The sequence below is a fragment of the Acomys minous genome, assembly GCF_964271855.1.
Source record: "Acomys minous genome assembly, chromosome: 12".
NCBI lineage: Eukaryota > Metazoa > Chordata > Mammalia > Rodentia > Muridae > Acomys > Acomys minous.
The window spans coordinates 108,319,132-108,432,078 of record NC_140493.1 but is presented as its reverse complement, the minus strand read 5'-3'; the positions used below and the strand labels follow the sequence as shown (position 1 = coordinate 108,432,078).

The window sequence follows — 112,947 nt, the reverse complement described above, 5'->3', positions numbered from 1 at the left end:
TTATTAGAAATTCAGAGAAACTGGACCTACCTGGTGATTTAGGGTGATCTCAGAACATTGAGGCATAGGAATGTGTGTGTGTGTGTGTGTGTGGCACTGGAGGGTCACAAGTTTAAAGCCAGCCAAGGCAATTTAGTAAGACCTGGTCTCAAAATTAAAAATAAAGAAAGCTGAGGCATATAGAGCATTCACCAGTCTCTAGGTTTAATCGCTGGTACCACCACTGGGTGGGTGGGGTGGCAATGGGGGGCAGTGGCTTTTGGATTTTGTTCAGGAAATCTAGCAAGGACAGGGTCCATGTGAAGGGGGTATTGTCAGAGCTGGGCTTGGTAACACACATCTGTCACCTCAGCACTCAGCAGGCTGAGGTAGGAGGACAGTATGGGTTGCATGATGAGCCTCAAAAAGTGGGGGTGGGGGTCTTGTCTAGATGTCCATACAGAAAGACCCTGTTCCTGTGCACTAGTCACACAGGCAGAGTTTAAACCAGGTCTGCACACAGGACACTCCACGCTGAATGTGAATCCTGACACTCGCCTCCGCAGAAAGAGTGCCTGCTGGAACTGGCCTTCAAGCCTTAAACTCTCAGCCCAGAACCTCTTCCCAAGCCCCGAGGAGCCAGGCCTGTCCATCCCCCATGGTAATGGCCACAACAGCAGCACCAAGTCCCCCGAGGAGGGATCATGGAGGTCACCACAGGGGGCGGGGTACAGGAGGAACAGGAAACAGCTTCTGCCCCTTGGGAGGGCTTCAGGCTGTCTGGGAGGACTCAGCTGACACGGGGAAAGGGGAAAAGGCTTGTCTCCCAGGCCGTGTGCTTGAATGCAGGCAGTGCCTTCCTCCATTTTCTGGGCATGGCGCAGCAGACCGCTCACTGGAAAGCCCAAGAATAAATAAATAGCACTCTTAGAAAGCAGGACAAGTACGCGGGCCAAGAGCGAGGCACGAGCTGAAGGAGAAAGCGGGGTGCTGAGAGGGCAACTGCGGGCCAGGCCTTTCCAGAGATGGAGTGTGCCAGCCTGGTGGCCTCCCAGCTCACACTGGGTGGGTGCTGCTGTGTGACTCTGGGCAAACCACTAGATCTTTCAGAGCCTCAACTTGAAAATAGGAAACCTGCTGTGGCTGTGCTCTCAGATCCCAGGGGTGCTGAGGAAGGGGGGGTCGAGAGCTGGAGACCAGCCTGGACTCACACAGTAAGACATCGGCTCTAAAAGAAAACCGTTAATTCCACTAAGCGGAAGTCTGGCTTGCAAGTCAGGGCAGAGGAGCATCGTGGGGAGCAAGAGAGGGGTGCAGGAAGAACAGGGTGGGGTGGCAGGGTGCTCAGAACCAGGAGAAGGGAGGACAGCTGAGCTGCTGCGCAGGAGCCTGCGAGAGAAGTTGGGATGAAAGGAAGAAGGGTGGGTGTACCATGGCAACGAGGAAAGGCAGGGGGCCCCTGAGCCTCCTGATGGGGAGGGGGAGGGGAGGGGGAGGGGAGGGACCTCTTGGGGGATGGGGGGTGGGAATGGTGGGGGGAGGGGAGATGGGGGATTGGTCTTGGTCCAGCCAGAGCTGGTTGGTGGGGTACCAGGAGGGTCATGTTGAGGCCTCACCCCTGAGAAGACAGCCTCCCCACAGTGCTCTCAAGAATGGTGTAGGTGGAACTGGCCGCTGAGAAGGAGTCTCCCAGCTGCCTACCTTCTAGAGAGGATGTGAGCCATCACACACACACACACACACACACACACACACTACACCGGGGGATGCTGAAGGAACAGGGCAGGTTGCTGGTGACTCCAGGTTTTAGGCCAGGGGCAGGGGAAAAGCCTGGGTTTTTGTTCTGTGCCCCACGTGCGGTCAGCCTTCTGGGTGAGAAACAGAGCAACTGGGTCAGCTCCCCCTGGTGAGCTCAGGCTGAGAGCCTTCGGGGTGTGTGCAAGTTGGAGTGGGGGGGGGCGTTGCGTGGAGACTGCGGCCTCGTTCCTGACAGAGGCCAGCAGCACAGCCTCACAGTGACCCCTGCCGGCGCCATCCGGAACTTCATCCAAGAAAGCAATCATCTCTAACCCGGCAGCTTCCTGGCTGCACTTTACAGCCAAGGGGAGCCAGCCTTCCTGAAACCTGAGCCACAAGCAAGTTTACTAGCCTAAACCGCAGCAAGTGTCTTCTGCAGTTACAAAGTGGAAAAAGTTAATGAATGAAGGTGTTGGCACCAGATAACCAGTGTCTATAACCCAAGAACTCTTGGGAAACCTGACCCTTCTCTAAACAAACAGACAAATATGGGAGCCCTGGGAGATGACTCAGTCACTCAGTCACTGAGAGCTTGCCTCACAGACTCAGCAATGTCAGTCCATTATCTGGAATTGGTGACTTGAGCTTAGAGTCCCAGGCAGATAGATCCCTGGGGCTTGGTGGCCCCTGGTCCCAGGGGAAGACCGCATCTGAGGTGGTCCTCAGGCCTCTATTTACACACAGCAAAAGAAACGAGAGGGCAGGAGGTCGAGGCAGGGTGGGGGTGGGGGTGGGGGTGGAGAGTGGGAGGGGGTGGGGGTGGGGTGGAGAGTGGGAGGGGGTGGGGTGGGGTGGAGAGTGGGTGGGGGTGGGGTGGGGTGGAGAGTGGGAGGGGGTGGGGGTGGGGTGGAGAGTGGGAGGGGGTGGGGTGGGGTGGAGAGTGGGAGGGGGTGGGGGTGGGGTGGAGAGTGGGAGGGGGTGGGGTGGGGTGGAGAGTGGGTGGGGGTGGGGTGGGGTGGAGAGTGGGAGGGGGTGGGGTGGGGTGGAGAGTGGGTGGGGGTGGGGTGGGGGTGGAGAGTGGGAGGGGGTGGGGGTGGGGTGGAGAGTGGGAGGGGTGGGGGTGGGGTGGAGAGTGGGAGGGGGTGGGGTGGGGTGGAGAGTGGGAGGGGGTGGGGGTGGGGTGGAGAGTGGGAGGGGGTGGGGGTGGGGTGGAGAGTGGGAGGGGTGGGGGTGGGGTGGAGAGTGGGAGGGGTGGGGGTGGGGTGGAGAGTGGGAGGGGGTGGGGGTGGGGTGGAGAGTGGGAGGGGGTGGGGTGGAGAGTGGGAGGGGGTGGGGTGGGGTGGAGAGTGGGAGGGGGTGGGGTGGGGTGGAGAGTGGGAGGGGGTGGGGGTGGGGTGGAGAGGGGGTGGGGGTGGGGTGGAGAGTGGGAGGGGGTGGGGGTGGGGTGGAGAGTGGGAGGGGGTGGGGGTGGGGTGGAGAGGGGGTGGGGGTGGGGTGGAGAGTGGGAGGGGGTGGGGTGGGGTGGAGAGTGGGAGGGGGTGGGGGTGGGGTGGAGAGTGGGAGGGGGTGGGGGTGGGGTGGAGAGTGGGAGGGGGTGGGGGTGGGGTGGAGAGTGGGAGGGGGTGGGGTGGGGTGGAGAGTGGGAGGGGGTGGGGGTGGGGTGGAGAGTGGGAGGGGGTGGGGGTGGGGTGGAGAGGGGGTGGGGGTGGGGTGGAGAGTGGGAGGGGGTGGGGGTGGGGTGGAGAGTGGGAGGGGGTGGGGGTGGGGTGGAGAGGGGGTGGGGGTGGGGTGGAGAGTGGGAGGGGGTGGGGTGGGGTGGAGAGTGGGAGGGGGTGGGGGTGGGGTGGAGAGTGGGAGGGGGTGGGGGTGGGGTGGAGAGGGGGTGGGGGTGGGGTGGAGAGTGGGAGGGGGTGGGGTGGAGAGTGGGAGGGGGTGGGGGTGGGGTGGAGAGTGGGAGGGGGTGGGGGTGGGGTGGAGAGTGGGAGGGGTGGGGGTGGGGTGGAGAGGGGGTGGGGGTGGGGTGGAGAGTGGGAGGGGGTGGGGTGGGGTGGAGAGTGGGAGGGGGTGGGGGTGGGGTGGAGAGTGGGAGGGGGTGGGGGTGGGGTGGAGAGGGGGTGGGGGTGGGGTGGAGAGTGGGAGGGGGTGGGGGTGGGGTGGAGAGTGGGAGGGGGTGGGGGTGGGGTGGAGAGTGGGAGGGGGTGGGGGTGGGGTGGAGAGTGGGAGGGGGTGGGGGTGGGGTGGAGAGTGGGAGGGGGTGGGGGTGGGGTGGAGAGTGGGAGGGGGTGGGGTGGGGGTGGAAAGTCGGAGGGGTGGGGTGGGGGTGGAGAGTGGGAGAGGTGGGAGGGGGGGAAGTACCATTGTGGGTGCTCATGCTATAGTCCCAGCACTGAGGATGCTGACAAGAGGGGAGAGCTTTAAAAACAAAAGTGGTGGTCCACACCTTTAATCCCAGCACTTGAGGAGGCAGAGGCAGGTGGATGGCTGTGAGTTCCAGGCCAGCCTGGTCTACAAAGCGAGTCCAGTATAGTCAAGGCTACACAGAGAAACCCTGTCTTGAAATAAAACAAACAACAACAACAAAAACAATGCGAAGAAAGCAGGCTGAGCAAGCCAGTAAGCAGCACCCTCCAAGGCCTCTGCATCAGCTCATGCCTCCAGTTTCCTGCCCTGACTTCCTGCCCTGACTTCCCTTAATGATGAATTGAAACAAACCCTTTCCTCCCCAGGCTGCTTTTGGTCATGGTGTCTATCACAGCAATAGTTAAGCAAACTAGGACAGTGGCCTCCCCTATGGGATGGCCAACATAATATGTTCTTCTCCATTGGTGCTTTCCCTGGCAGCAAGAGTGCATCTGCGGGACCAGCCTCAGTGAAACACAGGCCCAGGGCAGGGAGAATAGGTGTCCTGTGTAGGCTTGACCACGGTCCTCAGTGTGATGCACCCAGGTCAGATGGGCAGTTAAGAAAGACAGCAGCAGCGAGCTTCGGCCCTACCTGCCTGGCTTCAGCGTCACACCCTTCAAGCAGGCCCAGAAGTAAAGCCTAGGGCAACACCTGTGGCCACCATGAACTAAGGGTGGTTCCCAGCAACCTGGGCCACATGGAGGCCTCTCTGCCGGGGCCTCCATTTAGCTGTCCAGCATGGCCCGTGTTTGTCTGTTCTCAGGGAAAGGTCAGTCTAAGAGGTCACCAACCTCAGTACGTCCACTGGGCCCCATGTCTAGATAAAGTGCATTTTCAGGAAGAGTGGAGGGGTGGGGGAAAAAAAGAAAGGCCTTGCTTGAGTGCTTGCTTTCCTAGTGGAGACAATAGCCACGCCAAGTCAGGAACACCAGTTACAAAAGCCAGCCAGTTGTCCCCATGCAGTGCCCAAGGAAGCCACAAGAGGGCGCCAGTCTGCCCCGGACACCTGAGGAACTGGAGTTACAGAGCATTGTGGCCCCATGTGAGGGTTGGGAGCCCAACTGTGGTCCTTTGCAAGAACAGCAAGTGCTCTTAACCACTGAACCACTTCTCCAGTCCCAAGCCCAGGGCGTTCTGTGGGCTGGAACACAGGCTCACAGTCTCCTCAGCCATGGAGACCCCAACCTGACCCATCCTACTGGAGTGACCATTCTTCACAGTTTGTCTGTCTCCAGCCTCAGCTCTCTCCCCACCACAGGGCAGCAGTCCCTGACCTATCTCCTCACCAATGGAAATGGCGCTCTGCTCTCCTTTCTAGAACCTTCCTTGACAGCCGTTCTGTGAAAGTATCTTCTTTGGGTGTCACAAGAAGAAGCCCAACAGAATATTGTGGTGGCCATACCTTGGGATACTTGAGAGGACAAGCCCACCACTTAAGACCCTTAGTCCTGGGGTGGAGAGATGGCCCAGAGGTTAGGAGTATTGTCTGTTCTCCCAAAGGTCCTGAGTTCGGTTCCCAGTAATCACATGGTGGTTCACAATCCTCTATGATGGGATCTGGTGCCCTCTTCAATTAAAAAAAAAAAAAAACAGCCTTGGTCCTAATGCATCATTTTTGACACTTGGGGAGCTTGCTGCTGGAAGGTCATGTGACCAGGCTTCCAAATACAGGGGAGCAAAGGTCAATGCTTAGATAAGGGGGTGGCAATGGGGATGACAAGAGATAGAGATAGCACATCCAAGAGTAATTTTCTTTCTCTTTCTTTCTTTCTAGACGGTTCTCCCTGTGTAGCCCAGGCTGGCCTTGAACTTACCATCCTTCTCCCTCAAACCCTGAGACGATAAGATCACACAGACCGCCATGACACGTGACAAAGGCAAGTAGAGGTGACTGCAGAGTCACTCTTTTCCAAGGGGAACAGCCAGCAGGAGTTCTGTTGTGTGTTAGGCACATGGTGGCCAGAGGCAGCTGAGCCCTCCACCCACAAGCACACCAGAGCAGTCAAGGCTGGGAGACAGGATCAGTGAGGACAGTGTGGGGAACAGGCCTCAGCTGGGGGGGGGGGGGGAGGAGAAGGAGGACCAGGGAGAGGGCAGAAGCTGTGAAGGTGGCCAGCTGTGTCAGCACTTCAAGTCCGCTGCTTTGAGGACAGATGGCAAGGTGGGGCCTGAGGGCCTGACAAGGCTGCTTCGGAGGAGAGGGAAGCCGGCCTGAAAGGCTGGAGAGACAGTGCGCAGCAGAGAGGAGCCCAGGAGGACACGGGGTCAGGAGACAGTCCGCAGCAGTGCTGATGCAGAGACGGGCAGAGAGTGGGCAGGCAGCAGAAACAAACAACAGGGACCCTGCGCATCTGACCACTGGTAACATTTGCCAAGGACTGGAATCTTGTAAATCACCATCTGGGAGACTGGGAAGCCCAAGTTCAAGGACTAGCACACTCGGGGCGTCCAGGGGTGTCCAGTGACACGCTCCTTCCCTGTGTGATCCTGTGACCTAAGGGAAAGGTCTGACTGGGTCTCTTTGTTTGGTTGGATTTTTTTAGGCCTTAAACCATGTACCACCATCCCTGGCTTTAGGGTCTTTTTTTTTTTTTTTAAAGATTTATTTATTTATTACATATACAGTGTTCTGCCTGCATGTACACCAGAAGAGGGCACCAGATCTCATGATAGATGGTTATGAGCCACCATGTGGTTGCTGGGAATTGAACTCGGGACCTCTGGAAGAACAGATGGTGCTCTTAACCACTAAGCCATCTCTCCAGGGCCCCCCTTTTTTAAAAAAAATATATAAGGGCCCCAATCTACCCAGCATGATGGCTCACACCCATAATCCCTGCAATTTAGGAGGCTTGGGTGAGGGGATTGTCATAGGTTCAAGGCCAGGCTTGGCTGCAAAGTAAGCTCCAGGACAGTCTGGGATATACAGAAAAACCTCATCTTTTTAAAAAATATCTTTTAAAATGTGCATGACTGTTTTGCCTGCACTTGTGCCATGTGTGTGCCTGGTACCCTGAAAGGTCAGTGGAGAGTGCTGAACATGGGTGTGGGGAGCTGAACCCAGGTCCTCTACAAGAGCAGCCAGTGTTCTAGCTGGTGAGCCATGTCTCCAGGCCCATGATGTAGAGAGCATATCTTGTGCAATGTACGATGCATTGCCTGCCAATTAAAAAACGTATAGAAGATAGGCGTGGTGGTGCACGCCTTTAGTCCCAGCACTCGGGGAGGCAGAGGCAGGCAGATCGATGTGAGTTCGAAGCCAGCCTGGTCTACAAGGCGACTCCAGGACAGCCAAAGATACACAAAGAAACCCTGTCTCAAAAAACAAACAAGCAAAAACCCTATAGAAAGCCTATAGGAAATGGTAGAACAGAAGGTGAGATTCTTAACCTCAGGGCCACTTCTCTAGCCCTCAAACACTTGGGAAGCAGAGGCAGGTAGATCTTTGTGAGTTCGAGGCCAGCCTGAACTACATGGTGAGTTCAGGACAAGTCTCACAAAAAAAATTTTTTTTCTTAGTGTCTTTTCTTCCATCACTTTCTGTTTGTTTGTTGGTTGGTTGGTTGTTGGTTGGTTGGTTGTTGGTTGGATGGTTGTTGGTTGGTTGGTTGTTGGTTGGTTGGTTGGTTGTTGGTTGGTTGGTTGTTGGTTGGTTGGTTGTTGGTTGGTTGGTTGGTTGGTTGTTGGTTGGTTGGTTGGTTGTTGGTTGGTTGTTGGTTGGTTGGTTGGTTGTTGGTTGGTTGGTTGTTGGTTGGTTTATTGAGTGAGGGTATCATATAGCCCAAGCTAGTCTCAAACTCACTCTATTGTCAAGGTTGACTTTGAATTTTGGAGCCGCCTGTCTTCGTGCCAAGTTTGGGGATGGCTGGCATGGGCCAGCACATCCAGTTATTTGGTAGAAATAGAAACATTGAATCAAGAGTTTCATGTATACTAGGCAGGCGGGCAGGAGGGTGAGTGGGCATTCTATCAACTGAGCCATAAACCCGGTCCCTAGGTGATGAGATTTATAAAGAATAAAATGTCGGTTGGCGAGATAGCTCAGTGAGTGCAGGAGCTTGCCACCAAGCCTGATGGTCTGGGTTCTGCCTATGGAGCCTCATTCCCTCATTAATGAATGTGAGAAGATAAGTAAAAATATTGAATTAGTGTCAAAAAAGTGTAGTATTATCTTCATTTTTCATAATTTTATTATAACTCTGTTTTTTGAGACAAGGTTTCTCTGTGTAGCCCTGGCTCTCCTGAACGCACTCTGTGGTCTTGAACTCACAGAGATCCTCCTGCCTCTGCTTCCAGAGTGCTGAGATTAAAGAAGTGTGCTACCACAGCCCAGCTTTATAAGTTTTTTAAATTATGTATTTATGTATACATAAGTATACAGTATTGTGCCTTCATGTACACCTGCAGGCCAGAAGAGAGCATTGGATCACATTATAGATGATTGTGAGCCACCATGTGGTTGCTGGGAATTGAACTCAGGACCTTTGGAAGACTGGGCAGTGCTCTTAACCTCTGAGCTATCTCTCCAGGCCCCCTGGCTTTGTAATTTTAAAATATTTTAACGATGAAGGTTAAAGGACAATTTTGGGGAGTTCACTCTCTTTTTCTACCCTGTAGATCCCAGGGATTGAACTCAGGTCATCAGGCTTGCCTGCAAGCCGCAGAGTACACGCAGACAGAGCTGGTGCCAAGAATCAGTGCAGTTGCACAGCTTGCATTTTACAGCTTGCACTTGGACCTTGGCCTGGATTGTTCACACTAGAGCAACCAAATGCTGCACGAAACCCGCTCAACTGGTTTACTTCATTCCAGGTTCTCTAATACTCCAGGAAGCCAGCAGCCACCCTGAACTTCAACGTCCATTTACACACACACACACACACACACACACACACACACCACCACCACCACCACCACCACCACCACCACCACCAGGGTCCCCACAATATAGTACACATGAATGATCTCCGACATTAAAGTAGGGGTTGAGGGTGTAGCCCAGTTGCCTGCTTAGCATAACCATGGCCCTGAGTCCTATCCCTAGCACCTCGTGGACAGAATGTGGCAATGAGAAAACCAGTCTTTTCCATTGCATAGCACCAGCTTGCTCTGGGGGCTTGTGATAGCTCTTCTCTGACAACAAAATGAGCCAATTCAAGTCAAATTAAAGTATAAAGGCAGGTTTATTGGGGGCAGCTCTCAGGTGGGGTCACCAGTCCCAAGGAACCGGGCCAGGGAAGAGGGAGACAGAAAAGGGGGGCAGAGAGAGAAGAGAGAGGAGAGAGGAGAGATCTAAAATGTCTGGATTATAAAAAAAAGTGAAGAGCCTCTGGGGAAGAGGAAGTCCAGCCCCTGGGCTGCAAAGTTCAGGTAGGGACTGAGGGGTGCTGGGAGGCCAGGTCTGCGTCTGGGTGTTAAATAGGAACCTCAGCCACTTGTTCCACATCCGAATCCCAACAGTTCGAATAAGAAATAGCCCATAGGAGCCGGGCGTGGTGGCGCATGCCTTTAATCCCAGCACTCGGGAGGCAGAGGCGGGCGGATCGCTGTGAGTTCGAGACCAGCCTGGTCTACAAAGTGAGTCCAGGGCAGCAAAGGCTACACAGAGAGACCCTGTCTCGAAAAACCAAAAAAAAAAAAAAAAAAAAGAAATATCCCATAGTCTCAAGCATTTGACTATGTGGTCCCTACTTGGTGGCACTGTTTTGGTAAATTTAGGAGGCGTGGCCTTGCTGGAGGAAGTCATTGGGGGTGCACTTTGAAGGATCAAAGTCTAGTGCCATCCCAGGCTAGTCGTCTTCTTCTTCTTCTTCTTCTTCTTCTTCTTCTTCTTCTTCTTCTTCTTCTTCTTCTTCTTCTTCTTCTCCTTCTTCTTCCTCTTCTTGTCCTTCTTTTTAGACATACTTATTTATGTATACAGTGCTCTGCCTGCATGACAGGGCCTTAGGTCACATTCTAGATGGTTGTGAGCCACCATGTGGTTGCTGGGAATTGAACTCAGGACCTCTGGAAGAGAAGTCAGTCAATGCTCTTAACTTCTGAGCCATCTCTTCACCCTCTTTTATTTTTATTTTTATTTTTTGGTTTTTAGAGACAGGGTTTGTTCGTGTAGCCTTGGCTGTCCTGGACTCAAGGCTGGCCTTGAACTCCCAGGCGTGCACTACCACGCATGGCCACTGTGCTTCTTAGTTGTGGTGCATGTCTTTGAGCCTAGCGCTTGGGATGCAGAGGCAGGAAGATCTCGGGTCATGAGTTCGAAGCCAGCTTGGTCTACACAGTGAGTTCCCAGGACAGCCAGAGCTACACAGAGAATCCCTGTCTCAAACAAAACAACAACAAGAAGGAGAATTGGTATTCTATGAACCTCTCTCACCTCGTGAAACTGTTGTGTACATGTCTGAGTGCCCAGCCTCCGTGCCGAGCAATCCTAGGACTCAGCGTTGTCACACCCTTCTCCTTGTGGGGACTGTTAATCAGCCAAGTGTCAGATTGTGAGGCCAAGTGCCTGCCAGTGGGGTGACACAGTCACTACCCTGAGTTAGGCAGGACCACTAGGAGTTTAGGGCTAACCTGGGCTATGCAATGAACTTGAGGTCAATGTTTGCAATATAAAATTTTGTCTATAAATTAATTAATTAGTTAGCTAATTAGTTCATTGGACTGGAGAGCTGGCTCAACAGGTAAGAACACTCGCTTCTTGTTGGGGACCAGAGTTCAGTTCCCTGCACCCAAAGCAGACGGCTTGCAGTCCACCTCTTATAGCTCCAGATCAGGGAATCTGACGCCTGTTGGCCTCTGCAGTCATAGGCACATCCCCACACACAAGTGCATGGTAAAAAATAAAAAATAAATAGGTCGCTAGAGAGGTAGCTTAGTGGTTAAAAGTGTGTACTGCCCTTGCAGAGGAACAGGGTTCAACTCTCTGCATCGTCAGGAGATGCTTTATAACCTGTCACTCCAGCTGCAGGGAGATCTGAGGCCCTCTTATGTGTGTTTTGTATGTAGGCACTGTACTCGGGTATACAAACTCACCCACCCACACATGTAATGAAAAAATTTAAAGTAAATTTTATTTATTTATTTATTTATTTTTTGATTTTTTTTTCCGAGACAGGGTTTCTCTGTGTAGCCTTGGCTGTCCTGGACCCTTTTTGTAGACCAGGCTGGCCTCGAACTCACAGCAATCCACTTGCCTCTGCCTCCCGAGTGCTGGGATTATAGGCGTGTGCCACCACCCCTGGCTTACCTTGATGCTTTTATGTAGTTGAGTCTGATGATCTTTAGCTGATGGCGTCTGGGTAAAGTGTCTTTTTAGGGAGGCTCAGCACCCCAAAACCAGGTAATTTGTCTAATATTACAAGTTAGCAGTGGAGAGAACCTTTGCACCAATAATGCTGTTCGCTCAGGCCGTGACAGAGATTGCTGCCTTCCAAGAAGTGGGAAGGAGGGACTCCAAGCAGTGTGTGAGTGTGTGCGTGTGTGTGTGTGTGTGTGTGTGTGTGTGTGTGTGTGTATGTGTGTGTGAGTATGAGTGTGTGTGAGTGTATGTGTGAGTGTGAGTGTGTGTGAGTATGTGTGAGTGTGTGTGTGTGAGTGTGTGTATGTGTGAGTGTGTGTATGTGTGAGTGTGTGTATGTGTGAGTGTGTGTGAGTGTGAGTGTGTGTATGTGTGAGTGTGTGTGTGTGAGTATGAGTGTGTGTGTATGTGTGAGTGTGAGTGTGTGAGTGTGAGTGTGTGAGTGTGAGTGTGTGTATGTGTGAGTGTGTGTATGTGTGAGTGTGAGTGTGGTGTATGTGTGAGTGTGTGTGTGTGTGTGTGTGTGTGTGACAATGTAAGCAGTTGGGAAATTAGCTGTAGGTGACAAGGGATCTGAAATGACAAGGTCCATTCATTTCCAAAGGCCAGTTAGACTGACAGCGCCTTGGCGGAGAGAGGATGGGCGGGAGGGGGATGGGGACAGCATTAACCAGGAGCTTGCTGCTGGGAGGGAGGCAAGGACAGAACTCAAAGTCACCTTCAAGGAGGGAGCCCTCCAGAAGGGAGAAATGAAAAGCTTCTCAGAATCCCCAAGAGTCTGATCACATCAGCTTCCCGCCTGATTCCTCACCCCCACCCCTGTAGCGGCTCCACACTTGGACTCTGATGCCCTGTCCCAGGCACAGCGCTCTTTCTTTCAAGGAAACTTTCAGAGATTTAACTGGGGTTTGACATCTCACAGAACAAGCCTCCCAGGAGTTAGCCTTGCCCTTCTTTACACCTTTAACCTTGAGGTGGCAGTGTGAGGTTTTCTAACTGGGATGAGGGGTGGGGGGACGGAGGTTGGGGCTGGGGCGGGGACATGTGGATTCCTCCATGCAGTACTGTATATGGCCACTAGGTGGCGGCTCTGCACTATTAATACCAGCGGCTGTTGCCCAATAATCCTGGGCCCTTCCTTCCACTACACCCTGATTTTGAGAGCGGAGGCCGACCCAGAGTGTACCCGGGTCTGTGTCAGCCACACTCTGAGGAGAAGGGGCACCTTTATCATCCTTTCTGTATCCTGCTGTCCTGGAGTCCTTCCTAACTCTCTCTCCTCTTGTAACAGCCCCTTCCAGGGTCTCCACCTTCACACAAACCAGTGTGTCCTGAGCTCTGCCAGAATGACCTTCTGAAGCACAAAAGTTGTTCACCATGATGGCTGGAAAGAACATGGCCTCCGACTCAGGGCCCCACCCTCAGACTCTGTGCTGTTCTATCCTGGACTTCTCCAAACCTAAGCAGGTACCACATTTTTAAAAAAAAATTTTTTAAGCCAGTCACTGTAGTGCACATTAGTGTTTTTATTGTTGTTGGTTGGTTGGTTGGTTGGTGGGTTTTTCGAGACAGGGTCTCTCTGTGTAGCCTTGGCTGTCCTGGACTCGCTTTGTAGACCAGGCTGGCATTGAACTCACAGTGATAGGCCTGCCTCTGCCTCCTGAGTGCTGGGATTAAAGGCTTGTGCCACCACGCCCGGCTGATAGTGTACATTTGTAATCCCAGCAGTGGGAAAGTGGGTGCAAGTGTTTCTCTGGGGTTCACTGGCCAGCCAGCCTAGCCTAATGGATGAGTCCCAGGCTAGTGAGAGTCGATGTCTCAAAATAAGGTGGACAAAGCCTGAGAAACAACACCTGATTGTCCTCTCCTTACACACAAACACACACACACACACACATACACACACACACACACACACACACACACACACACACACACAATCTCAGCTTACAGTGATAAAAGTCAAAAGTTAATGGTTTCTGTCAAATTGATTTCAGGATCCTTTTATCCCGAACTTTTCGGAGTTGTAAGGCAAGTCGAGAGGGGCCTCAGCATGCGCAGGACACAGGTCTCTCTTAGGGCGCTGTGCATACAAACACAAACATCAAACAGAGCAAATCCCAACAAGAATACACTTTAGCCAGGTGTGGTGGTCCTCTGTCACCCCTTACTTGGGAGGCTAAGGTAGAAGGAACAAGAATTCAAGGCTAAATTTAAAAAGCCTATTGATGGTGACACATGCCCTTAATCCCAACACTCAGGAGGCAGAGGCAGGCAGAGTTTGAGGGCAGCCTGCTCTACAGAGTGAGTTCTTGGACAACCAGGACTACACAGAGAAACCTTGTCTCTCAAACAAAACAAAACAAAACAAAACAAAATTGGGGCCAAGTGTGGTGGGTGAGGACACAGCCTAGCCATCCATCAGTGAGGACTCGGCCCAGCCAAGCCCTGAACAGCATCCACTAGACCGAAGGTCAGACTGTGCCTCATGGTCCCAGCAGCCGCACCATTGGCTCCCTCTGCCCGATGCTCCTCCCTCCCCCCCCCCCATGGGACAGACAGTGTGGTGCTCACATCACAGAACTGGCATGCACGCCAGGCAAGCCCAGCCACCCACCTCCACCCCTGACCCCCAAGGCTGCTTCTTTTTCTGCCACCTGCATGGACCCCCAGGATGTGCCGAGTGCCCAGTAAATGCTCTCTGCATTGGCTTTGAAGAAGCAACCCTCAGGTTCAGGGGTTATTACCTGCCCTTGCTGCAGCCATGCCTCTCCATGGCTGGGACTGGGGAGGAGGGGTTTGTCAGCCTGGCCGATACAGAGTAATGCAAGCTCCAAGGGCTCTCGTGTCCTCCTCCAAGCATGTGGTGCACGTAAACTCAGACAACACCCACATACACATGTATTTTGTTTTCTTTTTACATGTATGAGTGCTTTGCCTGCACGTATGTATGGATTGTGTGCTTGCTTGTGGGGGTGATGTAAGGGCATTAGATCTCCTGGAACCAGAGTTAGAGTGTCTGCAAGACCCCATCGGGGTGTTAGGAACTGACCCTGGGTCCCTGCAAGAGCAGCAAGGGCGGCTGACCACTGAAGCATTTCTCCTGCTCCAATTTTTTAAAAAAGTGAATAAATAAATAAATAAATAAATAAATAAATAAAACCGGTTGTCTGGCAAGAGTGGTCTGGACACAGGATGAGGGGGTCCAGCTTCCTTCACTCCTGATCTGTGTACTCTCCAGGTGTGACAGGACCCAGCCAGGAGGAAACTCAGGGAGCAGGAAGTGAGACCAGTAGTGACATCCAGAGCCCTGAGCTGCTCCCAAGGTAGCGTGGCGTGGATCTGGGCTCAGGGTACTCTGAGGCACTGGGCCAGGATGAGTGGGTCAGGACCAACATGGCAGTACAGATAGACCAAAGAGAGGCCAGCCAGAACCCAAAGTCAGGAAGCCCCTTTCTCTTTCTGTCCATCTTCCTCCTCCTCCTTTCCCTCCTCTTCCTCTTCCTCCTCCTCCTCTTCCTCCTCCTCCTTTTCCTTTTCCTCGTCTTCTTCTTCATTGTTGTTTTGGTTTTGGGGGGTGTTTTGTTTTCTTTGGTTGTTTGGTTTCTTTGTATGTATTTTTAAAGGGGTTTTTGAGACCAGGCTGGCCTTAAACTCCCAGAAATCTGCTTGCCTCTGCCTCCCTGGTGCTGCATGCCCGCTACTGTGACAGACTTCCCCTTTCTGTTTCTTCACTCTCCACCGAACCCAAGCTTGTGACAAGCACCAAGTGGTAGGCTGGGGGAGTGGGGGGTGGGGGGGCAGGGTGGTTACGAGCAATGCAAAAGGCCAGAGTTCTGGCCTCACCTCTGAAACCAGCACACAGTAACCCTCCCTGGTGTGAGTCTTCGTCAAACCCAGCTTCTTTGGCCAGGCCAGGCCTCCAGAGAGAAATCCTGAGGCCATTGGCTCTGGGGCTGAGGACAAGGACTCCAGACCTGAGGGGGGGGGGATGAGTGCATGTTCAGGTTTTCCCTATGCCGTTTCCTTCTGTCACAAATTTCCACATCACATTCCAAGCGGGAGGCTAAGCCAGGCCCTTGGTGCTCACAGAAGATGCCCTTCTCCCGCCTGGAGCCCTCCTTTAGGAGCTGGCCAGGCCCTGTGCGCATGCTCCCAGGCAGGACTTAGGAGTGCTGTTGGATGGGGTGTCATAAATTTTGACCTTAGCACAGGGCCAGGTGTGTGAAAATCAACAGCGGTACCCTACCTGGAAGTGGGTAAGAGCATCACAAGATTGGACTGCCCAGGGCAGAGTTAAGGGAGGGGCTTCTGGGTCCAGGAGGGAGCTGAGGAAGCCCCGTCCAGTTCCTACGGGGCCAATGTGGCTGGAGATGTAGGCTGTGGGGCAAGCAAGTGCCTTTGGCTCAGAATTGAGGGAGGCCGTGCCCTCATCAATACTAATAATAGCAAAGCTAAGAGCAGCTGCTAGTTAGAACCGCGCGCCTCCTGTTACTGCCCCCGCTAAGAGAGGGGGAAGCTGAGGCCCAGGAGGCTCAGTGGTTTGTCCAAGGCCACAGAGATAGTCAATGGCAGGGCAGGATTTGAACCCCCAGCTCCTGAGGATACCCTGTTAGTTTGAATTGCATTATTTCTTGTTACAGCGAGTAATGGAAGTCAGATGGCCCGGCGGGTGTTGCTACTTGGTCAGTTACAACTAGGCTAGAGAGCCTAAACCTGGCCCTGGGCCATCTGCTGCCTAGGAATGCTGCCAAGATGCCAAGATGCTGAGGGCCTTCCTCTGCGTTTGCTGCAGGCTCCTGAGTGAACCAGCGCTCAGCCCCAGCAGGATGCCCACATCCTTGGCTGCAGAGCAACACCTACTTTACCCTAAGGGAGAGTCCTAAGAACTAGCTGCCAGCCTGAGGCACCAAGCACACTATCCTTCGGAGTGCCTCAGCCCCCTTTAGTCCTGGGGTGCTTAAGGGAACAAGACCCAGCTTCCAGCAAGACCCGGTGTGGCCTACAAGGCATGCCAGGCCTGAGGAGAGGTCATTAGTGGAGAAAGGAGAAATAGCTGGTAGAGAAGACCAACACTCCCTGGAGGAGGAAGGTGCAGCGATTGGGGCAGCTGGAAAGGATATAAGCTGAAGCTCCCAAGGTCAGAGGAGCCAGAGGTTGCATGAGGAAGAGAAGGGGAGACTGGGTGGGTTTTATTTGGTTGTGTTATTTTGGGGGGGGGTGCGTGTGTTGCTGGGGATCGAACCTAAGATTTGTATGCTAGGCAAGGGCTTGCTTATATATAGCCTTTAACTGGAGGAGCAGCCAGAACGTGATAGACCCAGAAGCAGCGGGCCGACCACGCCCCTCCGAAGCCCCGCCTCGCAGAAGCCACGCCCACGCCCAGGCCCTGCCCCTGCGCCCTAGCGCAGGTAGGGAAGAGGCGGAGCTCCGGCGCCGGCCTCCGTGGAGCCACCGCCCCGCCGCTGCCCGCTCTGCTCGCCCGCTGCAGCTTCCCGGGACTTGGGGCCTCCGAGAGGTGAGCGCGGGGCGTTGGGCGCGGCGGAGCACTGGTCCGCTAGGCCGCGGGTGTCTGGGGAGTCATAGGGCGGCCGCGGGGAGTGTAGGGGGCTGCGCGTCCCGACGGGCGCCCTGGAGGCCGAGGCTGGACTCAGGCTGTGCCCACGGGACCGCTGGATCCCCACCAGCAGATCCATGGCCTCTGCCCGGGCCAGGACGCCTAAGGGATTCCCCGGGGCACGGTCACCAGATGTCGGGGCGCGTAGTTTGTGCAAAAGTTTAAAAGCTCAGGGAAGAAGTGAAGGCGCTGCCCAGTGTTGGAACGTGCGGCCCCGCCTTCCACCCAGAAATCCCTTTTAGACCTTCTTAAGACTTCCCTTTCTCCCGGGTGAACTCCCCAGAGCCCCGAGGCTGTAGTTTGTACGTGGAGCCTCCACCAGGTGGAAACAGGTGCCGGGGCGGGGTGGGGCTAGGCTCACCACGCCGGAGTGGACCGGAGCTCAGAAATTGTATTCAGGAGTCCTGGCTTACGCACTCGAGCGGTTTGGGTACTTGGGCTCCCTGCTGATGTTTCTGCGTTGGGTTAAAGGGCAGGAAGCTGTAGCGTTTGTAGGGCCCAGGCCTCTACCCCCACACCTCAGGGCAGAATGGAACCCAGATCGGTGCCTTGACCCAGCTCCAGGAAACACTGAGCGGGAAATCTGTAGGGCTGGGACTTAGAGATCGAAGGTGAGGTGTATCTGAGTTATTGCCCTACAAGTGCAGTAGCTGTTTCTCAACCGGCTAGGTTGGGGGTTCTGTGTGTGTGTGTGTGTGTGTGTGTGTGTGTGTGTGTGTGAGAGAGAGAGAGAGAGAGAGAGAGAGAGAGAGAGAGAGAGAGAGAGAGAGAGACAGAGAGACATCTGCTGGTGAAATACTGTCTCCAGCATCTGTGTTGTGCTCTGGTGACACAGGTCAGGGAGAAGATAATGAAACAGTTTTGAGCAGTGGTTCTCAATTTAGGGGCGCTTTTTGCCTTGTTAAAGATATTTGGCAACACCTGGAGACATTTGGCTGTCACTCTTGAGGAAGGGAGTCGATGTCTGTTACTAGCGTGTTATGAAGGAGCTGGCAACAGGAGCCCTCTCCCAGCGGCACAGGCCTGTGGCACTTCACCCAGGGTGGCTTCACCCAGGGCAAACTCAGGGTGAGCCAGAGTAACCCTTGAGCTCCCCTATCCCTGGAATGGAGGAAGGGCAGGCCCAAGCTCTGTTCCCACAGAGTTCCCCAAAGCTGGACAAGCTGAGGCCTCGTGGATGGGGGGGAACATGCCATGTGACCAGCTGGAATTTTCCTTCTGAACACAGAACTAACTCTTCTAGCTATTTACACCGGGAAAATAACACCCAGGGAATAACGGATCTCCTAACTCCCCGTGCCTCCCCTCTCTTTCTTTCCAACGGGATGGATTGCCCCTGCGGTGGTGGGAGTCCTGCCCAGGGTGGGCTCAGGCCCTAGTGTAGTACTTGCTGAGTGACGCTGAGAGATGAAGGCTGTTAAAGATGCTTTCACCTACAGAGCCACCGAGCGGTGACCAAGACCTTTGAGTTGGGCTCCTGGGCTGTGCTCCCAGCTTTCTGGGAATGGAGGTGGGTGTGTTGCTGGCTGGGTAGGGGAGGGCAGGGCCAGAAGGGGTAGCCAGGGCCTCTCTTCCAGCAGCTAATATTTCTGTCTCCCCTTGTCCTGCCTAGTTTGGGAACTCCTGCTTGGGAGCCCTGGTGGGGGAGAAGGGAGGGAGGGGGTGCTCATTTCAGGTTGGTTGCTTGATTTGGGTCTTTTTACTATCGAAGCCCGACGTGCAGCTTTGAAATCCCAGCATTGGTAGGAGACTTCTGAAAAGAGCAGGGATAGATCATAGCAGACGTGAGCAGGAGGACCCCTTGGGTCTCAGTCCTGCGCTGGGGTCACTGGTCTTTTTCCTCTGACCTGAACTCTGGACAGCTGCTGTGCCTGTTTCGCCTGCATGTACGTCTGGACAGCATGTATGTGCTGATGCTACCTGAAGCCAGAAGAAGGTATTGGATCCCCTGTAACAACAGGTGGTTGTAAGCGGCCGTGTAGGTGCTTGGAATCAAATCTGGGTCTTCTGGAGGAGCAGCCAGCGCTGGCTGAGCCATTGTCGCCAGAGACATTACTTGTGTAAACTGTGTCTCACACAGGCACCAGATGACAGCAGGAAGATGTCAGGGGGCCACAAGTGTGCATGCTTGCGTTCAGGTGACTTGATGCTGTCTTCTGGGGAGCTGTGTGTTCTTCAGGCAGCTCCCCCCACCCCACCCCACCCCACCCCAGCACGTCTCTTGGGACTCATGGGATCCTGCCTAGGTATTGCCCCATTGCCTGAGGGGATTTCCATAGTGACCTCACCAACTGCACTGTTGGGAGCAGCTCCTCATTTCCTCTCCAGGGCAGACGGGTGGGGGGTGGGGGAGTGGAGCGGGGTGTCGGGGAAGAGTGATAGGACTCAGCACTCTCTGAGTGCTGGCTGACCTCAGCGGCCAGCATGGCCCCGGGACAGGGACGCTGCCAGGCCAGGCAGCTCTTGGCACACAGGCAACCTCACAAGAGGAGCCAGCCACGCCTGCTCCGTTGTTAGGAAGAGCGAAGGCTTTTCCAGGATTGCCCGAAGAATCCCTGGTCTCCCCAGGCAGCAGACAAGCATGAGGAAAAGTTGCCTTCTCATCCTCAGCGAGCTATGAGGAGTTGCTGGGTACCACCAGATTTATTTGGAGACCTAGATGCAAGCTTTTGGGGTTCAAAAGCTGCTGGAAAATCCACTGTCCTGTTCTCCCCCTCCATCCCACCTCCCCCTCCCCCCACTCCACACACACATAGTGGTTTGAGCCTAGTGAGTTCTGGTAAGGTATGAAGTGGTAAAAACCATGGTTGTCTGGAATGGCAGGTGACTCCAAGTACAAGGGCCAGGAGGCAAAATCCTGGGGCCAGCAGACTAGGGTCTACGGGAGTGCTCAACAGGGTGGGAGTCACTTAGGTAGACTTGCCTCCATTTCTCCAGCTCTACAGTGGAGGCTTATGAGGTGAGGATTCTCATGGTAAGCCTATGGACATGTTAAACCTGGGTTGTGGCCGTGGTGGGGGGCACCGAAGTGAGCCATCATCACAGTCCTGAGATTTACATTTGGAGCAAGGCTGCTGTACGTGGCACAGGCTTGGGTCATGGGAGAAACCCTGCCTTGTAGGCTGCTGGGCTGTCAGGTGAGAAAGCATGTGAGCTCGGCAAAGAGCCATGTCTGGGGTAGAGAACCCCTGGGGGTCTGCAGAACCCTGCTCCTCTCCCTCAGTGGTGGCCACTGGGTATCCCAGCCGGTGCAGGGGAGCTACCTGCTCCTGTGGATCCCTGAAGGGTGGGGAGCCTGCTGTGCGATTCTGGGGAGACACAGGACTAAAAACTGAGGGCTCAGCTGAGCCCTTAAGGGTTTTATCAGCCAGGCTGCATAATGACAGCGGCCTCACCCTGCCTCAGTTAATGAGATAGTGCTTATGAAAGCACTTAGATAAGCTGAGAAGTGCTGCCCAAGCAGTAGGGGTTGCCACTCACAGTGGGTGGCAGGAGAGGGTTCCTGAGCCAGAGGCCTTTGCACCCAGAACACTTAAGAGGGAGAGTTCTTCTGCCACTTGGCTTCTCAGGCTCCAAGAGTGGTAGGGTTAAGGATTGGCGGGGGTGGGGGGTGGGGGCGTGGGGGCGGGGGGGGGGGGTCAGCTCAGCAGTTGAGAACACCAGCTGCTCTTACAGAAGACTTGGATTGAATTCCCAGCAACCACATGGTGGCTCGCAAACATCTGTAATAGAATTTCCGGGGTACCCAACACCCTCCCCTGACATCCACAGGCACTGTGTGTACATGGCGTACAGACATACATGCAGGTAAAAATACCCATATACACACAGAAGAAATGATAATAAAAGTAACTCTTTAAAATATAAAAACTCAGGACCCAAGCAGGCTGCAGCCCCACCACTTCCTGATTGTGGGAACTAGACTAGTGATTTAACATCGTTGAGCCTAGATTTTATTTTATTTTATTTTCCTCTCCACCTGTCGGGAAGAGTCCTGTCATGTGGCTCTTGGCTCCTAGGCCGAATGGGCCGTGGTGGTGAAGCTCAGCCAAGGGGAAAAAGCCGTTAGTTATCTCATCTGTGTGTCAGGCATTACGCTTGCAGGGCCTGCCATCCTTGGAGTTAGTGTCAACCCATCTCATAGCAGAGGAAACTGACCAGGTAGCCCCCCTGTGAGCCTTGACTCTGACTCCCAGCATGCCTCATTCTTCAACATAAGAGTCCTACACTGTCCCAAAGTGAGATGGGAAGTGGTGGCAGGTGGCAGTGGAGGGTCACCTGCTACGCGCACAGCTTGGATGGCCCTGTGTCCAAGTGCCCTACATCCTCAGCACCCGCTGTGACCGGGGCTAGCCTCTTCCTGGGGAAGTAGGGTGCCCCAGGGCAGAGTTCTGGGAAATCAAGTTTATTAGCTTCTTAATGATGGTTTACAAGCCAAAAAGTGTTTGGCTGGCATATTCCCTCCCTGCTCAGGGGCGCCCAGCCTGCACAAGGAGATCTGGGCAGGATGCCAAGCGCCCTGTCCCGAGTGTGTTGGGGACAACATAGGGCAACCTGCGATCCCCTGGTGATTTTGAGTGCTCAAACCTGGCCTGGTCACTGCCTGTTTCTGGCTGAATGACACTGGGCAGGTGTCAGTAGGGCAGGGTGAGACTTTGTCCCTCGGTGGGGCATGCTCTCAGGTAGGTGACAGAGACCCCCAGGTCTCAGACTTCAGGGAGCCACATACAAACAGAACTTCAGTGAGAAGTGTCAAGCAGCTTACTCAAGACCACACAGCAGCCCTGCCTCCCCTAGTCAGGCAGTTGCTGTATCTGTAGCCACACTCCAAAATGGCAGATGGAAACTGGGTGGGCAATTGGCTTGCAAGTGTCAGACAAAAACCCCAGCAGTGTGCGTGTGCCACACTTGGGTGTCAAGGAACTCCTGAGAAGTAAAAAGTGCCACTTTACTCAACCTTTCCCGCTGTGCTGCACCGCATCCTGCCCCGACCGCTGGCCATGTACCCTTCTGCTTTTGCCGGCATTCCTATGACGGGCAGGTCTTCCGCCCTGGAGGACGCCCACATCGATGAGGTGCCGTGGTGTCGGTGTTGAGTGCTTCCTCTGTGGGAGCCCCCCTTTGTCCTGACACCCGCAGAAATCTTCACAGGAGACTTGACAAGGGTCCTGGGACCCAGCCACCCGTTCGCTCTCTTTGTACTGTCCCTGAAAGCAGGGGTCAGCATCCCAGCCTGCAGCCACGTGACCTGCTGCTGCTGCTTGCCTGGGGTAAGAGAGGGCTCTGTCCTGGGTTCTGCTCCAGGTACCTGCGTCTCTACTCTGTTCCTGGAAGGGACCTGCCTCCGTCAGTAGCTTCTATAGTCAGAGAAGTTTTGAGCTGAGGACTCCTGTCTGCATACCCAGTATGTTAGCTCTGTGTGTGTGTGTGTGTGTGTGTGTGTGTTGCTGTGACAGAATCCAAGGCCTTGTGTATGACAAGCTAGCTTTCTACCACTGAGCTACATGCACAGTTGATGCATCTTGAACTCTTGGGATACAGAGCCTGCCCTCTCCAACCCCCACCCCCACCTCAGCCTGCTCCTGCCCCCAGCCGAGGAGAAAGGTATTCACAACTCTGCCAGTGTGGTTGGCTAGTGGTCCAGAGGAAGCCCAGATAGATGGTGCAGAGGGGAATACAGGGCCCAACCTCAGTAAGGGTGGGTGCCACACCCACACACAGGCACGCTCACGCTCTGCTGTTGACAGCTCCCTGGAACCAAGTATCCGCTTCCCGTGTCTGTGGTGGGCTGTGGCACCCAAGCTGCTTGAAGTGGGTCAGAGGGAGCCCAGAGCTTAGGGTCTTAATGGGGGTGGGAAGGTGGGGGAGCTGGGGGGGGGTGCTGGGGAAACCCCAAAGAAGCCAACAGGTTGCAAAATCCTTGAACATGCTGCTGCAGGTCTGGTCTTGTGAAATGAGTTTGGCACAAGTCCTGGGAAGTGAAGGAGAGAAAGGAGTTGGGGCTCTGTGAGTGAGGCCTGCTGCTTGTAAGATCTGGGCAGGGTGTGAACCCACAAGCCATTTTTCTCTTTTTGTGGGCGGCCACGAGGTGCAGGCCAGTGGAGTGTGCTGACTTGGTATTAGCACCTGCTGCTCTGTGCATCTGGGGAGGGGCACCCTGTCCGTCCTCTTTTCCCTCCTTTCTTTCTCTCTGTGGTCCTTGCGGCCTCCCACCAGACTGTACATCCTGCTGCTGGGTCCCCCCACCTCCATTCTGTACCTTGGGGTCCTGTCCCCCTACCTGGTGTCACTGCCCTTGGCTCCGTCATCGCTGCCTCTTCCCAGGGGCAGAAGATGCTCAGCAGTCGCTGGCTGTGTAGGACCAATCTGGAAACTTGTCAAATAACAGCTGTCTTTCCTGGGCCCCTCAGGGCTGGAGAAGTTTCGGGGGTGAGCAAGAGAAGCCTTTTTTTTTTCCCCTTTTTAACAGAGGTTTGCAACAGTTGAGGGTTCCACTTCCTCTTTGCAGCTTTCTAAAAACTCAGGGGTTCCCAGCAGGGCCACGGGAGGGAAGATGCAGTTTTGGTTTCTGTGTCAGGGAAGCTGGCAAGAGAAGTCTCTTCCTTGCCCTAAGCCCACGCTGTCATCATCCTGTGACTCAGCAGGGACCTGGCATGTGGTCCGCTGCCACCAACCCCCTCTCCTCTGCCCACTCGCCACCTGTTCCCGGACCTGAGCTGGATGTGGCTTCTGGGCTAGGTGTGGTTTTCTTAAGTCCTCTGTTGAGGTGGCTTGTAACTCTCCCCTTTGGTCACGTCCAGTGTTAAAAGGCCTTTCCCCTTTCCCTGGAGGGGAGAAAGCTGCTTACTTCTTGTCCGGAGGCGCCTCCTGTCCCCATTTCTCGCCATATGTGTGTCCTTGGCTTTTACACCAGGCTCTGCTTGTTTGGGAATACAGTGGCCAGGCCACCTTAGTGCCCTGCTTCCTAAAGAGCTTAAGGGCGTAGGGGATTACTAAAGGGTGCTAGGGCTCCAGAAGCCTGCTAGTGGAGTACAGATTTCTCTGGGTACAGGTGGACCCCCTCCTAGAGCACAGCGAGAGGAGAGTAGCTCCAAGTAGGAATTTAGGCATATGCCACCTGCTTAGGAAGGGAGGGGCACCTTGCCTAGTGTGGTTGGGGGAGTGCCTCCTGGGGGTGACCTTATGTACCATGCCTGGGTTGGACCTGCCCCGTCTGGGAGTGGCCAGGCCCCACCCTTTGTGGGGAAACCGGATTCTCTGGGCATTCAGGGAAGTTTCTGTGTCAGTGTTTCTGTGTGTCTAATCTGGGCCACCGCTGGGTGGGTGGTGCTATCTCTCAGCAGAGCACGCTGACCCTAGTCGGAGCTGTCTACCAAGGACGCCCGTCGGGGAATCTCAGCATTGCACTGCATCTTCCCTCTGTCCACCCTGTCCCCACCCCTTTCTGGACAACACCTCAAAGGAAGAGAACCCACCCCCAGCCCTGGCAGTTTAATCCGGGCCCATTTCTGGTCTCCCAGCTGAAGACTCTCGTGGAAAAGACTTCTCCTTAGAAGTTAGACCAGGCTCCAACTTGAGCAGGTGGCAGAGGCCATAGCCTAGCTTTGGTCCCTCCCACCCCCACCCTTGGGCCAGCTGGGCAGCAAGCCTGGGGTCTTGGAGAGCTCAGCGGATATGACTGTGGGCAAGAGGAAGCCTGCTCCCAGGATGTCACAATTTCCTTTGCAGTGAGCAAGCACTTCTGGGGGCGGGAGATAAGTGACGGGTAGGGCGGCTCCTGCAGGGTTTTTTGTTTTGTTTTGTTTTTGTTTTGTTTTGTTGGTCTAACTTGTGTGGCCTGTTATGGACATAGGTCACACAGGAGTCTAGAGCAAATCTGATTGTTCCCACTACTGTGCCAGGCAGCTGCCAACACACTGGGTCCTGAGGAGGGTTGGGCTTTGGACCCACCTCTACACACACAGGTTGGGGCAGAGGTGTCAGGAGAGGTTCTGGGAGAAGATAGCCGAGAAAACCTTCATTATCTAGGCTGCCTGTGGTCAGCAGGTCTGACCCATCACCTTGTCCAACTGCCTGTGGACAGAAAGGGAAACTGAGGCATGGGGAGGCAGCTACTTATGAACTGTCATTCAAGGCTTGATGCTGTGTCTTTGCAGGTGGTGGTAGAGACTTTCCTGGCATGTGACTCTTCACCACCCCTGCTGTCAAACATGCTTTCTAGGGGACCCCAGGATTGTCCCAGAGATTGGTAACTTTCCCTGTCCTGTGGCCACAAGGCTTATCTGTCTTTTCCGTGTAGAGGTTGGTACAAGTAGCAGCTTGAGGGGGGTGGGGTAGGAGGGCTCCTGGGTGTATATGGGGGCGGTGTCCCCAGCTGGAATGGCTTAGGCTTCTGAGAGCAGCTCCTCAGAAGAGAAGAGCGTTTATGGCGAACGAGGGAGCTAGGCCACTCACTAGCCCTCATCCTCAGCTAGCACCCAGCAGCCTCCATCCACACCCTGCAGTGGGACTGGGCAGGGGGAGTAACTTCCAGGGCCAGCTGCAGGATCTGAGAGACGGCCTCTGCCCAGCACCCATGCAGACCAACCTTATCCCATCCTCAGCAGATGGATGCATCCAGTTAGTACTGCATTGGGACTGACTGTGTGTGAGAATAGAGTTGGTGGTGTGTGTGTGTGTGTGTGTGTGTGTGTGTGTGTGTGTGAGAGAGAGAGAGAGAGAGAGAGAGAGAGAGAGAGAGAGAGAGAGGGAGAATGGAGTGGGGGGGGGGGAACTCCTGCAGTCAGACAAAGCTGTGGGGAGGAGGGTCATGACAAGGCGGGCTTCCTGGAGGTGACACTCCTTAGAGACACAGTAAACACAGTGGTTGTGCCTGGGGTACCAGCAGGGCGGCTGGTGCGGAGGATGTAGCAGAGGGGTGTTAGCAGCCTGGAGCTCTGCACCCCTTGCCCCCAAACATTCTGCCCAACCGCGTGAGCAACAGCAAGATATCTGAGATGAAGAATGGTTCGTTTTTTTCTGGGTTAAGTCTCCTCGAAAGACTTCTGTGGTCCATGGTCTGTGCTGCCGCCGGAGGCCATGTTGGTGTCTGCGGTCCCTGCATCGTGTTGATATCAGTAATCTGTGCTGCCTCCAGAAAACATGTGGGTGTCCATATCGCTGCCAGCTGCTATGAGTTGCTATGAGCTGCTTCCGCGATGGTATTGATGACTGCGGATCCATAACTGAAAATGAGAGACAAAGACTTCTGTTCCAACCTCTCCCCACTCCTGCCAAAAAGAAAGAAACAGCCCAGATTTGGAGCTATTGAAGAGAGTCCATAAAGAGAGCCAGGTACGGTGTCGCATGCCTATAATCCCAGCACTCCGGAAGGCAGAGGCAGGCGGATCTCTGTGAGTTCGAGGCCAGCCTGGCCTACAAAAGGAGTCTAGGACAGCCAAGGCTACACAGAGAAACCCTGTCTCCAAAAACAAAAAACAAGCAAACAAAAAAAATTGTGATGCCGAAGTGTACCTCTTCACAGTTGATGGCTTCTGGCGGGGGTGGGGGTGGGGGTGGGGAAGGACTGAGTTCTCTTTAAGGGGCTGGCCCCTGGCTTTGACAGTGCTACAGTGAGCATATATGGTATATGGGCAACACAAATTGGACTTGGTGCGACTTGCGGGGAGGCACAAGGAGAGGAGGGTGTGAGCAGAGCGCACTGTCTGAAAATTTCAACTAATTAACAAAAATGTTATGTTGGGGGAGAAAGAAGCAGCAGCAGTTGACCATGTAGATGAGGTGGAGGCTGGTACGCGGCTGCACCACCTCAGATGGTGGGAGGTGGGCGCTTGGACGAGGTGCAGAGGGATAGGTCCGTGTCTTAGTCTTAGCATGACGCTCCCTGATAGATCCGCTCTGTTGCTGTGAGGAGACACCGTGACCAAGGCAGCTCACAGAAGGAAGCATTAACTAGGGGCTCACGTACCGTATGGGAGGGCTAGTCCATGACCATCATGGCTCCGCCGCAGGCAAGCATGCGCTGGAACAGTAGCTGAAAGCTTTACATCCTGATCCGAAGGCAGCAGCCTGTGGGGGCAGGGGTTATGGGACACGGACAGACGACATGGCTGGGCTTGATGTGTGCTTTTGAAACCTCTGAGCTCACTCTCAGCAGCACACCTGCTTCGACAAGGCCACACCTACTCCTCCCTCCCAAACGGGAGCCTGTGGGGCTGTTTTCATTCAAACCACCACAGTCTGGCTGGCTGGAGAGGGGCAACCCGGCAATGCTGCCATCCTCGCAGGGCCTTCGTAGGCCCAGGAAGGTTTTACTGTTAGCTAAAGAGTCAAACAGTGTTCTGAGGGTGCAGCCTCACTTGAGTCAGACCGTTCTCTGCTGGTTAGCCTCCTGCTCCGTGTGTGTCTCTCTCTCTCTCTCTCTCTCTCTCTCTCTCTCTCTCTCTCTCTCTGTCTCGTCTCGCTGCCTGCCCCTCCCACTTGGTGCCAGTTTCCCAGGGTAATGCCAGCCTGGTGCCCTCTCCCTGCACCCTGGTTCCTGGCCAAGTTGAGGAGCTTCTATGCTTCTATGTAGAGGTCCCAGGTGAGGCTGTTGTCCTGGAGTTATTCCCAAGCAGTGTCCTCATGTGACTACCACTGCTCCTCAGAGTCTGACAGTCCAACAACCCTCCCCCACCACCACCACCCCGCCCTGTGTCTTCTATCTGTGATCTCAGAGGGCTGTGAGACAGAATTCTTGTGGTGATGGTACCAAAGCTGAGGTCCTTGGTCCCACTTAAAGAAGCAGTAATGAAGCCGGGCGTGGTGGCACACGCCTTTAACCTCAGCACTCGGCAGGCAGAACTTTGTGAGTTCAAAGCCAGCCTGGTCTACAAAATGAGTCCAGGACAGCCAAGACTTCACAGAGAAACCCTGTCTCGAAAAACCAAAAGGAGGAGGAAGAGGAAGAAGAAAGAAGAGGAGGAGGAGGAGGAGGAGGAGGAGGAGGAGGAGGAGGAGGAGGAGGAGGAAGAAGAAGAAGAAGAAGCAGCAGCAGCAGCAGCAGCAGCAGCAGCAGCAGCAGCAGCAGCGATGACTTGGTCCAGCTCTGCCACCCCTCGCCTAATGCTGTGATACGGGGAGTTTTACAGGCCTCGGTGCAGCACATGCAAAGCATAGAAAGGCCAGCAGGTGGCGTCAGAGGGGCCCACACCAGCCCCTGCTTCCAGTTCACCCACACTAGGCAGCCTGGGTACCCAGGGCTCTGGCAATCATGCTTTGAGCATCACTAGAATGCTAGACCATGGGTCCTCCATGGTGATTCCCTTGGCCCCACAGTAAGAATCTTCCAGCCCCAATGTATCATGGCTTTAGAAAAGGAGGGTGCCGGACTCCCAAGGAGGCCTCACACCTACTGTCATATGACTTGAATCCGAGCTGCACCCCTTCCCTACTGTGTGAGCTTGAGTAAGTTCCTCCACCCCTGTGAGCCTTGTTGCCCATCTACAAATCAGAAGTATGGTAATGTCTCTTGGAAGAATTTAAGGGGCAGTGCATGTGCAGGGCTGGGCCAGGCCTGGCACATGTGGCACTAACCTTGCCCAGATACTGTCACACTTCCCGGTTGCTCTTGGGGCTCACGCCAAGGAGAGCTGACTGTTCCTCTGCCTTGTTTATAATATATGCCTGCACAGGGCTTTCCAAAATGCAGACACCAACCTTTCAAGTGGTTAAGGTTACGTTGTGTAGATTTTACGTCAATAAATTATTAAGGAAAAAAAAGAAATACAAACAAACAAACAAAAAAAAATGGTAGAACAGGTCCCTGCCACTTGAGCGCTGCCCTAGTGTCAGGCTGACTAATGGAAAATAAATCTGTTTTTGTTTTTTTTGTTTTTGTAATGCTGGAGGTTGAAGCCAAGGCCTCCTGCATATAGGGCAAGGCACCATACATCTGAGCTATAGCCTCGCCCCTTTCTTTTCTTTCTCTGTGTATGTGCATACCTGTGTGTCAGTGGGGTGTACCTATGAGGGTGTGTCCATCATGGCACGTGTGAAGGTCAGAACAGAACCTCAGATGTCGGTCCTCACCGCCTGCCTTGTTTGGGACAGGGTCTCCTCGTTGTCTGCTGTATGTACACCAGTCTAGCTGGCCCTCGGACTTCTGAAGGTCCTCTGTGTCCGCCTTCTGCCTCACTGCAGGTGTGCTGTGATCACAGGTGCCTCTGTTGTTGGAGCAACTTGGCTTCTTGACCTTAGCATGGCAAGCACTGAATCTATTAAGTCATTCCTAGCTCCAGCTGCAGCACTTTCTCCACTCCCCCACCCACCCCCACCCCACCCCCCCCCCACCCCCCCCACCCCCCACCCCCCCCCCCCCCGGCTCTGTGTCATTTCTCAGGGATGATACACCTTTTTTGTTTTTAGCTAAGGTCTCTCAGGGCCTTGGAACTTGGCCAAGCAGGCTAGGCTGGCTGGCCAGCAAGCCCTATGAATCTCCGTCTGCCTCCATCAATCCAGGACTGGGATTACAAATCCACGCCACCGTGCCCAACTCTTTTATCATTGTTGTGTTGAGTGTGGGTATTGAGCATCAAGCTCAGGTCTCCGTGCTTGTACGGAAAGCACTTTAGGACTCAGTCCACCTCCTCATCCCCAGACAGTAAATCTTAGCCAGAAGACAAGTGCTTGCCATCGGGGCTGGAGAAATGGCTCAGTGGTTCAATTCCTAGCACCCACGTGGCCGCACATAACCATCTGTTCCAGGGGATCCAACGCCGTTGTCTGGCCTCTGGCCACCAGGCATGCGTGTGGTGCACAGGCATACATGCAGACAAAACACCCACACACGCTTTTTAAAGTGATCGCCACACAAGCCTGATGGGTTTTATCCCTGGCACCCACAACGAAAGAAGAGATTAAATTAAATGTTTTTAAAGCCAACAACTCCTGGTCTTGTGAATTGAATGTTTCTATTAAAGTAATGATGAGCTCGAACTAGCGGCACACACCTGTGATCCTAGCCCTTAGAAGGTAGAGCAGGAAGATCAGGTGTTCAAGGTCACCCTCAGCTACACAGCAAGTTCAAGGCCAGCCTGGGCTGCATGAGACCTCATCTCTAAAGATTAAGATGCCTTTTTTTTTTTTTTTTTTTTTGGTTTTTCGAGACAAGGTCTCTCTGTGTAGCCTTGGCTATCCTGGACTCACTTTGTAGACCAGGCTGGCCGCCTCGAACTCACAGCAATCTGCCTGCCTCTGCCTCCTGAGTGCTGGGATTACAGGCGTGTGCCACCACGCCCGGCTTAAGATGCTTTTTAAAAGTAATATTAAAAACAGAGTGTGGGCAGAACTCCATACCTGGCTCCAGTCAAGCCCTGGACCGAAAGAACCTTGTCCGTGAGTGGTAACAGGTTAACACCCCAAGTTCACTAGCTGCCTGACTGAGCACAGTGAGGGCCCTCACTCTGACTCTCCTGCCCCTCCTGTGGGAGACTAAGGTTGGGAAAATGGGAAGATGTGGAGGTTGGACTGGCCCCTCTAACCTGCCCTTCTGTTCTCACAGGTTGGCCTGCCTGGCTCACAGGCATCTGTCTGCCTGGACCCCAAGAGACCCATAGAGGGAGGAAAGGAGTGGAGCATGGTCTAGACAGGCTCCGGCAAGCACAGGAAGCCCGGTCCCAGCCCTTCTGAAGGTAGGAAGCTGCTGGTGGGTGAGTGGCCTCAAGCGCCGCCGCCGGAGAGGGGGCTGGGTGCTGCTCTGGCACTGGGAGAGCAGCTCTGAGGAAGTGGCATCCAGGCTGAAGCTGGAAGGTCCTCTCTGCCATGCAATGGCCAGGGGTCAGAATGACCAGTGCGGACAGAGGACCAGCATCTGTGGGGTACCTGCTAGAGTCGAACCCAGGGCCGTGCACACTCTAGAGTGATGCGCTGACCTCTGAACCCTGTCTCAGCTGTGTTTGCTGTTCTTTAGTTTGTTTGTTTGTTTTGTGAGGCAGGGTTTCTCTGTATAACAGCTCTGGCTGTCCTAGAACTCCCTCTGTAGTCCAAGCTGGCCTGGAACTCCCAGAGATCCGCCTGCCTCTGCCTCCCAAGTGCTGGGATTAAAGGCGTGTGCCGCCACCACCCAGCTGTGTTTGCTGTTCTTGAGTCAGGGCTCTGCTCTGTAGCCCTGAATAGCCTTGAACTCACAGCAATCCTCCTGTCTCAGCCTCCTAAATGCCAGGATTATAGACACCATGCCACCATGCCCAGCTTTTTTTTGTGTTTGTTTGTTTGTTTTGCTTTACTTTGCTTTGCTTTGCTTTGTTTTTCAAGACAGGGTTCCTCTGTGTAGTTGTGGCTGTCCTGGAACTCACTTTGTAGACTAGGCTGGCCTTGAACTCAGAGATTTGCCTGCCTCTGCCTCCCAAGTTCTGGGATTAAAGGCGTGCACCACCACATCTCTTAATTAATTAATCTTTTTATTTTATGTGTATGGATGTATACTTGCATCTGTATTGTCTGTGCACCACGTGCATGCCTAGTGCCTGCAGAGGCCAGAAAAGGGTGTTGGAGTCCCCTGGTGTTACAGACAGTTGTGGGTTCAGGGAATCAAACTCTAGTCCTCTGGAAGAGCAGCCAGTGCTTTTAACCACTGAGGCATCTCTCCAGTGCTACCTGAGCTTCTTTAAGACCACCTCAGTTTTCCCACAAGCCTCTCTGCCCTGTGTATTGTCTCTTTCAGTAGCTGGCACCATGTCCTCAGTTGGGATTAAAGATGTGTATCACCACTTCCTAGCTTTTTTTTTTTTTAGATTTGTTTATTTATTATGTATACAGTGCACATCAGATCACATTATAGATGGTTGTGAGCCACCACGTGGTTGCTGGGAATTGAACTCAGGACCTTTGGAAGAGCAGTCGGTGCTCTTAACCTCTGAGCCATCTCTCCAACCCCTTCCTAGCTTTTTTAATGTATGTATATGTGTATATTCCATGTGTGTGCCAGTGCCTGTTGAAATCTGCAGAAGGTGTCAGATCCCCTGCAAGTGGAGTTACAGGTATTGTGAACCACCTCATGTGGGGGCCAGGAACTGAACTCAGGTTCTCTGGAAGAACAGCAGATGTTTTTAACCACTGAGCCGTATATCTGCTCTCTCTCCCTTGCCCTCTCTCTCCCTCTCCTACACCTCTGTTTCTCTGTCTCTTTCCTTCTCCTCTTCCTCTTTTTCCTCTTCTCTTTCTCTGGGCTCAGGACTTTATTCCCTCTCCAGTCCTCAGAATTAAACTCCCTGCAGCTGGCAAAGAGCCAGCTCAGAGTCTGTCCGCACGAGGCAAATAGTTTGCCGCTGTGGACAATCTGAATCAGCCCCATAAAACCCCACACCTGGGATTAAACCAAAAACATGTTTACAGACCATAACTGAGGTTTTAAAGACACCAAAACTTCCGCTACATGATCCCTTCCGCCACGTGGGTTCTAGACATCAGGCTTAGGTTGTCAGGCTTGGAGGCAAGCTCCTCCCTCTGAGCCTTCTCACCAGCCTTGGCCTCTGACTCCCAATCCTCCTGCCTCTGGCTCCCGAGTGCTGGCATTACAGATGCTGCCCAGCACAGGTAGTCTTTCCTGAGTGACGTCGTCACTTAGTGCCCTCAAGGTCGCAGCCTGGGTCAGCACCTCAATCCTTTCCGTGTTGAGTAGGCGTCAGGATAAGGACCTGGTGTGGATCTGCACCGTTCTGTCTGTCCAGTTCGCCACGGACAGTCATTTGGTGGTTTTCACATTTTAGCTGTGGTGAACAGGCCGCTGGGACTTTGCTGCACAGTTGCCGGGGAATGCGTTGTGGGTCTTTCATAGGGAGACTGTGTTGTTCTCTTAGTTACACAGGTAAAAACCTGAGTGACAGTGGCTCAACTCTCTCCCATGGAGGCAAGCCCAGACCACTTATGGGTCAAGCCGGAGGTGCCCACCTCTAGCGGGGGGCGGGGTGGGGGTGGGGGGGCAGAATGGCACAGTCAGGACAGAGCTGGGGGAGGGGGGCGTGTGGGGCCTGGAGGCCACGTCAGGGAGCTTGGTCTTGAACAGTTAGGAGCACTTGTTTTTAAAGAGGGCCTGGGTGTGATTCCCAGCATCCATGAGGTGGCTCGAAACTATCCATGACCCATTGCCCTCTTCTGGCTTCCATAGGCACCGGGTATATATATACATTGTGCACTCGATGCGTAGTCCCCAGGCATGCACACAGCGTACATGTGTACATGCAGACAGGGTGCTCACACATATGCAACAAATACATCTTTTTTAAAAAGTTAAATGGAAACGCTACTGAGGGCTGGAAGTTGGGGCTCCGTGTGGTGACTGCTGAGCGCTGCTGCCCACCTACACTTTGCCTCCTGCCGAGCTTCCCAGAGCTGCAGGGAGAGAAACAGACAGCAGGTGCCTCGGAGACTTGGAGGGGAATGGGGTTCAGTGACCCAAGCAGGGAAAAGCTCCCTACCAGGGTGAACAGCCGCCTCCTCTCTCTGGGACCATCTGTCCAGATCCCCGGAAATCTCGACACCCTTGCCCCTTCACCCAGCCTCCTGCCTCTAGAAGTTTGTCTTTACCACAAACACACAGTATGATTGACACGCGACAAAACATCCTCTGTAACCGCCCACCAGGAACTGAGTCCTGGTGTGTTCCATTTAGTGAGCGCTTTTCTGCCATCCAAGGGGGCAAAGATGTCAGTCTGTGTGTCCTTAAGGGAAAGATGTCCACACCAGACCAGAGAACCTTGGTGGCTTTAAAACCCTCTGCTGTTTCCGAGAGCAGAGAGGCTTCCCTGAGGGACGGCCCCACGCTCAGCTTCTGCTTTGCTGTGCTCACACGCTGTGCTCAGTGACGTTAAGTCATCTTTCTTGCTTAAATGCTTTGCCACCATCACTGTCATGGCTTATTTGGGGAAGTGCTTGCCTAGCACGCTCAAAGCCTTGCATGAACCCCAGGACCACATATCCCAGACATGGCGGCACATGCTTATAGGAGGGGAAACAGGAAAATCAGGAGCTCAAGGTCACCCTTAGATACACAGCAAGTTCAAGGCCAGCCTGAGATGAAGCCCTCTCTTAAATAGGAAAGAAGAAAACGAGAAACACTAGCCTAGTGGCAGTTTCAATTATCTTTCTCTCTCTCTGTTTCTCTCCTTTCCTCTCCTCTCTTGTTTTTCTAACAGATGTAGCCCAGGCTGGCCTAGTCCCGACTACCCTCAAACTCACAACCTCCTCTCCTCTCCTCTGTCTTCCAAGCACTGGGATCACAGGCTTGTACTAACTATGCCTAGGCCTATTACGTTGCTTGGCTGGCCTTGAACTCCTGGGCCCAAATGACCCTCCTCCTCTGTCCCTCAGCCTCCCAAGCAGGTGTGCAACCTTGGGGGATGAGGACATGTGTGGTGGGTTTCTCTTCCTTCTAGGAATTAGGCTCAGCAACCACTTCCTGTGCATAACGCAAGGCCTGTTTCCCCAGGAGACGCACCTGCCCTTCAGAGATGACTCCTGCGGTGACTCCTGCTCACAGCAGCTGGCTCCTGCCCAGCATCACTGCAAGCAGCTTGTTGGCAGTACTGAGCCTGGCAGTCTGGAGCATTCTTGTCCCTTGAGTCTTCCCCTAGAGACCAAGGAAGAGCCCTCTGTCCATGCCTACGCTTTGGCCCCTTTTAGCTTCTTCAGCCCCCCCCCCCAGACAGGGTTTCTCTGTGTAGCCTTGGCTGTCCTGGACTTGCTTTGTAGACCAGGCTGGCCTCCAACTCACAGCAATCCGCCTGCCACTGCCTCCCAAGTGCTGGGATTAAAGGCGTGCGCTATCACACCCGGCTTTTTTTTTTTTTAGGATTTTATCTATTTATTTTATGTATGAGTGCTCTATCTGCATGTACACCTACATGCCAGAAGTGTGCATCAGATCACATTATAGATGGTTGTGAGCCACCATGTGGTTGCTGGGAATCGAACTCAGGACCTCTGGAAGAGCAGACAGTGCTCTTAACCACTGAGCCATCTCCCCAGCCCGCCTGACCTTATTCTTCTGCTTCTTTCATGGTTTGGCTTTCACCGAAGCAGAGAGATGGTTAAGGGACTAAGACAGGCGTCAGGATCTTCCTCACCCCAGCTAGTCTGAAGTGCAAATGCAAGTCAGAAATAGACCCCACGGTCCTCCACCCAGCCCAGGTGTGCGGGCCAGCTGCGCCTCTCCGGAGCTTGGTCTGAGGCCACCTGGGGCGGGTTGGTGCTGGCCCTGGGCTGCCTTCCCTGGTGCTAAGATCCCCAGCCCCTCAGGCCCTGCCGCCTCCCTACATGCCTGCGCTGCCCTCCCTTCTCTCCCCTTCTAGCATCGCACCCACCATGGCCTCAGCTGACAAGAATGGCAACAACCTCCCATCTGTGTCTGGCAGCCGCCTGCAGAGCCGGAAGCCACCCAACCTGTCCATCACTATCCCACCGCCAGAGGCCCAGGCTGCCGGAGAGCAGGGTAGCATGCTGCCTGAGGTGAGAGGCTGGAGGCTTGCTGCCCTGCCACAGGCAACAGATGTGACACACACACACACACACACACACACACACACACACACACACACACAGCACCTTCTGGGGGTTGGCGCTTCCTAGACACACCCTTCCGTCCTGCAGCCTGAGCACGGGCCTGAAGTACTGCAGGGGGCAAGGCTTTGAACTCTGAAACTTGGCAGCTCTGTTGCCTGGTGGCCAGGGGACAGAGAACACTGTCCCTGAGAAAAGGCCTTGTTGGCAAGCCTAGGCTCTGGCTGTTCACATTCTCCCCCCACCTCTGGCCCTGATTGGCCTCTCCTGAGGGCGTGTGGGCTGTCTGTGGTGGCCTGAGTGGGCACAGGGTCCCACAGTGCCATCAGCCCACTCCTGTAGCGCCTGACTAGTGGGGGATGGGCCAGTGTTTCTATCCATCGGGACTCCTGTCCCATAAAGAGCTCATTGAGAACAGGCCCCAAATAGCGTAGGCTTTGCACACAGCCTGAGACATAAAGGGGAGCTATGTTGGGACCGCCCACTCACCCTGACAGCACTGTAGAACATGTGAAAAGAGGCATTTTGTTTGTTGACACAGGATCTCATGTAGCCCAGCTTAGCCTCGAACTTGCTATGTAGCCAACAATTGCCTTGACCCTCTGATCTTTCTTATTCCCTGAGTGCTGGGGTTGCATGTGTTTACCAGCGCACCTGGTGTATAGTGCTGGGACTTGAACCCAGGGCTTTATGCATGCCAGGGCTAGCACTCTACCGTAAACTTGAGCTACAGCCCCAGACCTTGCTAGAAGATATGTATTTCTAAGTTCAGAATGAAGGGCTTGTGGAGGGAGGGGCTGCAGCTCGGTGGATGGTCTAATGTTAAGGTAGCCTAGCCTGCTAAAGGGTCGGGCTCTGTCCCCAACGCTGCAGGAAAAAGGAGTGAGCAAGGCAAAAAGCAGCTACACAGTCAGCTCATGTCCTCCTTGCCTCCCCACAGAGGCCCAAGAATCCAGCCTACCTGAAGAGTGTCAGCCTCCAGGAGCCCCAGGGACGATGGCAGGACGGCACGGAGAAGCGCCCTGGCTTCCGCCGCCAGGCCTCCCTGTCTCAGAGCATCCGCAAGTGAGCACCTGCGCCCTGCCCGGGCACCCCGCAGCCTGCACACTGTGGGCATCTGCTCTTTCACGGGGCCTGAGCCCTGTGCCCCTGTTCCAGAAGGTGCAGACAGTCAGTGAGTGACAGCCCCTTATGGAGGTGGGGTGCCAGAGTCTAATGTGATGGCGTAGATGCAGGAGCTGGTTGTGCAGGAAGATTGTGCAGAGGGGTTCTCCAGACCTTCCCAGCTCTACCTCTTGTGGTGTAGATTTCACTCTAAGCCTCGTCACTAAGGGGGGCTCAGGGAAGGCTGGTTCCCCAAGTCCCGGAAGGTACGTGGCACACAGTACACGGGACAGTGGTTACCTTGTACACCCACAAGAGCACACTTGCCATCACCCTCAAGTCGGCTCTCCCCACACACGTACCGCCGTCCCCTAAACCACTTCTCCTAAGCACATGCACCATTGCCTCCCATTACGTCACACACACCCTCAACCCACACATCACCTTCCCCCCACACACACTCCCATACCACACTTGTCACCTTCCCAGCACACACATGTACATCTTTAAACTCCATGCCACCTCCTTAAACACATGCACCTTCCTCCCTCACCTCCTCTGTGCACACCTGCACCTTCCCCCCTCGCCTCCTCTGTGCACATCTGCACCTTCCCCCCTCACCTCTTCTGTGCACACCTGCACCTTCCCCCCTCACCTCCTCTGTGCACACCTGCACCTTCCCCCCTCACCTCCTCTGTGCACACCTGCACCTTCCCCCCTCACCTCCTCTGCGCACACCTGCACCTTCCCCCCTCACCTCCTCTGTGCACACTTCACCTTCCCCCCTCACCTCCTCTGTGCACACCTGCACCTTCCCCCCTCACCTCCTCTGTGCACACCTGCACTTTCCCCCCTCACCTCCTCTGTGCACACCTGCACCTTCCCCCCTCGCCTCCTCTGTGCGCACCCGCACCTTCCCCCCTCACCTCCTCTGTGTGCACCTGCACCTTCCCCCCTCACCTCCTCTGTGCGCACCTGCACCTTCCCCCCTCACCTCCTCTGTGTGCACCTGCACCTTCCCCCCTCACCTCCTCTGTGCACACCCGCACCTTCCCCCCTCACCTCCTCTGTGCGCACCCGCACCTTCCCCCCTCACCTCCTCTGTGCGCACCTGCACCTTCCCCCCTCGCCTCCTCTGTGCGCACCTGCACCTTCCCCCCTCACCTCCTCTGTACACACCTGCACCTTCCCCCCTCACCTCCTCTGTGCACACCTGCACCTTCCCCCCTCACCTCCTCTGTGCCCATGTGCAGTGTCATCATCCCCGCATCTCCCGTGTGCACACATGTGTACCACAACAAGTGTGTGCTCAGGTTTCCACCCACACTGTATCTCTTCTACAGGGGCACGGCCCAGTGGTTTGGGGTCAGCGGCGACTGGGAGGGCAAGCGACAAAACTGGCAGCGGCGCAGCCTACACCACTGCAGCGTGCACTATGGCCGGCTCAAGGCCTCGTGCCAGAGAGAACTAGAGCTGCCCAGCCAGGAGGTGCCGTCCTTCCAGGGCACTGAGTCTCCGAAACCCTGCAAGATGCCCAAGGTGGGCTCCCTGGAGGTGGGATACTAAGCAGCCCTCGGGGCCTGGGCAGCTTTGCTTTACCCACCGTCTCTTGCAGATTGTGGATCCGCTGGCACGAGGTCGGGCCTTCCGCCACCCAGATGAGGTGGACCGGCCTCATGCTCCCCACCCACCTCTGACTCCAGGGGTCCTGTCCCTCACATCCTTCACCAGCGTCCGCTCTGGCTACTCCCACCTGCCCCGCCGCAAAAGGATATCTGTTGCCCATATGAGCTTTCAGGCGGCTGCTGCCCTCCTCAAGGTGAGGCCCTGCATTGAAGGAGGTATTGTCACCAGCCATCTATTTTAGGGAGCCACTTTCTACATTTATGAAGGCAGTAACAAGACTAAAGGGATCAGACCGGCAAGGGACTAGAGTGCTGGGCCAAGAGGCTGCAGGGAGGGGACATGGCCCCAGGCCTGAGTATGATGGGATGCCATGTGCATACCTTGAGTATTGGAGCGCCACCTGCTGGTAGCAGGCTAGAGATCGTGAGGGAAGAGCTGGAAAGAGGCTGTGTGGGGCCAGCTGGGAGCAGAACCTTCAGCCTGTGCACTCACCAGTGGCTCTGTGCCTTTGCCAGCCTGCACTCTGTGCCCCTTCGGTCCTGGGGTCGTGGGTCCTCCTTGATACTTTTGTCCTGTGCTCAGGGGCGCTCGGTGCTTGATGCCACTGGGCAGCGGTGCCGGAATGTCAAGCGCAGCTTCGCCTACCCCAGCTTCCTAGAGGAGGATGCTGTCGATGGAGCAGACACCTTTGACTCCTCCTTTTTTAGTAAGGCAAGCATGGGGCGTGGACTCTCTGGGCAGGGGATGGGGAGGCCTGGGTGCTGGGATCCCCAAAAGGTCCTCTGTGAGCCACTGAGCTATGCTCTCACAGGGAGATGTGGGGTTCGGGGGGTGGGTGAACCCACTGGGAAAGTCACTTCAGGGATGATAAGCACGTGGCTTTCCTTCCATCCTGAAGAGAACACACAGCGTTGTCTGGCCCTTGATTGGAGTGCTAGGGTGTCTGGGTACTTGGGACAGTGACCCCTGACCCTGCCTTTGGGGCCCTCTACTCAGGAAGAAATGAGTTCCATGCCTGATGACGTGTTCGAGTCTCCCCCGCTCTCCGCCAGCTACTTCCGAGGTGCCCCTCGCTCTGCCTCCCCAGTCTCTCCAGATGGAGTGCAGATCCCTCTGTGAGTACAGGGTGGGGACTCCCCAGTGCCCAGCGGTCCTCTGCCAGGCCGGTTCCTGGCAAGGTCTTCAGGCTGAGAGCTTTTGTCACCACCAGAAAAGAATACAGCAGCCGAGCCCCAGTTGCCGGGACCCAGCGCGGCAAGCGCATTGCCTCCAAAGTAAAGCACTTTGCGTTTGACCGGAAGAAACGGCACTACGGCCTGGGCGTGGTGGGCAACTGGCTGAACCGCAGCTACCGACGCAGCATCAGCAGCACCGTACAGCGGCAGCTGGAGAGCTTTGATAGTCACCGGTGAGCCCCCAGGAGCTAGCCTGAGCAGAGCTTCCAAACCTCTCAGGGTCTTTACCCCAAGCATGGCCCGTCTCCTTCCATAAGCGTTTCCAGAGCGCCCCCTGCAGGTCAGGCACGCAACGACAAGCTCCGGGCATGTCTGTGCTTAGGGAGTAACGTAACCTGCAGGGCCCCAGGCTGCTGCTGTCTTACTCTCAACATGGCTCCCAGACAGCAGTCGGCCAACAAATGTTGAAGAAACACAACCATACGTAGGCTCTAGGACACAGCCCTTACAGGAGGGCATTATGCATGGGGCTGGGGCTAGCAAGATGGCTTAATGACACTGGTGACCTAAGTTTAATCCTTGGAACCCATATAAAGGTGGAAGGAAAAAACCAACTCCACAAAGTTGTCCTCTGCCCCCCCCCATAGTGAATCATGCATATACACACTGATAATGGCATTTAAACATTTACTTTGAAGCCCAGCATGGTGGCACATGCTTTTAATTCCAGTATTCAGGAGGCAGAAGCAGATAAAGCTCTGTGAGTTCAAAACCAGCCTGGTCTTAATAGTGAGTTCTAGCTAATGCTCCATAGAGAGACCTTGTCTCAAGACGAATTTGAAACAGAACAAGAGGAGCTGGGGCCTGGAGCGAGGGATTCTGGGGGAAGCGGGGCACAGAGACGTTAAGGGAAACAGAGTGTGAGATCGTCATGGCGTGAGTGACAGTGTGACTCCAAGTTGTACTAACTGAGAAATGGCAGGTGTGGCGCGTGAGCGGCTCGCGTGGAAGGTTGTTGTTAGGGTGAGTTGGGGGCATGGTCGAGCAAGGTGGGCAGAGCCTCCCAGGTGATTCAAAGTGTGCACAAAGGCCCTGGGGCTTCAGGGAGCACGTGTTGTTTCAGGAAGTGCAAGCAGAGGAGAAGGGAATTTGAGGTGAGCATATCAAGGCTTGCCAGCTAGCAGCAGGGGTGTTCTTGATCTTCACAGACAGACAGACAGACTCGGGGGTGCATTTTCAAAGCTTCTGTGGGGAAGGCTGAGCTGGGGGCGATCAAAGAGCTTAGGGAAGACTGCTGTGGCCAGGTGAAGGGCTGGCCGGGTGTGAGCTCTTGCCAGGCTGACCGGAGGCCTCTGCCTACAGGCCCTACTTTACCTACTGGCTGACCTTTGTCCACATCATCATTACCTTGCTGGTGATCTGCACCTACGGCATTGCACCTGTGGGCTTTGCCCAGCACGTCACCACCCAGCTGGTGAGTGGGGCTCCCGGGGGTTGGGGGAGCAGCCCTCACCCGAGAGCCTTCAGCACAGTCGGCACCAACTACTGTCTGCACAACAGCCTGGTTCAAGCTGGAGGCGCCGAGGCTCGCATAGACTGAGTCTTTCCTAGAGGCTGCCCAATTCTGGAGCTGCCACCCAGGCCCTCTCTCCTCTCACCCCCCCAGGGCTCTGGCTCCTCCAGTGCCTCAACCTACCTCCTTCCCAGGTGCTGAAGAACAGGGGCGTGTACGAGAGCGTGAAATACACCCAGCAGGAGAACTTCTGGATTGGCCCCAGCTCCGTAAGGCTCGGGATGCCTGGGAGCCCTGTTGCCTGGGAGCCCTGCATCCTGTCGCTCCCCACGGGCGGATGGGCGGTTGGGGGGAGGCTCTACCGTAGATGCAGGGTGCCCCTGGCCCCTCTGAGTCTAGAGTGCTGGCTCACCAGCCCCTTCCCCGACTCCAGATTGACCTGATCCACCTGGGAGCAAAGTTCTCACCCTGCATCCGGAAAGACCGGCAAATCGAGCAGCTGGTGCGGAGGGAGCGCGACATCGAGCGCAGCTCCGGCTGCTGCGTGCAGAATGACCGCTCGGGCTGCATCCAGACCCAGAAGAAGGACTGCTCGGTGAGTCCAGCCCCCGGGCCCTGCCAGCACCTCCGCAGCTCTGGCACATGGCTCCTTCCCTCCCCAGCCTGACAGGCAAGCCCACAGCCCGTGTCTGGAAAGTTGGACAGGTGCTTCCCAGCAAGTGCCTGAGCCCTGGGGAAACCAGATGGTCCTTGCCCTGGAGGGCTCCCCGCCCACGCCGCCCTCTGAATGGTGTTGCCCTGGCAGGACCTGACCTCCCCTCCACCCTCTAGGAGACTCTGGCCACTTTCGTGAAATGGCAAAATGAAACTTGGCCCTCGGATAAATCCGACCTGAGCCAGAAGCAGCCATCGGCGGTTGTGTGCCACCAGGACCCCAGGTACAGCCGAGAGCCGCCCGTGGGTCCAGAGTGGCGCCCAGCTGTTGGCACTGCATTCTAGGACGCTGGCGGGTGGGTGTGGCAGGCTGGGGTGTCCCGGCTCTGCATTTTGCCCAGTCTAACCATTGCTTCCAGGACCTGTGAGGAGCCCGCCTCCAGTGGAGCCCACATCTGGCCTGATGACATTACCAAGTGGCCGGTGAGTGTGGGACTCATGCAGAAGGCTGTGGCATGAGGGTAGGGACGGTTAGCTTCCTGTCACTGAGGCCCATTGCTCTGGGTGCCCTCTCGTAGATCTGCACGGAGCAGGCCCAGAGCAACCACACCGGTTTATTGCACATAGACTGTAAGATCAAAGGCCGCCCCTGTTGCATCGGCACCAAGGGCAGGTGAGCCAACATCCCCAAGCCCCTCTGGACCTCTGTAACGGTCTTCTGTTCCCTGATCTCAGGTGAGGGGGAAGGCAGGATGAAGGGGGCAGTGACATAGAAAGGGAGCTTGTTCCATCCTGCCTGCCATGGTCTGGTGCTGGCCTCTAGCCTAAGACAGCGGGTGCCCTTTCGGGGGCTGATGGCCCTGTCTGCTTCCTGTCCACAGCTGTGAGATCACCACTCGGGAGTATTGTGAGTTCATGCATGGCTATTTCCACGAGGAGGCAACGCTCTGCTCCCAGGTAGGTGAAAGCTGTCTGGGTAGTGGAAACTGCAAGGACCCAAAGGATCACCAGCTCCTTCCCATTTGGAAGCCTCGGACTTGGCCCGCCTCCCAGGGCAGCACTAACCACCCCGTGCCCCTCACCCAGGTGCACTGTTTGGACAAGGTGTGCGGGCTACTGCCTTTCCTGAACCCCGAGATCCCCGACCAGTTCTACCGGATCTGGCTATCTCTATTCCTGCACGCTGGGTAAGAGCTGCCTTGCTGCCCCGTGCCCAGACTCCTGTGTCTTCCCACGCAGATGCTGGAGAAAGGGCTTCTGCACCGAGCACAGCTGGCTCGGCCTGCAGGTGTGCCCTGCTGACGGCCATGGGCACACGGGGAAGGGTGATGATGCTCATGTCTCTACCCCCCAGCATAGTGCACTGCCTTGTGTCTGTAGTCTTCCAAATGACCATCCTGAGGGACCTAGAGAAGCTGGCTGGCTGGCACCGCATCTCCATCATCTTCATCCTTAGTGGCATCACAGGCAACCTGGCCAGCGCCATCTTCCTCCCCTATCGGGCAGAGGTAGGGACTTGGGAGGCGACGGCATAGAGGGCGGGCTGAGCCCTTCCTTTGAGGCCTAAGGCACTGTGGCACGTGGGGAGGACCAACCCTGCTGCTTCTTGCTCTAGTCCCACCCCAGGATGCATAGCAACAGCAACGGCACAGAGCCCCTGTTGAGTCAAGTTTACCTACAGATGAGCAGCTAAGCCGGGACTTACTGATTGGTCCCTTAAATCTTTTTGTTTGTTTCTTTGTTTGTTTGGTTTTTTGTTTTTTGTTTTTTGTTTTTTCGAGACAGGGTTTCTCTGTGTAGCCTTGGCTGTCCTAGACTCACTTTGTAGACCAGGCTGGCCTCGAACTCACAATGATCCGCCTGCCTCTGCCTCCCCAAGTAAGGTCCCTTAATTCTTGGCAGGAGGGGACAGGGATACTCTAGAGTTAGCGCAGCTCCCTGTTCCTTGATCAGTGAAACCCTCCATACAGCTGCTCTCTGAGAGCAGAGGTCTTTCGATCCATTGCCCTTGAGTCTGTTGTTCCCTCTGGTCTGTGCGCTTTCCGCTGCCTGCGCTCTCCTAGGAGTGGGTTGGCTTATGCTAAGCACCAGGGGTACCAAACCCAGGTTAGCTGCAAGGATGGACAGAGCAAGCCCGGCAGCTCGTGCCCCATCCTGAGTGGGAGATGTCCCCCACTGCTGGTACCTGGTACCCAGGGTCAACGTGCCACATCTCTCCTCCCCGACCCCAGGTGGGCCCAGCCGGGTCGCAGTTCGGCCTCCTCGCCTGCCTCTTCGTGGAGCTTTTCCAGAGCTGGCAGCTGCTGGAGCGACCATGGAAGGCCTTCTTCAACCTCTCTGCCATTGTGCTTTTCCTCTTCATCTGTGGCCTCCTGCCCTGGATAGACAACATCGCGCACATCTTCGGCTTCCTCAGTGGTATGCTGCTGGCCTTCGCCTTCCTCCCTTACATCACCTTTGGCACCAGTGACAAGTACCGCAAGCGGGCGCTCATCCTGGTGTCACTTGTGGTCTTTGCTGGGCTCTTTGCCTCCCTGGTGCTGTGGCTGTACATCTACCCCATCAACTGGCCCTGGATCGAGTACCTCACCTGCTTTCCCTTCACCAGCCATTTCTGTGAGAAGTATGAGCTAGACCAGGTGCTACACTAAGCAGACATTGTGTCTGCCCCGGGCCGTGTGTCTGTAGAGACTCGCAGGCAGATGGGGCCCTGAGCCCAGCGGCTCACTCCACAGACGAGGCTCACTCCGTATGAGACAGGTGGTGAGGGCAGGTTCCCCAGGGAGGTGAGCCCTCCCCTTCTCAGGCCTGAATGCACTTACTTCTCTGAGGCCTGGGTCCCAGGTCCTGCCTGCCTCTCTTGCCCTATAGGGATGGTAACTTTTCTTCTCAGGGCTCAGGGCTTTGCCCTCTGCAGGTGCCATCTTCCCGTTGTCACTGTGATGTGACCTCGCCAGACACACAGCTGCTCCCTCAGTTGTCCCCAGGGTTGAGGTGCCCACCATGCTGCTATGACCCCTCTTCCTGTTCCTCCTCCCCCTTCCTGTCCTACGAGTCCTTCCTGCATTTGTCCGTGGACTCGTGAGCCTGCTCCTAAGGCCCCTGGACATAGCATTGTGGGAAAGGCTCCGGCCATTGTCTGGGGCAATGGCAAGCAAGGAGAGACGGCTGTACAGGAATGCTAAGGGTTTTTGTCAAGCGGAGAAGCCAGATCTCTTAAACCCTCCAGCTCAGCCCTAGCTCCAGCGTGTGTGTCTGCTGAGGCCAGGATGTCCCTTCCACCCCTGCCTCACTCCCCCATGGCCCTGGGCAGAGCCGCCTTGAGGGCTTAGATCCCAGGGGTGCTTGAGGCTCAGTCAGGCCTGGTGTTTTGTTTCCTTTTCCAATTTATGTTATGGTTCTAATTTTTTTTTTTTAAAGTAACGCTAACTTTGTATGGATGATGTCTCACGTTTATTAAATGGCATTCTCTATCAAAATACTTTTAGCCTCAGACCTCGAGGAGAATGAGAGCTAGAACTTGGGGCTAGAGAGATGGATCACTTCCTGTCCCTGTGGAGGACCTGGGTTCAGTCCCTAACACCCAAGTCAGGTGGCCAACGACCATATCGCCAGGGGATCCAAAGCTCTCCTCTGCCCTCCGTGAGCACCCTCTCACACAGACACACGCGCATACACAGAAATAAAAACGAGTATTTAAAGAACACTCAAGCCAGATGGGGCCTTTAATCCCAGCACTCGGGAGGCAGAAGCAGGTGGATCTCTGAGTTCGAGGCCAGCCTGGTCTACAGATCAAACTCCAAGACAGCCAGAACTATACAGAGAAACCCTGTCTTAAAAAAAACACAAAACACCACGCGGGGACTGGAGAGATTAAAAGCCTGCTCTTTCAGAGGACCTGGGTTCAGTTCCTAGCACTCATGTGACGGCTCACAGCCACCTGTACTTACAGTTCCAGCAGACCGAGCTCCATCTGGCCTCCACAGGCGCTGCACGTATGACTGGTACACAAATATGGCCTCAAAATGAAGAGACCTGCTGCCTGCCTCTGCCTCCCAAGTGCTGGGACTGTAGGTGTGCGCCACCCCCATGAGGCTGAGGCAGACTAGAAAACTTGGGATTTCTCCGGTGTTTAGTTGAACCAAACACCAGACAGAGATGACAACAAAGCCCCCATGGCCCCCGAGAGGACCATGTGACACGTAGAGCCCTAAGACCTCTGCCGGGATGCTCTGCCTTCATTCCAGGGAGTCAGAGGCTGACCGCTGCAGGGATGGCCTGCTTCTTCGGCAGGTAGTCCTGCATGGGGGGGGGGGGATGTCTGCTGCCATCCACTCAAGACCTGGCACACACCCATGAGCTGCAGCCACTGGCGCATAGCTGCTTTATTAGTGGGCAGAGGTGTCAGTACTGGGGCTGGTGAGGGGACCAGGATAGAAGGGAGACCTGGGGAGGCAGGTGGGCAGGCACATTGGTGCTCAAGGGCAGCGGGGTGTGGCCCTGCAGCACTCCTCTACTCCAAGGTTGCCACCATGCACAGTTCCCCGCCTCCTGCCTGCCCCTGGTTCCCAGAGCTAGGAGCCAAGAATGGGCGTCAGCCTGGCAAGAGCGAGGGTCCCCAAGGGTCAGGGCAGTGCCCTGGGACACAGAAATGTAGGAGGCACAGGAGGAAGTGTGGAGACAAACCTCCCGTCCTCCCATTTCCCCGTCCTAGTCTTGGCTTTGTGCACAGTTCAGAATCTAAGAGGTCCTCTGGGGACAGACAGCAGCCAGGGCTAGAGTGAAGCCACCTCCTGTCGTCTTTATTGCCCCTTAACCTCTCTACTCCAGTTGGGAACTGCTGTCTCACTTCATGCCAGCCAACTGTACTTGGATGCGCTCAAGGCCGAGAAGGGTGTGACATGGGAGTTGGACAGAAGCCCCCAGCCTGCCACTGCCACCTCTCCACGGCCAAGTGGGCAGCTTGGGTCAGCAGCCACTGTTCCTCCGCAGGAAGGCGTGGCTCCGTAAGGAACACTGTAGCTCGGTGAAGGTGAGGGAGCCCACGGTGACGGCGCATGGGCCCACAGCCTGGAAGCCAAGTTTCTCATAGAAGGGCACCAGTGCGTCCTCGCACATGAGCACAGCCCGACGCACGGCCGGTTGACCGCCCAGGTGGTGAAGGTATCGCCAAAGCAGGACAGGGCCTTTGCCCTGCTGCCGGAAGGTGCGGTGCACTGCCAAGACGTGCAGGTGGGCTGTGTGGCCTCCAGGCCTGTGCTGTGTCAGCGACTCCTTGGGGGACAGATACCCAGGTTACTTCTGCTGATAGCTGCTCCCCAAAACCCAACCCAGACCAGAAGGAAAGGAGGGGTCCTGAGTACCAGGAGTGGCTGCCAGCCAGGGCTCCCTTCTCACCCAGATGGGACCCCGCTGCGGGCCACATCTACAGTCCTACTGACAAAGCCTCAGAGCTCTTTAGAGACTCTGAAGCAGTGATTCTCAACCTGTGGGTTGCCGCCCTTGGCGTGTAGGACGACTGATTCACGGAAGTTGCAGTGAAAGCGATTTTTAAGGTTGAGGGGGGTCATGATAACAAGGCTGCATTGAGAGTCTCAGCGTTCGGAAGGTTGAGAACTGCTGCTCTAAAAGGTTGGGCAGAAGGCTCTTGGGAGGGGTCCCTGCTTCTGAGGGAGACTTCCACCTCTGAGGAGCTCAGCCCACCCTCACCTGGGTAAGTCTCTCCTTGTCCCAAAGTGAGCCGATGATGAAGGCCACAAGGCGGCCCTCCTCGAACCAGCCCAACGACAGCTCTGGACACAGGGTTAGGAAGTGCCGGATCTCATCCAAGTACAGGGGACAGGTACCCGAGACAGAGATAAAGGCTGCGGAGAGGGCAAGGGTGAATGACCGTTTGCTATCTCACCTGCCCATTGTATACAGAAGTGGTCACTCAGATGATGCCCACCCCCATCTAGGAAAACGTGTGACTCTGGGCTGTTGCTTCCTACTCTAGAGCACCCCCTCCTCTGTGGGGTGTGTGTGTGTGTGTGTGAGATATCTCAAATTTAACTTCTAAGGGGCTGGAGAGATGGTTCAGTGGTTAAGAGCACTGTTTGCTCTTCCAGAGGTCCTGAGTTCAATTCCCAGCAACCACATGGTGGATCACAACCATCTGGAATGGAATTTGATTACCTCTTCTGGTGTGCGTGAAAGCAGAGCATTCATATGCGTAAAATAAATAAATAAATCTTTTAAAAACCTTTAACTCCCAAAGGCAGGAGTCTCGGGAAGATGGCGGCCTCCCAAGTGCCACTCACCTTCTCGCTCGATCTCAAACACACTGATGGCATCCTCCGGGTTGAGGCAGCGGAACTCACTGGCAGGGAGTGTGTGGCGCCGCTGGCAGCCTAGGAACTCTGGGGTTCCATGTGACAGGTGCAGGGCCTCAGGTTTCAGGGAGTGGACGCTCAACATGGGCATCTGGCCGCTGAACCCTCCCTGGGGTTCCCCAACTTCAGAAGTGGTCCCTTCGCACCTGTCACAGAAGAGGGGGGAGTCTGGCCTTCATGTCCAAGAAGTGCAAGTCAGGTGCCTCTTTTTGAGGGGGTGGGGGCCAGGGTGGGGAGCCAGTCCCCAGGTGCCTGGACCTCAAGGCAAATTCCAGGAACTTGCAGTGTTAGCGTCACCGCCCTGCTTTCCCTCAAGAGCTAGAGGTCCCTTAGAGCTCCAGACTTAGTGCTGCCCTCCAGGTGTCTGAGCCTTGGTAGACTGGATAGTGCAGCACTGTTGCCATGGGGACGTGAACCTCCAGCCTCATCTACTGAGTCTGTGGAGTGGGCAGGCACCCAGGCCCCCCTCCCCCACATCAGTCACATAGCTACCACCAGTCAGGTACCTATCGCTAGTCACCCATAGGGAGACGTTTTGTCTTCTGAGTGATAGTCTGGCCAGGAGGTCGTTTTAGTTTTGTTGTTGGTGTTGTTGAAGGAAACGTGTCTGTGTGTCTGTGTGTGGGCAGAGGCCAGAAGTGTTGGATCTCCTGGAACTGGAGCCTGTGAGCTGCCTAGTGTGGGTACTGGGAACTGAACTCAGGTCCTAAGGGAGAGTAAGACACGATGTTAATCTCTGAACCGTCAGTCCTCCCCCGGGCCCTAGCCCAGGAGGAAAAGCTCTTTAATTAATGTGAGCCTGAGCCCCACATTTTCCCAGATGAGGTCAGACTAGGTCGTGCTCAGGAGATGGGGGATAAGACAGTTAAAGAGGCTAAGACAGGAGAGTCTGGGGTGGGGGGAGCTCAGGAGGACACTCAGGAGAGCATGCCTGTCCGACAGCTTGGGTTCATAGTACGTGCCCACGTGATGCCCTTTCTTATGACACCCCACAAACCAGTGGTTCTTAGAGGGCTCCTTCCATCCGCCTGCCTTCAAAAGAGCTGGAGAGTTCAGGTGAGAGGGCTCAGCAGGTAAAGGAACTTGCCACCAAGCCTGAGACCCTGCGTGTGACCTCAGGGACCCACATGACAGAAGGAGAACTGACCCCAAAGTTGTCCTCTGACTTCCACATGCACTCACCCACACACGCACATAAATTCTTAAAGTAGAATGAAAATGTTTTTAAAGCCAGACGGTGGTGGCGCACGCCTTTAATCCCAGCACTTGGGAGGCAGAAGGAGGCGGATCGCGGATCACTGTGAGTTCAAGGCCAGCCTAGTCTACAAAGCAAGTCCAGGACAGTCAAAACTACACAGAGAAACACTGTCTGGAAAAACAAAAACAAACAAGCAAAAGAAAAAAAGAAAATGTTTTTAAATGGGCGGTGGAGCTAACTCAAGCGTGTGGACCTAAACACAGTCCTGAAAACATGAAAAACCCAGGTGCAGGGCCCATAGTCCAGCATCTGTGAGCCTACTGCAGGAGAGACAAGGATGGGCAAATCCCTGGGGCTCGCCGGCTCCCTCAGCCAGCCCAGCCTACTTGGTGAGCATCAGACCAGTGACAGACCTTCTTCCAAAAGATGAAGTAGACAGTTCCTGCAGTTCCTGAGGAATGACACCGAAAGCTAACCTCTGGCCTACACACACACGACAGCACCCACTTACCAGAACTGTAAGAAGGAGTCCAGGTGTCCCCACCACAGATGATCCTGGGGGCTGTCACCGGGTGCAGGGTCCAGGAGAACCTGAGACTCCGTCTGCCAGGCCGCTGTAGTATAGATCCTCCTGGCAGCATGTGACAGGAGCAGAGATTTCTAATCCCCCCTGGCCCTGCCTCCCGTGTTACCCCAGGCAGTATAATGCCAGCAGGGCTTGGCAGTCAGGTCCTGGCCCCGTCCTGCTGAGGGCAGGCGTCAGCAGTGACACTGAAAATACCACAGAGGACTCAGAGAGAATTACAAGTAGCCGTCTCAGGCCCTAAGCTACAGGAGTCTAACTGTAATCCCTGCTGTGTCCCCAGCTGGCAGGGGGACCAGCCACCCATGCTCTGATGCCCAGGGAAAAGACTTTAGAAATCCTAGCAAGCTACAGCTGAACAGTGCTAATTCTTTACAAACGTCTATGTGTATGTTATGTTTAACATTTTCTTAATCTCCAAAGATCTCTACCACCATCTCAGCTCCTACCATCCCACCTCTGGGACCTTCAGCACCAGCAATCTCTGTCCCTCGCACAACTTTGTTTCTCCGTTTCCTTCCTTAGCTCTTCTCTGGCCAGCACCTGCCCTGTCCTCTTACCATACGCTGCCCTGCTCCACCAGGGCAGTGTAGCTCTTTGTACCTAGCCCACTTAAGGAACTGAGCCAGGAGGTGCATTCCTGGAAGCCACCAGCAGAGGGCATACCTGCAAGTACCAGTGATCCTCCCAGAGGGACCACAGTTCCAACCTCTGCCCTTGGGGGGAAACCAGGGCCAGTACAGGCACACCACCACCCACACATTTTGCTATCTTTCTGTTGTCTGATGCTCTGGGGGCTCCCATTTGTTGCCTCAACTGCCTGCACCCTGTAGGAGACTGTCAACAGACTCCTCCTATGTGATCAGAAAGCCCTCCTTAGGCTTAGCCCGGTGGGGAAACACAGGACCTCAGCTAAAACACCCACACTGCCATCACGCAGGGTTCCCCAAGACCACTGTGTCTTTCCTTAGTTGCTTGCTCCATTGCGCCCCCTGGTGTCCAGTCGCAACCATCTGTTGCTGCCCACGGTTCCACAGTGAGTCCTCATCCCTTTTCACTGACCACCCTCGTGGACAGGTGCTTTCTGGAAAGCACCTCTAAACACGGTGACTCTCTGAGAATAGGAAAGGGCAAAATATTAGACATTGTTAAACCGGGGAATTCCACCATGCACCAGGCAAGAGAGAGAAGGGGAGGGGAAGGGAGGGGATGGCTAGGGTCTCTGCTGGCCCATGGGAAGAAAACACACCACTGAGCTGGGGACATGGCTGAGCTGGTAGGATGCTTACCTAGCCCAGCACTGTATATATACTAGGTGCTGTAGCACAGGCTCGTGATCCCAGCACAGGAGTTCAAGGCCACCCTCAGCTACATAGTGAATTTAAGGGTGTAAGGGCAGTCTTAGTTATACCAGATGCTGTCAGATGTCAGAGATGGGGGTAGGGGAGAGAAAGACAGACAGACAGAGATTCTGAGATTCCTCAGGTTGATGGGTACAATAATCAAAGATCAGAACGCCCTGAAATGACACATCGAGCCCTCACTATCAACAGGGCCCAGCCATATGGAATGAGATGACCTTGAGAGCCTTCAGAATACCCAGTTGACTCCCAACTCCGGAGGCTCCTCCTCCCTAGAGACCACGATTACATTGGCCTGACCTTAGCTTTTGTATAGGACTGCCTTCTTTTTTTTTTTTTTAGTTTGGGTTTCAAAAATATATGTGTATGAGTGTACTGCCTGCATGTATGTAAGTGCCACACATGTATGATGCCCGGTACCCTCAGAGGCCAGGAGAAAGGGTCATATCCCTTGGGATTAGAGTTGCAGTCAGTTGTGAACCTCACTGAGAGTGCTGGGAACTGAACCCAGGCCCTCTGTGCTTTTTTTTTTTTTTTTTTTTTTTTTTTTTTGGTTTTTCGAGACAGGGTTTCTCTGTGTATTCTTGGCTGTCCTGGACTTGCTTTGTAGACCAGGCTGGCCTTGAACTCACAGAGATCTGCCTGCCTCTGCCTCTCAGCTGCTGGGATTAAAGGCATGCACCACCACCACTCAAGGCTCTAGCTTGCTTTCTTACACAACCCAGGACCACTGGTCCAGGGGTGGCCCCACCCACAGAGAACCAGACCATCCCACAGCAATCAGCACTCAGAAAATGCCTGAAGACATGCTCACTTGCAGCCTGGTGGAGGCAGTTCCTCAACTGAGCTTTCCTCTTTCCAGATGTGCCTAGGTTTGTATCGCATTGACAAAAACCAGCCAGTGCAGGAGGCCCTTGCTCCTTGGGGGCATGTTTGCTGTATACCATTACTGTTCATCCAAAAGCTCACCTGGGTTCCCTGTCTTGACAGGGGAGTGAGGGAGCCGGGGAGGACTCCATGCCACATCATGATCAGAGGAGATGGCACACTAAGCTGCAGAAGGCTCTGAAGGCCTTGGTCTCCGAACACCTGTAAAGTGCCCTAGGCCCTGTGCTTCCTGTAACCCATGTATTCTCCACATTCCAGCCCGTGCTCCTCACTCCTGGCTTCAGGTTGGAATCACCTGAGATTTGGGTGGTGGGAGTGCTGAGGAGATGGCTCAGCTTGTCAGAGAACTGGCTGCTCTTCCAGAGGAACTGGGTTCTAGTCCCACATCCACCTATAACTCCAGTTCAGGGGGATCCCTCACCCACTTTTTTCCCTCCGTGGCCAAACAGACCACACATGCAGACAAAACACCCAAATGCACAAAATAAAAACAAATAATTCTTTACAATTCTAGCCAGTTGTTAGTGGCGCATGCCTTTTATCCCAGCACGTGGGAGGCAGAGGCTGATGGATCTCTGTGAGTTTGAGGCCAGCCTGGTCTACAGAGTGAGTGTCAGGACAGCCAGGGCAACACAGAGAAACCCTGTCTGGAAATTTAAAAAATCCAACACCTGGGTTACCACCCTCTAGAGACTCTGATCTTCGCATTCTAGAACAGGATGTTAGATGCCGAGGAAGTCCCCTGCCACCAACAGCTCACTCTGAGCTGACATCCACTGTTGTCCTGCTTTCTTCACAGCCTCTGGGCCTGTTTATCTTCCTTGTGGGGAGTCATTGTCTCAGCCCCCACTGGCCAGAGCGGAGCAGGAGGAAATAAGGAGCCCACCTCCCAGAATCCCTAGAGAAAAGCAGAATGTCAGGGATGGGACGGTTTCACAAGGCTCTGTACCCTGCTTTCCTAGTCACGGCCTGTTTCTGTCTGCTCTGTCTGCATGTGGCTGATTAAGGCAGAGGCTTCGCCACCGCCCAGACTCAGGGGATGGAGGGAAGGCTCAGGTGAGGTCTTTGTTCTCGATGCCTCCTCGCTCCTCCTGCTTTAACCAGTGATCAGGCGACATGGATGTCATTAGTGTGGCCCCTCAGGAGCCCACAAACGGAGAGCTCGGTCTTTCGCTGTGGCAGTGTTGGGAGGAGGGGGTGTGGACCCTTGAAGGGGTGTGTCCTTGTAAAAAGCAATTGAGCCCACTGCTTTCAAAAAGCGTTAGTGTGATTCCCATGGGACCCTGGTTGTTTCTATCAAGAGGGTTGTTATAAAGAATGCGTCTGCTAATCTCCTTCTGGCCTGCTAGCTTGACATACGATATCTTTTCACACACATGCTCCCGCCATAATGGGATGTCATATGTCACAAGGCCTTTCCTGAAACTGAGTACACAGGGCTCTGAGATCCTAGGCTTTCATTCCCCCAAAGCTGTATTGCCTTGTAAAGTACCCAGATTGAGGCATTTCATTAATAGTAGCGGAAAATGGACTTACACACCTCCCAGCATGGCCAGCCCACTCCTCCAGTGGCTAAATCCAGTGGACCCTACCCAGTTCTTATGGTGAGAAGCACTATAGGGTAGGACTATAAAGTGACTCCTCTAACAAGGATGCCTTTGAGAGTGTCTGGGGACTGGCAGCTTAGCTGAGGCTCTCTGTTTCCAGGGCACTCCAGGCAGCAGGACCTTGGGCAATGCTGACCACGTCTCTCTCTTGCAACTCCATTGTCTCTGGGTACCTCCTCACTGCCTGTCTGTAATTCCAGCCTTCCTTCCATCCCTCCTTCCTTCCTTCCTTCCTCTGCCCTTCCCCTCCCCCACACCCCCCCACTCCCCCTCACCCATACCCACCCCCGCGCCCATGCTGGGAATTGAAACCAAGGCCTCAAGCGTGCTAGGCAAGCAAGTATTCTACCACCGAGTTATATTCCCCAGCCCAGATTCCTCTCCCGTCTGTCTGTTAAAAGTTGAGGGCCCGGGCGCTTTATAGGCCTCTATTGTGTTTCCTGCTTCCTCTTTTACGGAGACCCGCCAACATGGGCCGTGTTCGCACCAAGACCGTGAAGAAGGCGGCCCGGGTCATCATCTGGGTTACCCAGACCTACACGCGTCTGGGTAATGACTTCCACACCAACAAGCGCGTGTGCGAGGAGATCGCTATCATCCCCAGCAAGAAGCTCCGCAACAAGATAGCCGGCTATGTCACGCATCTGATGAAGCGGATTCAGAGAGGTCCTGTGAGAGGCATCTCTATCAAGTTGCAGGAAGAAGAGAGAGAGAGAGAAAAGATAATTACGTCCCTGAGGTCTCAGCCCTAGACCAGGAGATCATTAAGGTAGATCCTGACACCAAGGAGATGCTAAAGCTTCTGGACTTTGGCAGTCTCTCCAACCTGCAGGTCACTCAGCCTACAGTTGGGATGAATTTCAAAACACCACGTGGCGCCGTTTAAATCTGTTCTGTCATATTTTCAATAAACCTGAAAACAACAACAACAAAAAAAGTTGAGGGCCCAGAGCACAGAGGATACACAGGGCCAGAAGACTACCCACACAGCCCTGTAATTCCATTCCATATGTGTCCAGATGTGTAGAAGTAACCACGAGAGTGAGTGCTAACATGGCTGTGGATGACGGTGTGTTCCTGTGTGAGGATCGTAAGTGGGCCACTCTGGTTGGGGGGTGCTGTCCTGAAGGAGATGGTGGGGAGGGAGGGAGGGTGAACTTGAGTGTTTTCTGCTCAATTTTGCTCTCCCCTGAAAACTGCCACAAATAATAAAGCCTTTAGGAACGTTAGTGTCCCCTTGCAGGGATGTGTGGATAAACAGACTGAGCATATGTCGGGCTGCTTCCCAGCCATCAAGAGAACTGCAGATGTAAGTTCCAACTCAGATGAACCTTGAAGTATGCTAAGTGGGGGGGGGGGGCATGCTAGCTATGCTGACAGCTGTGCCTTGGGAGTGTGCACTGATCAGGAAGGAGCCATTAATAGGAAGAATGGTAAGGTCGTGAGGTGGAGACATCGAGGCCATGTTCCAGAACCCAAGGGACACAACAGACGACAGCATCAAATGCCACCAAGAATGGGACACAGAGATCTCGGATCCCACTAACTAACAAGGTCGCTCCTGATGGCCCCTGCCCTGCCGTGTGTATGTGTGTGTTTGTGTGTGTGTGTTTGTGTGCGCGCGCTGTAGACTCACACTGTAGCCCAGGCTGGCCTAGATCCTAGTCTCACACTGTAGCCCAGACTTCCTTTGAGCATCCTGCTTCATCCTCCTGCGTGCTGGGATTGCAGGCACGAGCCACCACAATGGCCTAGGCTCTGATGGTCCTAAGCAGAGTACAGGAAGGCGACTCGGCGGTTAAAAGTGCTTGCCACCCAAGCGTGAGGACTGAGGTAAATGCTATGTGTGCAGAGCAGTCCACCTGTGATTCTCACCGTAGAAGGCAGAGACCCCAGTTAGCAAGCTGGCTAGCAAACTAATCACACTAGCCAGCTCCGGGTTTGATTGAGAGACCCTGGCTCGATGAATAATGTAGAAAACTAGCATCAAGCTTGCTTGGCCACACACATGCAAACACATTTGCGCCCTCTTTCTTGCTAGGTTAGATTGTACGGAGGGGTAGAAGTTTCAAGAACTAGGCAGGCTTAGGTTAGCAGAAAGAGGTAGTAAGCCTCCCAGACAACAATTGAGCCAAGAGAATAAAGTTACTTTTACAGGAGTCTTTTATTTTATTTTTCAGCAAGAGTTTAGGACAGCCAAGGGTACACAGAGAAACCCTGTCTCAACAAACCAATCAAACAAACAAACAAAAAACCCAGAGATCTTCTAGGGCTTCCTGCTCCTGAGGCAAACACTCTGCCATCTAAGCTTTGTTTCCAGCTCTTCCTAGCATTAACTTTTTGTCTGCTTATGTTTTGTTTGTTTGTTTGAGACAGCATCTCTCTTTGTAGTCCAAGTTGTCTTAGAAACCACTATGTAGACCAGGTTGGCCTCAAACTCAAAGAGATCCTCCTGTCTCTGCCTCCTCCTGGGTGCTTGGGATTAGAGGTGTGAGTCACCGGGAGACTCGCTTTGTAAACCAGGCTGGCCTGGAACTGAATTCGCAGTGATCCACCTGCCTCAGCCTCCCGAGTGCTGAGATTAAAGGCGTGTACCACCACGCCCAGCCCACACCATTAACTTCTTATGGTGGTACTACACTGATGGAAAAGCCCTGACTTGAGAATCAGCCTTGCCTCTAAATCATATCCCAGCTTTCCTTCAGCTTTTTGCCCCAGGGGTGTGTGTATGTTTTTCGTCCAAATTTTGGGTCCATGGCCAAACTGCCTAAGTCCAAAATCACACCAATGCTACTTAAGTATTTGGTCCAGTGTTACAGTATTTTGTATCTGTTTGGCCTACAAAGCAAATAACTGACACAGAGAGACTAAAACATACTTTAAAGCTGCCAGCACTTTGCCAGGCAGAGTCTGAACTGATTCTAATCTACTTGTAAACTAAACAAACTACTCTAAACCTTATAACATACATATATTCCAAACACTTGCCACTATGACCCCTGGGCCGGTCGGCGTCCAGTTCCCACCGTCCTCCTCCAACCATCAAACTTTTCTCCTCCCTTCCAGGAAGTCCCGCCTTCCACTGCCTGTCCTTCTGCCCAGCTGATTGGCTAAACAGCACTTTATTGATGGTTGATACATTCACTTAGCATTCCTCCACAGTCCAGGACTTTTTGTTTTGTTTTGTTTTGTTTGTTTGTTTGTTGAGACAGGGCTTCTCTGTGTAGCCTTGGCTGTCTTGGGCTCACTTTGTAGACCAGGCTGGCCTTGAACTCACAGTGCTCTGTCTGCCTCTGCCTCCCGAGTGCTGGGATTAAAGGTGTGTGCCACCACACGCAGCTGGTCCAGGGCATCTTATGTACCTGGCTCCGTGCAGGTTCTTTTTTAGTTTTTGTAAATTAATTTATTTTGATTTGATTTTTAGACCAGGCTGGAGTCAAACTCATAGAAATCTGCCTTGGCTTCAGCTCCCGAATGCTGTGGTTGAAGGTGTATTTCACCATACTAGGTGTAAATTTAATTGTGCTGTGTGTGCTGTTTTGCCTGCATGTATCTCTGTGCGCTCTGCATGTCTGCAGTGCTGGATGAGGCCAGAAGATAACACCAGATCCCCTGGAAGTGAAGTTGTGAACCCCCAACTGGGAATTGAACCCAGGTCCTCAGGGAGAGCAGCCAGTGCTCCTAACTGCTGAGCTGTCTCTTCAGCTCCTGTGCATGTTAATTTTTCCCTAAGTGTAGTTCTATATCCCCAGTATTCTGAAAATTACCCAAAGTGCAGGGTTCTGCCTTTTTTCCCTGTTGAGGAACCTAAGTACAATAATAGCAAACCACCTGACTAATTGCCACTGATGGTCTCCAGGAGAAATGTGTGGAAAATGCTTTTGACTGGGAATGGTTGGGGGCAGATCTTGAGTACTCTTAATTTCTTTTAAACAACCCATTAGAAGTACTTTGTCTGAGAACGTGTCTAAAACGTTAGGACCTTCCCAGGGTGACACACCAAATTAATAGAATTACTATTTATATTTTACAATGGTAAAAAGGAGCTGACCATAGGGTAGATGAACAACACTTCAGCCAGTCTGTAGTTTAGTCTAGGCAGGGGGTTTACAGTAATGACTAAATGTTATTGAGAGAGCTACATGCCAGGCTCTGTTCTACATCATTTAATCTCAGCCCTGCAATGATGCAGGTATTGCTAATTTACATACAAGAAAATTGAGGTGAAAAGAAGTTAACCCAAACTGGCTTACTCTCTGTTGTCCTCTTTTACAGGAGTGCTGTGGCATGCATAGGCCTTTACTACACCAAGATATCTCTCTCTCTCTCTCTCTCTCTCTCTCTCTCTCTCTCTCTCTCTCACACACACACACACACACACACACACATCCCAAATAAAGAACAAATGTGATAATTTTAATTAAAAAAGGGAGGGGGGCTGGCAAGAAGGCTCCCAGGGTAAGAACACTTGCAGTCTGATGATCTGAGTGTGACACCCCCCCATACACATTCCCCCCTCCCCCACCCTCCCCCACCAGAACGGAAGGAGGAGAAACCAGCCCCTGCAGGTTGTGCTTTGACTTCCAGATGTGCCTCATGGCTGCCTCACTGCCCTTCTCCAAAGTAACTGTTTCTGAAAGAGAAGTTCAGTTGCTTGTCTTTATAGATCAGCAATAGACAGCCAAGATCTGGAATCACAGCTCCTACTTTTTGTTTGATTGTTTGTTTGTTTTGTATATTTAAATATTTATTTATTGCCCACTGCCCCCCCCCCCCAAGGACAGGGTTTCTCTGTGGAGCCCTAGCTGTCCTGGACTCACTTTGTAGACCAGGATGGCCTAGAACTCACTGAGATCCGAGTCTCTGCTTCCCGAGTGCTGAGATTAAAGGTATGTGCCACCATACCTGGCTCCCAGTCCCTTTTAATTTTTAAATTCAGAATTAATTCTGAGTGCTAGGATTAAAGGCCTGTGCCACCACGCCCGGCTTTGTTTTGTTTTTGTTTTCTTCAAAACAGGATATGTAGCCTTGACTGTCCAGGAACTTACTATGTAGACCAGGCTGGCTTTGAATTCACAGAGATCCACCTGGTTCCTACTTTTATTTTTATTTTTTATTATTTATTTATTTTGATTTTTTGAGACAGGGTTTCTCTGTGTAGCCTTGGCTGTCCTGGACTCATTTTGTAGACCAGGCTGGCCTCGAACTCACAGTCTCTGCCTCCCGAGTGCTGAGATTAAAGGCGTGCGCCGCCACTGCCCTGGCTTGGTTCCTACTTTTATTCACTCTCTAGGCCCCCTTCTGTTGTGCATAGGAAATCTCACTGAGCTCTGGCTTCACCAAAAGGGCTTTAAAGTCAAACCACCGGTGCTTCTGACTTGCTGCCCTATTTCATCTTTCTCTGGGCTCCCATCACAACAACCTCTAGACCAGTTCCTAAGGGGTCATGACCTGTCAAATTCTGCTTGGGACTCTACATACTCTAGACCTATTTATTACAACCTTGCTTACAAGCTGCCTTAGAGTTGCTTTTTCAGCTCTTTAATGAGTATTTGTTTTATGTGTCCAATTAGATTGTCCTCTAGGCACATGTTAGAGGCTGGCAACGCTTTTTAAAGAAACTTATTGTGATGTGATGAGTTGTGGGCCTAAGTGTGCTTCAGTGACACGTGGGCACCCAGAGCACACAGACGGTGTTACTCCGCAGGGCCACAACTTGCCTGGGATGCCAAGGGAGGTTGTTAAACTTGACTAGTGGGTGACCTTTAATCACAATACTCACTCAGGAGGCAGAATCCAAAACAAAGACCTCTGGGTTTGAGCCTAGTCTGATTTACATGGTGAGTTTACAACAGATAAGTGGATCCCTAGGAGTCCAGGCCAGCCAGGACTAGATAGGTAAGACCTCTGTCCTAAAACACAAAATATATTATAGGAAAATGAGGGGGATAAAATCAGTTTTCCTCGTGCTGTAGGAAAAGCATTTGCCACACAAGCCTGATGGCCTGAGTTCAATCTTCAGAACCCATATGAAGGTGGAAAGAGAGAACCAACTCCATTAAATTGTACTCTGACTTCCAGTTGTCAATGTCGCACATTTGTGCCACCGCCATCATATACACACCTATCATAATTAATACTTTTAATTAAATCTATTATTATTATTATTATTATTATTATTATTATTATTAATTCTTTTGTTTTTGGGTTGGTTTTTTTTTTTTTTTTTTTTTTGGTTTTTTTCGAGACAGGGTTTCTCTGTGTAGCCTTGGCTGTCCTGGACTCACTTTGTAGACCAGGCTGGCCTCGAACTCACAGCGATCCACCTGCCTCTGCCTCCTGAGTGCTGGGATTAAAGCGCGCGCCACCACGCCCAGCTTATTTTTGGGTTTTTCCTAGTCAGGCTTTCTCTGCGTTAGCCTTGGCTGTCCTGGAGTTGCTTTGTAGACCAGGCTGGCCTTCCCAGGTGCTGGGATTAAAGGCGTGCACTACCACGCCCCGTGGTAATTTAATTTTAAACTTTATTTATCTTGGTTTTTCAGATAGGTTTTTCTCTGTGTAGCCCTGGCTGTCCTGGGACTGACTCTACAGAGTCAGACCAGGATGCCTCAAGCTCAGAGATCCTCCTGCCTCTGCCTCCTGAGTGCTGGGATTAAAGACGTGCGCCACCACAAAACCCCATGATTTTTTTTAAAAGTTGTAGTCAGCGTTGCGTGCAGTCCCCGCCCCTCTACCCTGCGGCCTCTTTCCCGAGGCCCTGCCACGCCCCGAGGCAGTCCTTCCGCCCCCGCCCCAAGCATCTTCAGCGTCCCCTAGCGACCGGGCGGCGGCTCCTAGCAACAGCATCCCGGCGCCCTAACGACGGCAGCACGCAGGCCACGTCAGCGCGTTTGGCCCCGCCCCCGCGCCGCCGGCCCCGCCTCCCCGTGCCTAGGCTGCCTCCGCTGCTACCGCCGCCGCTGTCGCCGCCGCCGCCCGAGACTCGCGCAGAGCAGTTATGGCGGATCCCGCAGCGCCCGCGCCCGCGCCCGCTCCCGCCCAGGCCCCGGCCGCCGCCGCCCCGACCCCGGCCGCAGCCCCCGCCGCCGCCCCGCCGCCCGCTCCCGCCACGGACTCGGCCTCAGGGCCGTCCTCCGACTCCGGCCCCGAAGCGGGCTCGCAGCGCCTGCTGTTCTCTCACGACCTGGTGTCCGGCCGTTACCGCGGCTCCGTGCACTTCGGGCTGGTGCGCCTCATCCACGGCGAGGACTCGGACTCGGAGGGCGAGGAGGACGGCCGCGGCAGCTCGGGCTGCTCCGAGGCCGGGGGCGCGGGCCACGAGGAGGGCCGGGCCAGCCCGCTGCGGCGCGGCTACGTGCGCGTCCAGTGGTACCCGGAGGGCGTCAAGCAGCATGTGAAGGAGACGAAGGTGAGGCGGGCCGGGGCGGCCGGGAGGGCTGGCAGGGGGCACGCTGCCTCAGCGCCCGGTGCACCGTCATCGCACCGGCCTGGGCGCGCACGCCGGCAGGGCTCCCTCCCGGCTCGTGGCGAGGGGAGGGGCCTTGCGAGCGATGCTCGGCCTCGGGGTGACGGACGGGCACGGACGCCCGTGGGGACCTCCTCAGCGTCTGAGGCGGCTTCGGCGTTACCCCAGTGCGGCGTCTCGTCGACACCCCGACCCCGAAAGGAGGTCGGTGCTGCATTGTGCATCCAGAAGGGAAAGGCCGTGCCGGGGAGGGCTTGGCTGTGGGCATCGCAAAACAAAGATAGAGGTGAAAACCCAAGAAGTTGAGCAGATGCCGACGGCCCCGACGGCCTTTTTTTTTTTTAACCTCACTGCATCCTTTGAATTGCTGCGGAGAACTTTGTGAGGAAAAGGATGAACAGTTCAGAGCCATGATATTAATAGTACTGAAGGAGATGATGGCAGCTGTGACTGGGTGTCTTGAACTCCTAGGGTGGGGTGTCCAATGCGACGGTGGGTTGAGGAGAAGGACCAATGGGAAAAGCTGTCAGGTTTTTCTTAACCTGGGGCTGTTGAGCAAATACCACACTCTCCCGCTGTGTTGGAATGAGGCTTGTGAATGGAGCATTCTACAAAAGAGGACTGTCCTAAACCTAAACCAAGGTTGCTTTGCAGGCTTGTTTTCACGAGTGTGCATTTTCTATCAGTGAATCTTTCTCACACACATACCTTTATCTCCCAGCTCTTCTCCTCCTGCCCCTCCCCATCGGGAGACGTTTCTAAGTATGAATCAGGCCCTGCCTTGTTTTAGGCTCCTGGAAAGTGAAAGGCCTGCTGGGGGGGGGGGAGGGGAGGGGGGGCGACAGTATTCATCAATTCATTAATCGTTAATTTTTGCATTGTTGAGGCAACCCAGGGACTTGATGCTAGACTAGCTCTTTTCCATAGAGCTACAACTCTCAATTTTGAGAGTAAATCTTGCCAGGCTGTCTAGACTGCCTGGAAATTGTGATCTTCCCACCTCAGCCTCAGCATATGGAGGATTAAAGAGCCACACCCATCACAGGAGGCTCTTTCGAAGTCAATTTAGGGTCCCCATTTGGTGACTCACCCCTTTAATCCCAGCTCTAGGGAGGCTGAGGCAGAAAAGTCTCAGAATGAAGCCAACCCGATCTACATAGTGGACAGGCAGAGAGCTACCCTGTCTCAAAAACAAAACAAAACAAAGTTAATCTCAATTTCTCACACTGGGAGAAAAAGCCAGCAGAGTATGGCTTCGGGCCATACTGAGAAGGGATGCTGCAGATAGAGGATGGCAGGAGCCCAGTGCTGAGGAGAGGCTGCGATCTAGTTCTTTGGGCAGGAGTGATTGCTGATACCAGCATCTATTTTTCATTACTCAGTGTGTACCCACAGTCTCAGCTTCTCAAAAAATGGAAATCAGGCAACAGCCTTCAACCTTAAGGAAACTGAGTTCATTTGCAAAAGTATCTGGAAATCCACTCCATTTTGCAGCAGAATCTACAGCTTCATCTAATGCTTATTTGAAATAATCAGTGTTTGGAAAAAGGGTTATTGTTTTCATTCTGTGTCTGTGTTGTGTTGCCAGCAGTTTTCTGTAAGGTGCAGGAAATGTGTTCCCTCACCAGCTTCTCCAGAGGTTTGAGTCCCAGTCTGGCTGAGGGAACTGGGCCTCTTTGCCATTTTTGTCAATTGTTCCTGTTCATCTTGACATTGGTGGCTAACTTTGTTTACGGCTATGTTCCCTCTGTCTCCCCCACAACATGTAGCAACATTTGACCAAAACTTGACCCAAAAAACTTATTTTGGCGTCACCTAGAAGAATAACTTGAGAAAGGCCTCTGTTTGGGTAGGTTTTGACGGTTCCCTCCTGTAACTTGGTTTGAGTGCCTTGGAGCCATCTTGTCCCTGGTAGCACTTTCTTCTGTTGCAATTTTTGTAGCTTCCCCCACCCCCCTCTCTCCCGCTCTCTCCCTTTTGCAGACCAGGCTGGTCTCAAATCCTGATCTCCCTGACCTTGCCTCCCGAGTGCTAGAATTAAGGACATACATACACCATCACACCCAGCTATAGCGACTGTTTTAGGAACCTTTTTGTTGTTGTTGTTGAGACTAGGTAGGTTCTGGGACCAAAGGCATGTGCTACCACATGCAGCATCACCCAGAGTCTTAGTTTGTTTCTATAGCTGTGATAAGACACCATGACCAAAAGCAACTTGGGAAGGAATTTTTTTAATTTAATTTTATTTGCTTGGGTTTTTGTTTGTTTGTTTTGTTTTGTTTGTTTTTGTTTTTTCGAGACAGGGTCTCTCTGTGTAGCCTTGGCTGTACTAGACTTGCTCTGTAGACCAAACTCACAGAGATCTGCCTGCCTTTGCTTCCCAAGTGCTGGGATTAGAGGCATGCGCCACCACCACTTGGCTGGGAAGGAATTAATTTAGAAAGATGTATTTCAATTTACATCTTGTAATTCATCATCCAGCAACTCTCAGAGTTCTGCCTCTTGTGTTCTGGGATTAAAGGTGTGTACCACCACTGCCTGGCTTTTTTTTTTTTTTAAGGTGGTACATACATGCCGTTAATCTCAGCAGGCTGATCTCTGTATTTGAGTTTAACCTGGCCTACAGAGTGAGTTCCAGAGTGGTTCTGGAAAAAGTTGACAGTAGAATAGCTTTAACTGTGTCTATTTGATGGAGCGTTCCTCACATTCTGGAATGTCTCTGTAGTTTACATGTTCAGCTGGAGAATATGAATGGGGGCTTAATACTAGTGTCCCTCCCTGGATTTCACTGTCACCCAGGCTGCCTGAGACTCTTTAGTGTAGCTATGCTGACCTGAAACACCTGCCTCCGCAGCCCAAATAGCTGGGATTTCAATGTGTACTGCCATGTTTAGCTTAATACCTCCCTCTCTTTAAAAAGACTGGTTTTTATTTTTAATTGTGCCTCTGTGTGGGGGCAGAGTGTGTGTGTGTGGGGGTGTAGGTGTAGGAGTGTGTGAGTGTGAGTACATTTGAGTGCAAAAGCCGGCAGAGGATGTGGGAGCTGGCGTTGCAGGCTCCCTGACATAGGTGCTGGGAACTGAAGGTGGGTCCTCTTAACTGCTGAGCCATTTCTCCAGCCCTAATACTTGTCTCTAAATGTAAGTTTTTAGTGAACATATTTATAAAGAAAGATGAAGAGATGGGCAGCAAGCCTTACTCCCTTCTTGTCTCTTCCATGTAAATGAGCAGCAGAAATCAAGTTGCTTCTTCCACAAAGAATGGTATTTGTGGTTGTGTTCCCGAAGCTCCCTGCAGCTAAGATTAAGCTTCCTTAGAACTTGAAGATTGGCTAGGCACGGTGGCACACATTTTCAGTCCTAGCACTCTTCACCATCTCTGAGTTCAAGGCCAGCTTGGTCTATATAGTGAGTTCTAGGACAGCCAGAGAGAGGCTTTTCCAGGTTTTCTTCTCCCCAGTTTCCCTACCTCAACCTATGGCCCATTCCTTGGCTCGGAACTTCTCACCTGGCTGAGTGTTCTGTTCTGTATTGAGGCTTCCTTTTCCCAGCACTGTTCTGAAATTTAAAGCCAATGGCCAACAGCCTCTTTAGCTGTCCTGAGCCCTGGCTAGATAGGGTGGTCTTCCTCACTGCCACCTGTCATGCTGGGTCAGAGAGCAGTACTGCTGTCAGTCAGTTCAGGATTCCTTCTGGTGCTTGCTGCTTGCTTGGGCTTTTTTGTTCCTCTCCTTCCTTCCTTCCTTCCTTCCTTCCTTCCTTCCTTCCTTCTCTCCCTCCCTCCCTCCCTCCCTCCCTTCCTTCCTTAATAGGGTCTCATGTCACCCATGTTGCCCTCAAGCTCACCTTGTAGAGGAGGAAACTCTGTACTTTTGGGAGGTGGTGCATTGGTGTTTTGCCTGCATGTATGTCTGTGTGAAGGTGTCAGATCCCTTGGAACAGGAGTTACAGACAGTTGTGTGAACTGCTATGTGGATGCTGGGAATTGAACCTGGGTCCTCTGAAAGAGCAGCCAGTTCTCTTAACCACTGAGCCACCTCTTCAGCCCCAACACTAACTACTTCTGATCCTTCTGCCTCCACCTGCCAGGTGCTGGGAGTGCAGGCAGGTGTATGCCACCACACCCCACTGCTGCTTCCCCACTTCTTGAGTGTTGTGTTTTAAGTTGCCAGAACACTTAGTGTCCCCTAGATTTGAGACAACGTGTCTCTGAATTCAAGCTGCCTGCGATTACACTGCTTTTGTGAGGCTGTGTGTGGGGTGTGAGAAGCACCCTGATGACAGGTCCCTCTGGAATTGGCTTTGCAGTTTATTTTTGGTTACTCAGGCCAGCATTTCCACAGGGAAAGCTATTTAGGTGTAGCATCATAGCCCAAGAAGTTTGTCTCACTTGTCCGGGTGCGGGGGGGCCCATTAAAAGGGATTGTTTTTAGTGATGTAACAGGAAGAAGTTATATAAGGTTAAAGCAAGATGCAACACTAAGTGCTTCTAAATTGCATTTTATTCAGATAGAATCACAGCTTTGAGACTCTTAACAGCTGTCCTGTGATTTTGTCCCTTGATTTTTCTCTTTTAACGAACTCCTTGGCCTTGAGGCCACAATTGTGGCTCTGTGTGGTAATTGCCTGGCTCAAGGGCACTTTGACCAGATGAGGGATGTGTGTTTGTATTGTAATTGGAAGTCAAACCCTTTGGGTGCACCTCTGGCTAGCACCTGCTCTGATTGACCTTGGCTAAGACATTGCCTCATCACGCCTCACTGCAAGGTGAGAGGTGTCTCTGTAGCTCTGGAAACGAGCCTGTACTGTGGAGTGGTCAGAATTACAGGCCTGCTTGTGCTTGGGGTGGCCACTTGATTTTAATACTTGCAATATCTCTTCTCTCGGTCACAGGATGGTGCCACAACAAAGAGGCGCCCTGGAAAGCTAGCTTTGGTGGCATGGGAACTGCTGTGTCGTGGGGTGGGCATGATGGCGGCATGTGTGACTTTAGGAGCTTTTTCTAGCGGTGTGGAGGAATCTCTGATGATAGCGTTGGCTTTGGGAGCGTTTTCTAGCGGTACTCATGAAATCTCATAACTTGGTGGGTTTATAAGAAATTTAGTAATGTGCAATTAAAGCAGCACCTGCCAGCCTCCAAGAGCAGGCAGAACACAGCTGACTCTGGTTCTCCAGATCGGGAGGGCAGCAGCAGCAGCAGTAGCAGTCTCACCGCAGCTCTGGTTAGCCTTAACCTCAGTGTGTGAGCATGCAGACCAGACAGTGCTGGTGATTAAGGGTGTGCTGCATCACACTTGGCTGGACGAGCTCTTTTGAAATTTCCAAAAGACAGGTGATAGAATGAACCCCAAGGATTAGAATGATGTTTTCCTCTTAGGATCATAGCCCAAAATTCCCATTTGTTGTACGCCAGGCACTTGATGCTGTACTAATGGCAACTGTCTGATGGAGGCGCTGTTACTGACGCTGTGATTCAGAGGAGAAAAGTGAGAGGAGCCAGGCTAAGGGGCTGCTGAAGTGGAGCCACCTGCAAACAGGCTGAAGGAAACGCCATTTGTTCTTACCTGAGACTATAAAGACTCGGGATTCATCTCCTTTCTGTACATTCAGGAACCACAAACTGGAGTTGGCACAGCCATCCAGTGACTGAGTATGGAAAGCCTGAGTGGGATAGGGAGTGGCCCCAGTGACGGAGCCAGTCCACATGCTGTTCTGCGCACCGCCCCTCCCTAGCACCTCAGTCATCCTCAGAACCGTCAGCAGTACATTGTATTTCTGGGTACCCTCGATTCCCTAGAATGTTGAATGATATAGTACCAGCCTAACTCAGCGCCGACCAAGTGCCACCTCCTGGAGCGAGCAGGGGGGCTGCTGTATCTCCTGAAAGCTATCAACAATGGAGCTTCACTGCCATCTCTCTGCTGTCTCTACTTTAACCTGCTGCTGAGACTGCTGACTCATCAATCGGGGCCAGGAAGGATTCCTTGGAGAGACTGAGCTCTGCCTGAGCTGCTTTTTTCCCTTGGCCTTGTGTTCTGCTTTCTGCTTCAGGACATGGAAGGTGTTTTTGTACCTTCCCTGCTTCACTGATGTCCTTGCTTTTTTCTTTTGTGTTTTTCTGTTTGATCATAAAGAACTTTGTCTTTTATCTTACACATACATCATTGGGCCTCATGGAACCCCTGGAACCTGTTGGAGCCCACATTTTTAAGAAGTGCAGTTATCATGTGTAATGTGAATGACCATGGACACATGATCCTGTCAGCTGCCCCTGGTGGTCCCCCCAGAGTGGGAGTCAGGGCAGTTGCTGTGGGTTTCTCCCAGGACAGCATCATCTGAGCTCCTGTTTGGTCCATAGTCACCCTTGCCCTGTGACTAGCCTGTTTCTTGGGACCACTAATTGAACCTGGCAGTCTACAGTGAGGAAATAGCCCTTCGAAGGTTCAGAAAGAATTTTCCAGCTTAGGGCACTGGTATTGTCCTTACTCAATAGGAATTTGGTACTTGTGACTGTAGCTCCTTCCTCAGGCCCTACCTTCTAGTGTGTGTGGGGAGGGGTGCAGGGAGAGAATCAGTGAAGAATTGAGTGCTGCAGCCCTGGCACCTCCTCTGGCAGTGCCCATTCAGAACTCATCTCTGTACTTGACATCTCTGCCAGGTCAGGGGTCTGTTAGGAACCACCTGATTTGTGGTTATAGACAGGGAGAGCCAAGTGCTTACTGGAATTTTTTGTAGCTCAGAATAAAATTGAATCACATTAATGGCTGTCCGAATTTATCTGTTCCAAGGTTATTTGCCCTTCAACTCAGGGTGATTGTTGGATGAAGGCTTCCTTGGTCACATGTGTCCAGGTTGCCCAGAGTCCTAAACAAAAGTGTGTGGTGTACCTTCCAGGGGAGGATAATTTAGAGCAGGTTTCCATGCTTTAATGAGCCTCCTGCCTTTGACCTTCCGTCTGGTCACATACAGAGCACGAACATACCACCCCTTACAAGCACCCCGTCAGCAGTAAATATGAAGTGGCTACCCTTTAGGGGTTAAATCTGGTTGATTGTGTATATAATTGGGGCATTTCCAGTTTGTTTGCCTGTTTCAAAAGACTGCAGCAGCAGTAGTGTTTACTACTCTCCAGCTGGTCAAGGCACTGAGACTTGCTGTGTCATCGTTGGTTCAACCTGATAACAGCCACATCTGGGGAAGAGTCTGACGATGGCAATTTAAAGTTGTTGGTTTTTTAAAATTCAGATACTGAGTCATGCTGGGGGGTTGGGAAGAGCCAGTCAGCCCTACCCAACCAGCCCAGGGAAATGAAAACACAGCTACCACTGACAGAGATTTCCTGCAGGCTCCCTCAAAGAAAGCGTCCTTCATTTGCATACTGCAGTAAGACCGCCAGTCTTTCTGCCTGTCTCATTTCTCAGCCTTTTGTGAGCGCTGTGGCTGGAATGTGCAGGGTTGTTGAGGCAGCTTTGCTGGCCTTCTCACCCAGTGCCTTTGCTGGCCACTGAAGGCCAGGTGGGAGGTTCACAGGCACCCGACTGTGTGTCTCCTAGAGCATCGGGCTTGGTATATGGTGCTGGAAGCACCCTGTATCTGCTTAATGTCAGAAGGGACTCTGAGGGCCCTGGAGGTTGATGACATCAGCTTCTACCAGGGAAGAAAACCTCTCTCCCTGCTTCTGGGGCATCCCAGGCCTATCCTGGTGGAATTGGTTGTCTGCCTTCCATTTCCTCATGACTGACCTCTCACCTTTGGCCTTCCATCTGGCCTGTCACACTGGATGTGATGGCTCCCTCTAGATCATAGGTGACTAGGGAATTCTTGGTCATCACATTGGCTGCCTGTCATAGTCATTGTCCTCCTTTGGGCCTGTTGATATTATTTAATGTAGCCAACTCAGCTCCCTTATTTTTAACATTTATTTTCTGTTTATATGTGTGTGGGCACTTGTGTGCCATGAAACACACTTGGAGGTCAGAGGACAATTTGGGAGAGTTGGTTCTCGTCTACCTTGTAAGTCCCAGGGATCAAATTCTAGGTTGTGAGGCTTGGCAGCAAGCATCTTAACCCCTTAAGCCATCTCAGCAGCTCCCTGACCATACCTGAAACTTTCTATGCGCTCCCATTATATCTGACTTACCAAAGTTTTCTTTCCTTTTTCCTTTTTTTTTTCCTCTTTTCATTTTCTTTCCCAGAAGCTCTCCTCCTCTTTCTCCCCTCCCCCACTTTCTCCCTTCCTGGGTTCTGAGTGCACCTGATACATGCGCCTTAATGAGTGCCACACCTCCATCGCTCTCCTAGCTGCCTGTTGCACATCCTGTCAAGCCACCTAGCACCTCAGACTTTGGTGTGAAGTCTTGTGATATGACAGCCCTCCCCAACCCCAAGTCTTTAGGGCTAACCCCCCCCCCCATCTTTTTAATATGAAAACATTTCAGACATTCCCGAAGAACTGAAAGACTAGACCACTGATTACTAATTGCCAGCCACCGTGAGTCAGCAGCTGTTGTCACTCTGCCATCTGGCTTCATCTGTGTGTATGAAAATGCATTCTTGGGAGCCACTTCTGAGTGAGGCGCAGACACAGTGGGAGTGTAGTCGCACTGCTAACGCTCGCAACCTGACATTGCCATCAGTCTAAGGTCCCACTTGGCCCAGACTTTTACCCCTGTACCATCAGTGTCATGTCGAACCGTCTTTATTTCCTGTGCTTGCTTTTCTTTTTCTCCCCTTCCTTATTTAACTGGGATTGGCCCCGTGGCCCCATGCATGGTAGGTGAGTGCTCTTGTTCTGAGACAGGGTCTATACTGGCCCAAGCTGACTGTAGATTCTGCCCCTGAGCTCGCTCACTGTCTGGAGTAGTTGGTACTACAGACCCACAGTACCAGGCCTGGCTTCCTTTTCTTCCCTACAGCCTTCCTGGGTTCCCCTGTCTTGAGGCCCTCCTCCAGCCCAAACAGCATTAGGTTGACCTACTACTGACTACTTACACTCTCAGACCCAGCCTTTCCCCAGTTCACAAGTGCCTCCAGTGTCTCAGGCTCACGGCATTCCTTCTTGTGAAGCAAGGATAGCAGGAGTGAGGTGTGAAGACTCTTGGGAACCATGGCGACCTGCACTTACTGCTTCCTACTTTCTTCTTCTTCCCCCCCCCCCCCCCGACAGGGTTTCTCTGTGTAGCCTTGTCTGTCCTGGACCCGCTTTGTAGACCAGGCTGGCCTTGAACTCACAGCGATCCACCTGCCTCTGCCGCCCGAGTGCTGGGATTATAGGTGTGCGCCACCACGCCCAGCCATTATGAAAGCCTCTTCAGCACTTGTAGTCTTTTTTTCCTTCTCTTTCTGTGGTGCTGAGAATTGAATCCAGGGCCTGGCGCAAAGTAAGCACTGTACCGGTGAGCTGTCTCTGCAGATAGCCTCCATCTTCAGATGCCTCATGGTGCTGGAGCTGTGGGTCCCCTGTCTGCCCCTCACACCAGCCCTTCTCTACTCTTGGTTGACAGATTGACCAAGCTGGGCTTCTTGGAAAGCACTATAAAGAATTACTCCAGGACCAGCCCACATGAGTATCCTAATACTAGGAGCAGATTAGTCAGAAGACACCATATTGCAATTTACTATTCTGGCAGCTTCTATCACAGGGTTTGCAGGCAGAGTATGTGTGTAGAGGGCTAGGGCAGAGCTAGCTTCTGCTAGTTATGTCCTATCTGAAACTGCACATTCCTGGTCACAAGGCTTTCCAGGATAAACAGGGTGAGAACTGAGGATGCCACATTCAGGGGAAAGTCGCCTGTTTGTCACTGCTCTGCATTACCTTCCAGATCTCTCAGCAGCGCTGCTCAGAGTGACAGGGAGCAAACCTGGAGCTATTACGCTTGTAGTAGCTTAAAGTCCTAAAAGCTCCCAACAAAGTAACACACGTGCCTCGTTGGCGATCAGTGTAGTTCTTTTATTGTGGTGGTGGCTTTTGTTTGGTTTGGTTTTTTGAGACAGGGTCTCTCTGTGTGGCCTTGACTATCCTGGACTAACTTTGAAGAACAGAACTCCCAGAGATCCTCCTGCCTCTGCTTCCAGAGTGCTGGGATTAAAGGCATGCACCACTACTGTTCGGCTTGTTTTGTTTTTAAGATTTATTTATTTTTATTTTATGTACAGTGGTGTTTTGCCTGCACTGCATGTATGTCTGTGAAGATGCCAGATCCCCTGGAGCTTGAGCTACAGACAGTTGTAAGCTGCCATGTGGGGCTGGGAATTGAACACAAGTTCTCTGGAAGAGCAGCCAGTGCTCTTAACCACTGAGCCATCTCTCCAGCCCCAGTGTAACTCCTTTGTTGACAGCTCAGGTCTTGTGTGCTGCCTGCAGTTTCAGTGACTATGGCAGACTTGCCACTTGGGAGAAAAGTAAGACTGTGTTAAAATGGCTGTAGCCATCACAGTTATCACAGTGTCAGTGGAGGAAGTGAAGCGGGCACGAACACAGTGTAGACCAGCTCCAGACAGATTCACCAACAGATTGCTCAGTTGGCCGGATTGAGAGACTGTAGGCCTAAAAAGTTCTACCAGCCAGGACTGCCCTCCGAAACACAGTGGCGCTGTGCGGAGCCTTCAAAGCGCTGTGGATCCAGAGGGTCACTTTGAAATCCCTCTACCCCAAGTTTTCATATGGGGTTGACTTTGAGTATTTTTCACTCACTCACTCACTTACTCACAAACAGAGGGTTGGGAGAGAAGGAGGAGGAGAAGAGGAGAGAGAGAGACAGAGAGGGGTGTGTGTTAATAAACCAGAAATCATCAAAAGGTGGTCACCACAGTCTGGCTGTTGACTAGTTAGATGTAATGAGAACCACGTCTCTCTCCTCCCCCTGCTGTTGCTGCGGCTGGTCATTGGTGCATACTGCTTGCTCATTTAGGGTGAGAATACAGGGTTTCTGAGTGACGCACCCCATGAGGAAATGATAGCTGTTATACTGGCTTACTCTTATATGCAGCCTGGCTCAGTGAGCTGCTGCTAGGGGCCACATACTTTCTGCATGCGTCTTACTCTTCCAAAGTGGCTGGTGCCCCATTTTAGAGATAGTGAAACTCAGAGTGTTGTAACTTGCCCAAGGATAGCTAGCTAGCCCAAGGCAGTCCAGAACCCAGGCTTGTTTGTGCTGCTAAAGTGCAGGACTGATGACACTAGCTAACGTCTCTTGCTTCAGGCCAGATGCTGCAGGCAGAAGACACTCTACACCTCTAGACCAGGGACCAGCAAGCTTCCTGGAAGGGGCTGATGATGAATGTGTTAGGCTTGTGGCTTGGTTTCACTGTCTCCATCATAGCTCCTCAGTTCTGCACAAAGCACTAAGAGATGATAATCAAATGAGTGGTCAGGCTGAGTCCCAATAAAACTTTATTAGTTGAAGTTTTTGTTTGTTGAAACAAGGTCTCACTACATATCAGTAGCCTAGGGAGGTTTACTAAGGGAGGGAGTGCATACCTGCACTTAAGGCGCAAGAGCTGAGCACATGGGAAGGGTGTAGCTCACACTCAGTGGTGCAGGAGCTTGGGGTAGGAAGAACTGTCATGGAGATAATTTTAGCCCTTGACAAGAGCATGGAAGAGATAGCAGCTGGGAGGGCAGCTGGAGCAGGGGTGAATACAGAGATGGTGCCGGAGCAGGGGTGCATGGAGAGAGATGGTGCCGGAGCAGGGGTGCATGGAGAGAGATGGTGCCGGAGCAGGGGTGCATGCTGGAAAAATTGTTCACTTCAGCTCTTCCAAACTTAGGGCTGAGCAAGGTGGTGCACGCCTGTAACCCCAGTATGTGGGAGGCTGAGGCAGGAGGATGGAGAGTTTGAGGTCTGCTTAGGCACACAGCCAGACCCTATCTCCAAAAACAAAACAAACTTAAGTGTTAGAATTCCTCTAACCAGCTGCTGTGCAATGGTGAGACACACTTGGGAGGCAGAGGCAGGCGGATCTCCGAGTTCGAGGCCAGCCTGGCCTACAGAGTGAGTTCCTGGTCTACAGAGTGAGTACACACAGAAACCATGTCTTCAAAAACCAAAACCCAAACCAAACAAAAAAGAATATGTCTAACGTAAAAGTCACTGTGAACATCAGTGAAGTTTTATTTATGAGTTGCATCTCTTAATGCTTTGGCATAAAAGACATTAAGATAAATTTTAGACCACAGGGCTGGAAAGATCGCTCAGAGGTTAAGAACACTGACTGCTCTTCCAAAGGTCCTGAGTTCAATTCCCAGCAACCACATGGTGGCTCACAACCATCTACAATAATATCTGGTGCTCTCTTCTGGAGTGTAGTTGTATATGCAGGCAAAGCACTGTATACATAATAAATATTTTTTTAAAATTTTAGACCACAAGAGTATCGGGCACACATTTCATCAGCTGTGAGAGCAATGACATCATCACATGTAGATCTGTGAGATGACGAGAGTGAAAAGGGTAAATGAAACGCTTGCCCGGAGCTGGAGCCACAGCTAAAATCTGCTTTATAGAAAGGTTCTCTAAAAGTTAGAAACACTTTGAGAGCATGGTGGTGCATCTCTTTAATCCCAGTACTTGGGAGGCAGAGGCAGGTGGATCTCTACATGTTCCAGGCCAGCCTGGTCTACAAAGCACATCCAAGAAGCCAGGGCTATTACACAGAGAAACCTGGTCTCACAAAAGCAAAACACTTTGAGAAATTTAGGGAGTTTGTTTGATGGAGTTTGTTGGGGAGAAGTTTTGACTTCAGACTTTATTTCTTTTTTGGTTTTTCAAGACAGAGTTTCTCTGTGTAGCCTTGGCTGTCCTGGACTCACTTTGTAGGCCAGGCTGGCCTCGAATTCACAGAGATCTGCCTGCCTCTGCCTCCCGAGTGCTAGGATTAAAGGCGAGCGCCACCAAGCCCAGCTGACTTCAGGCTTTCTAAGGGTCTCAGTCCTAGGACTATTTTCTGAGAACTGAGTTAGAGGTTGGATGGGAGGACAGTGCTGCTGAGACATGCTGGTTTTGGCCACAGATACTGAAAACTGCCATTCCTCATGACCTGTTGTGTTCTAGGCAGGCTGGAGGTATTTTCTCCACATTCACGTAATAAAATTTCTTGCTATTATTTTATGTGTATGTGTATTTTGGGTCTGTGTACCATGTGTGCCAGGTGCTCTCCAGAAGTCAGATCCCTGGAACTGGAGTTAGAGGTGGTTGTGATCCTCCATGTGGGAGCTGGGACAGAGGCACTGGCCTCTCTCAAACAAACCCTTAAACCTCTCAAAGTGCTTTTAACTTTTAGAGAAAGTAGACTTTAGCCTGTGACTCCAGCTACAGGGAGATCTGATTCTATTTTCTGGCTTCTACTGTATCCCCTCACATAAGTAATAAATCTTTAGGGCTGGAGAGATGTCTCAGACGTTAAGAGCACTGGCTGTTCTTCATGAGGTCCTGAGTTCAATTCCCAGCAACCACATGATGGCTCACAACCATCTATAATGAGATCTGGTGCCCTCTTTTGGTGTACACAAAGGCAAAACACTGTGTATATATGATAAATAAATAAATCTTAAAAAAAATAAATCTTTTAAAAAACCCACCAAATATTCACTGTAAATATATGGTTACCTATTGTGAGAATCTGGAAGAGTGACAGGGATCCAGGCTCTGATGTCCATGTTCCACTAGAAGAGCAGTGTGCACATAGGCCACTGTGGTGAGATTCTGTGATTTTTTTGTGTGTGTGTGGGTGCATATATGTATATATGCATATATATACATATATGTGGGTACTTGGGTGTCCCACATGCGTGGGAAGGCTAGAGGCCAACATTAGAGGTTTTTGGGGGATTAGGAGGGTGTGCCACTATGGCAGCATAACTTTATATATGTATATATTTTCAATTAAAATTTTTTTATGTCTCTTGAGTGTTTTACTTGCATGTGTCTGTGCACCTGGTGCTAGCAGGGCTTGCCTCCTGGGACTGGAATTACCAAGGATCTTAAGCCTCCATGTGGGACTCGGAATCAAACTCATGAACTCTGAAAGAGCAGCCAGTACTGTGCTCTTAAAACTGATGAGTCTGAATTGACATCTTTTTGAGGTAGTGTGCCTGTTTCAGATTGCATAGCATTTCAAAGGTTTGAAACAGGGATGCCCAATCCATACCCACCTACCCCCAGAAAAAAAAAATCAAAGAGTCTTTAAAATTTGGGCTTAAAAGTTTCTTGGAATGCTGGGCAGTGGTGGCACAAGCCTTTAATCCTAGCACTTGGAAGGCAAAGGCAGGTTAATCTCTGAGTTCAAGGCTAGGCTGGTCTAAAGGCTACACAGAGAAACTTTGTCTCAAAAAAACAAAACAAACTTTCCTGTAATGCAACCACTGAGGTTAACTGCATTTATAGTTCTGGATGGTTAATCTTTTATAAGAATATAAATATATCTGTTCAGAAAGATCTTTCTTATCCTAACTCTAACCCTCTCACTCACTCCCATGTAGCCCATGTGTATGAGCAGACCAGGGGGTGAAGTGAGCCAGGAGGAGCATGTGCAGAGCTGTGATTGCCATGACAGAAAATAAATAAATAAACTAACTAACTAGGAACGACAGACTTCTGCTCTATGAGGATTGGATGAGCTAACCCCAGGTGCTCAGCCCAGGAGCAGCTGACCGTATGGGACAGTTAACCCTGCTTGCCTCTCCCCACTGTGATTGGAAGGCTACTTAGTATGATTGAAGGGGTGGGTGTGTGTGCGCGCGCCACTGCTAGTTTGCTTATTTGTAAGACAGCCTTTCTCTGTAGATCTGGATTCACATTGTAGACCAGGCTGGCCTTGAACTCAGAGATCTGCCTACCTCTGCCTCCCAAAAAGAAAAAAAGAAATACATGGTCCCTGAAGGTTTTTTTTTTTAAATAGTTTTTGTTTGTGAGCCTAGCCTTCAATGGCTGAGCCATCTTTCCAGCCCATCTTTAAGGTGTTGGGGTTTTTTTGGTTTTGTTTTTGTCTTTTTTTTTTAATGGTTTTTTTTTTTTTGTATGTGTGTGTGTGTGTTTGAGACAGGGTTTCTCTGTGTAGCCCTGGCTGTCCTGGACTCACTTTGTAGACCAGGCTGGTCTCGAACTCACAGTGACCATCTGCCTGCCTCTGCCTCCCATGCTGGGATTGCAGGCCTGTGCCACCACTCCTAGGCCCTCTTCAAGCTTTTTTTTTTCCCCTTCCTCCTTAAGCTTTTAAAAATACTCTCCCATTCTAATTCAAATAGCCTTGACTCTTGAGGTACCTTAGGCTACTGATAAAACTCCACCCCAACCTATGAGCATATACAGAGAGAGGAGGTCCCCCTCAGTCACAGATAGGGGAGGGGAGTAGGGGAAAAGCTGGAGGGAGGGCGGAATGGAGGATACAAGGGATGGGATAACAATTGAGATGTAATATGAATAAATTAATAAAAAATATATATATACTAATTTAAAAAGAAAAGATAAGAAAATGTAAAAAAAACAAAAAACAAAAAGCTCCACCCCAAGAGAGATCTCAGGACTCCTGAAACAGCAAAGCCCTGCAGTATTAAACTGGATCCAGTTTAGCAGGCTGACAGAAAGAACCAACTTTCAGGGATGAAAGGAAGTGACATGCCTAAATAGCTCTGAGGGACAGGATATGTTGCATAGCAGATGGGGACCGAAGAGCCCATCACAACTGCTGTCTGTACCAGACCCAGCTTTACACCCAGATCCAGAATGGTGACCTGCTTTGTGCATAAAGAAGTAAAGGCAGGAGATGTGCAGTGGTGTGGCCTGAGAGCTCCAGCTACTTGGGAGGCTGAGGCAGGAGGATCATTTGTGTGTAGGATAAATTGTGCGCAGTCAAGACCACACTGAACAAGGCAAGAGGAGTCCGGCTCTATTGTTCATTGGCTATTTGTGTATCTTTGTTGAATGCATGACTATTTAAGTAGATTGGTTTTTGCTTTGCTTTGTTTTCAGAGACAAGGTTTCTCTGTGCAACAGCCCTGGCTGTCCTAGAACTCACTCTTTAGGCCAGGCTGGCCTGGAATGCAGAGAGAAGCCTGCTTCTACTTTCTCAGTGCTGGGATTAAAGTGTGTGCCGCTGCCACCTGGCTGTTCTTAGCTTTTTGAAAAGATCATTTGGTGTAGAGAGTTTGCTTGCATGCGTGTCTTGTATCACATGGATGCTGGTACCCATGGAAAGCAGAGCAGAGTGTTGGATTCCCTGGGACTGGAGTTAACAGACAGCCCTGAGTCACGATGAAGGTGCTGGGAACTGAGTCCAGGTTCTCTGCAACATCAGCTTGTGCTCTAGACACTGAGCCATCCCTCTTGCTCCCGCATTTGTCTGTTTTTGAATTGGCCTGATTTTATTGGCCTGCTTGCTAGGCCCTGAGTTGGGATCCTGTCTGTCCTTCAAGTAGACCACTTGTGTGCAGGAATCTTTTATCATTTTGGTAGTTAAGCCCCATTCCTACTTATAAATACTGTTGAGGATGTGAGACCCTTAGCAACTGAAAGCATTAAGTCTCATATCTTTCTTTTTGTTTTTTGAGACAAGGTTTCTCTGTTTAACCTTGCCTGTCCTGGAGCTCACTCTGCAGATCAGGCTGACCTCTTCCCTGAGTGCTGGGATTATAGGTAAACGCCACCACACCTGGCCAGGTCTCAGCATCTTTCTAGCAACAGAGTTCTACTTCCAAACCTTTCCCTGGGTCTTTCTTCTTGGACGGTGTGCAAGCTTTCCAGTGTACTGTCACTCCATGTAGTGTGCCATGCCCAGTGTTGTTTGTCAAAGGCAGAGATCATACACCTGGGCTTGTTGGCCTCTTGTAGTTTGGAGTGTGACCATCTTTGTGCACTAGGATGAGCAGTTTGTGCTTGGCAGGAAGGAGCGTAGCACTTAGGGAACTGCAGGGCCCCTGGGTCTTTTGGCACTTGACAGTCACGGGAAAGAGGACCCTGCCTGTGTGCTTTGGGTGGAAGCCCTGAATTTCCCCAGTGGGTCTCTTGGCTGCTAGTGCCTGACAGATCATCCATCTGCAGCCAGTGCAAGCAGGGCAGCTGTCTGCTCAGAGCACGTGTGCTGCTATTTATGTATGTTGACTTTGTTTTTAGTTTAGCATTTAAGATTCTGATTTAGTTTTATAAGTGTGTAAAGTGTTGACTCTCCGTGCCTGCCAGAACGACTCACCTGAACACATGAAGTACACGTACAGACTGATACATACGTATCAACTAAAACCATGGTTTTTTGGCCTGGGGAGATGACACAGCAGTTACGAGCACTGAGGACCTAGATTCAAATCCCAGCACCCACTTAAGTTTGAAGAGATATGTCTCCCTCTTCTGGTCTCTGTGGACACCAGACATGCATGTGGCACATAGACCATACAGGTAGGCAAAACACCCATACACATAAAATAAAAATGTTTTTTAAAGTGGTGGTAGTGCATGCCTTTAATACCAATACTTGGGAGGCAGAGATAGGCAGATCTCTGAGTTCTAGGCCAGCCTGTTCTACAGAGCGAGTTCCAGGACTGTCAGAGCTCTACACACACACACACACACACACACACACACACACACACACACACACACACACACTACAGAACAAGAAAACCCAACACCTGGGTTACCCTCTAGAGACCCTGATCTTAGCACTAGAATAGGATGTTAGACGCTGAGGCAGTCCCCAGCCGCCAGCTGCTGAGGCTGAGCTGAGAACCACTGTCAGCTGTCATTTATACATCTAGGCTTTAGTTTGAGAATACTGGGAACGGGCCTGAAGAGATGGCTCAGAGGTTACGTGCGCTGGCTGCTCCCCCAGAGGTCCTGAGTACAAATCCCAGCAACCACATGGTGGCTCTCACTATCTAATGTGCCCTCTTCTGGCCTGCAGGTGTACATGCAGGCAGAATACCGTATTCATAAGATATAAATCTCTTTATTTGTGGGTTTGGGTTTTTTTTTTTTAGGGGGGGTTGGTTTTTTTTTTGTTTGTTTTTTGGTTTTTCGAGACAGGACTTTTCTGTGTAATCTTGGCTGTCCTGGACTCACTTTGTAGACCAGGCTGGCCTCGAACTCAGAGCGATCTGCCTGCCTCTGCCTCCCAAGTGCTGGGATTAAAGGCATGCACCATCACGCCCGGCTTCTAAATCTTTTTAAAAGAAAGAGCCGGGTGCAGTGGCGCACGTCTTTAATCCCAGCACCTGGGAAGCAGAGGCAGATGGATCGCTGTGAGTTCGAGGCCAGCTTCATCTACAAAGCGAGTCCGGGATAGCCAAGGCTAACACAGAGAAACCCTGTCTCAAAAAAACAAAACAAAAAAAGAAAGGAAATCTAGTGAGTGAATATAGCCAAGGTTGCATGCCTGAAATCCCTTCAGTCTAGAAACTGTCAGGAGGGTTGAGAGTTCTAGGCCAGCCTGGACTGCATAGCAAGGCCCGTCTTAAAAAACAAGCGGGACTGAGGAGATAACTACTTACCCAGTTCAGTCCCCTGTGAAGTGGACGTGGTGATGAGTTCCTGGAATCCAGGCACTGCAGAGGTGGACACAAGAGGATCCTTGAGGCCTGGTGGCCAGCTGGCTTTGCCTGTGGTCTGATTGAGAGCGGTCTCATTGAAAGACCCTCTCTCGGAAACCAGAGTGGACAACAGCTCCTAAGATATAGATGTTCAAGGCTACGCTTTGGCTTCCACACACGTGTGTACGCACACACATGCATGCCCATACATGGGCACACATTACTCTCCCTTCCCACAAATTAAATCAATGTGGGGAAGATAAAGATATCAGTAAGATAGTTTTCCCATTTTTTCTAAGTGTTGGCTTTTCTGTCCCCCTATAGATCCCATCTGTCCAGTCCGTCCCCGTCCGCCCCCCCCCCCCATGTTCACCTGGCTGGAGTGTTCAGCTGGCTCACCTGTGCGCCAGAATGGGGTGTATGTGTTATTCTGCCAGTGGGTAGGCGGAAGGGCAGACAGGCCAGCCCTTCTGGAGACTATACTGCACCTGTGGAGTTAAGGATCATGGTTGACTCTTAGAATTTAAAGTCTCTTTCTAAATTGTAATTCTATATAGATTCCTGAATTTAACCCTCAGATTTAAATCACTATGTTTTTATATTGGTTTGGTTTTGGTTTTTCCGAGACAGGCTTTCTCTGTATAGCTCTAGCAGTCCTGGAACTTGCTTTGTAGACCAGGGTGGCTTGCCTCCCAAGGACTGGCATTAAAGGCGTGCGCCACCACTGCCTGGCTTAAATGGTTGTTTTAAGTGTCCAGGAACATCTCCGTCTACAGGGTCCACACCACAGACACTGATCATACAGTTACAATAGTCCAGCAAGTGGCCAGTGGTGGGATTGGACGATGTGGTTTGAAAGAGAGTGGCCAACATAAGCTCCTGTGTTTGGATACGTGGACTCCAGTTGGTGGAACTGTTTGGGAAGGATTAGGAGCTGTGGTCTTGTTGGAGGAGGTGTATCTCTGGGGAGGAGATTTCAAAGGACTCACCTCATTCCCAGTATGCTCTCTCTGCCTCCTGCTTATGGATCAAGATGTGAGCTCTCAGCTGTTCCTGCAGACGTGCTTTTGTTCTGCTGTCATGGGCGCTAGCCCTCTAGAACTGAGCCCAATTAAATACTTCTATAAGTTACCGTGGTCATAATGTTTTGTTTCAGCAATGGAAAAGTAACTAATGCAGAACATAAAGAACTGGGCAGGTTATTGGCCAGCCGTGCTGTGAAGGTGCATGTGCCTGCTACAGGGGGCTTTCAGGGACCTGATAACTGCCTTTAAAGTTCTAGTGTAAAGCCACTGTGGCCTCCTGGCTGATCGCAGCAGGTACTACTCTGGCCATGGCCTTTCTCAGCTGTGGGAATCCTGGAAACCCAGCTTCCCGAAGGGAGTATTTTCTGCCTTAAAGCCTGGCATGGACAGCAGTTTGTTCCTGTGCACAGGTTCTTTGTGTGTGCGCTGTCCCTACAGCATCCTCAAACAAGTTCCTCCAACACTGGAAGATGTACTTAGGAGGCAGCAGGAGACACACTGCAGGGGAAGGGCCAGAGAGAGAGCAGTGTCAGAGCTACTACTCAGCTATCCCAGCTTCCCCTGCAGCTTCCTGCCTAACCACTTAGCCTTTCTAATTTTATATCTAATTATGTAGATATGTGGGTGTGGGTAGGTAGGCAGGCACATGGGCAGGCACAGGTGCCCACAAAGTCCCAAAGAGGACACTGGATCTCCTGAAGCTGAAATTACATGCATTTGTGAGCCACTCAGTGCATTCTCTAACTTTAACCAGTGAGCCGCCTCTCCCGGCCTATGCCCTTGTTTTTTACTGTCTCAAGTAGAGACCTTCCTCTGCCTGCATTTCCTCACCTTCTTCCTCCTTTCCCCCTCTTTTTTGGCCCTAGTCCTCCAAGGAGCATTACCCCATCCCTCTTTCCTGTGGTACCTTTGTAGTGGCTTGAGTGTACCCATTCTGTGTCATTGGGTCTGTCAGCAGCACTGGGCACTGCTTACCACTCTGACACTGCTCTCTCTCTGGCCCTTCCCCTGCAGTGTGTCTCCTGCTGCCTCCTAAGTACATCTTCCAGTGTTGGAGGAACTTGTTTGAGGATGCTGTAGGGACAGTGCACACACATATGGGGTTCACACTCGGACTCAGAAGCAGAGGTACAGGGACTCAGAGGCCATAATGTGATGTGGAGAAAAGGAAAGCAAGGGTCAGGGACACTGGAGAGTGCTTCCAGACAGGGCTGTCAGGGAAGTCCTTCTAACAAGGTGTGTCTGGCCATGTTGGATGTGGAGTGTGGTTGTTTCCCACCTCGTGCTTGCCCAGGATAGTCTCCCAGTGTTTCATAGCATCTAGGACAGGGTCTGTTGAACCCATAGACACCCAGCAGACTGACGATTGATTGATGGAGTGAGTGAGTGGGTGAAAGAATGAATGAATGGACAGTCTGCCATGGAGCAAGTGAAGAGCATAGTAAACGAGAGAAAGCAAGCCAGTGGAATCTAGACGTTTCTACCCAGCCCTTAGGGGAGGAGAGGTGAGCTCAGAGCTTAGACTTGGAGACCACCATCTTAATTTTAGTTGCCTCCTGCTCGTACCCTGTCCCTTCACCATGGTGTAAGTTGGGCTTCTGCATATCATGTCTTCCTGGGCAGTTCACACTGCAATGCTTGGGCAGGGGTGGGCACATGGGAGAGCAAGAGATGGGATCACTGTGCTTGTGGCACTGCCTGGCTTAGCATAGCAGACAGATCTGCAGGGTGGGCCATCACCCTCCTTAACAGAGGTAGAAGAGGCCTTGAGATGGCCTCTGTGCTAAGGATCTGTGGTCCTTGGGTGCAGGGCCACTACAGACATACAGTCAGGCTGGTGCTCCTCCAGGCCTGCTTCAGCACACATCCTATACCCTCCTCTCCTCAGGGCCCAGGAATAAGGGAAACAGCCAGCCCAGGCAGGAGAGAGGACAGCCAAAGCTTTTACTCTGAAAGAAGGAGTCTACCTTCGTTCCAGGAGTTTGAGCCCCACGTGTCTCTGCAGTGAGGCTGACTCTGGCCTGTGGGAATAGAAGGCGGGCACTCAAGCTTGGCTACTGCTGGCTGCCGTGAGGATAAGAGGTATAATACCGTGGTCGGCCAGAAGCCTAGATTGTCGGCTGGCATTGTTTGTTGTTCCATCAAGGGGAAAGGGGCTGCTGGAGGAAGTACACAGCACCCATAGGAATTCTCTCTCCACGTGCTTTCAGGGGGGTGAAGGCCGTCTCTACAGTTTTCCCAGCCTTGCCATTGCTGCACATTTCCATTTAATTTGTTGGAAAGTTTTAGAACTGTGGTTCTGAACCTTCCTAATGCAGTGACCCTTTAGTACAATACCTCATGTTGTACTAAATTATTATACAATTACTTTTGTTGCTACTTCATAACTAAATCTTTCTACTGTTTATTAATCCTAATGTGAATACCTATATCTGGATATCCGATATGTAACCTCTACATGAAAGAGTCCATCAACACCTAAAGAAGTCACGACCCACAAGTTAGAAACACTGGTTTAAAAGGTTCTTGTCCTATTCTGACCAAATAACAGTAGTGTGGGGAGCTGGAGGGAAGGAAGGCACAGGTCAGAGGTCAGTGTTGAGAGCCCAGGAGAATAAGTGGCCAGGAACCTCTGTCAGCTCAGCAAGGCCACCCTGTCCCTAGGCAGGGGACAGCACTGTCACAGCCTGCTCTCATCCCCAGGTCTTATGTCTCATTCTTGGCTTTCTAAGCCTTTCCTAAGCTTTTGCTTTCTTCTAGAAACGGGCCCCAGCAGGACACAGGGCTGTGAACCAGCACTGCTGATGCACAGTCATTCTGGGAGGTCATGAGTCCTGCCTGTGTGTGAGTTTGCTCAGCTGCATGTCACTGGAAAGTTCTAGTGGGGTCTTGTTTGGCCACCAGAAATGATCCCAAACAAAAAGAAGACCATTCAGGAAATGAGACTGCCATAGAAAGGCCGGTCAGCCCCTCAGCCTTCAGTGCGAACCTGCCTCTGCCCCTCACATCCTCGGCTCAAGGCTTTCATGGATTATTTTTACTGCCTTTTCCTACCATATTTGCATTTTTAAAAATAGCAGTGCTGAGTGAATCCTTTCTCGGGCAAGTCTGCCTAGCGAGGCAGGATAATGCGCTTTGTAGAGTGGCTAGTGATTAGCTGTCATTTCACAGCTCTGGGGGGGAACATGGCCACAGCAAACCACCGTGCTGCCTGGGTGAGTTGAGACTCCGTGCTAAAGCCTCTCGGGTAGAGTGATGGGCTTGACACTGCCGAAAGGCCACCTTATACAGGTAGGGGACAAAGCAGGAGGAACATCTGCAAGGAGGTCCCAAGGGCTGTCCCAGCGATTGAGACCACATCCTCCCACCATGGACATAGCTTACTCATGACCAGGAACCTACCTCTAAAACTGCGCTTTTGTCCAGGAAGCTGCCCTTCCTTCTACCTGGAAGTCTTGAGGCTACCAAAACAGTATCCTCTGCATGCTGGCAGAATCTGATCTCTGCTTCCATGGCAACAGCTGGCTGGGTCCAGTCCTTACCTCTGTCTCTGTCTTTCTTAGCACTTCCCATCCTCCTAGCACTGGCCCAGCTTGGACTCTGGCCCACCTGATCATTCTCTCAAAGCTCAGGCCAGATCCTTTTGAGGACTTGGTGCCAGTGTGTCTGTCCCCAGTGCTGAACCACAGAAAGGGTTGTTAGGGAATTCTGAGTAGTGCACGGTGTTTTAACACCTTGATCTACAGTCCAGCCTATTAAAAACAAATGTTCCAGTGATAGCACACACCTGTGATCCCAGCACTCAGGATCCTGAGGAAGAAAGATCGTGAGTTCAAGGTGGTGGCGCACACCTTTAATCCCAGCACTCGGGAGGCAGAGGCAGGTGGATCACTGTGAGCTTGAGGCCAACATGGTCTACAAAGTGAGTCTAGGTCAGCCAAGGCTACACAGAGAAACCCTGTCTTGAAAAACCAAAACAACAAAAAGAAAAAAGGTGAGGTTGCACTGGGCTATGTAGTGAGGCCTAAACGAAACAAAAGAAAAGAAATGGATTTCCAGTTTGTATGTCAGGTGGAGTGATTGCCTGGCACCCCTGAGGCTTTGGATTCAGTTCCCAGGCCTGGAAAAATAAACAAACATTGCTGTCTTCATCCACACTCATTTAGTAGGTTTGAAGTGAAAAATCAGAACTCTATTTAGTTTTTTTCTTTCATGTTTTTCTTTTCTTTCTTTTTTGAAACAGGGTCTCACTTGGTAGCCTTTGCAGCTAGGAACTTTTGTTTTGTTTTTCAAGACACAGTTTCTCTGTGTAGCCTTGGCTGTCCTTTCTAGGCTGACCTTGAACTCACAGATCCATCTGCCTCTGCCTTCCCAGTACTGGCATTAAAGGCGTGTGCCACCACTTTGCCTGGCTTTTTTAACTTTTATGTGTATGAATGGCTTGCACCGTATGTATGTCTGGTGTCCAAGGAGGCCAGAAGAGAGTATTAGATCCAATGGAGCTGGAGTTACAGGCTGCTGTCAGTTACCATGTAGGTTCTGGAAACTGAGCAGGGTCCTCTGGAAGAGCAGCCAGATCTCTTAACCACTGAGCCATCTCTCTAGCTATAGAATTATTTTTAAAGCACTCCCTGGGGATTCTGATCAGCAGCCACCCTAAACAGCCTCTTCCTCCTGAGAGTGCTGTTGGCTGCCTCCACTCTTCACTGCTCCCTGACGCTGCTGTGTCAGTGCTTGGTTTATTGCAAGACTACTTTCTCATTTTAAGGGGTGCCTTGTTTCCACCTTCAGCAGTTCATGCGTGACCATGCACGCGCCACCTTGTGGTTGCTTAATGTAAAATGCAGCATCTCGAAGCCCAGCTGGTGCCCTCAGGACCTGTATCCTCTGTCAGGTCTCATGAGACCAGAGAGTCCTCTAAAGGCTGTGCACTCCCAGGGAAAGGGTGTTTCCTGTGTAATTGTATAGGAAGCATCATCCTTGGTTCTGGCCTTGGTGCCCTTGTCTGTACTGTACCTGTCCCTACAGGGTAGCACAAGACTGCTGTCCTGTCCCTGCAGTGGGCCTGGCTGTGTGGCTTGCTTCATTATGGCTCAGTCCAGCCCTGCACCTCCTGTTTCTGAGTGGGATCAGACCAAATGTGGTCCTTTTCCCTCCAGCTTGAGTGTTGCTGTTCCTTCCTGTAGCCAAGATCCCTTTGTGATACTGCTGAGAGTTCTTAGCAGTGACCTCTGAAGACAGGCTCACAGCATCTCCCTGTGCGTTCTGACTAAGCCTCCAGCTGTAGCCCGCCACTCTGATGGGGACGGAGTGGGTAGAAAGTGTTGACCACATGAGCCAGAAGGCGGCAGTAGTACACATTCCTGAGCCTCTCATGAGTCTTCCCTGATAGACAGACCTAAATTCTTTCAGCTAGTAAGTCATGATACAACTGTGCTAATTTCTGCATCTCGTTCTATCCTTTGTAAATGTTATTTTATGTGCGTGTGGCTTCTCCAGCTGAGCTCCTCAGAAGACTGCCTCGGAGCTCTTGTCCCTGAGGGCCACGGTGACTGGCTTTGAGGTTCTGTAGGAATGCACTCCCCGCACAGACCACTCGTGCTTCTAGAGAGAGCCCTGCTCCTCCTGGTGGCATATTCTTTGCTTCCAACTTTGTTACCAAGTCCCCAGTCATTTCAAACACTACATCATAGAGACCAGCCGCCTTCCAGGCTTACCTCTTCTCATCCTCTCACTTAGCAAGCGGTTGGTTTCAGTCTGCTCTCTGTCTCCTTAACAGGCTGCACCCCTAGTTATCCCTGCCAGGCTGGTAACTGACTGTTGCAGATACCAGGTAGTGATGACATTGTGTCCATGCCACGGCCTGCTGCACAGCTCCTGACTGTAGGCTGTCTCGGAGTATGAGAACAGAGGTTCCTAGGGGAAAGGGACTGCCCTGGGGTGCTGTGCCTGTCCTGTTCCCATATTTCAGGGACGTAGGTCCTATACAGCCTAGCTCCTCCTGCCATGTGGAGTGGGAGTCTGCCATGTTACCCAGCTTAGCAGTGGCTCAGTCCTAAGAAAGGTTCAGGTGGAATTTCACTGGTCTCCATCAGATGCTGTCTGAACCTAATCCACCCTTTTATTCCTCCTCCCTTCTATAGGGTCTGACTCGGGGCTTTGTGCGTGGTAGGCTCTGCAAGTGAGTGCTGCCCCCTGCTGATCTACTTGTATCACCCTCAACTATAGGAAACCTTAAAAACCTATGGACTGACTCAGTGAACCCTAGCTTATGCCTTCACAGAGCTTCTGTGGGGTGGTTCCTGGATTGTGTGTTTGGAATATTCTAGCCAAAGATGCCAACATTAATAATAATAATTCAAGTACTTTTAAAACTTTGTTTGCTTACTTACTTTTTTTGTTTTGTTTTTCAAGACAAGGCTTCTCTGTGTAGCCTTGGCTTTCCTGGATTCACTTTGTAGACCAGGTTGGCCTCAAACTCACAGTGGTCTACCTGCTTCTGCCTCCCGAGTGCTGGCATTAAAGGCGTGCGCCACCATGCCCAACTACTTGATTATTTTTTTTGAGGCGGGATCTCACTATGGTGTCTCAGCTGGCCTGGAACTCAAAATATAGACCCGTCTGGCCTCAAACTCACAGAAATCCTTCTGTTTCGGCCTCCAAAGTGCTAGGTTTAAAGGTGCATATCACCACACTTCGCCAGCATTTATTCTTTCCTTCTTCCCTTTCCCCAAGCACTTGAGTCCCTCTGGCCAAGTGTGTCTTGTTGGTCAAGTCTTCCATCCTCATGTGGAGGTGCTGAGCTGAGTTCCCAGGCCAACTGCTCCTAGAAAACTCTGGCTGGCACAAGCTGGAATTGCTGACCAGTTGCATGCCTGTTCTGGCATGGAGTTGGGAAGACACTGGAAGAGGGGCCTGGCTCCAGCACACAGGAAGCCTGTTTCCTGCCTCTCCTTCATTTGTTGCTCTAGCTGATGGAGAGACAGTTCAAGGAAGGCAAGAACTATGAGCTTCTACAGAAAATGTCTAGGTGTGGGCAAGTAGGTGCTACAGTTCAGGGCGTTTTGTTGCTGGTAAAAGGGTGTCTCTCCCTGTGGGGGGCTGGGCAGAGACTTGGAGGAGGATCTTCAAGCTTCCCAAACTTTGATAGCGACCCACAGTAAACAGTTTATTGTGTGACACAGGACATGTGTGTGTTCATTACATACAACCCAAAGGACTTCCTCAAAATGGCCTCTATCCTTCCTGTGTGGATGTAATGCACACAGACAGGATGCTGGCTGTGACCCACTAAGTTGATCTATGGCCCTCACAGGATTGAAAACCAATGCTGTGAAGAGTCTGCCATTTCCAATGTCCACAGAGGAAGCAAACCCTGCCATCTAGCACAGGGAGCTTCCCAGGCCCCTAGTTAATTCTTCCTGTGACCTTTTGGCAGCTTCTTCTTGCATGTGGAACCCCATTAGTTAGAACTGTCTTACTTTAATGTCCATCTGTTTCAGCTGCTTAGTCTTAGAAGTGTTTGTACAAGAAAGTTTTAGTATACCTGATCCTCCAAGGTGAGTTTTACAAATGAGTGTCTACTGGGAGCAGCACAGCTCAGGCTCGAGCAGCCCAGGGACAGAGCTCCGCAAGGGGGCCTCGTCCATCCCTCTGCAGTGAGGACAAAGCCTGCTCACTGCAGCAGTGCTTCTTCCTCGGGACTGCCGCCAGCAGCCTCTTGCTCATCATTTGTACAGTTGTGTGTGTGGGTGCACTAACTCCTGCTTGTGCTTGCGGAGGCCAGAAGTCAATATCAGATGGCCTTGTGTCATTTTCCATTTTACGTATTATTATTTTATGTGCAGGTTGTTTTGCCTGCATGTATATGTGTGTGCCACTTAGGTGTAATGTCCTGCCCAGAAAGCCAGAGATGATATTGGATCCCTGGAGCTGGAGTTAAAGATGGTTCTGAGCTGCCATGGGAGTGCTAGGGAGCCTATGAATTTTCGTTTTTAATGTTTTTCGTTTTGTTTTGTTTTTCAAGACAGGGTTTCTCTGTGTAGCCTTGGTTGTCCTAGACTCACTTTGTAGACCAGGCTGGCCTCAAACTCACAGTGATCTGCCTGCCTCTGCTTCCCAAGTGCTGGGATTAAAAGGTGGGTACCATCACGCCTGGCTCTTACTTGTTTTTTTGTTTGTTTGTTTTTGTTTTTAAGTAAAATAGGCTGGGGAGAAGGCTCAGTTGCTAAGAGTGATGGCTGCTCTTCCAGAAAACCAGAATTTGGTTCCTAGCACATATAACAAACAGTTCACAACTGCCTGTAATTCCAGTTCCAAGTGATTGAGCCCCCTCTGCCAGGCCTCTGTGAGTCCTCCACACATGTGTGCACCGAAACACAGATACACATATACTAAAGTCTTACATTTTAAAGTTTTTATTTAGGTGGGCTGTAGTAGCACATGGCTTTGATTCCAGTACTCAAGAGGCAGAGACAGGAGGATCTTTGTGAGTACTAGGACAGCCAGGGTTACACAGAGAAACCCTGTCTCTAAAAAACAAGAGAGAGGAGGGTGGGGTGGGGCATGTAACACAGAGCTTTAATCCCAGAGGCAGATAAACCTCTGAATTTGAAGCTACCCTGAGCTATACAATAAGATCCTGTCTTAAATGAGGGTGAGGGTTGGGCACAAGAAGTGGGTACAGTATAGGTAGTAGAGATGACCTTTGACTTAGCTTGTTTCCCAGTGTCTGAAGCAGTGTGTGTGTGTGTGTGTGTGTGTGTGTGTGTGTGTGTGGTGGTGGGGGGGGCTGTCTCAGCCTGAACTCTGTGTGTATGCAGGCTGATCATTCTTGTATCCTTGTGGAAGGAGCTGTGCTGTTTATCATAAGGTGTGCAACTGCACCTTGGCCTCAGCAGCTTCTGCCATGTATGACAGTCACCAGCCATTTCCAGATGTCCCTAGGAGAGGACACAGTGGCTAAAAATCACAGAGCCAGCTCCTTCCCTTGCTAGTAGGCAGATGATCCCAGTATGTTACCTTGGCTCAGGGCCTACAAGGACTCTGCCTTGCTCAGGATCCCTCCTAAGGCCCCCTTAAACCCTGTCAGCCTCTAGACACTGCCCAGCATCTATACAGCTGTTATCTCTGGACACTCACTGCCTTAACTCACACAAGTATGTGATCACAGTGACCTTGTGTAACCCCCACGTTACATTATGGCTCTGCACACAGCCTGGCCTGAGTCTGCTCTGCTTCCCTCATTGCCCTGGAGCTGGAGTCAGGCAGAGCAGAGGCTGGACACAGATGTTGTTAGACAGCATCAGTGTTGTCTAGACAGTGGACGCCTTAAAGCCGAATTTCTTTCCTTCAAAGCATGGCCCTGAGGTGTCTCCAGAAAAGGCAACAGAGACTGCCCATGCCCCATTTTGTTATATGTACCCAAAATGACCAGCACGTATTTCACACCATCCATGGCTCCTCCCACGAAGAGCCTAGCATTTGGTGTCACAACTTCTCTCTTGCTGTTCCAAAACTTCTGTTCACCTGTGCTTTTCAGGAAATGGTAGGCACTGGCTGGCCACCTCTGACAGTGTCCAGATGGCAATATTCGTTGGAGGTTTTATTTCATACCTCTAGTACGGTAGAAACTCTTTTTCAACTTGAACAGGTGCAGTACTCTCGTGCTCACTTCCTGGTGATGTCTGGCACCTGTGACTTAAGTACTTGGCCTTTTGAGATGGAAGGGGCATTGGAGAGCAAGCACACTGCCTGTGGCCCTGGGTGAGCCTTAGGGGAGGCTGTGACATCTGTAGTCAGACCCACCACAGCTGCCTTCCAAATGCCTCGGATGCTTCTCTAACTGCAAAGCTCTGTTTGAGAATGTGTGAACCCACTAGAAGTATGCTTTATCCTGTCTGGTCTCTGCAGCTCTTGGGATGCAGCATCTGCGATGGAAAGAAAGGACAGGAGCCAGGCTGCCTGGTTCTGGTCCAGGCTCTGTGAGTTGTGTGGGCTTGAACATGCAGCTTTCTCTGTGTTGGTGATGTTCAGCATGGTGGTAGCATGTACTTCATGAAGTTGTGGGGCACGTCCTGGCCAGTGACACGTGCAGTGTTCGGAAACCAGCCTGGGACCTAGAGCAAGCGGAGCAGAGGAAGCCCTCCAGGGCCACAGCAGGTCCTAACTAAGAGTAGACTTTGAGGGCTTTGAGGAGCAGACAGCCCATGCTGGGGCAAGGAAGGAAAGGAAAGGGGCATTAGGGCAGAACTGTGTGCTGTGGCAGGACCAAGCTACAGAAAGTGCTGGAGAGAGACAAAGGAGTGCAGAGAGAAAGTCACAAAGGATGATGGGAAGCCTTGCTTGTCCTCCTTCCAGACTGGCAAAGCCAGGGGATTGCCATATCATAACTCCCACCCTCCTCCCAGTGCCAGCAGGTCTCTGGCGGGTGGAGCTTGTTGTCATGGTAGGACCAGACCAGGTCCTGAAGACAGCTTCCGGGCGCAAAACCACGCTCTGATCCAGGAGGCATAGGGGGAGGTCACCTCTTAGTAGGATCCTCCTGCTTCAGCCATAGAGCTGGGCCTTCATTTCCATGCCCTGTATGAGGTTGTGCCACTCAAGGCCTGTGTGTGCCTGTGTACACATACATGTGTTTGCCCCCCTTCCTCCTCTGGCAGTGCCTGGACCTGTCAGACCAGCAGGGATGTGATCTGCAGGCTCCGCTCAAGGTTCTCCTCAAAGGCTTTCTCCCTCTTGGGTGTCCCATATGCAGTTTCTGGTTTCTGTGATGACTTAGGCCCCTACTTGGTGGCTTGTTGAAGTCTAAAGCCAAGGAAGCAGTTGAGGTTATGCTAAGGGTGGGGCAGGCACAAAGCACATTTACAGTTAGAAAAGGGCATTGGCCTCTTCTCCACGGACCCCTAGTAGCCTTGAAGCAGAGAAAGGAAGAGCCTTTCAGGACCTCAGCCCGTGTCCCTGGGGGTAGGAATCAGACAGCTGTGGTTGATTGTAGTGGTTTTGGGTGCCAGCCAGTGCTTTCTTTGTGTCCTCAATCTTGTCACAGGCCCCAGAGTTTGTTCCTGAGGTACCATGCGAACATGTAAACACCAGGCTGACACCAATCACAAGGCTGTTGTCATTTCACATGAGATCCTAGGACCAGGTCCTGGGTCCCTGTGGGAATTTCTGCATTTCTGCTTGGTGGTGTGGTTTATTGCTTCATATCCTACTTCTGGAGCTTGTTTTTGGTTGTCCTTACCAAAGCTTCTGTGACCTTGTACTAGAATCTTCCTTTTCAGCATTTCTATTTGTCCCTCTGGTAGTCACCTTCCACAGCTGAGGCCTTTGCTGAGGGGGTATTGACTTGGGTGGAATTTGAGGGGATAGCTCTCCCTGGTGTGTATCTTTAAGCAGCAGAGAGGGAGCAACCACTTATGGGTTGCTTAAGAAATGGCAGAAGAGCAGCCCAGATTTGGAGACACAAGAACAGAGAACCAGCTCTGCCCAGGCTGTTGAGGCTACCCAGCAGCATGGTAGCTGTTGCTTCACATGGATCAGGACAGGCTCTGCAGCACCACAGATAAGGGGCAGGTTACAGCTGTGCGGGCGGGATAACCCAGATTAGAAGGGTGGTGTCCAGTGATAGCTGGCTTCAGCGTGACTGGCCACTGCCCAGTGTCAAATCAGCCCCCCACCCGCCCCTGAACACTGATCAGTCAGGGTCAGAGGGCAGGCATTCAGAGAAGGATTTTAACTCTTCAAGGTGTTTGCTTTTGTAGCATGAGCTAAACCCTGTACTAGAGTGAGACCTTGTGTGGTGTAGCTATCCTTTCCAGTGCACAAGAATATTTCCTGTGTGGAGGAAGGGATAAGCAAGAGGCCAGGATAGGGATGAAAAAAAGTCTACTTTGTTTGCCTTTGGGAGGCATAGCTGCAGGAGCGCTTGGGGGGAATGCATTCTGCCTTCAGATCTGCTGCCTCCATGCCTCTCACTCACATTTTCTTTACAGCTAAAACTAGAGGACCGTTCTGTGGTACCCCGGGATGTGGTCCGCCACATGCGTTCAACTGTGAGTCTGGCCCCCATGTCATCCTGGGTCTTGAGCCTGTCTTCTCCCACTCTTGCTTGGAAGAGAGCTGCCTGGTTGGGGAGTGGAAGGCACTAGGGAATGTATGGGTGGGTGGCTGGGGTCTTCTGTGGCAGCCTTGTGGGGCATTTCCTCCTCCCCAGGACAGTCAGTGTGGCACCGTGATAGACGTCAACATCGACTGTGCTGTCAAGCTCATTGGCACCAACTGCATCATCTACCCTGTCAGCAGCAAGGACCTCCAGCACATCTGGGTGAGTGGCCTCACTCTGGTATCTGTGCTGCTCCTGCCTAGAGTAGTCTTGATGGGTCGCATGCTCAGTGCTTGGTCACTGTGGCCAGCCTGCTCTTGCAGCCTCAGTGTTGCCCTTGCAAATCAGCTGCTAGACACAAAGTCCGAGTGTGCTCTTCCTCGCCATCGGCACAGATCACTGACCAATGTGGCTACTTGTTTCCTCATGGAGCACAGGCCTGTTTGTTTCCATGCATATACAGTCTTTGCACCACTCACATGTCTGACACCAGAAGAGGGATTTGGACTCTCTGGAATTGAAATAATAGACAATCTGGAGAGATAGCTCAGCAGGCTAGAGTGCATTTGTTACTAAGGACCAGTGGTTCCAGAAGCTCTGTCCTTTGACCTCTGAGAACATCAGGCAAGCACACACATGACACACATACACCCATGCAGCAAAGTACATACACATAAGAATAAGTGTAGGTGGCGCATGCCTTTAATCCCAGCACTCGGGAGGCAGAGGCAGGCGGATCCTTGTGAGTTCGAGGCCAGCCTGGTCTACAAAGCGAGTCCAGGACAGCCAAGGCTACACAGAGACACCTTGTCTCAAAAAACCAAAAAAAAAAAAAAAAAAGAATAAATGTAAATAACAACTAAAGTTTTCTTTTAAGTAATTTATTTTATAAATAACTTTAACTTACCCAAAAGTGTTAAGTTCCTGTGCAGTTCTGCATCTCTTGACCTCTGCACTCGTCCTGTCATCTTCATCCAACATCCTCCTCTAGTCTTTTATCTCCTGAGCCATTTGAAAGCAAGTTACACATGAAGCCTGGCCACCCTGCTCACTAGATTTGTGTTTTCTAAAATGTGGGTACAGCTCATAGATGAGGGAATAAGTGGTAACACCTTACTGCTTGAGCCCCAGGCCCTGTGGTGTCTGCCCTCACTCGCTGCCATGTCCTTGGTCTATAGCCCTTCATGTATGGAGACTACATCGCCTATGAGTGCTGGCTGGGGAAGGTGTATGACTTGAAGAACCAGATCATCCTCAAGTTGTCTAACGGTGCCAGGTAGGTGTCAGCTGGGGGCAGCTGCCTGCTCCACCGTGGGTGCAAGGGAGCTTCTTGAAGGTTGTGAGGTCAGTGTGGTCCAGGACAGTGAAGGATGCTGCGGGCATTCAGCACCTGTATCCCAGGGCTAACCCTGTCTCTGTCCTGCTACAGCTCAGGCTGTGGGCTGTCTGAGGGTGCTGCTCTGTTCTGGATGTGTTAATGCAGGCGGGCACTCACAAAGGGGTCCTGCCCCATGGCAGAGGCTCAGCTGTAGATGGAAGATACATGGAGCGTTTTAGAGCATGTTTTAGTCTTGGCGTTCACGGTGCCCTGGTGGGGACCAAGCTCTGTCTACTATTGCAGGTGCTCCATGAACACAGAAGATGGTGCCAAACTCTACGATGTCTGCCCACATGTCAGCGACTCGGTACATGTGCTCTGCCTGAAGGGCATCCCATTCTCTGTTTCTCAGCTGCTTAGGCATGAGGACTGTCCAGAGGCTAGACCAGATGAGGACTGTCCAGAGGCCAGGCCAGATGCAGATGAGGACTGTCCAGAGGCCAGGCCAGATGAGGACTGTCCAGAGGCTAGACCAGATGAGGACTGTCCAGAGGCTAGACCAGATGAGGACTATCCGGAGGCCAGACCAGATGAGGACTGTCCAGAGGCTAGACCAGATGCTAGGGCAGGGGACGGGTGTGTAGCAGAGCTGCCGGAGGCAGGATTTTATTTGAGTTGTGTTAGTCTTATTTGGATGGTTGGGGGGGTATTTTAAGATTTATGAGAGAATCAAAGAGAAAGACATATGCACCGTGGGTTTATAGGAGCATGTGGAGGCAAGGTGAGGGTGTCAGATCCCCCGGGTCTGGAATTAGAGATGATTTTGGGGCAGAGTCTTATTCTGTAGCTCAGGCTAACCTCTAACACAAAGTACCAGTTCTGGAGCTAGGAAAGCTGCTGTGCCACCATGCTGTTGGCCTCTCTCTCCCCTCAGGTACAGAGGCTCCTAGTGCAGCAGGACGTACCAGTAGTGTATGTAGCACATGGAAGTAGTCTGGCGAGGGGTGTGTGGTCACACGTGTGTGGCCCTGACCCCAGGGTTGCATTGAGTGAGGCCTGTTGGGGCCCAGAACAGTCTGCAGCTGTGTGGTTTGCGCCAAGCTTGGGAAGTATATTCTCTGTAGACTGCTGCAGCAAGCCTGAGGCTATGTTCTGTGAGCTCCTAAGGCGGGCCAGGCAGAGCACCACTGCCTAGGAGGCCTATTCACGAGCATTTGCCTCTGCCCCACACCCTGCAGGGTCTCTTCTTTGATGACTCCTATGGCTTCTACCCAGGCCAAGTGCTTATTGGCCCTGCCAAGATCTTCTCCAGTGTCCAGTGGCTCTCAGGGGTCAAGCCTGTACTCAGCACCAAGAGCAAGTTCCGTGTGGTAGTGGAGGAGGTAAGAACACACTGGGCTGAGGGCAGAGTGCTAAGCTGCTGCCTTCCAGCCTGCTCCCAGGACCCAAACCGTGACGACCTCAAAGGGCCTGAGCATCAGGCAGCCCAAGTTCTAGTCATGGGGTGACTGATTAGCAGAGCCTTCCCCTCACCCTTCTCACTTCCTGACTCCTGTTGGGTGGATGGCCACAGTGTATCTGTATGTGGCACTGCAGACCTTGACAGTCCAGTTCCTGCTGTTTACTCATTCATATACTATTATTTATTTAGTGTGTGGGGTCAGCTCTAGGTAGCTCTGGACAGCTAGTTAAAGTGCCCCACCCACTGTCCTTAGGTACAGGTTGTAGAGTTGAAAGTCACATGGATTACCAAGAGTTTCTGCCCTGGGGGCACGGACAGCGTCAGCCCCCCACCTTCTGTCATCACTCAGGAAAACCTAGGCAGGTGAGTATGCCCTGGGGACTCATCCATGTATGTCATGGCATGGCTGTAAATGCACAGGAGGCCCAAGCGTCCCACGACCTCTCAGAAGCACAGCCAGGCTCCCATTCTTTCTCTCCAGGGTGAAGCGTCTCGGATGCTTTGACCATGCTCAGCGGCAGCTTGGGGAGCGCTGTCTGTATGTCTTCCCAGCCAAGGTAGAGCCGGCCAAGATTGCCTGGGAATGTCCAGAAAAAAACTGCGCCCAGGGGGAGGGCTCTATGGCCAAGAAGGTATGTCCTTGAGGTGGATGGGTGTGGGCACTCAAGGCCATGAGCCAGCAAGGTGGGTCTGGGCTTTAGGCCGTGGGGAGCATCCCTGATGACCCTTGCTGGCCACTTAGGTGTGTCTATTTCTGCTCCCCAAGACAGAAGTGCCTGGGGCCAAGGCCCCTGTCTGCCTCACCCCACAACCCCCTCTTCTTTGCTCTGCTCTTGTAGGTGAAGCGCCTGCTGAAGAGGCAGGTTGTGAGGATCATGTCCTGCGCCCCAGATACCCAGGGTCCTAGGGACCATTCCATGGAGGACCCAGACAAGAAAGGGGAAGCCAGAGCCAGGAGCGAAGGAGGGTCTGCCAGCCCCGATGAGCAACCTGATGGGTCAGCCAGCCCAGTGGAGATGCAGGATGAGGGGTCAGAGGAGCCTCAGGAGACAGGAGAGCCCCTGCCCCCCTTCCTGCTGAAGGAAGGTGGAGACGATGGGCTGCACTCAGCAGAGCAGGATGCAGACGATGAGGCTGCGGATGATACAGATGACACCAGCTCAGTGACCTCCTCTGCCAGCTCTACCACCTCCTCCCAGAGCGGCAGTGGCACTAGTCGTAAAAAGAGCATCCCCTTGTCCATCAAAAACTTGAAGCGAAAACACAAGAGGAAGAAGAATAAGATCACCCGTGACTTCAAGCCTGGAGACAGGTAACTTGCGAATGCCTTCCTCATCCTACAGTGCCCAGGTAGGGGCAGGCTGTGTGCACTCAGGAGCTCCCAGGCTCTGTGTACCTTGTGCTGACGAAGCTCCCCTCCCCACGGCTAGCCTAGGCCATGGTGGATGGGGAAGTATGGTGTTAGGATGGCCGCTAACCCTAACCTGCCTGCCTTGGACCATACCTGAGAGTCAGGTAGGCCTGGAAGGGATGGAGCGTATTTGTGTGGCCTGCCTCATGGGCCTGTCCTTGGCAGGGTGGCCGTGGAGGTGGTGACCACGATGACCTCAGCTGATGTGATGTGGCAGGATGGCTCTGTGGAGTGCAATATCCGTTCCAATGACCTCTTCCCCGTGCACCACCTGGACAACAACGAGTTCTGCCCTGGAGACTTCGTGGTGGACAAGCGAGGTAGTGTTGGTCTCAGGGTGGCCTTTGGAAGGTCTTTAACAGCCCAGGCCGGGGAAGCCTGTGGGGCCTGAGGTGTGGCAGCAGCAGGTCAGCACCCCGGGGCTCTTCGGCTAGTCATGTCCCTTCTGGTTTCCTAGTCCAGAGCTGCCCAGACCCTGCTGTCTATGGTGTGGTGCAATCTGGGGACCATGTTGGCCGCACCTGCATGGTGAAGTGGTTCAAGCTGCGACCTAGTGGGGATGATGTTGAGGTGAGTATGCTCTCCTGCTTCCTTTGGGTGGGCTCTGGGTGAAGGAGTGGGGCCCTGGCTCATCCCAGCCTGGCTTGTGCCACAGCTCATTGGAGAAGAGGAGGATGTGAGTGTCTATGACATTGCTGACCACCCTGACTTTCGCTTCCGCACAACTGATATTGTCATCCGCATTGGCAACACTGAGGATGGGGCTCTGCCCAAGGAGGATGAGGTAGGTGTACTCCAAATTGATACTCCGCACAGCTGCTCCCTGTCACTGCTACCAAGTGGCTTCAGGAGCTAAGACCTGAGTGTCCCAGAACCCAGGCTTACTTGGACCATGCCTGTTACATTTCCCATGGGGACTGTACTCCACTGCAGGCGCACACGCGCACACACACACACCCCACACCACCACCCCCAACTGCAGCAGAGCCCAGACCTTAGCTCTCTAAGCTAGGGATGCTGGGAGAGGTCAAGACGGATTCTAGCCAGAAGGGCAGAAACTCTGGAGGCAGGATACCCATGTTAGGAAGAGTGCAAAGCCAGGTATGTGAGGTTCCTGAAGCCAGGGAGGCCAGAACAGTGCCTGTGGGGAAAGAATTGCTGCAGACTTGTGAACAGCGACTTAGTGTCTGCTGCCATTCCGGGGAATGCGCGCGGTGGACGGGAACCCTGGGAGGTGGGTGGGCGGAACCTACAACTGCTCATGTCCATCAGTGCTCACGGCTTCATCCCTTGCCACCTGTTTGACTCTCTCCACTTTGCACTTCAGCCATCAGTGGGCCAGGTGGCCCGAGTAGACGTCAGCAGCAAGGTGGAAGTGGTGTGGGCCGACAACTCGAAAACCATCATCCTGCCACAGGTAAGGCTGGCAAGGCCACGACCACTCACCATTTACAGTCTGGCCTCCTTGCTGGTTGCTACCCCCAAAAGCATCTCCAGCTTTCCCACATAAGCTCCAAGGTCAGGAGACAGGCTTTCTAAACCTCACAGCTTTGTGAGATTCCCAAACCTCTCTACTGCTCTCGGTTCTCCACATACTGTGCTGAGAAATGCCAGGTATTTCCTGCCCACCCTCACCCCCACCCCCCTTCCTAGGACAGTTGTTGACAGATGAAGAGTAAGAAAGGGCTGGCCCAGTTCCTGCTGTCCCTAACTGGTCCCCTTCCCCTGCCATACTTGAGCTGACCCCATAGTCCAACTCTGCCTTTCTGGTGCACACAAGAAGGTGAGCCAAGTGGGCAGAGAAAGGGCACTTTCTAGTGCACCCGATTGGCTTGCCACTAAGGGTTCCCACTCCCTGCTGCAGCCCACAAATACCTTCTGTTCACCCCTGAGGTAGACATGGCTTTGCTGAGGTTTTCCCCTTTGCCCCTCACTCACACCAGCTGCCAGATGCTGACCAAATGTCCAGAGCCTGAGAAGAAGTGGTACAGGCATTAACTGGGCTCCGTGTACCCCTTGGGGTCCAAGTTGGTTAAAGGGCCCCTTGCATAGAACTGGGGATCTTGCAGCGTAGATAGGAATTCAGATGCAAAGGTGAGAACAGGGAAGTGAGGAGGAATCACCAAAGCTTCATTGAGCCAGCAACAGGAAGGAGGGAGACTCCAGAGCTCCACAGTGGATGAGTTCTGTCTGAATTGCTCTCTTCTGTCCCCAGCACTTATACAACATCGAGTCCGAGATTGAGGAATCAGACTACGATTCAGTAGAAGGCAGCACCAGTGGGGCATCTTCAGATGAGTGGGAGGACGACAGTGACAGCTGGGAGACCGACAACGGGCTGGTAGATGATGAGCACCCCAAGATAGAAGACCTTGCTAGCCTACCCACGGAGCAGCCAGCAGCCCCTGAGGAAGACAAAGGGGTCGTTATCAGTGAAGAGGCGGCCACAGCTGCCATCCAGGGAGCTGTGGCCATGGCTGCCCCTGTGGCAGGGCTGATGGAGCGAGCTGGTAAGGAAGGTCCTCCCAAGAGTTTCCGGGAGCTGAAAGAGGCTATCAAGATCCTAGAAAGCCTCAAGAACATGACCGTGGAGCAGCTGCTTACAGGCTCCCCAACCTCACCCACCGTGGAGCCTGAGAAGCCGACCCGGGAGAAGAAGTTTCTGGATGACATCAAGAAGCTGCAGGAGAACCTCAAGAAGACCCTAGACAACGTGGCCATTGCTGAGGAGGAGAAGATGGAGGCAGTGCCCGACACAGAACGCAAGGAAGATAAGCCTGAGCTGCAGTCACCAGTGAAGGCTGAGTGGCCCAGTGAGACGCCCGTGCTCTGCCAACAGTGTGGTGGAAGACCTGGTGTCACCTTCACCAGTGCCAAGGGCGAGGTGTTCTCTGTGCTGGAGTTTGCTCCTTGTGAGTCCCCTGATGGCCATCCTTCCCCATCCTCCCCAGAGTTCCTGTGTTTGCCATCACATTTGGAGGCCAAGTGGCTTATCCTGCCCCCGCCCTGCCCCTGCCCCCACCCTAGGCCTAATGAGCCTAATGAGGACACCTCGGCTCCTCGTCTAGAGTCTCCCAGGCAGCCACTCCATCCAGACCATACTCGGCCTTGCGGGTTTGTGGTTGGAGCTGACGGCTTCAGTGCAGAGCCTGACAGTTCTCTTCCCTGCAGCAAACCACTCTTTCAAGAAGATTGAGTTCCAGCCTCCGGAAGCCAAGAAGTTCTTCAGCACAGTACGGAAGGAGATGGCTCTGCTGGCCACCTCACTGCCGGACGGCATCATGGTCAAGACTTTCGAGGACAGAATGGCAAGTGGGCGGCTGGGTACTGGGGGAGACAGATACAGATCCCATGGAGCACTGACGTATAATAGCACCCACTTTGCCATGTTTCCAGGCATGGCAGGTCAGTCACCTGAGGTATCAGCATGGAGCCCTTCTGGGACCCAGGTGTTCCATCCTTTAAAAAGAAGCACTGCAGCAGTGTAATTCTAAGTCTGCTCTTCTCTGAAAGCTTGAAACCCAGTAGGAAGAGCTGCCTTCTGCTATCCCTTCCCTGATCCTCACATCTAAGGCCTTAGCTCACCCTCAATGGGCTCCTTCCAGAGGACCTTGTCTGACACACACACACAGTGCTGCCCTCGGAGTGTCACCACAGCATGTGGTCTTCTGTGTAGTTTGCTGTTGACACACAGCTGCCCTTGTAAATGCATGCCAGGAACTCAGAGTGGTCCTCCTGACTCAGCCTCCCCAGTGCTGGGATTACAGGTGGGAGCTGCTATGCCCAGCCTTGCTTGAGGATCCCAGGAACACCTATTTCACTTTAGTTTAGGGAAAATTCCTTTAGGAAATTCCAGCCTGCTACAGCTCTGCTGAGGGAGTAAAAGAAACAAAAGAAAACAACCTTTTGTTTTGTTAATGCTTTTTTCCCAAAGTCTTCACTATGTTACCCAGGGCACCTCAGAACTCCATAGAAAGGTCTTTCGTTCTCTCCATTTTCCCAGTTACTATCAGCTCTATCGTAGTACCCTGGCTGGTGTGCTCACATGCATACACACACAGACACACAGCGCCTGTGCCCTGGATACCATAGCTCTCTCACCTCTGCCTGTCAGTGCCATCATCCGGCTGTAGTCTACAGAGCTCTGTCCCTGCCCCTGGAAGCAAGTGCACATGCTTGGGTTAGCTGGCTCTGGCTCTGGCTCTGGCTCTGGCTCTGGCTAGCCTTGTCCCCATATCCCCTCCCCAGGACCTCTTCTCAGCACTGATCAAGGGCCCCACTCGGACTCCCTACGAAGATGGCCTCTACCTGTTTGACATCCAGCTGCCTAACATCTACCCAGCAGTGCCCCCCCACTTTTGCTACCTCTCCCAGTGCAGCGGCCGCCTGAACCCAAACCTGTATGACAATGGGAAGGTGTGCGTCAGCCTCCTGGGTACCTGGATTGGAAAGGTGAGGAGAGGCCCATCCCCCAGTGAACATGGTGGCACAGTGGGGCTGGTGTCTGTGTGGGACAGACCTGAAGGTTCTGTTTGTATTTCAGGGGACAGAGAGGTGGACAAGCAAATCCAGTCTTCTCCAGGTGCTCATCTCCATCCAAGGTATGATGGGCTTCTGCACACGCTGATAGCACGCCTGCCCTGGGGCTTACCTCCTTACTAAGGGACTCTTTCTGGTAGGTCTGATCCTGGTGAATGAACCGTACTACAATGAAGCTGGCTTTGACAGTGACCGGGGCCTGCAGGAAGGCTATGAGAACAGTCGCTGCTACAACGAGATGGCACTGATCCGTGTGGTGCAGTCCATGACCCAGCTGGTGCGGCGGCCTCCTGAGGTCTTCGAGCAGGAGATCCGGCAGCACTTCAGTGTGGGTGGCTGGCGGCTAGTGAACCGAATTGAGTCCTGGCTGGAAACCCATGCCATGCTTGAGAGGGCCCAGGCACTGCCCAATGGGGTCCCTAAAGACAGCAGCTCTCTGGAGCCCCTGGCTGCAGCTGAACTCTCAGAAGAGCCTGAGGATGTCGGGATGGCTCCTGGGGAGGCCTCCCAGGGCTCAGACTCAGAGGGTGGTGCCCAAGGTCCCGCCTCAGCCAGCAGAGACCACACAGAGCAGACTGAGACAGCCCTTGATGCATCAGTGCCGCCCAGCGTTAGACCAAAGAGGAGGAGGAAGAGCTACCGCAGCTTCCTGCCTGAGAAGAGCGGTTACCCTGACATCGGCTTCCCGCTCTTCCCACTCTCCAAGGGCTTCATCAAGAGCATCCGTGGGGTCCTGACACAGTTCCGTGCTGCCCTGCTGGAGGCAGGCATGCCAGAGAGCACAGAGGGCAAGTAGCTGGCAGCGCTTGAAAAAGGAGTGTCATGACGGGAGAGGCAGACGCTGCCTGCTCCCTCCCTTTCCGAGATCCTGCCCCTCTTCCTGCCCCTTCCTGTCCCCAGTTGGAGCCTTCTATTGCCTTCTCCTCCCTACGGCAAGTTTGATGCTGAAGTTGCAAGAAGTGTCCCAAGATGCCGCGTTCTGCCCCTCAGTGATGTTTCAAAGGCAGGCCCCTGAGGCGTTCCTCTTGCCTGCCCAGGTAGAATGTCCTGGCACTTGTTCCTAGCTGTCCCTTCTCAGGTCAGAGGTGGGGTGTTGAGGAACCCGCAGATGGCAGGAGGGTGGACGTGCCTTGCATGAAGTGTGGCTGCTCCTGCAACGCTCCCGGTCCCCTTCCTCTTCAGCTTGACTGTAGCCTCCCACATCCCAGGCCCTCCTGCTGCCACACCGGGTCCTTTATCCCCCATTACCTCCATCTCTTGGAGCTGTGGCTGCTCTGGCCTGCCAGTGTGCTACAGCCCTTAGGCCTGTTGAACTTACTCTCTAAGAGAGGTTAGGACTAAGCTAAGGTTCAGAGTGACACCCAGGAAAGGTAGTAGCCCTCACATATAAACACGGAGTTGAGTACAGTGTGCTGCTTGGAAAGAAACGGCTGTAGGTGCCTTGCTCTTCAGCCCAAGATGGCGGTGACACTGGCAGTCCTGCTCAGACCTGCCTGTGTGGACTGTCTGTCATCTGCTCCTCATTTTATCCCCACTGAGGTGACAGGAGCATCTGCACAAACCAGGTCAGCAACAAGGGCCTTTCCCATCCGGTGGCTCAGTCTCTTCCATCAGCCTTGGCTTATAGTAGACTCGTTGTAAGGGCAATCCGAGGGAGGAGGCTGGAAGGCAGCAGGAGCTCCACCCCAACCCCACAGGCCCAAAGGTTTACAAGTTTCTAAGCTTTTGATAATGTGAAGCTCCAGGTAGAGAGAATGCCGTTGAGCACATTGCAGCTATGTCATTTCTGGTGTATGTATGTAATATTTAAGGTTGGAAAAATAAATCTCAAAAGCAAAGAGACTAACTCTTACTAGAAAAAAAGAGACAAACAAAAAAAAAAACAGAAAAAAAAAAAGCCAAAGCATGATGCGTCTTGTCAGCCTTAAGTGGGCTCCACACCTGTGCTGCGCCAGGACCACTGGGGCAGCAACGCCTTGGGAAGGACAGAGCCAGAAACTGGAACAGTCACCAAGACCCATGGATGCCTGACGGGGCTGTGCGTCCCAGGGCATCATTCATGTGGAGATGTGAATGCCTACTGCTTATAATACCTGTATAAAGTGCTGTGTGATTAAACTTTTTTTACTTGCATTTTTTGGGGGGCTGGCTCATTAACAAGACAAGAACAAGACCATTAAACCCGCCTCTGCCATTCATTCAGGCTCCTGTTGCCTTCTGTGCGCCAGGACCCACCCTCCCACACTATTTCCCCAAGGGAGACTGGCAGTGGGTCCCCTCCTTCACTGCCTCGCACCTTCGTCTCCAGTCTGTTGGGGTAAGCAGTGAGTATTCAGACAGCAGTGGACTCAGCAACACCGGGCAGTGGGCACTAGCCGCCTACAATTGGCTGTCCAGCTCCTTCAAGAGTCTTGGGAAACAGATACCAGAGCATCTAGCGATGAGCCAGTGTCAGCATTCTGGGCTACAAGCAGGAATTATTGCCCAGTTTTGGGGAGTGGCACGTGCTCTGTCCCTCCCTGCTGCTTCCTCTTTAGTCCTACCTGGAATCCAGCTAAGTTGAAGGGAAGGGCCCTGGCTGGACCTGAAGGAGATGTCACAGGGAGCCCAGTTCCTTTTTAAGGAACTGCTGCCTGTCAATTTAAAGTTTGAAATCCACTGTCCCTTCCCTCCTAAGGTTCCAACAGCAAAGTACAGGTCCACCACAGTCCCCTGGGGAGCCAGTGAGCCTACTGGACAGGAAGAAGCCTGTCACACTCCCCAAGACCTCTTGAAATTAGTACAGAATTATGTGTAAATGACTGGGAGGAGGTTCCAGCTTCTCTGAGGAAGCAGGCTCAGCTGATTTGTGTCAAGGCTTCTAACTCAGGAGCCCTTCCCTGCTCTGTCCACGCAGGATGCCTGACTAGCTGTCCCTAGGGAGCTGATGCACCCAACACCAGCATGATTCTGCCAGGAGGATGTAACTAAAGGGCAACATGCTTACATAGCATACCAGAGACCCTGGGCTCAGTCCAGGATTCCATAGCCCTTGCAGGTGGTAAGACCCCCTTCACAGTCAGGATTAGCAGACTGGAAAAAGTCACTTTTATTTGGATTTGGTTCTCAGAGAAGGCATCTGAGAGCAATGGGGAGTGTTTTCTAAATGCAAGTGGCCCAGCCAGGTGGTGCTCCTGGCCTGCGTCTCGTTCTAGCTTTTAGAGGGAAGAGAGCCTTTCTTTCTAAAACATAGCCCCGCCTTCCTGCTTTCTCTGTAAGGGTTCCCACCACCTCAATATGAGTTTTTAAAAATACCCTCCCATGCCAGGTGCAGGAGAGGGTCCCATCTCAGTGTAGACGGTAGACAAAGGCACAGAGAGCCAGGGGGATCGTAAAGCTTCGGGTGGCGGCAGCCTCTGCTAGGGCTTCCATCTGGGTGCACCCTCTCTGCTGCCACAGACCATCTGGAAGGAGTTTGGGTGCACTTGGCCCTGCACCGCCTCACATACCATAAACTCCCCATCCACAGAAAACACGCCCCTCTGGTTCTTGGGCTCCAGGCGGAAGGCAACCACGGGCACATGCACCAAGTGCGGACAGTCAAATTCCATATGCTTGCCCTTCTGCATGGCCAGGAAGATCCGCAGCAGCATGGCCCTTGACACCCCCGCACGCACGTAGAACAGATGCATAACTCCAGCCTCACAGCGGCCCATGGGAGCTGCAAACATCTCCATGCCCAGGTGGGTATGCAGCAGCACCAACACCAAGATGAAGTCCTGTTCTGGCACCACAGTCCAATGAGAGGGCACTGGCTCCTCCAGGGGGACAAGGTGTGTGTCCGCAGGGCCCTTCTGCGCCAGTACGGGTGAAGCAGGTATCTTAGAGGAAGTATTTCCCACAGGAAGGTAGGCCAGTTGGCCCTGGTAGATACGCATGGTTGCTAGGCGGAAGAGGGTTCCCAGCGTGAAACGAATCTCTCCCAAGCGCCTGTACTTCTCGCTCTCCAGGTCCACATCGGCAACGAAGCCCCAGGACAGGCTGAGCACAGAATAGACGTGCCGTCCAGAGATGGTGTGCAGCGACAGCAGATTCATGGGTGACAAGTGCCGACGGCATAACAGCAGTGTGCAGTTGGTCAGGAGGTCTTCATTACTCACCTGCTCATACCTGCAAGGTTAAAGGTCAGGTGGGACAGGGTAGGAGCCGCCGTGCACCCTCTTTTTATTCTTTGAGGAGTAGGGGTTAGCAATGCAACAGTGGTCCTGTCCGTAGGGAGTGGAGCCAGTGGCAGCAGATGGAGACTTGCTAGGACCAGTAAACTGAGGATCAGAATCCGGAAGAAAGTGGGGCTCCCCACAGGAACTTAGAAAACACTGGCGGTAGGGGATGTGAATGCCCACTTCCGACCCTCAGCTCTCACCCAGCGTAGTAGTTCAAAGAAGCTGCCAGCGCATTGCCAGAGCCTGCAGGGAGGCTACACAGGGGTTTCTGGATGGCAGTCTCCCAGTCAGGCCGTTCCATTAGCCCATTCACCACCTGTGAAAGCAGAGTGGCCTCAGCCCAGGAAGCCATCCTGAACGCCCCCCCCTCCCCCCGGGGCCATCCTTCTAGCTTAGCCCTTACCTCATGCATCAGACCATCACCAGACATGACCACAAGGGCATCCCAATGGCGCAGTTCCTCTACGCACACCAGCTCCCTGGCATGGTTCTGCCGTTCTGGAGGAAGATTTGATGTTCTCAGAGTAGGGTTTTGGGTTTTTGGGGTGGGGGCAGGAAGTGCTCCCTCCACCCCTGGGGACAGTACTCACCGGTGAGCATCAGTTTAAAGGATACCTCAGCCTCCTCCAGAAGGGGCTGCACATGGCTCTGGAAGAGTTGCAAAGCCTTGCCTTTGCCGCCCCGGGGGTTCAGCAGCACCAGCACCCTGCAAGGCCGTGGGAGCAAAGCCTGGGGGCAGCCCGCTTTAAAAAAAAAAAAAGAGAGAGAGAGAAAAGATGGGGGCTGGAGAGAGGGCTCAGTAGTTAAGAGCACTTGCTACTCTACCAGAGGACCCACGTTCAGTTCCAGCACCAAGAAGGTGGCTCATAATGGTCCCAATCTCCAGTTCCAGGGGATTGCTACTCCCTCCTCTGGCTTTCAAGGGTACCAAGCACACACATGATAACCATACATCTATGCTGTCAAAACAGACAAAAAGAAACCTTAAAACAAAACAGAGTGACAATGTTTCCAACACGCCGCTAGAGGGCGGAAGAGAGCAGCCGGGATATGGGTGAAGGAACCCGGTATTTGGGTGACTGACCAACACAGTCCTGCGAGAGGAAGTGGCCTCCCACAGGTTGTCTGGGAGTGGGGACGCCGCAGTACCTCTTTCCTTGAATCAGGGCCAGACGACTTCTGGCCTCTTGGGATAAAATGTTTCTCTCTAGTGACCCTAGGCTTCTTTCTGCAGTCCATCACTTCTTGAGGAAAGGGGTCCCTTTAAGCCTCTTCCCAGACAGGTACCCCACAAACCTGGTTCCATAGCCAGGACCCGGGGCTCCCGCTGACAAGGGGCCACCGGCGCTGCCCCATCGCTGCTAGGGGTAACGGCGGCTCCTGCATTCAGCTCCTTATCGGTGTTGCCCAGAAGGATGTCTGACGACTGGCTGTGGGGCTCGCCCTCTCCACCTCCCTGGGCTGTGAGAGCGCCCCTGCCATTCCCCGAGGCGGCCAGATCTGAGGGACAGGAGGAGACAGTGTTGGTTGGGTTCGCTGCCTGGCCTCTATCCACGTGGGACAAAGTGCCCAGCCAGAGCCCCGTCTCGTAGGGTGCTGCATGCTACTGAGTCACCAGAGCCATGTGGGTCGGGGATGTATGTGGCTTTCCAGACTGAACTCCCCACCCCACAAACGTTCCGTTCCAGGGGACTCTGGATTGCAGCCAGACGCATGAGTCAGTGACCCATGGCTCTCTTCGTCGGGCCAGCTCTTCACCCTTTGGGGTTGGTGGAGAATCCAGTTGCATAAAATTCCCAGAATTGGGGGGAGGGGGGGCTGGAGACATAGCTCAGAGATTAAGGACACTGACTATTCTTCCAAACGTCCTGAGTTCAATTCCCAGTAACCACATGGTGGCTCACAACCATCTACAATGAGATCTGGTGCTCTCTTCTGGCGGACAGGCACACATGCAGGCAGAATATGTATAAATAATAAATAAATAAGTCTTTTTTAAAAATGCACAGAATCGGTATTGCGAGGCGCACACTCTGGAACGAAGAACCGCACCCCAACCCACCGGGTCCCCCGCCTGTACTCCAAAGCCTCTGTCTGAGCCTGCGATACTCCAAGGGGAATGCGGGCCGCTCCCGTAAGAACAGTGCCCGAGCGTGAGTGTTCACTGAGGCAGGCATGTGGCCGTCTCCCTCCCAGACCCACCAAGGCACCACCAACTACCTGGGTAGGCGGCTTCCCTACCCAGGCTGTCCCTCTAGCGGCCTGTGGCGGAAAGCACCTTTTCCAGCCCCGCGACTGAAGGAAAACTGAAACACTGGGCTGACACCGACTCCCCAGGGATCGCTCCCCTCCCGCCTTAAACTTTTCTCTCAACTTCGCTGGGGCGCGGGGAAGGGCGCTGAGCCTCAGGGCCGGCCTGGCCACGCCCCACGTTCCATGGGTTCTCCTGGGTGGAACCAGAGCTGTACGCCGCGCTGGTCCCCCCCACCCGTCCGGGATCTCCCCGTACCGCCCCCAACACAGAAGCCGCCACGCACGGTTCGGCCACGGGCAGATGTGAAGCTGGATCCCTGAACAGGATTGTGTACCCCCATGCTGGAGGAACAGCTCAGGAAGACTCGAGGCGTGGAGTTCCGAATGCCTCCGCAGAGCGCGAAAGCTGCCCGCGCCCAGCATCCGAGTCGGGTTTCGGGTGCGCATAGTTTTGCGCTTGCTGAGGACCCTGGGCTGTACCTCGAAGCCGCTCCTCACAGAAGGGACCCCTAGCCCCAACATAATCAGAATTCCACACCCAGACCCTCCTTGCTGTCCTGGCTCTGGGCCAGGGCCAGTCACCCGCCACCCACGAGTTTCTCTTCCTCCCCTGCTTCTCGGTGATGGGTTTACTTTTAGCTTCCAGATGCAGGCGCTGGATCATTCAAGCCGCCGAGCCCGAAGCAGTCTGGCACGCCCTCTTGGAGAAAGCTGAACGACTTTGGGGGAATCTAGTTGTAGAACGAAGTTGGGAAGAGGGAGCCTTGTCAGCAAACCTCCAAAGTTGGACTCTTTTCTCCTAGGGAGCTCTAGCGAGACCTTGGAAGCTGCCTGCAGCGGATGTGTGGATCTACGGTCCTCACCAACTGGAGGAACCCAGCACTGTGAATAGAGCAAGGAGGGCTCTCATCGGGATTGGAGAGGCAAACACGGGGGCGTGGTCCCACCGCTCTCCACCCCTTCGGGCGAGCTCCGGGTGAAGATGCACACGCGCCCCAGAGTATGCGCTCCGGTGGAGATAAACAAGACCCATGGTTGTGTAAGTGATATATTTCATGACAAATGACCTGAGGGTGTGCGTGACCAACCCGAGTTAAATTCCCGCATGATTATTGGTGGAGACTGGAAAAGAGAAGCCGCCAAGTCTAACTTGGTGACCTACCCAGGTAGGACCAAAACAGATACCAAATCCCTAAGGAAGCTATGGAGGGCTCGCACACCCACACCGGCCCCCGCGCGACCCCACACACCTCTCTCTTTGCATCGCTTCTTAAAGTCCAGAAAAGGCGATCCGGGAGAGCAGCAGAACCAGATAACTAGACGTTGCGGTGAACTGGGTCACGCCTCGAAGGTGGCTTCTCTCCCAGAGGACCCGGAGTCCCCGACCAAGTTTCTCACTATTTTGGGGCCCCCGGGAGGGCCAGGGGCGCAGGCTGGACCTGCGGTTCCGCACGCGTCTCTGCAATACATGCCTTGGCTCTGTCCCGCCGCGGGACAGACTGACCCAAGCATGAGCACCCCGAGTGCCTTCCGAGAAGGTGACTCAGCGACACGCTCGCGGGTGGAGAAACTCCCGGAAACGAACAAGTCAAAAAAAAAAAAAACCTGGATGAGTTGGAGGGAGCAAAAACGTCATCACCCACCCACCCCCAATGGCGCCGCGCGTGGCCACCAAGATCAGGTCCTGCACCCACCCCCATCCTCGGCTTCCCACCTCACACACCCCAGGAAGCCAACGCGAACAGGGAGAGCGGCTCTGCAGCCGCAGTGCCGCGGTCACGCGCTCCGGGGACAGGCGAGCCGCGGTGGGAGGAGGGGCTCTGCGGGGGAGCCAGATCTTACGGCCGCTCGCTCCTCTGTCTGCCCTGTCCCTCCCCTTTTCAGAGATCTCGGGCCCAGGTTTGGCTTCGGTATCTAGCCGACTCAGGTTCTGAAGGCTTGGAGGAGGCTGCCTGCTCAGACTCGTAGGTGTTGTAACACCCCTCTTCTGCTCCCCTACATTTGGGAGGGAGAGTCTATCAAGCCTGAGAAACCAGCCCTTAGCAATTGAAGACTGAAACTGAGCACGGCTTAGGGACGACCAGGCTGTGTGTAAATTCATCCTCAAAATAACGACCCCGGCATTTCTTTGAGGCGAGGGGCTGGAATCTCTCAGATTTTGCAGGCCAGCGGGGGATGGGATGGGGGCGTTGGGGTACGCGAGGTTGACCGGAAACTCTGTGGGTAAGAGAGCCGAAGCAGCCTGCAAAGCTTTTTTAATCCCTGGGCCTCAGGGCTCAGTTCTCTTCCTGCCGGAGAAAGTCCCATCAAAAGGGGGGTTCCAGTCTGGCCCGGTTCCAGTCAGCACAGTGGCTCCTTTGTGCTCCCTGCTGCCTCGTCCCCTGGCCTCCTCACCTCTTTGGCCTTTGCCTCTCTTATTCCGGCTCACCTCCCCCACCGTGGGCAGCCTTTCCAGACATTCCCTTACTAAAGAACTTTATCCTATCTCCAGAAACGTTGGAGGGCACCCCTGGCCCTGAGCCAGAATTGGGCAAGACCAAGATGTTGGTGTGTGTGTGTGTGTGTGTGTGTGTGTGTGTGTGTGTGTGTGTGTGTGTGTGTGTGTCGCTTGAAGGTAGAACCTGAGAGGTGAAGGGTCTTGTTGGAGCTGTCAAACCAATTCCCAACAAAGCTGATAACAACGCCGAGGCCCATCCCCCAGTCCAGGAGGCCATGTCTAACCAGAGCTGACTCAGTGTTAGTTAGCCTGGTGGCTTGTTCGCCTCAACAGCCACTCCAGGAACCCAGAGGCCTGAGTCTCCAGGAGAAAACAGTAGCTAGCCTAAGCACTCCCCACTCACACGAGTGCACAAGCAGACACACACACACACACACACACACACACACACACACACACACACAGGAGCGTGAGCGCTCATTAACCAGCCTAGAGTTTGTTTGTTTTGTTTGTTTTGCTTTTTTGGTTTTTTTCAAGACAGGGTTTCTCTGTGTAGCCTTGACTGTCCTGGACTCACTTTGTAGACCAGGCTGGCCTCGAACTCACAGATATCCACCTGCCTCTGCCTCCCGAGTGCTGGGATTAAAGACATGTGCCACCACACCCGGCCAGCCTGGAGTTTTGACTTGGTCATTAGCATAGCCTCTGTTCGGAGGCTATACTTTTCTCACAGGTGAAAGGAATTGTATTTCTTCCTAGGCTTCCTGAGCACTTTTCACAGAGAAAAACCCCTAAAAACCCCCACCCCCACCTCTTGCTAGAGAGGAGCCTGCTGTTATTCATTAGACCAAGCCTCTGGCCCCAGCCTCTCTACTTCCCTCATGAGAACCCAGGGCTTGAACTCAGGCCTGGAGGCTGGCACTGGCCTTGCCTGTTTTCATTAGGGAAGGGTGCCTGGCACCTCATTCACCGTGCCTGAAGCTACCTTCCCAGGGTGTTTTTGTTTGTTTGGTTGGTTGGTTGGTTTTGTTGTTTTGGTTTTTTGCTTTTTCGAGCCAGGGCTTCTCTGTGTAGCCTTGCTGTTCTGGACTCACTTTGTAGACCAGGCTGACTTCAAACTCACAGCGATCCACCTGCCTCTGCTTCCCCAGTGCTGGAATCACCGGTATTTGCCACTGCACCTGCGATTTTTTTTTAAAAGAGATTTGTTTGTTTGTTTGTTTGTTTGTTTGTTTTAGACAGGCTTTCTCTATGTTATCTTGGCCGTCCTGGACTCACTTTGTAGACCAGGCTGGCCTCGAACTCCCAGCGATCCACCTGCCTCTGCCTCTGGTGTGCTGGGATTAAAGGCGAGCGCCATCACGCCTTTTAAAACAGGGCTTTGTGTATCCTAGGCTGTCCCTGAATTTACTACATTAACGAGGATGGTTTTGATTTCCTGATCTTCCTGCCTCCACCTTTCTAGTATTCGGATCACAGGCTTGCACTATCACATCAGGTTTATGGAGTATATAAATAATTTAGGCCTTTGTGCATGTGAGGCCTGTAGGCATAAGGTTATTGTGTAGTTTAAATTTTGGTTTTCTGTCTAAACTCTGCTCCCCAATTGTCGCCTGGTATGTCAATAAAGCAGCTCACAGCCAATCGATGAGCAGGGGGAGAGATTAGGGCGGGACTTCCTGCCAGCCAGCAGAGAGGAGTGGAGGTCAGGAGGGTGAAGGAAGTTGAAGAGGAAGGAGCTGGAGTCGAGGAAAGCTACTAAAGTGCAGGTACACCTCGGGGACGTGTAAGGCAGCCCTAATTCATGCTTTCCTTTGTAAGAGTCGCAGTGGTCATGAGCTCTCGCCACAGCAATAGAACAGCAAGACCTCTTAGGTACTCTCGCCTTGTCCTCCTGGGTCCCACGTCTCAGTGAGCCTTTGGCTGTCTCCTGTATAGCCTTCCCTCGAGGCCCTGTTGACCCTGACTGCAGCCATGGGTCACAAGGATCCCGGAACACCGAGAATATGAACACGCACAGGGCATGCCGCTTTGCCGACTCCAACCACCTAGTTGGCATCTTGCGTTAGCTTATCGCGTCGGCATGGCAGGCTGTCTTCAATTGATCTCCACTTGTTTGGATTTTGAGACAGAATCTCACTGTGTAGCCCTGGCTGGTCTGGAACTTGCTATGGAGACCAGGCTGGCCTTGAACTCACAGAGAGCTACCTGTCCTCTGCCTTCTGAGCACTGCAGTTAAAGACATACACTGCCAGGGTAGAGAGAGATGGCTCAGTGGTTAAGAGCACTGGCTGCTCCTCCAGAGGTCCTGAGTTCAATTCCCAGCAACCACATGGTGGCTCACAACCATCTAAGTTGAGATCTGGTGTCCTCTTCTGGCCTGTAGGCACACATGTAGACAGAACACTGTGTACATGATGAATGAATCTTAAAAACAAAAACAAAACACAGACATACACTGCCACCATATTCTGCTTTTCTTGTTTTTGAAACAACACATCTCTTTGAACCGCGAGCTGGTGGGCCAGTTGCAGAAAATATAAACTGTTAATAATGCTTATTGTTAAAA

General features: G+C 52.7%; 4 protein-coding genes and 1 pseudogene across 10 annotated transcripts; 3 read left to right on the top strand and 2 right to left on the bottom strand.

The window, feature by feature from the left end:
• Positions 1-16,815: 16,815 nt before the first annotated feature.
• RHBDF2 (rhomboid 5 homolog 2) lies at positions 16,816-45,120 on the top strand. 2 transcript variants are annotated; one of them, XM_084749579.1, is made up of 20 exons: positions 16,816-16,934; positions 26,170-26,366; positions 30,574-30,703; positions 35,360-35,516; positions 36,508-36,632; positions 38,015-38,210; positions 38,287-38,490; positions 38,880-39,008; positions 39,294-39,412; positions 39,508-39,705; positions 40,835-40,946; positions 41,180-41,254; positions 41,419-41,580; positions 41,817-41,923; positions 42,059-42,122; positions 42,218-42,312; positions 42,521-42,596; positions 42,726-42,826; positions 42,994-43,147; positions 43,871-45,120. In XM_084749579.1, exons 4-20 carry the CDS (start codon positions 35,373-35,375, stop codon positions 44,288-44,290), a joined length of 2,481 nt encoding a protein of 826 aa, XP_084605705.1. In that variant the 5' UTR covers positions 16,816-16,934; positions 26,170-26,366; positions 30,574-30,703; positions 35,360-35,372; the 3' UTR covers positions 44,291-45,120. The 2 variants fall into 2 exon arrangements, with proteins under 2 accessions (XP_084605705.1, XP_084605704.1); XM_084749578.1 differs by lacking the exon at positions 26,170-26,366.
• Positions 45,121-45,334: 214 nt separating this feature from the next.
• AANAT (aralkylamine N-acetyltransferase) lies at positions 45,335-53,802 on the bottom strand. The gene is made up of 5 exons (XM_084749580.1): positions 50,887-53,802; positions 49,720-50,698; positions 47,939-48,156; positions 47,349-47,503; positions 45,335-46,913 (listed from the first exon to the last, which is right to left on the bottom strand). The coding sequence occupies exons 3-5, from the start codon at positions 48,099-48,101 to the stop codon at positions 46,608-46,610; spliced, it is 624 nt and encodes a 207-aa protein (XP_084605706.1). The 5' UTR covers positions 48,102-48,156; positions 49,720-50,698; positions 50,887-53,802; the 3' UTR covers positions 45,335-46,607.
• Positions 53,803-54,102: 300 nt separating this feature from the next.
• Positions 54,103-54,584, top strand: LOC311578122 (small ribosomal subunit protein eS17-like; annotated as a pseudogene). The gene has a single exon. The product of its transcript is annotated as a small ribosomal subunit protein eS17-like (transcript).
• Positions 54,585-60,576: 5,992 nt separating this feature from the next.
• Positions 60,577-103,684, top strand: UBE2O (ubiquitin conjugating enzyme E2 O). 3 transcript variants are annotated; one of them, XM_084803116.1, is made up of 19 exons: positions 60,577-61,055; positions 92,647-92,706; positions 92,868-92,978; positions 93,935-94,032; positions 94,378-94,441; positions 95,313-95,456; positions 95,790-95,899; positions 96,018-96,168; positions 96,376-96,848; positions 97,113-97,267; positions 97,405-97,517; positions 97,603-97,731; positions 98,275-98,364; positions 99,163-99,457; positions 99,554-99,859; positions 100,119-100,255; positions 101,196-101,399; positions 101,491-101,548; positions 101,627-103,684. In XM_084803116.1, the coding sequence occupies exons 1-19, from the start codon at positions 60,645-60,647 to the stop codon at positions 102,280-102,282; spliced, it is 3,765 nt and encodes a 1,254-aa protein (XP_084659242.1). In that variant the 5' UTR covers positions 60,577-60,644; the 3' UTR covers positions 102,283-103,684. The 3 variants fall into 3 exon arrangements, with proteins under 3 accessions (XP_084659242.1, XP_084659241.1, XP_084659240.1); XM_084803115.1 differs by having other exon boundaries at positions 60,578-61,055; positions 96,018-96,093; positions 99,163-99,859; XM_084803114.1 differs by having other exon boundaries at positions 60,578-61,055; positions 99,163-99,859.
• Positions 103,685-104,550: 866 nt separating this feature from the next.
• Positions 104,551-109,861, bottom strand: SPHK1 (sphingosine kinase 1). Of its 3 annotated transcripts, none has more exons than XM_084803117.1 (7): positions 109,192-109,861; positions 108,575-108,823; positions 106,985-107,188; positions 106,279-106,431; positions 106,092-106,186; positions 105,889-106,004; positions 104,551-105,635 (listed from the first exon to the last, which is right to left on the bottom strand). In XM_084803117.1, exons 2-7 carry the CDS (start codon positions 108,603-108,605, stop codon positions 104,885-104,887), a joined length of 1,350 nt encoding a protein of 449 aa, XP_084659243.1. In that variant the 5' UTR covers positions 108,606-108,823; positions 109,192-109,861; the 3' UTR covers positions 104,551-104,884. The 3 variants fall into 3 exon arrangements, with proteins under 3 accessions (XP_084659243.1, XP_084659244.1, XP_084659245.1); XM_084803118.1 differs by having other exon boundaries at positions 108,575-108,672; XM_084803119.1 differs by lacking the exon at positions 108,575-108,823 and having other exon boundaries at positions 109,192-109,858.
• Positions 109,862-112,947: the final 3,086 nt, after the last annotated feature.

What these genes read in the sequence shown, in the direction of transcription:
- RHBDF2 (XM_084749578.1), top strand. Translation starts at nt 35,373, where the DNA reads ATGGCCTCAGCTGACAAGAATGGCAACAACCTCCCATCTGTGTCTGGC. An exon ending in GAGAGCTTTGATAGTCACCG is followed by an intron (nt 39,706 to 40,834) that starts GTGAGCCCCCAG and finishes CTCTGCCTACAG; the next exon opens with GCCCTACTTTACCTACTGGC. An exon ending in GTGTGCCACCAGGACCCCAG is followed by an intron (nt 41,924 to 42,058) that starts GTACAGCCGAGA and finishes CATTGCTTCCAG; the next exon opens with GACCTGTGAGGAGCCCGCCT.
- UBE2O (XM_084803114.1), top strand. Translation starts at nt 60,645, where the DNA reads ATGGCGGATCCCGCAGCGCCCGCGCCCGCGCCCGCTCCCGCCCAGGCC. An exon ending in TCCGTGTGGTAGTGGAGGAG is followed by an intron (nt 95,457 to 95,789) that starts GTAAGAACACAC and finishes CACTGTCCTTAG; the next exon opens with GTACAGGTTGTAGAGTTGAA. An exon ending in TGTGCTGGAGTTTGCTCCTT is followed by an intron (nt 99,860 to 100,118) that starts GTGAGTCCCCTG and finishes TCTTCCCTGCAG; the next exon opens with CAAACCACTCTTTCAAGAAG.
- SPHK1 (XM_084803117.1), bottom strand. Translation starts at nt 108,605, where the DNA reads ATGATCCAGCGCCTGCATCTGGAAGCTAAAA. An exon ending in GGTCCTGGCTATGGAACCAG is followed by an intron (nt 106,432 to 106,984) that starts GTTTGTGGGGTA and finishes TTTTTTTTAAAG; the next exon opens with CGGGCTGCCCCCAGGCTTTG. An exon ending in TCTTTGAACTACTACGCTGG is followed by an intron (nt 105,636 to 105,888) that starts GTGAGAGCTGAG and finishes TTAACCTTGCAG; the next exon opens with GTATGAGCAGGTGAGTAATG.
- AANAT (XM_084749580.1), bottom strand. Translation starts at nt 48,101, where the DNA reads ATGCCCATGTTGAGCGTCCACTCCCTGAAACCTGAGGCCCTGCACCTG. An exon ending in GTTTGAGATCGAGCGAGAAG is followed by an intron (nt 47,504 to 47,938) that starts GTGAGTGGCACT and finishes CCCTCTCCGCAG; the next exon opens with CCTTTATCTCTGTCTCGGGT. An exon ending in ACAAGGAGAGACTTACCCAG is followed by an intron (nt 46,914 to 47,348) that starts GTGAGGGTGGGC and finishes CTGTCCCCCAAG; the next exon opens with GAGTCGCTGACACAGCACAG.